Source organism: Dinoponera quadriceps, unplaced genomic scaffold (assembly GCF_001313825.1).
Source record: "Dinoponera quadriceps isolate SergipeBrazil2010 unplaced genomic scaffold, ASM131382v1 scaffold3595, whole genome shotgun sequence".
Classification (NCBI taxonomy): Eukaryota; Metazoa; Arthropoda; class Insecta; order Hymenoptera; family Formicidae; genus Dinoponera; species Dinoponera quadriceps.
The window spans coordinates 1-144,179 of record NW_014558075.1 but is presented as its reverse complement, the minus strand read 5'-3'; the positions used below and the strand labels follow the sequence as shown (position 1 = coordinate 144,179).

Here is a 144,179-nt window from a genome sequence, read left to right as displayed (position 1 = left end):
ACGGAAGTGGAGAGATGATAGTCACGGGCGCGCGTCGCCATAATTGCCTTGAATCATTGTGTTTCCTATTTCGTAATCAGTTAATTGAGATTTTAGTTCGAATGACGAGTTTATTCCTAAGCCGTCTCGGGAAACGTTGATTTTCATCAGAAAATCTGCATCATATTTTCAAATAGGAAAAATGCAGTATGTGGACATATATGATGAAAGTTTAATATTCACGCGGAGGATCCATTTTCTTGTGGATCATAAAATAATATCACACATAGACGTCATGCCACACATCTTCAGTGATGTCGTACTGAAGTTAGGTACGAGTGATAGCGAGTGCTGTTACGTATCATTAATTCTTTGGCGGCTAATTGCACCTCGTTCTAAGGAAACTTTTTTTTCGACGTGCCTCTTTTTATAACGGCGCAATCGCGTCGTTTTATATCACGGGCTTGCCTGTGCGTTTTACAACTCGCGGAAATCGCCTTCGATCGTGATGCACGCCTTGTTTGTTTAAATTGCCACTGTTGCGCCAGTAGGATTGTGTCACGTTTTAGTATCATGCGCGCCAGTCTCGCTCGAATCGGACCGATCATTCGCGTTTCATGGAAAGAAGATAATTAGCATATATGTTGGCAGCGTAAGCCATTAATCGCGAAAGCTGCATTGAGGGGAATGCAGGTACGTATTAAGAACAGTAGCCTACTGATTTTTATTTGCTTACACGAATGATGTTACGACGGTGGTAAAGTAATACGCTGCCGCCATGACATCTTCTAATTCGTCCTATAATCCTTTTATGACATACAAATATAGGTCACAAAAGCTTTATATTATATTATGTTATATTCACTTATCGCTATCATAAATTATTTAATATATAGGGTGTCTGATGTAAATCGTCCCGTCATACTTGTAATTTAGGTCAATGTGAACAAACAAGTCTTCTATCATTTTGCAAATAACCATGAAAAATTTTAAGTTCTTAATTATTGACAATGGATGTATAGAAATATATAGAAATTTTTTTAAATTAATAATTCAAACATTTTTGTGGTTATTTGGCAAAGGACTTTTTTTGTTCAGAATAGCACCTAGCGACAGACATCAGTATATTGAACCTTGAACCTTGAACCTATGGCTATGTGCAATGGTCGTATACTTGTAGTTTAGAATTCTGAATAAAAAAGTCCTTTACTATCTTGCAAATAATACTATCACGCAAAATTTTTAATTATTAATTAAAGAAGCCTTTATACATGGTCATGTTTAATAATTAATGACTCTAAATTTGCGTGTTTGTTCACAAAATGATAGACAATTTTCTTGCTCACATTATTCTAAAGTACAATATGACAGATAGGACAGCTTGCATCAGACATCTTATGTATATTTTAAAATACACTACGCATATCTGCATTAACATAGTTGATATCAATAGAAGAAGCTTCAGGGTGAATAATATCTACGTTGTAAGGTGAAAAAAGGACGGGAGAGAGAAATTCAAGGGATTTCTATTCGGACGATTCATCCATTCAATTCTCGTGAAATTACGTGCAATTCAAATGCAATTCCTTGAAAATTTATCCATCCAAATTTTTTTGTCGATCGATATAATCGACTTCGATCAAGTGTGTGCAAATTCGCTCGTCAGACGGCGCTGCCGTAACAGTCGGCAAGCCACCTTCGTTTATCAGTCCGCCCCTCTCTCGCCTTACCGGTCTGGCAAGTTCGCGACAACGTCTCGCGTGGATTCCTGTTTCGTTCGGGAAAACGTGTAGCTCGCGTGAGCTGCGATAATCGTCGCTTTCGTTCGCTTTCGCCACGACAGGTGCGCATGATCGTGGTGTGTGCGTATATATGTGTGTAAGAATCTTCGCTGGCGGGTAGCGCGTAAAGTGCGATTCAGCGTCGAGGAGTGCCCGCGTAAGTAACGGAAAATATACTTCATTCAATTTAAATCTCGAATGGACATCTCTACGAAGTGAGGAACAGGCAGGGAGCAGGAAATAATACGATCATCGTGAGACAAATCGTTGGTATCGGCGGAAAGGAGAAGGAGAGAATCCCGAGGGGCCTTGCGGAAATCAACGGACTCGAGAAAAGATCGCTTCATCGTTGCGGTGTCCGCCATTGTACAGCGCTGAACGAGCGACTCGTGCCGCTGTCTCGCCGCCAGTCGGTTCGAACGGTCGCCTCGCGGCCGGTGCGCGCGCGATCGGATCGGTTCGGCGGTGGTCGGTGCGAACGCGAAGCAGCCGAGCGGGCATTCGAGACGCTTCGAGACTCTTCGCCACCTCTTGGCGCGCGCCACGATCGCGATCGTGGTAGCAGCATACGTCGCCCGTCGTGTATACGTGCGCGTGTCTCGCTCGCCGTGCTCTCTGCCGTCTGGGCTCGTCGCGCGTGACTTTCAACGTTCCGCGCGTTCCTCGTGAGATTCCGTGTGCTTCTGCGGTCCGGCTAGACGCGAAAACGCGTACAGTATACACTCGTGCACGCTCCACGCGTCTCTTCGTCTTGCTGTTTCGAGATCCCTCCTCACACCTTTTCCTCTCTCTCTTGAGCGCGCGTCGAGGGTAAGAGAGAGAGAGAGAGAGAGAGAGAAAAAGAGAGAGAACGCGACATGTCCTCTCTGAAGGACGATAAGGCGCCGTGTGCCCGGCTCTGCCACATCGTCAAGTGGGACGACTTCCCCGGCTACGGTTTCAACCTGCACGCGCAGAAGGGCAAGAGCGGCCAGTTCATCGGCAAGGTGGACGATGGCTCGCCGAGCCAGGCGGCCGGTCTGCGTCAGGGCGATCGTATAATCGAGGTGAACGAGATCGACATCGCGAACGAGACCCACAATCAGGTGGTCGAGCGCATCAAGGCGTTCGCCAACGAGACGAAGTTGCTGGTGGTCGACCAGGAGGCTGACGACTATTTCAGGGAGAACAACATCGTCATCAAGGGCACCATGGCGAACATCAAGGTAATCAAGACACCCGAGAGGAACCCGAACAGCGTGGAACACGAGGACCGCTCGGACGGCAGTAACTGCTCCGTCGACGAGGTAAGGATGCTGCTCTCTTCCGGTTACTTTCCTCTCTCTCTCTCTCTCTCTCGTTATCTCTTTTGGCTTATTACGTGTTTGTTATAAGACTACTCGAGATATATTTATCTAAATCTTAGTAATATTTTATAATCCTTATATTTATCTGTATTTTAGTAATATCTAATAATTAACTGGAAACGAAATAATACATTAATGTATCACCTGTGTTAACTGATTTAATAATCAATGATTACTGGTTTAGTAATAAATCGAACATCACAGCAAGTGCGTTTTAGCGTCTCAAGGTGAGCTGATTAGTAAAAAAAAAACATGTTATATTGTGGAAAAACGTGCATACGTATTTGAATGTCGGATGAGTGGTTTTTATTTTTTCATAGTGACATGCGTACAATTCGGAAAGAAACTTGGCATTCGTAGATGTAAGAATTGTTTTTCGACGGCATGTCGTTGCGTGTTTCTAAGACGTTTGATTCATTTAACCTTTTATATTAAATATACAATATGTGTCGAAATATGAGAAATTGCAAAATTCGAATAATGGGCGCCGTTAATTAGATTCGAGTCGAAATCACGGACGGTTTAAGTAAATATGATCGTGGACGAGTATTGAAGTTCTCGGAATAACGTGGCGTAGAAATCACGAATGCGGCATTAATGATTGCATTGCAAATGAAAGATATTTGCCGCTCCTGTACATCTTAATCCCACCTTGATACCCGTATGTACATGATCGGTTTTATAATGATACGTAAAAAAAATTATTCAATAGAATATTTCTCATATTAATGAAGTTCTAATCTGGCGCGATTATCAGTGATTTCCTCGTCGAATGATTACGCAAGAAGCCCGATCGTGCAGGCTTCTTTCAGCATTAATTTTCCTCCTGCTTGCGTAACAGCTAAAGCAAAATAAATTCCCATAGAAACATTGGATGTTAGCAACTTTTTATTATATTTTTACATTCCGGAAGATGTCACATTTTGCTGTTTTCGGGCAAATCGCGGCGGGAGGGGGGGGGGGGATTAACGTACATGCGGTTAATTGTGTTTTCCTCAGCGGTTTCGAAAGTCGGGACGGTGCCGACGCGCGCCCGTATCGAAGGAATCCGTGGCATTCCCGTGGAATTTAACGTCACGCTACGAGAGTCCACCTGTTGGATTCGTGTCATCGTTGCGCTTGCTCGCATATTTACGTCCGTCCATGCTAGAAAGTGTCCGGCACGTTCGCAAGATCGAGAGACATGTACGCGCGCGGTCACCTCGACACGCAGCAACCGCGATGTACCAATGCCGAGTATTTTTTACACGCCGATTCGTCATGTCGGAATCTTACCAGCTTTCCTAAACACACTAATACTATAAAATATAATTACTTAGCAGGGCAAGTATATATGATATCAGCGTGCTTCCGGTCAATTTTTGAATCTTTAACGTGTGTGTGCTATGTTTTATACATCATTCATTAATTTCCGAAAAAAAATTTATTTTTTAAACTGTATATATCGAAAATAAGTATAAGTTTGTACGATTCTTCAGGATGCGGCTTTACTCTATTGAAAATAATAATTTGTGAATTTATTCCTGTATTAAAATGTCATATATTTAAAATATTATATGTAAAAATAAATTTTTTCATATATTCATAATATTTACAAATTTATAGAATCAAATGTAAAAATATATAAAAAATATAAAAATTTTATATATATTTTTTTTTATGAAGAGAAAATACGCTATTTATGGCACATGATTGCCTTATTTTTGCATTGCATCGCACATACTCTCCTGCTTTTATGATACGTTCACGCAAATACAAACAGGTGCGCTGTTATTGAATGCACATGCGTCATCCTGTCGTAATTAGTTATTTCTCTCCGCCGAACAGTCCCGCCGTTTCGCTGTGCTCTTTTAGCTATTTCAAATGATCGATGTGCTGGAATAAAAGTAACCGAAGCTAGAAATGCGAGATATCGAGAACGACACAGAGGAGAACATACGTGCCGACACGTGCTTTTCCCCATCGCGAAACGGCATAGTGAAAATTAATTACGTACGGCACAATTGTTCACACATATTCACGTCAGCGTTAATTTTCGAATATTAGCGTCCTTCTCGTACGCTTGGCGCAACCTTACACTTACTCGTCCGTAAAATCGTCCCGTTAAATCCAACACGTGATACGAGAACAATGTTTCTCGTACAATATACTCGGATATTATCTTGCGCAAAATATCACTCATCTTATATGTAGTATTTTTATGAACTTTACACAGTTTCAAGCATTTATTCTCATAATTATGCGCGCGCGCTCGTGCATGCTTGACTCACGTGAGCGTAACGCTCGTATACGTTCGATTGTATTTACGAGGAGGGAGACCGATGGCCGCGTGCGGATCTATAAATACCTTTTTGTAATTGTAATCGAGCCCGCCGTGATTTACGCTGCGCGTGATCGCAGGGAGATTTTACAGCGATAAGAGGTGCGCTTACGCGTGAATTACTAGGCAGATAGCGCTAACAGCGATAGGAAGTAATTTAGGATTCGATCGTCAAAATGATTCTTTTTTATCTCCGCTGTGTGGACGTGTACAGCAACGACGTCCAGGTTGTTTTCTCATTGATCGTATCGTCTCCTCTCTCGGCGATGACGCGTCTCTTTGCGCGCTGATACGTGTCAGCTGACTAATAACGAGAAATCGTGCCTTTTTTTTCCTTCCTCTCGTCGATGACGCGTGATTATGCTGCGCGGTGATTACTCACCGTGCGCTCTTCATTATCATTTGGGGAGAGAATAAAGCCTTGATTAAAAGACAGGGAATTACCGTAATTCCGAGCCCTCGCAAAAATTAAAAGCCACAGCGCACTTCCGAAAACGTTTTTTTCCTTTCGTCTTTATAAATTTAATTTCGAATTAAAGTTGTTTTATCGATAAAATTTAATTTCGGATTCAAGTTTCTTTGCTAGGTAATTACTTTGGCGTTTCTTATAATGCTGCATGGAAATTTACTGCACTTTTTAATTTCTGGACGGCGAGCCGGTAGATTTATCGCGGCTTGTTAATGTTACACACATATATTTCGCCAAGGTTGCACGCGTAATAAAATGCACGATGCATGAGGCACATTTTATTGTCTTGGGGAAATAAGAATCTTTAACGTCACGGTTCCTTTTATTATTTCACAATTCGCTTGCATGGCGCTTCCTGACAATGTGACACGATAATCTTGATAATCTCTAAAATATTTTTTATCGTCATCTATTCTTTTTTTTTCAACCCGATAATTAAAATGACTGATTTGCTTTTCCACGATATAAGGAATTATATCATTATTAGAGTCTCATTGTGGTCGAATCTCTCCGTTTCTCGCGACTCTCGAATTAATTTCACTAAAGCTGATCTAACTAGGGACAAGAGGGTTAATTGGCATAAATTACCGCACTGTAAATAATCGCGCCGGTGATCGCGTTGAGCCGTCGTGTGTCGTCGATGCCTGTCGCCTCATGTTATCGGCGATGGTGTTTTCACATTGTTTAAACACATCCATCGCGCTTACGCGAGCAAACGTTATCTACAAGTCGCGATAATGCCGCCGCATCTTCGGGAACATCTGTATTTGCTCGAATCGGGAACAGGAGACGGAATTGCGAAAGCGGTGCTCGTGTTTCTCGCTTACGACGCGCGCGCGATTCTCCTCCGGCGCGATCTTCTCTCCTCCGAAGATTGCTAAGTAGCGTTACAATGTGCGTGGTGAATGGGAATAATTTATTGTAAAGCTGACTTAGCAGAAGCAGAGAAGGACGAGTCGACGAAGGACGAATGGTACCACCTGTATGTGCATCATATCTTTTCTTCCATTTCTGGGTCACAGAATTACGCTTGTTCTCGTTAAGAGCCGTTGGTGGTGTCAAAGTGGTTAGCGTTGTTATTTCCCACAGCTCTCGTTATTCTCCATCGTGTTAGATAATTACGGCGTATCGATCGAGAAGATTATCGCCAACACTTCGAAACGCGTTAAGCCACGATGCGTTCGCGATATATCTTGTTGGTTTTTTAATTGGCAGGTGATACGATGTCCTTATCGCGTACGCGTCCTCGGTGCGTGCGTGAGCGCGTGTTTATTACGCGAGAAGAATGTGAATAACCCCGATCGCGTTCTGGAATACGAGATAGTAGATCGACCAGAATACACGTTCCGTCCATCGTTTCAGTACATTGCGCTTTGTTGACATAGTTTGTATTGATACTCATTAATTTTAACTTCATATAATTATATTAAAATAAAATAAAATAATTACGATATAATTTATATTAAAATAAAAATTGTATTTACATAGGTTTTCAATAGTAATATCGATTATTTCATTAAAGATATTTTAACGCTTTGTCACACACTTATGTCTTTATTTTATATGCATTCTTTTCTCAATAATAATCGTATCTTCACTTTTGAATTGAGCATGTTATGTGACACGTGTTTAAGACATTATTTCATGCTGGCGTAGCGTCGCTCGTCCAAGTCGTTATAAGAGTATTTGTGTGTATAGGCGCCGCGGGGATGAATGAAATGTGATTGAATCATGCTGAATAAGCGGAAGCTTTACTGATCCGCACGTGCTAACTGACCCTAGACTTGCGCGACGACCGTAGAAATTGTCACTTGATATTCCCCGCCTCTGATCGCATGTGGCGTGTGAACAATGTTTTCTCAAATCTGTTAACTGCTATTTTCAGTGTTTAATGAGAGATTTCCCGTCGCGATTGAAAGATCTCACCTGCAAGTAGCCTTACTTCCTTTTTATAAAGAGGATTTAAATATGATATTGCTTACCTGAAAAAAGAAAATTAATATATTTGATATTTATTCGTTTCAATTTTTTAATATAATTAAAAATAGATGTTACTTATTCCTCCTTGTATATATACTTGGAAGAAGGAATATATTAAATCCAGTATTTGTAGAATGCCATGACGCATTATGAAGAGAAAGATAATCATTTTCTGTAATTCTGTCATTGGTAACGTATTGGTGGAAAAAGATAAACAGAATTAGATCATCGTCACGTTACAGTCCGTAGTTCCGAAAAGATCGAAGTTAGCGTCGGTCAAATATGCTTTTTTAAGTTCGCAACGTCTAACTCGCAGACGCACGCGAAAGTGACGACGTGTGTGTGTTATTGATACCTTGCTTATATGCGCGTCATTGTTCGGACAATAATTCTTTTATATAGAAGCGGTCGCTCGCGAGTTTAACTTAAAATAGCATGCAACATGATTATTTTTGACGTTTGTGAAGTTGGCTCCACTTTTTCAAAATTAAAAAAAAATGAGTACAGTTCTGATTGCTCCTTAAAGAATTCTAGAGTTCTCTATTGATGTTAAAAAGAATTCCGTCGATTAAAGCGGTGACAACACGAAATATAAAGTATGGGAGGCCAATTTCACGATTGTACGTTCACGTTCCGTTGAGAGTTCTAGTAGCCCCCAGAAGAGTTCTATCGATTATTCTTATGAATCTTTGAGCTGCGATCAAAAATAGAAAAGTTACAGCGGTCTCAAGTTCGAAATTTTTCAGTCCTTGAGAGGTGAACATTTTTTTAGGAATTTTGACGTTCCGTTGAGAGTTCTGGTAGCCTCTCAGAGAGTTCTATCGACTATTCTTATGAATTTTTGCGCCACAATTTAAAATAAAAAAGTTACAGCGGTCTAAAATTCGAAACTTTTCAGTCGCTGAGAGGTGAAAATTTTTTTGAGAATTTCAGAGTNCCCCCCCCTAAGAGTTCTATAGATTATCTTTAAGACTTTTTGCGCTAAAATTGAAAATAAAAATGTTAAAACATTTCGAAGTTACACAATCGTGAAGTTGGCCTCCCCATTTCATTTCGTATTTTCACCGCTTTAATTGACGGAACTCTTTTTAATATCGATAGAGAACTCTAGAACCCTTTGGGGGGGGGGGGGGCAACCAGAACACAATTCATTTTTCTTTTATTTTGAAAAAGTGGGACCAACTTCACAGACGTTCGTTTTTGGCACGGTAGCAGTGAATTCCGTAACGAAACGGACGATATGTTGTTCTCTCGGGTGATGTAAGTGTGAGACGGACGATTTGCAAGGAAATCGTCCCCTCTAATTAAGCGACATTACGCCTCTAATTACGAAACGACCTGTAACGATTTACGCGTGAGAACTCGAGCGGCTCGAAACGTATAAAGTTCGGTGTTTCACGAGCTTCCTTTCTCCGCGCCGTGGACGTCTTCTTCGGCCGGTATCTCCCGGTCTCGTTGATATCATTATCGCAGTCTCCACGATTGTTACAATCTACGCCCCGACAATGCGCTTACGCGAGTTTCTCTCGTGTTCCCCGTCTCAACATACCACTCGACTCCGGTTAGTCGCGTAAATTCAACAATTTCACGACGGTACCGTTCGATCGCGAACGCGAAAATTTGTTTGACGATCAATCCGTGCTTAATCTTATCCGTTATCCCGATAACATTTAAACGCACATGTTGCATAATTCGTGTATATCGATCGCGAAATTTTTAAAGTCGGGATGGTAGAACAGTACAATTATTATAATTTAGGTTAGGTTAATTTAGGTTAATAATTATTTTTAGGTGATATATATTGATGTAATGAATATAAATAGCTGTGTAGCAACATAATATCTATCGGATTTTTATATAAGTAAAATTTCATTCTATTCTATATTTTATAATTTAATGAATGATAATTCATATATTTTAAACAAGTACCGGTTGGAACAACTTGAACTCAATTTCAGAGTTAACTTCTATTGGGTATTCATTTACTTACTGGAAATTATAGTTATAAATCGTTAACATAATTAACATTTCTATACATATAGTTATTTAGAGAATACGAAGACTTTTAACTTAGGTTAGTGATTATTTCATTTCTCGCTGTTACGAGCGCGAAAATAATGTATTTCGATACGGGATAATGTTAATAACTCGCGGTATGTTTCACGCAAAAATCCTCGTCTTAATACGCAATACAATAACAGGCAGAACTGCATTCAAGAAGGAAGAGGATCGCTCGAATGGAACGAATTCGCGACAGTTATACGTGTCTTATCGTTCCACGTGGTGGGGAATGAGTCATATTCTAGCTCCCGAGAGCTCACGTACGAAAAGACGTCGTAATGTTCCCGTGACCTTTTTTTTTTGCGGCATAAATTAATCTTTTATGAGGTACGCCAGTACATCATTTCTATATCTACATGTGATATATTATATCGAAAAAGATGAATTGCAATTTGCAAATCATAATAATTTATCGTTTGAAAACTATCTATAAGATAGCATGGTTAAATTTCGATGTAACTTCCAGCTAAAACGCTCCGAGTCTCACAAAATGCGTTTCTCTTTCTTTAGGAATTTTCAGGTCTCGCCAGGCATTTTCCTCGTTACAATCGCTCGAAGTTCTCAGCACGAAAACCCGCGGTTATCTCGCCTCCTAGGAATTACACGCGTGTCTAGAAACATCTGTTATCGGCGGAGAGTGCATCTGATACTCCAACAACGTGTAGCAACAGTAACGCGACTTTCTCGGGATGCGAGTCATTACGCCGTTGATCGCAGGAAGTCGCCTTTTTGGAGGACGGTAGCGCGGTTTTTACGACGCTTAATTAATTTTCGCGTGAACCGCGAGCTGCGAGAATCGCGATGGATAATCGTGCCGTGCGCGCGAGCTCTCTCTCTCTCTCTCTCTCTTCTCCTGACCAGAAAACTGCCTCGTCCCCGCTCGGCGAAGTTCCACTTCCGGCGATTTTCCCCACGACGCGGGATTACGTAAATTTTGCGTTTATGTCGATCCGCCGCTTTACGATTGCATGTGCATCGCGGTTTGTATTACGTACATTTTATTTGCTACGAAAGAGTAATGTCTCGCTCAATAGCGGGAAACATTGTTTCCGAGAAGTTGCGGTTGCAGATTGATAATTTCTCAGCTCGCATATTAATTTACAGTCTGGAGGGATTCGCAATAATTCGAAAAAGGTGATATACAGAACTTTGGTATAAAAATCTTTTTTACAAATATGTTTATTATAGATACATTTTTACTTTTACAAATATATACATACATTTCTTTTAAATCCTTCTCTTTTAAAATTTATTATTTAAAGAGCGTTTTTTCAAAGGGCCGACAGGAGAAAAACTAAGAACGCTTAATATTGTGGCAATTTGTCGAAATAAAGACATGATTGCGGAGTAATTACTCCTTGATAACGTTATGCAGGGTCATAACGAGCGCTTCATTCTTTCACGAAATTAGCATACTAGTTATGATAATTGGGTGCGTGGGCGGTTGTAATAATCATGCGCACGACCGAAATTCTTCGGACTACGTAAATTCTTTCGCAGCCGGCAACTCGTACGCTTAGCCTCCTTAGCTTTAACGCGTAAGCGTTTCTTTCACAACGATTTCTGTGGTTCATTCGCTTATTAATGATTTCCGGACTAATTTGTGACAACTTGAAACGGTTATTTACTGGCCTGAGCAGTTGCGAAAGATATTTTTATCGGCGCGCGACAAAACGGTTTCGTTCTTTTTTCTCCCCTTATTACGTGCTCCGAATATTGTCTCATTAGAGGCGTTTTCGTCGAATCACGTGCGCGCAGATCGATTATACAATCGAGGCCTCGAGGAAGTCCGCGTACAATATCGCAATTTGCGATATTGTACTCCCAATACAATTAATAGTCATCCTCCTGCTCGTCATTTCCCATCCCGTATGAAATCGGACGTTTCCTGCTCGCGCTTTTGCGTAACGCGACCGACCGGGTATATGCAGAGGAGCTCGCGCACGCGTTATATTCTAGGAACAAATAGACGCGGTTTCTCTTAGCATAATTTTGCATAGCCGTTCCGTCTCATCACGCTTTCAGCTTTATTAACGGAACGATAAGCGTTACAAATATATGCAACGCCTGCTTGCCATCTTAATCGCCTTCCCCGGCGACAAACAAGACTGCGTTTCCTGTTGCTGCGCGAGAGGACGAAGCAGGCTGAAACGCGCTCATCGACAAAATGTTCCGCGACAACGACGACGGCTCCGACGGTGGACAATCTCGAATTCCGTTACTCGATCTTATTCGATTTCCGTGTCTTGTTCTAGAATGATTTTAGAGGAAAGCGTGCCAAAAACCCGCATGTCTCGTCTGAATACGTATGCAGATAACGGGGATTCTCCCCCTCGGCGGGGAGAACGAGTCTCGGACATTGCATCATGTCGCCGCGCATACGTATAATTAAATACCTGCGTGACCCGTCGATAAACGCGACCGCGTATTTATTTCTCAAACCTTGATATGCACGCGCGCCCGTCGCCATTCTGAATGGTTTTTCCGTTCCGGTATTATCGACGGTTTTAATTTTTCGATCAATCGCGCGCAACAAATCGCACACCGGCTTATCTTAAAGGCCAGACAGGCAACTTTATTATCGCGAATTCTTCGTTTTTCATTCACCCCTGGAACAAGGATTTTTCTCGTTTTTTGCCTTGCGAAAGAAAGTCGAAGTATCGAAACGCGGAATATTGCATTATGAATACGTCCCGAAGTCCCTTGGACGGAATTGTGAATCGCTCGCAACAACGGACTGCGAGCCGAAACTCGTGGCCCGATAAAATCGCGGATACGTTCTCGTCGCTCGCACGAGTCGAGTTCGCAAAAAAAAAGAATTGCGGTCGTGAGAAGCATTCATGGTCATCGCCGACCCATGGCACAGATTCCTGCAGTTTTATAGGGCCGTTGCATCAGCGAAGAAATAAAAACGTCGTGTGTAACATGCGCGCGAATCTCGCAGTGGTCGAGAAGATACCGGCGATATCGCGATCATAAAGTGTGTCTCTCTATGCAAAAGTACGTGCAAGAACGCACAGAGAGAGAGAGAGAGAATGTCACTAAAAATTATAGTCATTTCCGGAGCCGGCCATGCTTGCTGTAGTTTTAACAAAAAGCAGTAATAATAATATGCACATGAGATTATTATCAACAATATTATTATAGCATTTACTTAAATGAATTTCCCAATTACAATTATTTTATTTTGCGATTATATATAGAGTATATTTGAACTCTATCTACAAACTTACAAGACGGATTCTATGCTGAAAAAAGGTCTTAGTAAACATATATTCGCAAAAGCTTAGTTTTTCAGGTATAGCTTTCATAAGATGACAACGACGGGCGAAAATTTATCTCTATAAAAGGGTTAAAAATACGGACTAATACAGAAGTTTTTATCTGTTTTTGAAGATAATATTTATCAATTTTGATGCTTTTTAATATTAATAAAAGAATAATTTATTGTGACGTTAGTAAATTATTACCGTTTGTCGTGAGTGAAAATAACAAAAAATATATTATTTACATCTGTAGATGTTAATTATGCATTGCTAAGGGAAACAGACATTTTGGAAAATTTTTATAACAGTATTTTTATAACAATATGTGTTTAGTTATTTATTTATAAAACATGATTTAGTGAATAAATTATATCTTTTTAAACTGAGATTTATTTTTTTTGCGGCAGCTATATTTCGGAAACTAAGCGATAAGGACATATATTTACTAAGATTTTTTTTTGTTTATTTTTTTTATATAGAATCTATCCTGTGAGTTTCTGCACTGAGAAACCCATTTAGTTGATTCAACTCAATAGGTTTCTCAGTGTGTCGATGGAATTCAGATACATCCTGTTTACTTTTTCTTCTCAATGCAAGAGTGACGGCCGTTCGTTGGTCGCTTGCTCCTCTTGGTTTTAATTTTGATTTTTCAAATATGTATCTTGAATGAAGTCGTTAACGATCGCAACGAGTCCGTAATGTCTACATCGTGTAGAAGGAAACGCGAGAAATTTATACCGAGAGAAAAAAGTGGTCAGTCTTGTTAAAATTATATAGACACTTTCCTTGTTAGCCATATTTTCTTGTTTTAACTAAAGAGTAGTAGTAGCAATTTGTATATAATAGTGTTAGTGACAGTAAGATTGTCACTAACACTATTACTACAAAAAATAGCTTTCTATTTTGTAATCACTTCACTATCTAATTACAGTCATGCATATTGAATATTTTGTTCTCAGTACTTCGATAATATGCTTCGATATAACAAAATGGGTCTCGAAATGAATTCTCGTTTTCTTGTAAATCTTGTTTCATTGAGTGCTATTTATTAATAACGACTGACGATTACGCAACACATACAGGAAAAAAAAACTATATTAGCGCGCTCGTTATGAAAATCGAAATTTTCCTATCCGCGCGTTGTCATGGTACCTCTCGCTCTGACTTTTATTCCAATTACTTGAATTATATCGCATTAGATTATCGAGACAGCTACTGCTAGAGAGAAAGCAAAAAAGTGCTCGTGTTTACCGCGAGTAGTTTCCCTGCGCGTACGTACGCGGCGAAAATAAACGACTCACGCGGCGATAATTCGGGGTACAGAAAGCGGCCGTCGTTCGTGAAATTCAGCGTATGTAGGACTGCGGCGGCGCGAGTGATAGCCGACTAACATTATTTCGAAGGGATTTAAACGGTTCGCGCGGGGAACCGGTTCTCTCCGTCTCATGCGCATGACGCCGAGTAATGGAATTCCTTTAAGTACCGTTCAGAATTGCATCAGGACCCAAGGTCGCTATAAGTATCTCTCTGGAGACTCCGATCCTTATCTGCGCGAGCGCTGTACTACTACCAGGTGCAATAATAACGTATCACGGTGCGATCGATCGAGAGAGGAGAGCGATCGCGAAATAGCCAACAGACCTTCGTACTTCGTTGAGGGACGAGCAGCGCTCGTTTGTGAACCCGACCGTATTACGCGACGCGCATTTTGTTTCTTGCCGGTCGCGATTCGCCTTTGCATGTAAGGTCGCGCACCAACACGCGCGCGCGCGAGACGTGAAAAAAAAACCGCAGTGTCATTCAGCTCCAAAGGATACCGTCTCGTACCATTCCCGATGTCGTAATTCAAGCGCGGCGTGAGCGAGATCATTGTGGGTAAAGATTGCTGGCTGCTATTCTCCGCCGAATCATGGCTGGAAGTTATTTTATGACTCATGGGAGTTGTAATATTCAAAGATACTAAAAGATAGAGTTCCGGGGAAAGAATGACTATAAAATGGGAGATTGTAATGATCAAGTCGCTTCGATCTTTGCTCTTTCTCTTTTTCTCTGATCATATCGTAAAACATCCACTTGTAATTGACTTGGATAATATTCAAATTTCTATATCATTTCGTATTTATCGGGTGTAATTTACGAACAAGGCACAAATTAAAGTTTTATTTTATATGGCCTGAGTATAATTTTGAAGGTTCGGGAATGAACCGTTTTTTTTTAATTTTTCCCCAGATTTTTTTGGTTTCTTTTTCAAGAATAGAAAAATTCGTTTTGAAAAATTCGTAATACTGCTTAACATATAACGTATTAATTTCATTTAACTTCAATTAAGTGCACGCAATTAACTTCTTTTTACAGAGAGAAGTAAATGTGGCAGATTTTAATCCGTAAATGGACGTGTGGAAATTAAACTGACCCACAAACCTATGAACAAATGAAAGTTTCTCCGTTTTTGTCTGCGACATCGACGCTTTCAGTAACTTGTTTCCATCACTTACTCTATGATTTAGCGAAATAACGTCAATAACACTCGAGAAATTCAGTCATGAACAACAATTATTTTATTTCTCGGAAAGTTACGCATTTACTAGACACACATTTTTCTACGAATTTCTCTACTTTTGGGAAAAAAATGGAAAAAAATCTGCGGAAAGAAACTGGGCTTTTAAACTATACCTGAATGCAATATTGAAAATGGTCTGGTCAAATACAACTGTATTTGTCTGTCGAATACAACTGTACGTGTACTTTTATGTCCCACTATGTACAACTTTGATGATATCGACTTGTTAAAAATGTTCAGTCCACTTTATATTCACGAAGATATAACATACGACCAGGAGAAATTTAAATTGGTAATTTGGACTATGCTTCATACATCAGTTGTACTGGTTTGCGGGATCGCTAGATCACTCTGAGAATAATCCGTATTGTACTTTCTACTTTTACAATTCTGATTTCGAGGAATAAAGTATAAGTAAAATTCCAAAGAAAACGGAACTGCGATAGGAGAAAACAGAATGTAGGAATAAATGATCGTGCGATGATTGATCTTCACCGTCCACTGTTTCAGAGCACAACACAAAAGTCCATCGGCTCCAACGATTCGACGCACAGCGACAGCACCACCGCGGCGCAGACGACGACGGCGATGACGACGAGCAGCAACAACAACAGCGGTAACAACGAGAGCAGCATGCGGGAGAACGGCAACAGTGTGAGGAACAACGATGTAGACCACGTGCACGGTACGGGTAATGGCAGCGTGGGCAGCGAGCCCCGGCAGGGTCTGAACTTGAAGATGAGCGCGAAGGAGCTCAGAGCCCAGCTGGCGGCGCGCAAGAAGTACGATCCGAAGAAGGAGTCGATCGGCTTCAAGGACAAATTCGATATCGTGCAGAAACTGTAGACGACAGTACTACCCCCGTCACGAGCGTCTGTCTGTCTGTAACCCGAACGATTCTTCTCATTCCTTTCTTCCTCGTCGTCCTTGTCGCCGTGTTATCATCGTCATCGTCGACGTCATCGTCATCGAACGCCACGACGATTGCTCCTCCTCTACGTAATGTATCGCACCATTGCAACCGATCAAATTCATTGCGTTGTGAGAAACGTACGAAATACACATACATACACATATATACACCGCTGCGTGGACTGTCGCGCGGACTTACGTCGTCGTCGATGCCGATATCGTAACGCTCACGCATTGGATCTGCAAAGAGATAGAGGAGGCTGCGGATTAGATTATAGACTTACGGACTATTACAGGTCGGGAGACCGAGAGAATGACGATGTCGTTTGCACGGGTGTAAGTACACAAGCTGTTCACTTTCGGCCTTACCGTCCACACGGATCTTACGTGTTGCGTAATTTCAATTTTTCCATCCGTGCCGGAAACTACGGCGAATCACCAGTTATTATCATGTCACAATGTTTGATATAGGAGCTATGTAATAAAGGGATTTTTTCTTTCTTTCTGTTTCAAGAATTGCGCGCCCTTCGGTTTTATTGCAAATCTTTTTTCTGTAACTGCTGTTGCAGCGGCCCAAAACTATTCAACATTTTCTCCCGGGGCAACAATTTAGTTCTGTTTTAGTTTTGATGCGCTTTTCCTGCTGTAAATAATTAGGACATTTCCCATACACGTACATAGGCACACACACACATGCGCGCGCGCGCGCGCGGTTAATGAGACATTAAACCTGGATCTTTCGACTTGATCACCCATAGTGCCGCCACAACTGAGCCCCTAAGCATCGTCTATTAAATTTGGGAGATCCGTTTGCCGTTTCTTCCCACGACTTTCTCCGGCGAGAATTTATCGCTGCGTCCTGATGTAGTAATCATTCCCGAACATTACGTCGATCGAGCGGATTTTTAGGAGCGACAAAAAAAAAAGACAGTCCCGACACAACTCCTCGCGGAATTCCCGGACCAATTGGAGATTCGCCTAGACGTTCGACTTATATAATGCCCAAACCGAGAGACTATACCGCGCAGGTAATGAAGCGCGGGGAGTTAATTCAGCCGTCGTTCGTGTAAATCAAAGAACACACCAAGTATCTTTACACGGAATCTTAACGAATGTTTAAAATCTTAAATAACGCTCCCTCATCGAAAACTATCTTACCGTATTTAAATAATTCCGATAGATTTTTCGTAAATATCCACTCTGAAAATCTCAGTCTCGATCCGCGATGCGAATGCTAACCGGTTAATTAACTCGCCGCGATTTACTGGGTTCTGCTTTCGGGCAAGGCTGTGTGTAATGGGATTAACGTGGTTGCCGGGACGCTTTTGATGTCGACACGCGGGGAATTTAACGCGCGAGTTCTCTCGATAATCTTGCGCGAAGCGTAGAAAATGTTCGCGCGTGACCCGAGCGCGAGCCCCGACTCGCCGTTGCGAAACGCCGCGTCAATTTCGACTGCATTCGGCGAGCTCCTAGTTGTACTCGCGCCTTAAGGACTCGCAAGGACGGACGTTCTTCGCGCGCGCGCGCGTGTGTGTGTGTGTGGGCGCGCGCGTGCGTGCTGCAATGGGTCTAAGAAGTCGACTGCGTGGCCCAAGGACGGGCGCGTCGATGTGGGAGAAGAAAGTACAGTGCCGTCGAGCGAAGTCTCTTAATCTCCTTGTTATCGAATTCGGGACGTTCTTGCCGTTGCGCGTGGCAAAATTATCGCAACACAACCGGATCGGCGCAGAAATCGAACTGATCTTGCTGACTGTAAAAATCGATAATTCGTTATAATTCGTTATAAATAATTGACATAGTTGCGAAAGTTTTACAATTTTTCATACAATAATTAAGACAATTTTGCAGTACTTGATAATTTATCGAAATTAAGATTGAAATAATAACCGCAATCGGTGGATGCAGCAGTTTAAATAACATTGTGGCACACAACTCGATGTACGGCACTGCGAGACCGGCGCGAGTTAGCCGACCGAATTAAGACATTTTTCACCGCGTTCCTCGAGTTTAATCGCGTTTTCAGTGTTTCAATTATACGATAAGATTAAACAGCGATTTCATTCTGAATGCCATTTTTGTTTCGAAGGAAATGTTTAACGTGGTAATAGAAGAGATAACTTGATTCTCATTTGCCGATAAGAGGCATCGGATAATCGATAAATATGTTAGTTTAACATTAGTGAATCATTAATCGGATTGCTAAAACTCGTCTGAAACAATTGTCATTACGGTACACGTTATCGTCCGGTTGCTTCAGATGAAATTAAAATTTCAGAGCTGCCTCATTTGCATTGCATCACTTGCAATTATTAATACACACAATGCAGTGCAATTTTTGTCAATGCATTTCCAGTTTACTAGTTTGTGAGAAACTGTAGTTATTTTTCCAAAATTACGTTTCGATAATGTCGCAATTTTGATGATTTTACACTCACATTCCGAGAATTGTAAAAAAAAACGAGAGAGAAAAACGTGAACTTCGGTATACACAACGCGAGAAAAAGAAGAAGAAGAAGAAGAAGAGAGAGAGAGAGAGAGAGAGAAGACCAATTTTTGAAGGAAAGAAAAAATCGCGTACACAGCTTGTCTTCTCCAGGCACGCGTTTTTTCTCGCGTCCCTTCTTCTTTATATCATTCTTCTCGTCTCCACATTTCTTTTTGTCGTAGCATCCGGTTAACAACTGCCACGGTCGTTGATTGCGGCACGCCTCGTGGGAAAACACGCTGACGTCCTTCGAATTACTTTTATATATATATATATATATCGTTTGACGCATTCCTTATTCATTTATATGCGATGCAACGCGAGAGAACATCACACGGTAAAGACGCGACGCGAGAGAAGTTGGAGAGAGAGAGAGAGAGAGCGAGAGCGAGCGAGCGAAACTGGCAATTAACGTCGGCGTGAGTCGACAATAGAAAATATGACGCGAGCGTAATCTCAATTGCTTAACATCGTTGGGAGAACCAATCGACTTTGAGGCGATACACCACGACACGTCTGTAAAATTTACTTTTAACATCTCACACGAACATACCTATCGGGAAAAATTCCGAACAAGCGACCTATAAATAGCAAAGGCGGACTTCCTTGAACGTTACTCAGCGTGCATAAGATGGTGGTGATCTCTGTTCCGAACGGAACGGGATTAATTAAACCGCGGCTTCTACGAACGAGTAACGAATATTATCAGAGCGACGATAAGCGAATACGGTACAAACAGGTACTCGGCTGAAATTTATAACTCGTGCTGTGCCGCGTTCGATAACCGGCCAAATGTGTTGCGTAATCGACAGGAATGTCGCGCCTACAATGACGAGACAGAGAGAGAGAAAGAGAGAAGCCGCCTTTCAGGATTCCACCTTCGCCTGCTCGGTGTATCGCGTCGAGACTCGCGGAAAAGTTAGGTACATAACGACTCGTTGCTAAATATTACGACGACGCCGTTGCGCAACCTTCAATTATTGCCGCTCATCGTCGTCGCCGTCATCGTGTTGTCGTCGTTATACGTTTACCTGTTCGCGCCGAAGCGCGCAGGCGTCGCATTTTCCCGAGATATTGTACCTTTTTCCATAAATGCGAGCGAGCGAGCGAACGAACGAAGCTACGTTATCTGCCGGATTAGCTCCAGCGATATGGAGGTTGGCGTAACTTGCAATTTTATCAGGGAGAGGAGGAAGGGATATTTTATTATGCGCCTATTGATACTTGAGGTCACTTCTTATTGTTGCATTTCGCAGCACTCCCTGCAACTTCTAATATTTTAGAGTGACTTATGAGAAAGTGCTAAAATAAAGAGGGATAAGGAATTTTTCTTTTTTACAATTATTTTCTCTTATAATTATCTTTACATGTTTATCGTTTATTTATATATTTACATGAAATCAAGCGCATTGTTGTCGCACATATACATAAGCTGTTGGCAGCAGAGTTAGGCGCGAAGAATATTCTTCCTCTCCTTGATAACGCTGGGATCGAGCGGATGGTCCTATGTCACTGGTGAATGAAACCGAAAAGACCGAGTTTTCTTAAAAAGAATGTCAACTCCAAGTTCTTCAAAAAGTATCATTAAGGTCTTATCCGGCGCGGTGAGGCATCGCCTTGCTTGTAAGACGTTGATACACAGTTCCCGCGCGATACGCCGACTTACGGACTTCCACTGTGGCAAAAAGTAGAAATAAGAGAGACAGAGGAGCTAACGGAATATCTGGAAATATTTGTTGCGTCTGGGCTTCATTAATCGGCCGCGATCTGTCGCCAATCGTTGTGCAAACGTTTAATCAGCGCGCTTAGAATTTAAGTGGCGTTACCAACTGTAAGCAAGTTCACAACGTCGTTAATGTCGCGTCATTCAGCCGGGGCTGACAATGCCTCCTCGTCGCGGTGGCAATTTGCTCTCGTGTTACAGAAGCATAAGAGCCCCTCGAGAGAATCGGCTTTTCTCTGAACTAGTGCGATATGGAGAACGCGCGAGTCCGAACAGTCTGAGCGAGCGCTGTAATTAATCACGAAAATAGCGACTCTAAGCAGCGTCGACGTCAAAAGCTGCCCCGCGTATGCGTGTGCGTATTGTGTGCTAATTGCATTTGGTATGTATACCCACCGTTATGTCATTGCGTGGCATGATTCGAAGTGAAAGTATAACGAGGTATCGCGCGAACTTACCATCGTCGCGGAGCGGACACGGCCGATGTACGAAAACGCACCACGTTTACGTGCGATATATTTCTCCGAGACTGACCGTTCCGAATTTCGCGCGATGATGATTATGATGATGATGATGACGACTACGACGCAAAGTGAGCGATGAGTTATTCGCGCCGGAGAAATCGCCTCGAAGGATCGTTGCGATTATGCCTTCGCACTTAATACCTAATTAGACAAACCAAACGAAAAAGAAAGGAGAGAGGAGCGTCGTTGCTATAACCGAACGACTTGGAACAGCAATTTTTTAGGCAGAAACAATTAAGGCCAGATGAAACCTCGCGTCGACGTCGCGGCACGCAGCGCGATGCGTCTCTCACTCGAGAGAAATCAAGAACAATGTAAGAATTGAGCAAAACGATCGAAATAGAAAACGAAGTTTTGCTCATTGCTCGGAGAAACTGCGTTGGGGGAATCGTGAATAAGTCGTTTTGTTATCTGCGAGCTGCATAAATAGGTCCGAAGATCGCTATATTATCGGCAGCAGTCGAGAGAGGGAGAGAGGGGGAGGGGAGGGTAAGAGAACGTCGATATAAATTTTTACATTTTTCTTTTTCCCGATAAATAGCTGGTGACCAATTTTCGGTAGAAAATGGTTCTCCTTTCGCGACGTGTTTTCTTGTGTGCGCCGCATAGTAGATCGAACTGCATGAAAATGTGGACGTCAGCTCAAAAGTTTTTTTTTTTTTTTTCGAATCATGTTTTTAATTATAAATTTGGTTACTTGAAATGTCAAAGAAATAATATATAATCATTATTTTCAAAAATATTATATCCAATCTGTGCGTAAAATGATCATAAACATTACGAGTTAGACAATTGGATTTCCATTAATTTAGTTATCTACTTTCAAAACAGTATATTGCTTTTCAGCTTGTATATTATCACATCAACTTTTTTACGGCAATTCTTTGGCTTGTAAAAAATTTATAACTGAATCAAAGAATAGTTTACAGTTTGACGATTTTCGATTTTACGTCTTGAAGAAAAACTCTGATTACTAAATTATAAATTAACGTTGAGAAAGTTTATAAAATCTTAAACTTTGATTTGTCATATTTGATTAAAGGGATGTTCCACTTCGTTAAATGACAATTAATTCGACGAGAGTCCAAAATTGTCCAACTCGGAATATTTATGGTCATTTTACACACAGATTGTAACATTTTTGAAAATAAGAATTGTATATTATTTCTATGACAAATCAAGTAACCAAATTTGCCACTGAAAACCTGATTCGGAAAAAGAAGTTTTCGAGCTCACGTTTTTCATTTTCACGCGGTTTGATCCACGAATCCGATCCATAAATCGATCCGTGCGCCGTTCTAATTAAGATCAAGGAGCCGTTAGTGGACGGGATATGGGAGGAAACGTGGCACCTGGCCCGATCAATTCGCGGGATCGTTAATTTCCGACAATTAATCTGCCGTGGCGCGAGCATTCCAGGTGCACCGAGGTCCTCCGGTGTATGTTTCCCCGCTGTAGCCGCGGACAGAGGCGCAGAGAGGAAAGCGGTGTAAACGTCTTGAACGACGTCACACGGTAGTGCGCTATCGATGGAAAAATGACGCTCGGTGAAAGGATTTACACGCAGTCCAAACGAGACCGGCGTTTTATTGTACCGATATCTCTCCACCCGTGTGTGCTTGCACGTTCTTAAAAGTTCGGCGTCGCGTAGCGGTCGCCTCGATAACTCGATAATACGAACGTCGATAATGCGATACACATCGCGAAGCGAGCGACGCGTGGCTCCGGTTCTGAGGAAATTGAAATTACGCAGGGAAAGAACAAAGATCGGTTGAACGAACGTGGTGAGAACCGAATGCAGTGCATAAGGACCGGAAATTCCGCTTCCTCCGACCGAAACGCGTCTGATTCGTTCATTGTCACGTTAATTCGACCAGTCTTCCTTCTCTGTGTGTAAAACTCGAGAAGAAAGAAAAATAAGGCAAGATCCAGCTTTTGGAATGAACAGGAAAAGACAAAGGAAAAGAAGCTGTCCGGAATGACTTGATCGTGAATTGAAAATTACGGAATTGATGAGATCGCTTTCGGCGAGATTTCTCAGACTGGAATTACGCCACGCTCGCGAGACGCTCGCGAATCCTGCGATTAAGATCAGCGAAGAAGCGGCGGATAGTCGTTAGTGCGCAGCATTTAGAAGCCTGGGTTTCGAATAATTATAATGCCCACCGCTCCTCGTCGGTTCGCGGACGAACGCGAATGTCCTCTTTTTCTTTCCTCGTGTCTTTTTTCTTCCTTATTTTTTTTTTGCTCCCTTAATGTTCTTGTTTTTGTCGTAGGACCTTGAAGAGCTCTAAATAGTTGTACCGGCTTCTGTAAATATTAGACTTTCGTGCATCGGGGTAGGTGCAACGATCAGACGGCAAGGTGGAATACCTTACGATAATTATCGGTGCGAACGAGCGAGACGAACGCGCGTCTCTCATGGTGGAAAAAAGGGGAAATCTTACGGAGACGTTTTGTTCGGATAATGGTGTATCTTTCAACTTTTAAAAACAAATTTATGTATCGTTATTGTTTTTTTTTTTTTTTAAGTCTCTATGATTGATTAATTTGCTGTTACTTAGAGATATAAAAATTCGACCCTGTATGTTGGAACTCGCTCATTTGTGTGACAGATAATTGCCTTCTGAAAATATTTTTCTTTTGACCTTTGCGATATTTCCTGAACTAAAAAAGACGATACAATCGAGGCCGTTTAACATACCTTCTCGTATATATATGTACCTCTTCACGCGTAGTATATTTTTAATTCTAAGATATAATCGATATACTAGATGAATATATATGCCGTATTAGTGATGTTATTGATTCTGTAACGCTGATATGAATCGAGTGCCTTATCTTATCGTATTAGTCATTTAATGCGTAGCGACGATAACATTTTTTCATCAGCCTAAGGTGCTTTCCGACATGCTTTGCCTGAGCGATTCTAATTGAGATCGTAGATCGAGCGGGATTCCTTGCCGATCTAGTCGTTGCACCGAATTGTTGGAATGTATATAACCACGCGCACGTATACATACGCACAACTTAAATAAGAGCCAAGTACACATGTTACAATCTTCGCACATGTCCAACATTATTATGTAAGCGTAACTATAAGCATTACGTTTGACGGTAAGATTTAGCTATATGTTACTCATGAAATTACACGTATTTACGTGCATGTGTAAAAAGAGGTGCACTCAAGTGTATATTATTGCCCTTGGAAACATACTCTAATCTTCCGTCCTTCGTTTCCTGAAGTTGTCAGCAGTTTATAAGAGTAATTACGAGGAGTTGGACGCGATAACAGTGTGATTTTGCTCAGCTAAAAGAGAGTAAATTTTACCTATATAGATTCGTGAATGTTCGAAGTCTCTAAAAATTCAGCAATTTCAAACATGAAGTTTATATTACAATGACATAAGTTGGCTTGTGCTGTTAATTCATCCAATTCTTCGATCGTTTTATCTTTATCTTTTATTGAATTTAATATTTTACGAAACGTTTCAATGTTCATGTTCATATTTCTTTAATATCGATTTATTATTTTTTATAATCTTTTGTATTGATGATAAGGAAGTTACTAAGGACATTTTTAGACATCAAAATATCTAAAGTGCGGGATTTTCAAAAAATATTTAGATATAGAAATGAAGGCATTTCCTTAGAAATATCAGACGCGCGGACGACGTGTGTCCGATAAGTAGCGCCACGTCCTGGATCACTTGTTCTGTTTTACCAAGCGATTTATCTGTGAAGATCATACTTATCATACGCACCGCCGATCACCGCAGAAAACTGGTTATTTGTTAGTAAAATTAGAGTGAAATTTTGCCAAGAATTTGAAGATGTGTCACTACACTAGATCCACTTTTCTAACTTGTTTAAGTATGTTCATGAATGTCATATTTTAATCGAAAAAAAAACTATTTTCTAGAAAATAATCTGACAAACGAGTGATAAAGATCATTCATCGTTTGTTACAAGTTATATTCTTATAAATATCTATCCATTGTAGTAGAATATTAGAATTTTACGGTGAAAAATTCAAGTAATAATTGTACAAACGTATGCATATACCAGAAAGTTTGCAGTTTCTCGCAATCAAAAAGTTTTCACATAGAAAGTCCATGGATTGTTATGGTCGCAGAGCGCAACGAATGTTGATTGTCAGTTTGAGAGGCACGTTCACCTAAAATTAGACATTTGCAATTTGCACTCGTTCCACGACGACGACATGGTAGATCTCGCGTGTCGCCACGAACGCACGCTATAAAAAAATATAAATCGCCTGGAAAGCGAACCAACGTCGTTCCGCAATTCGAAAGAAAAAAAAAACGCAGTCGGCGAAAAATATTATACAGCGCGGATTTAGAACGCTCATTCTGGGGCCGATACTTTAACTAGCGGCCTGGATATCAGATATCATCAATGTGTGCAGTTTATACGTCGATACACACGGTATCGAATACCGAATCAGTATCGATTGGAGGAAAATATCTTTCTCAAAAATTATGAAAATATTTTTATCAAAAATCTAGAAAACGTGCGAGTGGCAAAATCTGCGGAGAGATACAAAATCTGTCTCTGATAAATTTAAGTGATATGTCCAGCTGTTCCCCCTCCCCCTATTTCGCGCTGATCATCGTCAAGATCCCGATAACAGGCTGTCGATAACTGATGAGAATACCGGTGATAATTCGATATCCATCAGAAGTTTAATTTTCTATCCGGAACGAATGATCGGGCGGATTGCACATCGATAGTATCGATGCATTCGCGTCGATATTGTTGAGTCGCGCGCGAGCCGCCCGCAACGCGGATCCAGCAAGGGGGAGGATTTCGCGCATGGTCGCGCGAGAAAGACGCCGCCACGCCGCGATGGCTGGTGCGAGCGAGAGAGAGAGCGACAGGCGGACATATATGGTCGCGCGGGGTTCGCGAGGCTCTCAGGTTACGCCGCTAGCGATGGCGCTAGCCGTTTTCACGATGATGCTCGACGTCTCTCCTCCCTCTATCTGGGAGCACTTATCTCTTTCTCTCTCTCTCCCTCGTTCTCTCGTTTTCTCTTTCCTTCTGTCTCTCTCGGTCTCCTCGTCTTTTCTCCCCCCTCCGCTCCCCTACCCCCCCTCTCTCTCTCTCTCCTCGTCTCCCTCGCGCCGGCACCAAAAATACCGATGCTTGTTCCGTGAGTGAGGTAGACGAGGAGCGAACGGAAACCCGACAGAAAGAAAGAGAACTAGAGAGAAGCGTTATTTCGAGATTATCGGGGATTGCCGACTTTCTGGAATCGTGCCGATCGTCTCCATTCCCGATATCGAGCGTGTCTTCAATTTCACGAGCGAGAACATCCGTTCGCCCGCGACGATGTCTCGCTGTCGCGATTCTCGCCACCTGGAAGACCACCAGCAATTTCGGAATTTTACGTCCTATCTGCCGGATTTCGTGGGAATCGTAGAAATCGGCGCGACGTTACTGCTACTTACCTCTTGCTCTGGGTTTCTCTCCTGAAGTCTTCAAGGGATCTTCGTGGGAATCAAAAAAAGTCGCTTATTAGAAGAATAATTTTTTTATTGTAATTAAATGTGTATCGTTAACATTTTTCTATATTTCAAATTATTTTATTAACATGCTTGATAATTAATTGAAGGGGACATTACTGTGAACATTGTCTTTACAGAGTTACACTGAAAAATCAGTTTGGTTACATCAATCGAAAAACAAGCAATCAAACGCGATTTGATTCAAGGAAACAAAAATTATGGTCATAAGAACCAAATTTCGTTTTTTAGCGTACGGATATTATGTGAATCTATTTCTTTAGAGAAGACTAATACGCGCAAGGATGTTTGATCTAACAGACCTGAAAATGATAAGTGGGTGAAGAAAGCATATCGTATGCGCAGGAAAGCACCATCTTCGTTTTTCATCCATTTACTCTTTCGAATATGACAATGCATACAATAATTGTACACCCTGTGAGATCTATTTTTTTATTGAGAATCTCTATGAAATATAAGGTCCAAACCGAGAAATTGTCGAACTCATTCATTATTTATCCGTTTTGCGCGATACTTTGAACATTCGGTTCGAAAAACATTTGTAGAATTTTGCTATTAATTCTTCGATCACGACTTAATCCTTTCGGATTTATGAAATTTGAAAATAATTCAGAATCTCTGACAATATCTAGCCTAATTAATTTGTCGCGACCAACGATAGAACTCGTGAGATTTTAACGTCCTTCGGACCATTATGCGCTCTCCTAAATAGTAAAAACGCTTCATGGGCGGACATCCCGAGTGTCGGTTGCGTTCTCGCTCGAAAATCCGCGGCTTCCTGTAAATCTGGATAAACCGAGATCTCCTGAAACAAACCCCGTGTCCGGCTCGTCGTTTTTTCCCTCGGACTTTTCCTCGTGCGCGGCACTTTTTCGAGAATCATTGGGAAGTCTTAAAACAGCCCCGATACGCCGAAAGATCGGTTTATTGTTTATTTCGCGAGAACAAGCGCGCGAAATATCATCACGAGGCATGGATATTTCATTGAAGGCTCTGGCCAGACTTGTTTGAAAAACAATCCACGGTGATCTCACCGATAAGTCACTTCGTGCGAAATACGGTTTCCGTCGGAACCACGTGAACGAAGGAAGATAACGTCGCGTAGCGTTCGATTGATCGATCGATCGAATCGGTGAATCTAGCGAGTCCGCACATTCCAGTATTCTTTTCGAATCGCAATCGGGTGGAGTCGCGACAAATATAATAGGCCAGTGTCTTGTCCTGTCCTCGCACTCATAACATCTATTTCCAGAACGAATCGGCGACTAACTTTAGAACGGTTGTTCCATATACTCGAGCCGTTCGCCCACTCGGATCCGCGCTCGCTTGCTCGCTCGCTCTCGGGGAAATGTGATAAAAGAGCAAACAAGTGCACGCGCACGTAAAGTCGAAATCAGGAACGATTTCCTCGTAAAAAATCTCATAGGGTCGCGAACGGCGGATCTTCAGCAAGCAAATAGTGTGCACATCGAAGCGCAAATTTAATTTCGCTCATATGTCAGCGGTGACTTTCGTCGGGAACAACTTTGTCAACCGCCAATAACGATTAAAATATCAATGAGACATTGCGATCAAGATCCCGGAGCGATGACGAAATTTGCACACGGTCCAGAAATTTTGATAGGCATTGAGTATCTGATTTTATCGATCAGTCTCGCAGAATTTCGGATTAGAAGAGAGGAAGAAAAATAGATAGATAGATAGATAGATAGATAGAGAGAGAGAGAGAGAGAGATATGATGATGATTATTATTATTAACACGTTCATTGCCAAGCTGAATATTGGAATTTCGTATTTTTTAAATTTTTAAATTTAGTTTTTATTAAGTTAAATAAGTTAATATAAGTTTAAATAAGTTAATATATTATTTATATGCTTTTATTATTATGTACATAGGATTTATGTACTCTAAATATCTATTACGCGATAACGCGTGATCGGCCGTTTGGTGAGAACTCACATCACGCGATATCGCGTGATTGGCAATGAACGTGTTAATAGATGATATTTATTAACCAGGAATTACATTACAATAGTATTTACAAAAAACCCAATATTGCATATTGCATGTAATAACATTGGTGCAGTTTCTTATTAATTATTGTACATTTTCATGTTTTTTCTCTTTCTCTCTGATATAAATAAATACTCTACTCTCCTCTTAATATATTGTGCTAGCATGTTCCTAAAACTTTGCAACCTTTGTTGTCTTTTTACTTTATTCGGCAAATTGTTAGACATTTTAAATCCATCATATAATAATATTTCCTGTTCTTTGCTAGTTTTACATTTATATTTATTTCGTGTGTACTGCATCTTTGGATTGCATTAGTTCTATTTTATTGAACACATAATTTGGATGCAATCTATTTATCATTTCATATACCAGTAAACATTCATTATATTCGATTTTCTTAACTGACATGCTTTTTTCAATTGTAACGTTTCAAGCTGCAATTCGTACTTTTCCATTACATCAAAGTATAATTCTCATCTCTTGATTTTGTAGTTTTTGCAAATACAAGTTTGTTTTACTTAATCTCAGAGAGAGAGAGAGAGAGAGAGAGAGAGAACTTGAGGGTCTAGTAGGGGCCATAAAAAATTTCTCGAAACCGAAACGACTGTCTCTCTCTTTCTCTCGAGGTGATTATCTTGAAGTGCTAATGGCACGTTTATTGGAAGTTTAGCATGTCGAATGTAAACAAGCGTGAAAATAGGGCCACGCTCTGCTTGTGCTCGTCACGCTTGTGTTATTTGGTTCAACTGGGAATGCACGTTGTATCAACGTCGTGCGCGATTCACATCGAAAGTTCCCGTCGTGACGCCGGAGTTCGCTTTGATGACACCGGTGCGAATTTTTTTAGACATTTTCCTATTTCTTTTTTTCTGTGCTGCAAGAATTTAGGACGCGCTCGTAGAGGAATGAGAGATGTTACTGATGCGGACGCGCGCGTGCTAATTAGCAAGGTCTTCCCTTCGGCATTTTTCTGCCTCGACTCACGTAGACATTCAGAGTTTCTCGCTTTTGCGAAGGCGCGATTTACGCCGTCTGGTCGATCTGCTTATTTCTCTTTAGCGAGCTCTGTATTTTCGATCGTAAATCAGCTCGCGGTAACATCGCGAAGTCGGTATTAAATACGTCGATGAGACGAAGCACATCCGAGACGGAGTATTCGTTCTCCCGGAGCAGCGATTTTAAACAAATTGCCGAAGGCGGCTTTAGCGTTCCATTTGGCAACAAAGTTACTGCAACTTCGACGAAATTTGTGTGAACGTGCGTTTTCGTGCCCCTTCGGATTATTTTCGTGGTCGAAACGGTCGCTCGTAAATTCTCTCGGAACGTTTCTCTCATTGGCGATATCCTGTTTTATATCGTCTCGGTGGTAGTAGCTTTTGTAGTTTCTGCAGTTTAAACTGGTAATTTCCATTATTTAGTTTAATCTCTGCAATTTAGTTTAAATAGTAATTCTTGCTATTTAATTTAGCTCCTGTAATTTAGTTTAGGTAGTAGTTTCTATTATATTTATTTTAGCTTCTGCAATTAGATGGTAGTTTTTACAATTTAATTTAGCCCTTGCAATTTAGTTTAACCCTTTCTGCCCGGCTGATTCCAATTGTAATCACTAACTTTTAAGTTCCCTCACTGTAACTCTTGCCGTGTCCAAAGACAAAATAAATTGGAAGAAAAATTTTTTTCACTTGCAAAAATAAATTCAGGTCAGAAAGGGTTAATTTAAATAATAGTTTTAGCAATTTAAGGATATTCGAACTCTCAGCCAATCTCTATCTTAATTTTCATTTAAATTATTTTATTTTATAATACTTTGTTTTAAATTATTTTATTTAGATAAATTATTTTATTTAGATAAATTATTTGAATTATTTTTTATTTAAATTACGATAATTTTTGATAGATTATTTCATTCAGAAGAAACATGAAATCACCTCGTTGTGACGTTTCGACCTTGACTAGTCGCTGAAGCGTCAGGAATCAAGTCAGACGTTGGTCCGCTGCAGTGCAGTTTATCGTCGAAGTAACGTCTTCGCAGACATTTGAAGTTCTCCTCGTCTTAATTTTTATTGGAAGCATCTGGTTAATTTTTAGACGAAGTCGTGTGGCGACTCGGCTGTGTGGTAAAGCGAGACGTTCGAGTCGTTAGGTATAGATTCTAATACGTAAAGATAGATTCGCCGGTGAGGGGTGATCGTGTATATTTAGAAAAGTGCTCGGCTTGCCAGAACCAAGAGAGACTCGCATCTTGACGCTTCCCGCGAGATTTCTCCCTTGGCGATTTCTCTCTTCTCATTCTTCTTCCCCTGCTTCTGCTTCTTAGGTGCTCCATCTTACGCGAGCTGCTTAACAAGAATGACGTGTTAACACTTTCCATATGAGCACAAAACGTGTTGTTGCTTAATAATACGCTACTCTTCAACGAATTGTCTCGAAACAGAAAGCTTGAGAAGCGCCGAATGTCAGATCGAGAAACTTTATATATTTTATCTTGTTAGAAGAACACATATAGCATATCATGAGCGCATCAAATCATTAAATCGATCAAGAGACGCTGCAAAAACGTCACGCGTTGGTCATTCTTGTCAATTCGAAGAAACGAAATTTGAAAATGTTTACTTTATTAAAAACCGCATATTCCATTCTACATTTGTGATTCTAAATTTAAGCGGTCTTCTTTTATAATTTCCGGCGTGCGCTTAGGAAGATCTCCGTAAAAAAAGACTTCATAAATAACGATAGTTGGTATGTTTTGACAGACGGAATGATCGCCGCGCCGCTTTCGCGGTCTAAATTATACGGCAAGCTTAAGACAGGCATTTTTTCGTGACGTGGCTTTTTCGAGACCGCGATATATCAAGTTTAATGCAGTCAGCGGGGGTGATACATGGCTCTGTTCCCGTCCTACGATAAGGTTGATGGCGCCGCAAAGAGAAAGACAGGTAACTTAATTACATCGTTGCTCAAGAGGCTCGTTGTAACGCTTTACGGATGGCTTGAGGAAGTACGGGATGCATAGTCATCTCACGGCTACTTAGCGCTGAGTTATTGCCATAACGTCTGCTTGTCTACTCCGTCGGGAGAAATTGTTGTTCCAAATTTGTCGCTAAATATGTTGCTCTATATGTCTCTTTCTCTCTTTCTCTCGTTTTTTAGTTCAAATACTAGTTAGCACTCGGCTCTCAAAGGCCTTTGACTTAGAGGGTTTTAATTGTGGATCTAAGAGCTTTTAGCTTCACTTTTTTCTCTCTCTTTTTCTTTTAATATAAGAAAATTGTCCCTCGAAGAAGACAAGCAGTCGACGCGTGTCTTTCCGTCCGTGTTCATATATAATTCATACGATAATAAAGTGCTCGCACATGCGCGCATTTTTGGCGGACGGTATGAATATCCCGTTTCTCTTAAATCTGCTACAAAACTTGTATATACGTCGATCGTGAATTTTGAATAATCGCGTGTACCCTATTTGCTCGTTCTGTTGTTTCTATTTGACCTCGTGCTCTGAGTGACAATTACATTCAGTTAAACATCTAAAGTAAACTGACGATCATTCGCAATGAACAACAGACGGGTTGTTTTGATCGTGAGACGCCGATTAATCGTTAATCCTCGATATTTTTCCCGACGGAAAATTAAGCCCGGGCATTTGTCACAGAATGTCTCAGTGAAATTAAGAAGTGGGCGATGCTGTGCAAATTTCGAATGCTCAGACGAGACGGGTTGAAGCAGCATATTTCCATATTACGAGTTCGAATTTTCGCTTGCTCCCGAAATAAGTTGCTTATAATTTGCGCCACTAAATATGACGGTGTTGACAGGCTAAAAGCGCTTCGGTTTCGCAATACCGTGAACGAGGTCCCATCATCTATCTGTTACATGTTGATTTTCGCACGTGTCTCTACGAGGGATGACGCGAAGAGGGGTGACTCGACCGACATGTGCGGCCTATTTTTATGTTTTGTCAGATACGAGAGAAGAGGGTGTTTTCGTGTGTAATGCGCCGCGGTATCACCCGGCGTTGTCAAATTTCATCACTTTTGCACGCCAACGTGAGGGATTCCATTCTGGTGACTTCTCGGCAGTCATTTAGTCTACTGTCGATAGCGCGGGTTCATTTTTAGATTCGTGTTGCCGACGGCCGCGTCTATATGACAAATATGCCAGTGACGAAAAATAGAACGTGCAATAACACCGCGAGCCGCGTCAATACAACCGCTAGGTGTAAAGCGCCGCGTGTGCACAAGCGCAATATCGAAAAAGAAATATACAAGATTCGATATATAAATAATCTCGAGCATTTACGAGCGATTTTGATTATATCGTCTTGAGCACAAAATTGATCTTCGATGTAAGAAAAATTGATAGACATGCATAATCTTGAAAAATCAAAATCCCGAAATGTGAAAAATGGCATGACATTTCGAAAAGTCACAAGCCTGAAAACTGAATATTGGGGCAATTTCCCAAAATATAACTTTCCCGAAATATCGGAAATATGCAATTATCCCAAAAAGTCACAATCCTTACAAATGAATATCGGGGCAATCTCTCAAAATATTAGAAGAAGCTATAACTTTGCGAGAAAACTTCATTTTCTTTCAATATTTCGAGAGATTGCCCCGATATTCATTTGTAAGGATTGTGATTTTTTGGGATGTTGTCCTACTTTATGAATTATGAATTATTATAATTAACTTTTTGCGGGAATATATATGTCCACCAAAAAAATTGAAATCTTATTACGTATAACTGTGCACACTATTACGCAGACACAGTTTAACAACATCTTATCCCTTTCATGATAATGCTTGCCCGACGTTCGTCTGCCTCCCAATTATATATATAAGAAAAGAAATTCGTAGTTCCCGAGGAACTCAGGACGTAACGCTGTAATAGCGTTACATTCCTATTATTTTCAAATTTTATCATAAAAGCAAACTTTATTGTGTAATGATGCACTATATAAGAATGCCAACGAGTTTCGATAGTATTCACAGCAAATTACGAAAAAAGTTGTTATAATAAATGTTTTTCCGTAGCCTGTACTGGGTGTGGACATCTGTCAACCGTTAGTTGCAAATCGCCATGCTCTAACCTTGGGTAATGCGCCAATATCACTGTATCAATGCATGGTATTGTAATGAATCGTATCTTGAATTGCGATAGATAAATATAGAGGATTTTAGTTCAGAAGGATGTAAAGTATTTCTCGTGTCTATCTTTATGAAGAACATGTTCCACTATTCATCGAATATATTATAATCGCAATGAACAACAGACGGGTTGTTTTGATCGTGAGACGCCGATTAATCGTTAATCCTCGATATTTTTCCCGACGGAAAATTAAGCCCGGACATTTGTCACAGAATGTCTCAGTGAAATTAAGGAGTGGGCGATCTTGTAAAAGTTCTGATCATTGTTATTTTATTAAGTTAAAACATGAGTCATTTTACAGACACAGAATCAGGAAATTGCCTGAAAGATGGCAGAAGGTACTGGATAACGATGATGATGATATGCTTTGGTTGAATATGACATGTGCTAGATTTCTTGGAATAACGTCTCACTCACGAGTGAAAATTTACTCAAGGTGACAATGAAAACACACACTGCCACTTGGAATTACAAGAGTGGAAGAGTTTGTTTAATGGAAACTTAGAGTGGATTAAATTAGAATGAATTTATTCCTACGACGATGGAATATATATTAAATATATTCATTACAATTTTAAATAAAAATATTCACTTGACGATTTCAAGTGAGGAACTCGTTCCGTATGAGTGAAAAGTCGATCGTCACTCCACCTTTCGAGTGGGAACTTGACTCGAAGAAATTTAGAGATAAAGAGAGAGAGAGAGAGAGAGAGAGAGAGTGTGTATGTGTGTGTATGTGTGTGCTCCGTTTTTCTCGTTCCTGTTAATAATAGAAATATGACTAACAATCCGGCGAACTTTTGCAAGCCTCTAATCTATTTATATATATGTCATGTGATGATCGAGTCAAGTGTTAGCCGAATGGGAAAAGAACTTTGCATCATGACACAGATGTATTTCAAATTTTACACTTATTCGTTAAATTCACTGTTTATTTGTGAAAGTATTATCTAATCACTCGCGAAGAAAAACAGACAGGAGAGAGAGAGAGAGAGAGAGAGAGAAAGAGAATTCCGAGGGAACAGGGGGCGCATTTGGTATATTGTTGACACATCCGTGAAAGAGAAAAGCTTTCGTAACATGACAAATAACCTGGCATTTGTGACTGCCACTGTTCAATCTCTTCAAATCATGCTTGAAGATGAGCCAACCATCGTAATATTGCAGCAGCGTTTCGGCCGCAGTAAAGCAGCTATTCATTAGGAAACGCCACTATTCACGTGGGAAACCCGGTACTAATGATGTGGTGGTAGTGTCTCACCTGGTCGCGTCGTTATCACTTATCGGACGTGGCCTCGCACGACGGGGATGGTCGGCGACGTCGAGGTCGGGGCGGCGCTCGCGTAGGTGCGTGACTCTGCGTCAGTGGAAGTAAGGTGGAAGGAACACAGAAAAGGATAGAGAGAGAGAGTGAGAAAGAGGTAAAGAGGGAGGGAAGGATGGAGAGAGAGAGAATAGTATTTCGGCGATCAGGTCGCGGTGGTGGTGGTGGTGGCGGTCTCGCGGTGGTGGGTAGACTTCAACCTCGATCCAGCGCGGCGATACTTCGCGCGTTTAGTTGGCGCGCGGGGCCCCGGCGATTGGGACGGCCAATAGAGACACTCCGTGCAAGAAAGGAGAAAGAGAGTAGGGGACAAGAGACTCGGATTGACGGGGAAGAAGAGGAAGAAGACAACGACGAAGGAAGAAGAAAGAGAGTGACGAGAGCGACGACCACACAGAGTGACGACGACCTAGACGAAGAAGACGACGACCGAATCTCAGTTTTTCGCAACTTCCCCCGTTTTCATTTCGGCCATCTCGCGCGAGCCCGTAGATTCCGAGTCGGGTCAACTGAGCCGAGTGTGTGCACCTCTCGTAGTCCGCCTCTTGGGCTCCGGTGAGAAGTGATCCCAAGCGGCTGCTGACCGTTGTCGCGCGGAACTGCCGAGAGAACTCTCCGCCAGGTGCCGGGTTTCTCGGCTCGCACGGACGGCGTCGGGGAAAACGCTCATCCTCCGCTCCTGGATAGCCGGAGACGCGACCTATTCTTCAAGTAAGTCTCTCACGATGATGCGCCGGATAACGCGGCTGAGGCGAGGGCAGCGTGCGCGAGGACTACCGGACGCGATGCGTGTCTCAGTGCGGCTTTCTCCATGCCCTTCGAGTGTCCGAACTCCTCTCCTCCTCTCTCCCACTCTTCACCTTAATAATCGCCTAATGATCGCGTGTGGATCAGTGCCGAAGTGTGTAACAAGTGACGGACTATCTCGGTTTCGCGCACGCTCGCCCACGCGAGTGACTCGTCACGGTAGGTGAAGGGACAAGTGGATTAAGGAGGTATGTCATGTTCCCTCGACATCGTCGATGTCTCTCATCCTTGTAGATCGATTATCGTCCCAAAGATGATTGTCACTCCGTTTAATGACTCGCGAGCAACTGATGTTTGGAATGAAAGCTGTAGGTACAAGTACAAGAGCAGAGTAGCTTCTTCTCCGGGTTCTTTCAATTTTTCACGAACGTCGGTTGTCTCTTCAAACAAGATACTAGCCAGTATTCACACGTAATAAAATTGACTTAACCGATTCGACCAGACACCGTTTTAATCTCAGAGCAACATAAAAGTCACATACCATCTGTATCCACCTATATCCTTTCTCTTGACTCTTCGAAGGTAACTTTGGAGAGATTTCCCACGATATTTTGCGACACCTCAAAACGATTCGATGAGAATTTTCCCCCTGATTATATAATCAAATAGGTGTGTCCGCGGGAACAGATGCGTCGGGTGACGAATGAATGTAAAGACTGCGTGGTCGGAAAGAGAGATCGCGACTATAAAAACAAGTGATGGTAATCAATGATTATCGCGCCGTGTGCATTTTTATATGTAGACCCTTCGTATTTTATAGAAATATGAGGATGTCTCGAGATTCATCTATCCCGCAAACTCCTACTTTCAATATGAACCTTCGTTACAAATTTTCTACACTTTACAAGTTTTAGTCACATTATAAATTTTTAAGCAACGTTAGGTATGTAAATCGCGAGAACAAGACAACCCAGAACGAATATCTGAAAGATATCTTAAAGACATCTAAAAATCGTTCTATTTTTTCAGATGTCTTTCAGAGACGTTTTTAAGAGGTCTTTTAGAAATTGTTCTACCTACGAATCTATCGTGATCGCGCGATAGCCTGACTTGTGTCATTTCGGGATGAACGGTGATTTTTCCAAGTGAATTGCGACTCCAAGTTAGTCCGAGTATTAAAGACAGTGTGATTACTTCGTAGTCATTTCATAATCTGTGATGGGGATAATGATGCCATTTCGCGAGGTGAGATGAAAGTTATGGGAACGGGCGTAGAACGTCGCCTCTTCTTCAGGTTCTACCAGTCTCCCGACCGAGCGCCCGTAGTCTTCTTCTAGCGCTTCATCGTTGTCTTCGGCGAACTTTACTTTCGTAAACTCTACCGCGTCCTCGATCATTTTCCTGCAAGTCATTCGCGTTCTCGTTTAATTTTAGCCATTGAAAGTCGCGCGATTCGCGACGGAACTCCATATCTCGATCGCCGAGATTCACTCCTTCGATAAGTTCTCGATCCAGACGAGCACAGCTCTCGCTCGACGTATTTCACGTGACTAATCGCCACGAGTTTCGTCGCGACGACTATTCGTAGACTACTATCTAGGTATCTAGGCTCGGAGTCCATTTATTTTTAGGAGGGCGTAACGTGAGGAGCAGCGGTTCGTCGTTCCGACCATCTTTTCGCTCATCTCGCCATCGCGTCGCGTCGCCCGTTGTTCCATCCGTCGTCGCGTCACGCTGCCGTCCAACACTTTGTCTAACGCGTCATTTGCTAGCGCGCACTCGCCTTGGCTCCTCTTCCTCGATCTCTCGCACGCCCGTGCGAATTACAACTGCGTGTGTCGCATCAATTCTGGGAGGTGCATTAATAGGCCGGATTTATCCCATTTCCTGCGACCTGTTCGCTCAAAGTGACAGCATGCGCTTTCTCTTGCGATATTAGTACGCGGCATCTTATTAATACACGACAAGTGTTTGGATTTATTGTTATTACATTACACGTGTCGACACAGTTCTTGAAATTTATTAGCTCGTCTTCTCTTTGGCATTTTTTTCTTGTTATATATTCGTTGCAATAAATATTTGATATTTATTGGCTGGCAGTTGCATCTGGAAACATCATCGTCATGATATTGTCATGATTAAATCTATATTCGGGTTACGACACTCGTGCAAACTGGAGCACAATAAATTATGTAGGAATAACGCATTTTTTCGCAAATACTAAAACGTTCAGGACAAGGCAGGATTATCGCGATATTAAAGTAATTAAGACATCCCGTAACACTCTTTTCTAATACGGCGATATTACAAACGATTATAAAATCGCATTGCCATTGGAAATGATCGGGAAACGTCTATTATTAATTTTGTCGTTGAGAAATATTGCAGTCGCGCGTTTATCCCAATTGTCACGAAATGATCTCGATAGAATCCACGGTTCCGCCTGTGTCGCGAATCTGGCGACGAAATCGAGTCGTCATCGCCGACGACGATTGCGCGAATAATTCTTGCCGCCGTGGTCGAGCTGTACAGTTCTCCCCACCGATTGCGACCGGTGAAAACCCCAGAATGCTCTCGACCGATTTAAAAATATCCCGCATACTGCGAGTTCCATGAGATTCGACGAATCCGGGGAAGATGGTTGGATGAGAGAGAGAGAGAGAGAGAGAGAGAGGGCGAAAAATATATAAATTGAAACACGCGTGCTACGGAGAAATCCAGAAAATTCCGATCACACTATCCGATCGATATTGAGTCGAGTTCCGTCGGCGGAGCCGACGTATTTTTGAGGTATATTTTTGAAGTGTTTCTGCGCGTGAGGCAGGCATGTGTAATTAAATGGCTCCATGAGATTATTAACTCGCGATCACGTTGAATGCTAATTTTTTTTGTTAGGTGAATCAAAAATTTAGTTTAAATGTGAGATACGAAGATGAGTTATTAATTTTCTCAATTTTCGATTATTTTTTATACCAAATATTTTAGGTTTATATATAGAGAAAAGGGTTTCTTTGGATTTAGTATACGTATTTGTTTTACTTGGTTTTGTTTAATATAAATAACTATATAATAATAATGATAATAATAATTTAATATCAAATATCATTTTGCTTGAATGAAGATATTGTTTTACTGGAAAAAATCATGTTATTTGATAAAAAAACAATATTATTTAGAAGAAATAATATTTTATTATTAATAACAAAAATTTATTTAACATATTAAATATTGTTCCACTGAAACGAAAGAAAGTTTTTTCATATTTTTCTGATATAGTGTTACTTCTTTAAAATAATTTATTATTTGTGATAACCATTGTAACGCTTGAATGTAAATATTTAAAAAATATGTTATTTGACATAAAGATATTGTTAGCAAAACTAAACAATCCTGTTTGTTTAATCAAACAATTTATTTGTTTGCTCTATTCCANACATTCGTTTGTTTGCTCTATTCCAAAAGATAAATTTGTTTCAATTAAAATTTTATTAAATCCAAAGAAATCTTTTCTTCTGTTTATCGATAGTCATTATTTGAAACTAGTCCTATGTCAGATATTTAGATTTGAATATAGAGTTAAATTTGAGTTTTTTATTTGAATTATATAATATATATGACATTATATTTGTAATCGCAATTTAGCTGAAAAACATTTAACTCTAAATTTAATTCTGAATATCTCACCCGAGGCATTTCAAATAATGACTATTAATACAATTCTTAGAGAAATAAGACATTTGACAGAGAATTAATTGAATTTTATTAAGATTTAATGAAGCCATTATACGATGGAACACGATGTTGCTCCATAATTTTATGATAGGGTCCATAAATAGATTTAATTAATTTTTGGGTTCTTCGAGGTTCACAACTTCCTGATTATTCTAAACATCTTGCAAATTTTCTAAAATTTTCTAGTAAAACAGCTGATTTTGTTCTAGTTGCGAAACGCTTATCTGAGTACATATACGTTGATGAGTTCGATGTCAAATTTAAACCAATTAATCACTATTCTTTTAATATTCACTTAATATATATTACCGTGATCGATATATGCTTTCTTGCATATATATTGGTGTATTTTTAGACGCATTGTCGGCCAAATGTCGACCCAGCGTTTCACCTGTTGATCATGAGACTCAATCGCGTTCAGTATGAAGTGACTAATATATTATTCTTGGCATTGTTTGTCATTGTCGACAGTGATTTGAGCCGATAGATTTGTCACACTTCTCCTTGCGCGCAATTAATCCGTGTCAATGATGCTTCTGATAAATACTCGAGAGATCGCTCACCGTTATTATTGAATCTTGAATCTTAATCGCGCTACAATGACCGTGAAGAGTACGGATTTTTTTCGCCACAGTCGTGTGACGTGTCATCGTATCGACGAACCGCTCAATTATCGAAGCTCGATGTGCCAATCGCCCGCTATATTGGAATCCCCCTCTCTCTCTCTTTCAGATCGGTAACCCCATTTCATCCACTCGACTGTGTCGTTCAAGGCTAATCTGGCTAACTAATAACAAAAGCCCGGCCTAGAAAACATCTCGTGTTCTTGACCCTCGCTTTGTTACAACATCGTGGAACAAGGTTATCTATAGTCGAATTTGTTTCAGGCTTAAACAATACCTGCCGGTGAGTTCTATTAGGAGGTCCCGAGTATTATTATGTTGTACTCATAAACACAAATTATTCGCCCGAGTATAGCCATAGCGGCATGTGGTGCAGCGCGTCATCGACGAAAGTTTCGCGAGCAGTTGCCTCACATCGCTACCGCGTTCGATACCCGTGTTTTGGAATTTGCCTCGATTTTTCGTCCTCGACCAGATATTCCGTTACTTATCCTAATCTTTTGTTATTTATTTATTTATTTGTACACGTTGTCGTGGGACGGACAGTCGGATTTTATATTCACAATGCATGGGTAATATATCACGTTGTTATTACGGGGACTCGCTAAGCTTGCGAGGGTTTTCAGCGCCGCGATATTTTACATAACTTTCTTGGTTTCCGTGACCGGACGTTCTGCAACGCCCTGCCAAAAAGTCGAATGTGCTTGTTTACAACGACGCGCGCGCTCGTGAGCGCTTTCTCGCGGTTTTATCGCGTATAGATCGGGGCGTCGATCGGTGATTTTAGTGCCGCCGACTTGTTTGAGTCAGTCGGCGAAAATAGACGGTGCGACGCAAGTAACGCGGCCAGTGGTATAGACAGCGAAGAGCGCGGCCGCGATCGTGCGTCGCTCGACTAATAATTATAAACCCCCCAAGAGGAGAGGGAGAGAGAGAATGAATGAGGCAGACTTTTGCGGTTCCAAACTCGGCGAGAGATGAATCATTGTCATGTGACAGGACTTCTTTGAGTGATGTTACGATCGCGAGGAGGCTGCTTTTGAATCTGCACTTCTCGATTAGAAAATCTATAGCTTGAATGAAAATATATTACAATTCAACTTTTTCTTAATTAATGGCATGCCACTTGAGCAATAACAAAAGATATGATCGATGATGATGATTGAAAATATGAGTTAGACCGTCAGATGTATGTTATTCAAGTTAGATCATAGCTGGAATAGTTTTAACGGAAATACATAGTGTGACAAAACAACAATATTGTAATAACGATAGTAATATTGTAAATATTTTTATTCGGCTTTTTTTTTTTTTAGCAACTGTCATTTGTGTATTCATACATTGAAAGGAAAAATGTAAAAAAAATTCAAGTAAATACTTGCTGAGGAATATTGGGATAATTATTTTATTTGAATTAAAGAAATGTTACTTGAATGTGGCATTTTTCTTCTTTCAACTATTCAAGTAATATTTACTTAATCCAAGCAAAATAATTACTCCAATGCTTGTTAGCGAATATTTGCTTGAATGTAGCATTTCGTTTTCTGTCATCGTATGTAATTAAAGTACCCCTTCCTCCCATGGTTAGGACTTCTTGAGGGATTGCACATCATTTGAGACGTGAATCACTCCCTCGTGATGAGGTATGCTGTGCGAATTGTTATATATCTTTGAAATTACTCATTCCACGTAATCGCTAGGGGTGAGTAGGTGTGCCGCGTCGGTCGTGATTAAATTGGTTAAAATAAGTGATGATCGTGACGGTCGAAATGCAGTTGTAAAACGGTGAATTTTATCGAAAGACAGCCGTCGTTCATTCGGGATCCTATAAACGTGCGCAAACACTTCGCCGCGAATATAAAAATCGAAATGCGTCGTATCGTTTCGCAATGTCTCGACTCGATTGTCCCGCACGCGCGTGTGCACGCCATACTTCAGGACGACGGTCGTACGGGCGAGCGTTGGCTCGTAAATTCACGACGGTGGAGAAAGGAAACTGTTTCGCGTGGTCCCGAGCTCTGCCAGAGGTAATTACGCCTTTCTGATAATACCGGTTCATTGTCAGATACAGCGGATGTTTATCTATCCCTATCGTGACACTTTAAAGGGAGACAGAACTGTGCACCGAATTATTTGTGATAACCACTGTAACGCTTGAATGTAAATATTTAAAAAAATATGTTATTTGACATAAAGATATTTATCGTTAGCAAAACTAAACAATCCTGTTTGTTTAATCAAATATTTCCTTGTTTGCTCTATTTCAAAAGATAAATTTGTTTCAATGAAAATTTTCTTAAATCCAAAGAAATCTTTTTTATTATCCTATTCTTGGTTTACGTCCCCATCTGTTGCTCCTCTGTTTCAGCTTCTGTCGTTTATTTGCTCTTCGAACCGTTAATAACAACAGCAGACATAATTATCACCGTATTTTACCTTTTGCAGACCTCGACATTTTGGCCGTCGTCACGCGCAAATGTTACGTGAAGGCGAATCACGTTCTCCCGTAACATACCGCTCACATTATGCGCGCTATTTTGTAAAATATAAAATGTTTGTTATATTGAATAAAGTGCACGCGCGCATTAATGTACATTTATCTGATGCGCAAAATTATTCGCCCGTTACTTGCGAATGCGTTTTAATCGACGTTAATGCCTGATAGCAATGCGCTACTTATTATTAGGTCACAGTGTCATCAAATATGCATTGTATCACAAATAGCTGGCAGAATTATGCCAAAGTGAAGCAATGCTTTCTATATAGCCAGCAAAAATATCAGGTCAGTTGGATGCCGACAATGTCTCTCATATACAATCCGCGCCCGTTCAAGGATTTAAATAGTACATTTTTTGACATTTCGCTCTTCCCTCTTCTTTTCTCTCTCTCTCTTTCTCTCTCCCTCTCTTTTTCTCTTTCTTTGCAAAGTGTCTTCGTAAGTTGGTGTCATTCAGAAATTAGTATTGTATCGTTTAACGCGACGATGCAATCTTTAAAGGATCCTCTTTTGATCTTCTGCCATTTTCTTGTTCGCTTGGCACAAGCGGCGCCTTGCTGTCAAGAGAGTATCTTTGACAATGAGCAAGGACCTCGCAATCCGTAAAGTCACAAACCCCGAGAGAGTCTACGATTTTTAATTTCGCCTCGATATATTTTGCAGCCACCGCTTAAGCTTAACGCATCTCTTCAATTATTTATCTTGTTTAGATTTAAGAAAGATCCAACGAGACAGAAGCCAACTAAAATTTTCGCAAACCCGCGTAGCGTTAAAGCAACTGAAAGTAAATTTGCCAATAATGAAGAGACGTTGACAATTTTCCAAATTCACCTCACCGCGAATTTGAAGTGATATATAATACGAGGGAATAAGGGAGATGATTAATTGTTATTTACTCGATAATTGACGGTTAGTGCGTTTTATCTCACGAAACGGAACGTGCAATGTCGCGGATACTTCGTCACATTAGATCGGAATTTTTTATATTTACCCGTTTCCCTTCGCCGATGATTGGTCGTCGGATAACAACTGTGGCGCGAAAATTCAACGAGAGCGAGAATGGCGGAATGCGAACGGCTATTACGAAGTGCAGTAATCTCGGGAATGCACGCGGCGCCGCTTGCCAAGTCTTACCATGACGTTGTAATACTCGGTTCGTCCGTTTTGTGCACTGTTTCGTCGATCCGTCGGTGTCCACGCGCGCATCTGTTCCGTCTCGTCTGAAAAGGGTCAACCATTGCCCGGAATTATGTCGACGGCTAATATCGCACCCTCGAATTGACGTTTCGAATCGTGATATCCTAAAATTTACATTTGCAATTAATTATTAATTTCCCTTCTTTACTGCCACAATTGAAAATCAAAGCAGACCGCCTCCGAAGCTTCTTTTGTGAGAGAAATGGCTCGGGACGAATCAATGAAGGGTAAAGTATTGAGTTTTTAAACGTAAAATGTAAATTTTCTCGAATTATTGGCGTGTTAATTCCCAAAAAACGAAGATGCATCATTATATTAAGGATACAATATTATCGGAATGATATATATGAATGCGCGATTCATTCTGGAAATCTGGAAAAATGGTTCTTATAAATTTTAATGGAGTCTATCTTGAGCTGACTCTTAAAATTAAGATCGTCGTTAACTTACATTCGAAAATTTCTCTTGAATTTGTATCTTTTTAAACGTTGCGGCCTGTTTACCTGGCATTTTTCGGGATGGCATGAGTTACCAGCCAGGCGTATCGTATTTCCATCGCCTGGCTGGAGCTGACACAATCGGACAATTTGTTTCACAATTGCGGCTTGAACGATGGCAAGCGACCAATTACGCGGCTCTTACATCGCCACAGTGATATCGTGTCATTCTGACGTTTATCCTTGCACTTGGCAAGTAGTTTTTCAGCGTACGTTACGCGAGACCGATTCACACTTCCTTAGACAATTGTTCGGGCATCCATGCTGTCTTTTGATCGGGTCTAGTGCGCGTTATCTTTACTTCATTTGCGAGATAATTAAAAATTACAAGGGAAATTTAGACCGTTAGCGAAATTTAGCTCACACATAATGATCGTGTGAGCTCGCGTAAAATTAAAATATTATCTTTTCTTTCACGAAGTTATTCATAAGATTGCCGTGGAATTATTTTTGTCTCTCTCAACTGTATATTGGAAAATAAGTCATGAAGTTCGATTATTATAGTAGGATTATTTTTACGTGCGTTTAAATAGTTCGAAATTAGATAGATTTCGCTGAATTAAAACGGGTAATATTGTTAGTGCGAGACTAACGATTAATGCAAGGATTGCTAATATTAATATCATTCATCGGTAAATTTCAGACGTGACGAATCCAAGTCGAAATTTTACCTCTATATTAAATGTTCAAAGGTCTTCTATTGTGCTTCTTTGATGCAAATGACAAGTTATTTTCGTTTTTTCCTTTGCATTACTTAATGTAGAATTTTTAATTTCTTTTCAGGAGGTCTAAATTTCCCTTGTAATATTAAAGGAGCACTAACAGATTTCACATAAGGATATATAATAAGAAATTATTTATCTCCACTTGAAGACTAAATATAAGATTAAGTAGACTTAACGTAGGATCCAAATTTGGACTCGGGAATTCATATCGATCGAAACACCGAAGCGTTTGCTGCACATTATCGAGAAAAATCACACGACATCACACGAGGGAACAACGACCCTTGTCACCGTCACTTGCGTCAGTTCACGTGACGTCAGGATATATCGTGACGTGAAAGTCACCCGGTCGTCGCGTAGCTGGCGATCGTCTAAGCGAATCGACACTTCTGGCACTCGCGGGCGTCGGCGACGCCTCCGGTCTGAAAGGCACGATTGTCCGGACGCTCGAACATATTACATCCGACAGCTTGTATCGCGACCCAAATGTACACGCTTCCACGGTTAGATGCCAAACATAATAACCGATTACCAAGATAACTGGCCCATCTATTTCCGAGCCAAGAGCCGCATTAATAATAGTGGCCTTACGTCACCCCCGTCGCGGCGCGGCCTTGGGCTCGCGCGGAAAATATGCTCGTGGTTTCCGTGGAAACCCACCGGCTAATATGGCCGCTAATGATTTGTCATTCGGCTGCGAGGGTGGCGTGCGGTCCCGCCCGCCGAAAATAGGCCCCCCTGCGGGGGCCCCTCGTAAATTACGAGGTCCTTTCGACGGCAGCGCTTGAGGAAAAGCAGGCACATCGCTCATTCGCACGAGCGAGCGAGCGAGCATGCCGAGCATCTCGTTACGCGGAATTATTATTAGACCAGGGCGCGAAAATAATTCTCGCGATTCACATCTTGGATCGCGCGCGCGGAGCGTCTCATCGATTTTCGCGCGCGAGCTTTTCCCCGCTGACGCCGTGGCGGCGTGTCGCACGTGCGGTTGTTATTATTAATATTTATGCGTAATGCCGCAGTGACGAATAACTGTAGCCGCGGTTGTTTCGCGCTCGCCTAGCGACAACGGTGGATAAATTTCGCTGGCGATCGCGTAACTTCTTTATAAGAGCGGAAAAGTGAAAAGTTTCACGTAGATACATTGGCGACTACGGAACTTTCTGAACACTGGGAAAATGTGGGAACTCTTCATTCTTCATGCTCCTAGGGAAAAGTGATTGCAGCCAAAGTATAAATTTTTTATGAAGTTTCTCTCTCTCTCATTTCACGAAAGAATAATTTCGAGAAACACGATCGCAACGGTATGGTTGCTCCGTCAAATAACGTGGTTCTCGGAAAGCTTACCTTTGCCGCCCCCGGAAACGCTCTGAAAATATATACAGACGCTCGACAAAATACCACCGGGCGCGCGTGTGTACGCGATAAACCGGCGGAACGGTACGGCACGTACGAACGTTATTTACCGGACGGTATTATTATTTCGGAGGAATCCGCGCGCGCCTTCGCGGCTCACCGGACGCCAAGAAGACGCGAGGTTCGGCTCAGCCTGCCGCGGAAACACATGACGCATGACGGTCGCACTTCCTCGGATTATGTAAGCGCTCATATTTTGATATTTATCGCGGCGCGATAAATCATTTCCGGAGATTTTTTCGCTGTCGCGACTCGGCTACCGCCTCGTTTCCTCCTGTTTCGTGGCGAGACTGATTATTTCAGCATCCAGGTCGGCGTTGATTCCAAGCCGAATATCTCGCTGCGACGCTGAAAGAAGCGCATGATCAATTTGGAGACAAATAAAGCTATTAATTGTTCTCTCCTCGACGTCCTTGCGACTTTACTCGTGTCTTATGCTCGTGCGATCTGAGATGTGAATCTCGAGCGAGGCTGAGCAGCTCGAAGTGCGTCTGGCTGATCTCCTCTCATCGCGTTCTGTAATCTTATTATTATAAGTAGAAGATCGAGGACTCAGAGTTGCACACGCTTCGCTCCTCCAGGATGAACGCTAGCTAGCGCGTGTAGGAGCCTCGTCCCGCGGTGCCACGGTCGTGCAAGGCAACGCTAAAGAAGGCTAAGTATAGGCAGTCGCGTAAAAATAGTCATGGTTGAGGCAACTACAGATGACAACGTCTCAGGCTGCCAAGGTTTACTGAACCATAGTCTCTGACGAGACTGGCAATACAATCGGGACGCCGGTGTCCAGAAAAAATTAAAGTCCCGAAATTGGGAAAATCTGGAAATTTGAGAAATTTTGAAAATAACGCGCGAAATATTTATGTAAAGAGAAAGAAAGGTATTTTTGCAAAGAAAGATGTTTTTATTATAAAACTTACAAAAGTCTGTGCACAAGTGTTACAATGCAATGAAGAAAGATTATGAGATAGATGGAACAATTTAATTTTTTTATGCTAGTGCTAATTTATAATATCTTAAATTTACCTTTAAATTTGGTAAATTTTGGGATATTATAAATTAGGTATTAAATTGTTCCATCTATTTCATAATCTTTCTTCATTGCACTATATTTGCATTGCACTAATTCTTGTGCACAGACTTTTATAAGTCCTATAATAAAAAAACTTCTCTTGATTATAAATCATTAAAACTGCCTAATATTTAAATTTTTCCTTTCTGAAAAAAGATGCTTTTTCATATTTATTTTTGGTATCGTGAAGAAAAAAGATATTTATTTAACGTGACTTAAAATTGATATGTTAACCCTCTTACTGCTAGGTCCATCTACGCGGTATACGAGAAGACTGCCAGGGCAGGATTTAATATGTAAACATACGGAGCCGATGCATCGGCCCGTGGCAGTTCTCGCATACGTGCCGCGTATACGAAAAATCAGCCTGCTGGCAGCCAAAGGGTTAATTAAAAATTCTCGTACGTTATTTTTCTGGACAATACGTGATCATTGTCTCGGCGAATTTTGAACTCTAAACATTACACAGAAAAAATAATTTGCTGGCACAGCAAATTTTATGCTATCACAACACAATTCAGTTACTATATAGATAGCAAAACAGCTTATTAAGAATATTAATTACCATTCGCTGGATTATTTTGCTGAATCTATAAATTAATTTTTTATATAAACAAATTAGTAAAATGTAGAAAAATAATATTTCGTTCCAACAGCAAATTAACATGTCCTAAGGACAAATTCATTCAGCAGAATATTTTCTAGTCTGGCAATATTCTGGGAAAACTGTTTCTGTTCTAACTACGAATATTTTATTAATTTGGTTATGTCAATTAAATTTTATTGCTGTCGCAACGAAAATGCAGTAGCAACGACGTCGTTTCGCTACAACGGTAAAATGATTTTTCTCCGTGTAAAAACGAGACAACAAATGACACAGTTTTCTTTTATTTTTGACATTCGTCATATTATAATTCGTCGTATTTTTTTTCTTTTTCATTTTTAGTATTCCCAGAAGAATTCTACGGGGATAATCATTGGCGACGGTGGACGTCGGGCTGAGGAAGGAGCCGCGGTGAAAACAGGTTGGATGGTGCCGCGGGTCGGCGCTGTTTGAACCGACGAGCAGGTGAAGGTCGGGGGGACAGATTTCTCTCTTCCCTGCGATTGCACGAACGGCAGTTTCGTCGTCGGCGTAGAGACAGGTGCGAAGGCGTGCCTCCACAATGGGGGTCGCCGACGACTTCGCGCCCAGCTTTACCCAAAAGCCGCAGCTGCGGCAGGAAGACGACGGCAACCGGCTGATATTCGAATGTCAGCTAGTGAGCTCGCCGAAGCCCGAGATCGCCTGGTTCCGCGGCGAGACCGAGCTCAGCCAGGATGATAGAACCAACTTCAAGATGCAGAGCGTCGGGACCAACAAGTTCCTGGTGGTGCTTGAGCTCGACGACGTCATTGAGACCGACGCCGGCCTCTATAAGGTCAAGGCGAAGAATAAGATGGGCGAGGTCGCCGCTTCCATTAATCTCAACTTCAGTCGTGAGTACTCATTCATTGATTGTCGCTTCTGTAGTTGTGTTCGATTTTACAAATCGAAGACATCAGTTTGCTCTTGAGATTATCTTAAGATAATACCTAGCTAATGAAACGACTTTCTTAGAACAATCATCTGTAAAACCCATTTATAAAACCGAACGCAGTTTGTCTAATTAGATATTTCTCGATTAATGTAGGGATTTGGATCGACATTTGTACGTCAAAAGAGAAGCGAGTGAGAAAAGCCAATTTCAAATTTACGAATTTTAATGCGTAAACTGCAATTCAGGGCCAAATTGAATGAAAACCGAAATGGATCGACAATTTGAAGTAGGAATTTGAACTACAAGATTTAGTTAACAGTGAAAGGCTAACGAAATTGAAACATCGTTATATGTATGATATATATGTTTTTTCAACTGTCATAAAGTTGATTTAATTGCACAATTTGAGTAATTCTACACTTGGAAAATCAAATAAATCAAGCGATAAACGCGACTAATAATATGTTGGGCCAGCTTTATAATCGTGAATTGAACCGTGAATTGAATCGTGAAAGTTTGAATTTGTTTCGCACAAGGAAGAAATTAAATTAACACTAAAAATTTTCCAAAAGAATCAGGATAATTAATTCATCTTATACAATCTTTAAATTGAATTTGTTTAAACAGATACAAGTGATTCAACTGACCTTTCGTTTTAGTGTAGGAGAATCGCGTTATATCATTATTTAATTAGCCAATTCGGTCTTTGTTCGGCCACTGTCTGGTTTATTCTACTTGCGGCCGATTCATGTTTGTCTGTATCTACTTCTAACTTTAGAAGCGCGGAAAGAGAATACTAATCAAATCATTGAGTTGCTTGAATGGACCTACGCGGTCGATTTAGTATTAAATATAATAAATACAGTACTAAAGATAATAAACGCAATATTAAAATGAACGAAACTGACTATTTTACTTTCGTGTGAATAGATAGCGGATAGTAATTTTTCGTTGAATTTGACTTTGAATTAAATTAGAATTTCGTTGGATGAAAAATTTCGACTTGAGATTTGAGCGTCGAGAATTTACTGAAAATTTCTCTACTTTGTTTTCTTTTCTCAATTAACATTTCGCCGTTATATTTTTCTAGCAATGGATGAGCCTAGAGAGAAGTAAGTCCGTGCAGTTTGTACAGAGCAGAAAAGTTTCGTTTGTCGCTTCTCTAGGCTCTACTCGATTAACTCGTTTGACGCTTCACGCTTACGCTACACTAACGCGTTTTTCTTACCTCGTTCATCGAACATTTCGTTTTCCATATTTTTTGCGCTTACTTCCGTTGTCTTTTTTTTTTATTTATGATTTTAGCCGCCGAGAAACCCGCGAGGAAGGGGTGAGTACATCGCTATGATGTGTTTTACGAATGAAATGATAATTAACTTAAATGCAAGAACGTCTGAGTGAGGCTTCCACGATCTGTTCTCACATGTGGCGATCGTGCGAACTTCGATCATTAATAAATGTATTTGACGTTATCGATAAGAATGAATGTACACTTGTATCTTTATATGTGTTTAACAATAATAACAACAACTAATGCGTGTGTAAATATATTTAATCAATAAATTGTGAACGTAATAATAAGCCGCATAATTATTCATTGAGGATGGAAATATCGAAGGAAATAAATATCAGAATACGTTCCGTTGCGTATTTCCATTCTTCAATCTAACTCATCATTCTCCGCAAGTTCTCGCAAATTGAGACAGAAAGACCTCTCTTCGTTGAAAGAAAAATAATTCCTCCGTCGAAGCGTTTCTCTTGATACTCGAATCTTCGCGGGAGGAAGAGTCGGCTGCTGCGAGCTGGTCGCTGAGTAAACTTCGGAAGCCCGAAAAGCACGAAGATGAAGTAGCGCGCGTTTGTGAACACGCGAGAGTTATGTAATATTCGAGATCCATTCAGCGCGCTATTTACTGTTATCCCGCTATCTTTCCCGATAACGTTGGAGTGTACGTTAAATGCGCCCGACCGAGAATAAACGGTCGCGGTATGCCCGCTATTTTCGGTCGCGTTCGCGCCGCGTCCGATAGAAATTGCGACCACCGCCGTGTACCTCTTAGTTCTCTCTCTCTCTCTCTCTTCTTCTCTCTTTCCGTCTCTCTCTTTCTCTATACGATCGACTTCTCACCGATCTATCCACCCACGCATAGAACCACGAACGCGAAACGTGGATGGAAATAGAATTAAGGTCTTCTAGTTTTGGACCGCGCTCGTGCCTCGCGCGATCCGACCACAAAGTGGTGGATTATTTCGGACGCTGTCTCTCGCGAGAGAGCCGCCACTAAATCTCACCCGAACCACGATCTGTATCGTGGTTCTAGCTCGACAGAAAGNGGTAAAGGGGGGGGGGGGAGAATCGGTTGAAACCTAGTTGATTAGCATATATGTAGGAGATTACAGTTAAGTGACGTTAATGAGGCCGACTGACGGAAGAATGAACTCGCGGATGAGCATTTAGGAAAATAAGGAAGATTATATATAAAAGTAAAATATTGCTGGAAGTGATAATTTGAGAAATGTTTATCTTGACACAACGTACATTATATTGCAGAGGAATATAGGATATATTCGTACAGAAGGGAAAATTCATTAAATTCATCAAAAGGTTTATCAAAAGAAAGATTCATTAAATTTTTGTTGAAAGAAAATTCACGAATTAGTGAAGGAAAGATGTGAGCAGTGATACAAATTTCCACGATTTTTGTGTTTGCATAATTTTATGCAGCTCTCTGTAATTTTATTTTACCAGGTTCTATAGCACGGTCCATTTTAATTCTTGACGAATTGAAATGCTTTATTATGACAAATTTTTGATAAATTTGTGATAAGTTCTTTATGGAATTTACGATAAATTTTCGTCATGTCGCTAATTTGTAATGGAAAAACATCGAGCGAAGAGGAGGGGTCACTCTGGTAATTGCAAAGTTTTATTAAATAGTTCACAAAAAATTCCATCTGTCCGCGGTTTAATGACAATAATAATAATTGGACTATCGAACGCTAAATCAATCGCGAAATTGGTGCGCGCGATCTCGCCGCTACTTACACGAGCGGAAAACATTTATCAGCCCTCGAATTTCACGCGACTTTAATGATTTTCGAAGATAATTTGAAACTGGGTCGAAAGCACTCGGCGAGCTCTTTCGACGCAGTCGGCAGCGACGACGATACGATGAGATGCTGTATTTTCGGATCGCATCGACAGACGTGATTCCCGTGAATTTCTAAAAGTAACACGAGCCTTTCCGCTTCCACGCGTCTCCCGAAACGTCGCTGTTTGCGCTCCATTTGCAAAGAGAAAAAAAGGAAAATTCGTCGGTTGTCCGACAGGTACGAGAAACGATTTTCTCGGGAGCGCGTCGCGTATCGAATTACTCTGCGCGCCACCCACGAAGTTCTGTATGTATGCGTGAATTCGAGAATCCCGGTTCGAATTTCCCGACGACGAGAGAGGAATTCCGCGGAATTCGACGACTGTCGATCGCGAAGGAAACGAATCGGCCGACAACGACGACAGTTGACGAGAAAGCGAAAGTCGAGGGAAAACAGCTGCAGCCTACTTCCTCGCTAAACTTAGCCACATCATACACCGGTACGCAGGCTAATGCACTTATGGCCCATGCGGGACGCATGAGTGTTAAGCACATGTCTCTCGTCCTGCTTCTCAATTTGCGAGGATAAACAGCGATGATCGTGTTTATCCTCCGACTGGAATCTTGCGACGCCGCTGTGTAGGCGGATTTCGAGGAAACACTCGTCCGAATAGTCGCGAGAGCTTCCTGCCTATCCCACAAACTGTATTCTTACAAAAAAATATTTGTATTTATAAAAAAATTCCCAAAGATTGAAGATCGAATTCAGATAGTCGGCTGAAAATTATTAATACGAACGCTTGATTAATTTTCATCATACCAAGCCGTCTTTGTCTTTTTTAAAGAGATGAGAAGACAAGTACACGTATAAAAGTCGCAGAGAAACAGAGAGAAGGAGAACTTGCATTGAAATAACTTTAGACTTCCAAATAATACTTAAGGGTCGACGGAAGTATCGCTAAGCGCCGACGGAGAATAGTATCGGTTACGGTAGTAAAGTATTTACTCGTGTTTTGAAGTAGCTGTTAACTGTCGGGTTACCATCAGAACGAGCTGTAGAACATGCCTTCTCTCGTCAGGAAACGTCGGCTAAACAAAACAAGAGTTATTTCGAGCGAGCAATCCGCGAAAGTCACGATAAATCCCGTAACACCGCTCTCAGCCGCTGCGCAAAGCGGCACTTATATTCGCCTTGCCAAACATCATTGATCGTCTCTTTCCTTCACTTTCGCTTATCTGATACTTCAGGAAGATCGATGGAAATCCATTGTCCGAATAATTGGGATAAGCGAAAGTAGAGTGTACTAATTATTTAATCCCGCACTTACCTGATACAATTCGCTCTCCTTATGTTTTTTTGTCAACATGTTATCTCCTAATTCACACTAACTACTTTGTGTGTGTGTGTGTGCGCGCGCGAGCATGCGATTTGTCATCGAAATGAGTGATTATTGTTGTGGTGTTTTCGTGTGGAAGAAAAGTCAGTGAGGAAAAGGTGCGACACTTTTACTTCAATAAATTTTGCAGCGCGTTCGCATCCTACAAGAAAGAATTTGTGATTTTTCGGTTTTTACTCTCAGAGAATAAATTTTTGTAAGTCTCAGAGAATAAATTTTCTTGTTAGATATCAGATGCGTTCTGAAGTTCATCGAGGTAAAAGAGTCGTAATCTTTTTTTCATTGCGTATATATTAATTGGCGGAATAACCTTAAGACGCAATGTAACTAAATATAATTAAGATTTTCTAACCGTACGCATTATTGATTTACTGTTTATTAATCATTCAAAGAAGAGCGGGAACGATGTATTAAAATTGTCACTGGAATAGCTTTGCGTTAATAATCGGAAAAGAATATATATGATTATAAAATACTAGTAAACTTAATTACATTGACAAGAGGATAACTAACTTTTAATATCCTAAATTTTGCTGAACTTTTGATATACTATAGTACACTTTTCCCATTAATACACTATAAAATAATTTGCTAGTGCGCAATAATTTATGAGAAATTTAATGTTTAAAGTTTTTTATGTAATATATATATATTGAGTTTGTAGAAGCTGATATCAAATAGCGAGAGTGATCGAGTGAATAAGGCAGCCAATTAAAACTTGCTTCTCCTGATTTTTTTTGCAATTTTTTTTGAAATATGCGATCAAGTGAATTATTAGTAAATGTATTAGAATTAAAAAAATACCATTTTATGATTATTTGCATACTTTTATACCAACAACTGCAGGAAAAGTATTGATTTGCTATTCAATAAAAAAATAAAAATTATTTGGAAATTTTGCGCTACAAAATTTATTTTTGTATTACATAAAATAAAAATGGCATAACAATTTACGTTAATTGTCGTTACCCGAATTTTATTCAAAATACAATTTTTTACATTTATACATTCGAATAATAATTTCAAGAAAATATTATCGAGGAATATTATCAAATATTGTCAAGAAAATTATTTAAAACAAAGCGCTGATTTATACTAAGTGTATTTAATTCATTTTAAATAAAATTCGAGCAACGACGACTAATGTAATTGTTAACTGTTGTTTTATGTAATACAAAAATAAATAAATTTTGTAGTGCAACTAGTTCCTTTGTAAGTGTTAAGATTATTTGCCGCGGTAAGTGTGTAATATCGCGGTGCGATCGAGATCAGTTTGATTTCGAAAATCTATTCTCGGTGCACTTGCCAAAGCACCGAGCGCCTCTTGTGCGGCGAAAACTCGAGGCTAATTTTAGAATTTTCGAAATTCTTTCGAAATTCACGCGCAAACCTGTCTTTCGGTTCGTTAACACATTAAGGGTCGCACCGGAAGCGGATGTACACGGAAGGATACGACACTGCGCGATCTCGGATTCACATTATCCAGTTACTGTTCTCTCGACGATGCGCAACGACGTTGACGCAACCTCTTAATTTTCACGTCGCTCGCGATCCGCGCGGCGATTAACGCGTTAGCGAGCGATAAATTCGCGCGCACCTGGTTCCGACGTTTATTTCGCACTTGCAGACAAATTGACGGCATCGCGCCGACTTTCGCGAAGAAGCCTGCGATTAGGCAAGAGGACGACGGCAAACGGCTGCTCTTCGAATGTCGCATCACAGCCGATCCCACGCCAAAGGTCACATGGTTTCACGATGGGAATATGGTCAAAGATTCGTCAAGGCACAAGGTTCGTCGGTCCCGATCATAAGCGAAGCCACTTCGCTAATTTCGGGATGCAAAAGTCGATGAGAGAAATCATACTATTGAATTATCATTTAATCTAATATCTTACAATATATTTCCATATTTGTACAGTGCCTGGTCGTATTATTAGATGCACTTTAATTTTTTAATAGAATACAGGTTAGGAGAAAAAGAAAAGCTACTACTAATGTTTACTCGATTAGAATAATTTTTGATGTCAATCAGCGCTTTTACCTCTGCAACTTCCTGAGGTATCAAATCATTTGCTTCACCCATCATTTTTGTAAACAATATTAATATTTTTCACGCAAAAATTTATTCTTCTGTTAGTGAACAGGGAATTTGAAGTTTCAAGTCACAAATAAATGAAAATTAAATTAAATATCAATTGATACACTCAAAACTCATGTTTTCGTTATTATCAACAATGTAACTAGTGCGGGTTCATACTTGTTCAAAGTCATTGTAACAGCCAAGTTAAATGATGATATAAAAAATACCTTTTATAGAATAATGATTCCTTAACATAATTCGACCGATAGATGAGCCGAATTATAAAGCTGGCCCTCGGAAATCAATGAATTGTAAAAAATTAAAATGCGTCTAATAATATGGCCAGGGACTGTATATCATGTTCGTTATTAATGTCACATTTGTGTGACGCAATGACCCCTCGCGAGGGTCTAGTGTCACGTACGTATGACGGGAATTTCTTTTCTATGTCCGTATTATCAAACTCATTGTCTATTTTACACAATATATTACGTAAAAGAAAATATAATGTTATTTGTAAAAAGTTCTTTAGATAAATCTGCATAGAGAACGTGATACGTATGGAGAAAACACTACAGATATCATTTAACTAGATATGGTTGCCACAACGAAATATTAATATTATTTTTGGTCTAGACATAGACAAATATTGTAAAAAGCATAATGTTAAGGAAAAGACTTGTTGAATTGTCATAATTTCAATGAGAATATCTCTGCTATATGGATATTACAACCACACAAAATTGGTAATACATCTGCAGGAATTCGGAAATGCATTTTGCATCGGACATTGATGAGACATGTTTCAAATCATGTTAGAATCGTGTTAGAAAGGAAGTTGAATTTTTCAACAGCTCATTTTTTGTCAACACAATGAACTGTTTGAAATAAGCACGTGAAGTTGAAAAACTCATTTTCTCCCTACTAAAGACTGATTTAGGAGAAAAAGTACCACGAGTATATAATCTGGAATGCAGTATGAAGATGTATTCTCATCTATCATTTTTCAACTTACTTTCAACTTTGAGGCAACTTTATGTGAGAATATATTAATAGAACATTACATATCATAAGGATATAGTTGTGACAATTGTATAGATGGACATATGTTAAGCAAATTTTACTACAATATCTATTTAGTTTTATTTTACATCCATTTCTTTTATTAAAAATATTGTAGCAACCATAGCAATTTTCTTCGTGATAGAATATTCTTTTTATATTTATGTAGAATCAGAAGCTGTTCTGATGTTAAATTAGATTCCCAATTCTTTAATTTCTAACTAAGAGGAAAAGTTAAGGGCGATTCGGTTTCGGAGGCTCGTTCGGAAACGTTCGTTGAACCGTTTCAGCTGACCGTCGACAAAGATGGCCACTCATACTTCGCTACCCTGGAAATAAAAAATGTGACCGTCGAGGATGCTGGCAAATATAAGGTCACAGCGAAAAACGAGCTTGGCGAGTCTAATGCTACGATTTCCCTGAATTTCGACAGTAAGTGTTTAGAATTTATGACAATTATAAGTATTTCTTATACTTTAACCAATGATCCGCTTTACACGAATTCAGCATCCTCGTCTGCTTAATTTTTTTTTCATAAATGTACGCTCAGTACGAAATGTACGACTATTAATTTATTTAACGTTGATGTAACATATGTTAACGTGATGTTAACGGTAGCATTAATTTAATTTATATCTTTCAGAGTACAAACCAGTATACTTTACTTCAGTAAAGGTTCGACAATTCTGAGTCTTTGTATTTTCAAGCTTTCTCTTATGGTTTTTGTTGACAATTTTCATAGATTAACAAGTAATTTTTCAACAAACTTTTTTAATTTAGAAACATTTGGAGAAAAAAATAACGAAGACGTTCTCTTATTCAATCTCGAAATGAAAAACAAAGCGGATCATCGGTGCCGTTCCTCAGACTTTCTCTCACATTCTCACTCGGGATGTATATCGATGATCTCTTTCATATTTCCAACTCTCTTCATCTCTGTCTCTCTCAGTCTATCTATGGTCTCTGTCCCATTTATTTGCTTCCTTCATGTCGACTCTATTGCACCAATGTATATCAATCCGCAGTTTATTATTTAATTTTTTCCGTTCTCCATCAGCTGTCCATTCTCTTCAGTCTTCTACTTTCTTCTACTGTTCACTTAGTATATACGGTATCTTTATTTTTTAATGGTTTGTCTCGGTCGAGCGATGAGCACGTATCGATGTCGGCTCGACGCGAGCCACGATATACAGCCCGGTTGATCTTAATCGACTAAACGACATTGCGAGGCGCACTATCGTTTGTCTCTCATGAATTCTGCACCGTAAAATGCATAGAGAGCGGATCAGAATAATATCAACTTATAACAACCGTGTACTGCTGCTTCAATCATGTATTAATTCGAATCACATCTCGCGCGCGCCCGTTCTATACGCTCGAGTCAGCGTCTGGCCAATTCCCTTTCTTAATATATTTCACAATAACAAAAATAATAACTCAATCGGTTTTTTAATAATGTAATATTTTATTAATAATATAAAGTTACACGTCATGATAGAATTGCATAACAATCAGATGGCACCGACAATTTGAAGTGAAAGAGACTTTTAATGACTTATTGTTAATTTATTTAAATTTGATTAAAGGCTGATTATCCAGAAGGATGACATAAATCATGTGTCACGCATGAAACATACATAGCCAGACTCTGGTTCTAATTGTATAACGGTATGCGCGAGATGCGATCGCAGATTAGCCTTACATATTGACGCTTCGTTAGGTTGCTTCGATGACATCTTTTCTCTATTCATACGATCGTGTTTGACGTGTGCAACGTTGACGTGGGGAAGTCCCCTTCATATGGCCGATTTTCGAATGCGCCTATCGAGGGTCGCTTACACATGCACACGCAAATACAATTACACGTGGATTGGAGATGACGGAATTTCTGTGGTGGTGATGGTGGTGGTTAGACCTGCTAACGACGAATATTTCCTTATTTGTGCTGTATTGATATTGCAATTTTTATTCCACACATATATTTTTCCCGAATCTTTCGAGTTTCTTGAAATTCAATTTTGATATTATTATTTACAAATAAAATGCATGATTAAGAAACTAAGTTTATAGTTCTATTAATTACTTGCGTGTAGATATATATTTTCCTAAGGATATTCTAATTTATGTAAAAATAATAATACATTAATGAACGCATTTAAGCACAGTGATCATGTTGAAACTATCCGCATATATTCTCGAAATTATACAGAAGGAAGACTAGCAAATATGGAAATATTCTTTACAGTACATAGTAAATTATCCATGTAGTTAACGACCACGGTTCTAATATTGTATATATATTTACATTTGTCTTTTTGTCACGTGCTTCGCGCTGGTCATTCTCATCGGCTAATTCGTAAGGATTCTTAATGAGTAAAACAGTTTGGGATCGTGTGTTTGATCATACTGTACATATTCATAATAATCGATTAATGTCATGTATTAACGTACATTGTCACAACATCGAAATATATACACACGCGCCCTTTTCGTCTTCCAACAGAGAGGATTTCCCTCTCTCTCAATGATGCATCGCAGTAAATGTCGATTGCCGCGCGGAACGATGAAATTAATATCTTCCGATCGATATGGAATTTTTTCGCGCGTGTCACATGGTCGAGTACACTTTTATACTTTACACCACAAACTCACCCGCAGACTATGTTTGACGAAGGCTTGCCCATAACTGTGTTTCTATTCTCATCTAACCGCCATGCGCGCCGAGCGCGAGCGTGTAACGTTACAAAGAGACGTACGAAGAGAGAAACGGAGCAGGCGACACTTCGAGAACACAATTATACTATACTCCACCAAGCGGTACATTACGAATAGACGGAAGGAGAGTAAAGAAAGCAACCTAATTCACAGGATGGTCGATCGGCAAGGATCGTGATCCTCGAGCGTGTGTTTCTAAGCGTTGGCTACAGCGCGCTTGTTACATGCGGAGACGGTACGAAACGAGACGACCGATGAACGGAGAGATTGAGTTGTAAAGGCTGAGAGTCGAGTTAAATTTCACGTAAATCGGTCGACGGCACTTGCGTGAACAGTAGAGAAAGAGCGTTTGGTCGGTCTGGAAAGTTTCGCAGAAATTATTTCCAAGCCAAATCGATACGTGACTCCCGATCTCGCATCGAACTGTAAAATGCTTCGCGTATTTAAGCCTTTCACTGCTCGATTATTTTGAACGTTTCCGAGATGCAAGGAAATTTTAGGCAGAATCACAAAAAGTATCATCTCGGGGCGATAACGTGAAAAAAAAAAATGGCTAATCCATAATTTAAGTTTCGTTTCTTCTTTGTTTCACTCCGCAACTCGTAAATAATTTAGAGAAAGGCAAGGAAGAAGCGAGGTCTTCATTTTAGTTCAATTTTCATTATTTTGACACTCTCAATTTCTTGTTAGAATTCAATTTATTGCTAAAATTATCCTGATCGAGGATATTTCTCTGTCAGAAATCGCGGATGACGCGCATCTGGGGTCTTATATTAGACATTAGGCAGCGAAAGGATTGAATAGGCAAGCATGGATGTGTATGAACAATTCTCGATCATGTCGATCGTTTGTGCTAACGTAGGCGACGAGGCACCCGTACCGGAAGACGGTATTAAACCGACCTTCACCGAACGACCGGTGATAAGACAATCCGACGACGGTAACACCATCACCTTCGAATGCCGACTTGTCGGCGATCCGAAACCGAGTGTAAAGTGGTAAGATTTGAAAGCGCGACGCGAGCGCGCGTGCGCGCTAGGAAGTACGTCGGAGAGTGTGCCGTTCGTGAGGAAAGGAACTCGACATTAATCAGAAACTACAATTAAATTCAGAAGAGGCAGTTTGTGCAATTGTATTCTGTCAAGTACGAAACATTAGTGTTTTAACTAATATTGCGAATATAATTCGATAAGTAAATTTAAACGAGTAAATTGTTCAATAGAAAATAGAAATTCACACGGGGAAGACAAATTTTGCTAGAACAGCAAAAAGAAACTTATTTAGACAGCAAAAAATGTATTTGGACAGCAGAAGACTTGTTAAAAGTATTAATTGCTCATATATCCAGCAAATAGCAATTAATATTCTTAACAAATCTTTCTGCTGTCCAAACAAACTTTTTACTGTCTAAATATATTTTCTTTTGCTGTCACTATTCACAAACATTTGCTGTTCTAGCATAATTTGTTTTTTCCGTATACAGTAAATCGCTCGATAGAGAAGAGAAATTCGTGGTAAATTATTGGATGAGAAATAGAAACTCGTTATTTGATGGTCGCTTCGATGTCGACGAATTGACGTTTTCTCCGACGGTCCACGTGGCCAATGCAAATCGGTGCATCAGAGACCGCGCACTTTCGAGCGCGCGCTCGCGGCGCGCAATACGTACCAGTCTTCGGGCGGATATTTCGACGTTGGCGGGATCGCAGGTATCACGGTACCGAGGAAGTGAAAGAGGGCGGACGGTTCAACACGTCTCTGGAACTCGATCAGAAGCTGTATCACCTCGCGAGGCTGAGGATCGACAGCGTGGCGAAGGGGGACGCGGGCGAGTACAGGGCCGTGGCGAAGAACAAGCACGGCCAAGGGGTGGCGACGATTAATCTGAACTTCGAGGGTGGCGACAGGCTCAAGTAGGCATCCGAGAGAGGCGACTTTTTCCGCCACGCCGAGCTCTTCCGGTCCGATGGACGCAGCGCGATGGGAACTTACCCGTTTAGAGCCGCGAAATTGGCGCGATCACAGCTCGCAATCTACGAAGTCGAGTGTATCGGATCGATTTCTTTGAAGATTCGCTTCTTTCAACTGAAATTTATTACAGAGAAATGAAGTTGGAGTTAAAATACCGGAAATGAATTCAAATTTATTCGTGATCCTCTTTACTGTAGATTCTTATCGCCAGTACTATCAGAATTCTTTTTGAAATCTGTTACGCTTGATTGTACGTTACAATGAAAAAAATTGTATTCTCTGTTGTATATAGAAACGCTGAAGTCGATGAATATGAAGGATTTTAACGAAATAGAGAATCAACTGGTCAAAACTGGCACGGAAAATAAATTAATCTGAAATCAATGATAGATATTCTCATATATAAGCAAGAATATTATAATCTTCTTAGAAGATTTTTCGTCTCGATTTGATTGAGTTTGTATTGATGCAAGTATTACTTGCACTTAATTCAAAAATAAAAATCTTCCAAGAATATTATAATATTCTTGCTTAAACATGGGAGTATCTATCGTTGACTTAACTGTTTCTTTTCCATGTGATGTAATGTAGACGTTCGTGTACGTGTACTTAGTCAAACATTAGTTCGGCAGACTTGCAACAAAGACATTTTTATAAATGATCGCAATTGTTTCTGGAGACTTGCGTCCTTTATGGGTCTGCAAATGCCTGCGTGTCAGAATGCATCGAAAGTCGCACGCTCTCTCTGAACATGTAACATGTTGAAATAAGTATAAATTTAGCGCAAAAACTATAAGTAGAGATTTTAGCGAATGAAACTCCAAAATAGTCACAAACAAACAAGAGAGCCCGCGATTTCCGGAATTTCGCGAATATCTCTCCTCGTGACATCGCGCCGCGTCTTCAAGAGCACACTCGCGTGGCGTGGCGGGCAGAACGACAGACGAGAAACGGCGTTGCTCCTGCAAGAGTTCGTTCGTCCGCCGGAAAAGAAACGGCATTTCTCGTATCTGACGTGTCGATTTACGCAGAATACCGGACGGTAAGCCGCCGCGCTTCCCGAAGAAGCCAACGATCCGCCAGGAAGGCGACATACTTATCATGGAGTGCATCCTGGAGGCACACCCGGTACCGGACATTACGTGGTACCAGGGTCAGAAAACGATTGCCGACAGCAAACGCGTCAAGATGTCGCGCAAGGCCACCGGCAAGGACACGTACCTGCTCACCCTCGAGATCTCAAACCCGACCAAGGCCGACGGCGGGAATTACCGTTGCAACGCCTTTAACAACTTTGGCGAGAGTAACGCCAACATCTCCCTGAATTTCCAAGGCAAGTCCCCCTCGAAGCATACGGGAGGGCCCTCATTGACGTTCCGATGTTAATCGAACTTGCTAATTGCGCATTGTATATTATCGAATTATCCGAAAATAGAAATTATCGTCTGAAATGAAACATTTTAGAAGTAATCGATTTAAAAGTGCTGTAATTGATTCATTAAAAATAATAATGTTTTTTAACTCAGAAATCTTTTTATAGTACGCAATTATAGCCTCAAGAAAGGAAACTTCAAGTGAGCATTTTTTCAGATAAAAAAAATATTACGTATCTTCGCTTTGTCCAAGATAATAGAAAGAATTTCACTTCTTGTACGTTCGTTCCAAATTAAAATCAATTTAAAAGCTACATTAGCTAGAAAAACATCTACAAGGTATAAATCGCGCTTAAACAATGAGATCCCTCCTGTCGACTTCGTTCGAGACGAATCCCACCGATTCTCCTCGAGTATCCTTCGTACGAAGTGCATTCTATATGACCGCGCGGTAAAGACTGAAAGCTTGATTGTTCTCCGATGAACGATCGCGACGATGACGATGACGGTCCATAAGGTAAGCCACAGTCACAGTCGCGCTACTGCTAACCAATCGTGAAGTCTCTGTTATCTTCGCTTCGTAACTCATTGAGCTGCCAACACGACTAACAGGGCCTATCGGGAGGAGTCGCGGTCGCAGGCTCGATCTTGCGACCGCGACTTCCTTGGCCGACACAGACTACGTCTCCGGTATCATTGACGCACCGGAAATTAGCGTCCTTACGCTCATACGACCATGTCTAACCGCGGATCTTTCCAAGATGCAGAAGAGGGTGCGGGCTTCGCGCCGTCCTTCATCGAGAAACCCCGCATTATCCCGAACGAGAGCGGCACGCTGATCACTATGAAGTGCAAGTGCAAGGCGAACCCGAAACCGGAGGTTACGTGGTTCCGTGGCACCAATGTGGTCAAGGAGTCGTCGAAGATCACGATCAAAACGATGACGGTCGAGGAAGATATCTACGAGCTTGTCATGCAGATCAAGGTGATCCTTCGAGCACTTTTTTTTCAACAAGTTCAATGATGTGATAGTCACCAGTGATCGGTACTATACTATTATCACGTCTCATTAAGTTGTGTAAAAAACATCAAGTTAAAGTCATAGATATATTAGATGTATAAATTAATTCTCGGCCTTTTTGGCATAATTTTGATATTTATTTGTAAAAAAAAATAAGTAATTATCTTCTCTTTAAAGTAACCTCCCTCACTTTCTACACATTTTCGCCATCTCTCAGGCAATCCTGCGAATACCGTCTCGGAAGAAAGATGCTGGCTTTGATCGAATAAAGTCATCGATGCTTTTTTTGAATTCCTTGAGAGATCGAAAGTGCGAATCGGCTAGGTGATACTGTAGCGACCGAAACAGGTGATAGTCTGAGGGGGCCAGATCTGGAGAATATGTTGCATGATGGAAAATTTCCCAACCTAAGTTAACTTTCATGGTCGCTTTTATTGTATTTGGCCGCGCGTTGTCGTGCAGCAAAGTCACCTGTCTATTTCCATTACCGGTAAAAGGTTTCTTTCTCTTCAATCGTGTCACTGAATTTTATCATTTGCTACAAAAGTAACGTTTAGAAGTAATAGTTTCACCGGATTTGAGCATCTCGTAATAAATAACACTTTTGAAATCTCACCGAATACACAACAATTTTTCGAGTGAATGATCGGTTTCGCAGTACTTGTTAATGATTGACCCGGATAAACCCATGATTTTCGTCTCTTAAGATTGTCATATAATATCTATTTTTCCATTTTTCATCCCCAGTCACAATTTTATGCAAAAAGTCCTTTTGTTTAAATCGTGACAGGAGGAACATTGTCGTGTCTTAGCATCGAATTTTGTTTTCACGAGTAAGGTTGTGAGGAACCCAACGACTTCCTTCTGTATTCTTCCGAGCTTCTTTAAACATATAAAAATAGCTGGCTGAGTGACTCCCAGTTCTTCAGCAAGCTCCTTTTGCGTTTGACAAGAATTTTCGTTATGTAGTTCCTCCAATTCTTCATCTTCAATTTTTTTTGGTTGGCGTTCTTCATCCTGGAGATTAAAATTTCCATCCCGGAACTTCTAGAACCACTTTTTACACGTGCTATAGGACAAAGCATTCTCGCCGAAGACCAAACAAATAATTTCTTGTGCTTTTGCAGCATTTTTTTCGCGTAAAGTTTGAATGCGAGAAGGAGGCGGTGCCTCAGGTGCTGCTTTTCGAACGACATTTGCTTTTACTACTGTTTTTTGACGTTATGTCAATAGTATCATCAACTGTTATAATTCGCATTAAAACTTAGCGATGGCGCTTTAAAACGGCTATTCAGTGGCAAAAAATTTCAATTTGAATAGGTGCTGTAGTCGATTTAATGTAGGGGCCGAGAATTAATTTATACATCTAATAAGTGGAGAAGCGCAGTGAAGAAAGTCAGTTTTGATTGGCTGTCTGAATCATATGATCTAGGCTCCTTTTCTTTGTCTACAATGACTAAATTGCAAGTCAATGTGACAGTTGACATGTTATTCGAAGATTAATTTAATTATTTTCAGCTTCGTAGAAGAAAAAATCCAATAAACGGAGAGAAATTAAATTTTTAAAAGTTTAATTTCACAAAATTGATATATCTTTTATATCATTTCTTGAAAACGAGCGTGCCGACAGCACACTGGTCTACTATGCTAGTGATCCTGGGTTTGATTCAAGTAGAAGCCAAAATATTTACGCTTGTGTCTCCTCTCGGAAGGCAATGGCAAACTACCGAGAGTATCCTTGCTAAGAAAAACCTCTCTAAAATAATTTGCCGTTCGGAACCGGTGTTAAATTGTAGGTCCCATATGCGTATGTTATAATCAATGAACGCACCACAGGTATATGAGAGAGATTACTACACTTTTGCAGGAAGCAATAGGATTCATGAAGAAAATATAATTTTTTAGTTCTTCTCGCAGAAATTCGATTTCTCGTGATTTGCATTCCATATATATATATATATATATATATATATATATACATATATATATATATACTTATGTTTTATTTGTAAATTATTTTTCAATTTAGTCATCTTAAATTACATCTTCGCTGATGTATTTTGTTTCATTCACAGGATCCATCAGCACCTGATGGCGGTACCTACAGATGTCACGTGAAGAACGAATACGGCGAGAGCAACGCCAACTTGAACCTGAATATTGAGGCCGAGCCAGAACCGGAAGGAGACGGACCAACTTTCCTAGAGAAGCCACGGATACAGTCGCAGAACAAAGGCAAGCTCGTCATCATGGACTGTAAGGTCAAGGCTAAGCCGAAGCCGCAGATCGTGTGGACTCACGCAGGCCAGGTGGTGAAGGAGTCCTCCAAGATCTCCATCAGTATCGTAAAGGAGAAGGAGGACATCTACTATATTAAACTCACCTTAAATGATCCTGGACCAGACGATTCCGGCCTCTACAAGTGCAATATCAAGAACGAGCTCGGCGAACTCAACGCCAACCTCACGTTGAACGTTGAGAGTGAGTGTGTTGTTTGTTTAATTACCATTGCTCCGGTGCAATGATGTGATTTGATAATTTCATCGAAGTCAAGAATTTCATTATAACTAATTTGTGCGTGTCTCGAGAATTTAGAGCAAATTATTTAAACTTTATGATAATTTAGTTTATTACAATTTAGTTTTTGCAAAGTGCAAGAAATAGTTATGTCTTTAATAACGAATTCCTTAGACGTGGTTCTTGATTAATTACTTCGATAATTGTGATTTCAGTTATACCCGTGATTAAGGAGAAACCAAAGGTAGTGAAGATCGTCAAGAAGAGGACTGTGATAGTCGAGTGTCATGTCCTTTCCAAATTCTCGCCCGACTGCACATGGTTTAAGGAGAATCTGGCCGTTAAAGAAGATAACAGGCATAAGCTGCACGTCGAACAAGTCAGAGAAGTGAGTCTCGTGTTATCGTAAGATATATTTGTATCGTTAATAAAATAAATAATTGATGAAAAGAAATTTTCTTTTAATTTAATTCAGGAAGAGAATTATTTTCTTTTTTTTATAGCTATTATAATGCATCTTGTCGTTATAATGTATGTAATTAGATATTATAAAAATTGTAATTGGAATTAACTCAGTGCAAATTTTGATAGTATTATTTTTGAAAAGTTCTGCTCACAGTTTGAATTTTAATAAGTTGATTTCTTCGAATCTTTCGTAGGGTGAGTTTTCTGTAAAACTCGAAATCGAACAAATGTCGGCAACAGACAAAGGCGTATACAAGTTGGTAGCACGCAACGAAAAGGGCGAAGCTACCTCGCAAGTAGTAGAAGTGACGGAAATCCCAGACCAAGGCGAGAAACCAAAGATCGTTACTGGTCTGAAATCACTTGTAAGTATTTTTGTTTAAAACACGATGTTATTTTTTTTTAATACTTAGCTTAAGAAGAGAAAGACATTATTATGAAAACGTAGCCTATTAAATTAATGATATATTGTTCTTTTCAGACTGTTGAAGAAGGCAAGACGATCGAGCTCATCGCCATCCTCGCAACGCAAGATCGAAAAGTCACTATTACGTGGTACAGGTATGTATGTGTATTAATAAAAAAAATTTACATTTTTTTCTATTAATACGACATTTCTGTAATACGAGATTATAAGAGAGAAGTTTTATATAGATATAAACAAATATTATTTTTTAGTAAATTTACATAATCTAAATTAATATGTTATTTCATAACCGACAATTGTATCTTATTTTTTACCGTGTCATAGATTTTTTTGTAAATTTTCGTGATTATTAACAGTACTTTTTACGGTATGCCAATGCAGAGACTCAACAGTTGTCAAAGCGTCAAAGGATATAATGATCTCTTTCAATGGCTTGGACATGAAATTGACCATCACTTCGGCCTCGACGGAGTTTTCAGGAACGTACAAAGTCGTCGTAAGCAACGAATACGGCCAAGACGAATCGTCGGCCCGACTCATCGTCAAGGTAAGGAATTAAAAAAAACTCCTGAACATTTTAAACATAGATTACGCTGACATAAGTTTTCCTTATTAGTCGTTTCCAATTTTTACATAAATCGTAACATAACAATTTGCAAACAAACTTTAAGTGAAAAATTCCCTAAAATGTTACGTAAAAAGTTGGTATGTTCAATGTAAGTTAATAATCATCCGTTTTCTCGTTATACAAAACCCAAAATATGTATGCCGAACAAGTAAAAAAATAATCTAAATATTCTCCCATGAAAAATTAGGATATATGTTAAATATGAAATGTCACATAATATCCTTTTCAAACATTATTCAATTATTAATAATATTCAATGACTATTCTTCCAACGGTGATTGTTCCCATGGTCATTCCTGAATGAGACACGTTTCCCATTGTCGCATGCAAACCCCTAAATTACAGAAGAAAGAGGAAAAGAAGAAAGACGAGGAGGAGGAAGAAAAGAAGAAGAAGAAGGTGGAAAAGAAGGAGGAAAAGAAAGAGGAGGAGAAAAAGGAGGAGAAGAAGGTGGAAAAGAAAGAAGAGAAGAAGGTCGAGAAGAAGGAAGAGAAGAAGATCGAGAAGAAAGCGGAGAAGAAGGTTGAAGAAAAGAAGGAAGAGAAGGTAGCGGCCGAAACGAGCGGATCGATTGAGATTTTACTTAATTTTCGATTTTTCCTTTTTTTATTGCCCCCATCGCATATTTCTTTGTGATTAACAGTATATTCGTGCATTGATCAATACACTGATACAACTTGATACAGATATAGGAAGATCGATCGTTTCCTAAATTTTATTATGGCATGCCTTTGTTCTTAAATTTGACCTCAATATATTTACTGAAAAATTAAGATATATTTCAAAAAGAAAATATCTTGTATAAAAAGGGAAATTCTTCCCGAAGAGAAAGAAGCTTACTTTGTATTAAACGTGAAAACGATCAATCTTTCGATTCCTCGACGCGACAATTGGCACATTGTTGAAAATTTCTCACGTGTTGCGACACGAAAGGTGTCGGTATGGAGCGACGAAGAGGATGATCAATCAGGGGATTACGAAGAGATGGAAGAGGAGGAGGTAGAAGAGGAGGAAGTGGTGAGTGTAATTGAGTCCAGCATTATCAGCACAGAAGCCATTCTCGAAGAATCGGATTCAGAAATAATCTCTCGCGTCGAGGTACACACATACATAACATATACCGACACTATTACATAAATATCATTTATTTATACTAATTATAATGAAAATTAATAAACGTTAAATTTTTATCAATAATAAAATAATTTTTAACATAAATTGTTGATTTTTGTCGTAAATAGTTATTTTAACATAAATAATTGATTTTTTTATCGTAAGTTATTGATCATAATGTATATTTATATGTGACACTTCTGCTATATGTTTTGTTTATTTTACATAAATTTTTCAAATCTTTCCTTTTTCTTCTCTCTCTCTCTCTCTCTCTCTCTTTCTCTTTATACTTTTTTTCATAGGATAAACAATCTTTTCTTGTTATTTTTTTAAGGATAAGTCCGACATGAAACCGAATGGTATCGACAAACCAGGTGTTGGGAAGGTACGACTTGGTTATTTCTTTTTAATTTTTTACGAAGAACGAAACGAGACATCTTTTTATAAGAACAGTACACCATACTCAGAACACGTTACAACGTGATAATAATTATTCGTTATTTCCGTCATCCTGTTTGCCCCGTTGTGCTCTCGCTTGTATTTATCTTCTATATCACCTTATCCCTTGTAGTTTATGTGTACTATGTGTCCCATAATGCGTAAAGTAAAGCTTATTCTATTAAAAGTAGAATACGTGAATACGCTATTACAATCGTTGCAATAATTTATAATCGAGTTTATATAATCGAGTTATGTACGAGCAATATTGATTAAATCCGTGAAAAAAATCATTTTAGATTTAATAAACCGTGAAGTGAACTGAAAGATCGCGGTATATTCTGTTTCAGAAAATGGAGATCCTGCAGGTGAGTGCGAAATCTCGGATCGATCGGGTTTCGGTAATGTATGCGCTCGAAAAAGTAGCCTTTGGATACGTTGGAACGAACAATTTGCTGCGTTTTATAGCTTTGGCAGAGTATTCCGCCGACATGCGAGATAACGTGTGTTTATGAGCCACCGCAAATGACCTCTTCTAGCTTCTTTTCAGCTCCTTGCGACTGTGAGATTTTGGCTTGTGGTTGCAAAATCACCTTTGCGCGCGATAAATATTCGCCTATCTCATGCTATATACCTTCTGCTCATGCTATTTTCTTTTCCACAGTATCCGCTTAATCTCGGCTTATCCGCTATGTTTCTTCGAATGAGTCTCGTGTGCGCACACTTCTTAAGCAACCGCTGCAATATTTATTTACTCTTGCCTGGGTAAAGAAGATTTTCGAGACTCGTATTTTCTCTTGAATCACAGAAGCTGGTCCTTTACAAAAAAAGAAGAAAATTGCCCAACGTTGAGGTTGAAATTTGCATCCTTCATCTCATCGCACCTATCCGAATTTCTGCACGTTTTGGCTCTTTCTCCTCTTTCGCACTGCGATTTCTGTGGCTCTGCATGAAAGTTCCTTATGAGCGCATTGAATCACTTAAGAGACAGTAAGCGATGACATAAATTGGAGATACGGGTTGTCGACTAAATGTAGACATAATTTTAAGTCACGACCATACCTCCGATTAATGCGCATTTCAAAGTGTTATATGGATTGTTGTTCATGCTTAGGAATCTCGAGAAATCACACCTAAACTCGAGAAAGCCGCGACTCGCAAAGAGTCCATAAGCAGAGTGAGTATCGATTGTCTCCTATATTTTTCTAAGAGAATTGAGCAGTTGGATCGTCGCGAAAGCAAATTTCAATACACGAATTTTCGTATTGCAGGTGCAGGAAATTAAGCAGGAGAGTCGTCGCAGCTCGCTCATTACGGCCGAGGGAAAGGTACGAGATACTATCCTATCCTATTTGGCGCTACAGCTCGAGTTCGAGCCTGGGCCGACTTTTCTGTTTTACATATGCATGTGGTGCGCACCCAGATTGTACACGCTCGCGTACGGTACGAGATACTGCAATATCAAATTTTGTATACGTTTCGAAAGCTACGACCTCATTCTAGCGCTTTGGAATATTCTATGATATACGAAAAATTTTTATGTTATTTTTTTATTATCGCATAGATATTCGATGATGGCACCGCGGCATTACGACGTGTTTCTATTCAGAAGGTATACATGCACACACACACCATACATATTATACAGAACATTGACAGTTTCACAACGCTATTATTTCGATAAATATTCTAGTTAGTTAATTATATCACATGAAATAGTAAATAAATAAATGTGTTCTTATCGTCGTGAAAATCGTCTACTGAAAGAATCGAATCTGTTTTGATTAGCCTTATTTCGGGTTAAAAATGGTTAAAAATATCAGTTTTCGCGTAAATTAAAACATTTGTATGCCATATATGATTTAAATATTATTTTTCAATTAATTTAGATGGAAGAGGAAATCAAGGTAGAAAGCAGGCGATCCTCTATTATAGAAAAGAAGAAAACGACCGTTGAAAAGGTAGGAAAGAGTGTGTCGCTGACTTTCCATTGGTCACACAATGTGCTAACAAACTGTTTCATCGTTAGCTAGTTTGTAAATGTGTTGTTGTAATTTTTACAAAAACAAAGTAAGTATAATGTGAGTGAACCGTCACCTCCTTAAAATCGACGTAAAGAAGGAATTTTTATTTTCTGTGTTAAAAGTTCGATGTTTAATTTTATTGTTTATCAGAGTAACAGCATGTGTTAACACAAGATAGCAGCTTTCTCAAAAAAAAAAAAATAGTTCTATTAGCAGCTTTGATTGTTGTAAAGCTTAAAGTGAGTGGGCAATTTTGTAGAAAAGTCATGAAAATGATGCAATTTTATTTTTAGACGAATTTATCTATATACAATTATATAAGTGATTATCGTATCAATTGCGACTTTACAAGATATAAAGAGTTAATTATATTACTTTAGGACACACCGAAAGATAAGACATACTTGCACGACATACTTACTAAGACACTCGCGTGTAAATCCGACGAAGTACCGAAAGATAAAATATTTCCACGCGAAACACTGACGTATAAAATACGTCCCCAGAAATCTGACGAAGAAATTGAGGTACATAACATTGTAGCTCGTAATTCGCGCAGGGTATACGTTTTACGCTCTCAAAACGTTATTGTTTCTAGGATATTTGGTCGGCTAAGCCAAAAGAATTCGACATTGAATCCAAGAGACACGATAAAGTACGCGAATATGATTATACTAACTATCGCAGATAATTTAAAATTTTAAATAACTGATCGGATAATATAACAAATGTTAAATGTTATTTTAGGATGTACCGAAAGATAAAACATCTTCACACGGCACACGCGACACATCCACACCTAAAACCTATTCACACAAAATCGACGAAGAACCAAAAGATAAAGCACATGTACACAACATACTCACAGATAAAAAATCTCCACGTAAATCTGAAGAAGTGTTAAAGGATAAAATACATCCGCGTGACACGCGCATGGATGAAACGCGTCCGCAAGAATCTGACGAGGAAATCGAGGTACACTCGCATTTCGTCTCTCAGTTAGACACATATTTTATATGTTGATTATTTTTAAAAATATGAATATTTTATAGGACGTTTGGTCAACTAAGCCAAAAGAACGCGACATTGGCTCCGAAAAATACGATAAAGTACGCGAACATTTTATTTTAACAACTACACATATACTTGATAAATATTTTACAAATATACAAAATAAAAATTCGCGAAAAATTATATTCTCTTAAACATAATACCAATTTTTTAATGTAATGTTATTTTAGGACATAATAAAAGACAAAATACACGCACATGGCACACGTACGGCCAAAATACAGCCACAAAAATCTGACGAGGAACCGAAAGACGAAACACGTCTGTCGGATACACCCACAGCTAAAATACAGCCGCGAAAGTACGATGAAGTACCGAAAGACAAAACACGTCCACAAGACACACCCGCAACTAAAACACAGTCACCAAAATCTGATGAAGTGTTGAGAGATCAAACACGTCCACACGATACACCTGCATTTAAGACACGAAAATCGGGCGAAGTATTGAAAGATGAAATGCGTCCGCAAGATACACTTGCAGTCAAAACACAATCACGAAGGTCTATTGATGCACAAAAGGATGAAACATGTCCACGAGATACAACCACAGTTAAAATACAGCCAGGAAAATCTGACAAAGTAGATAAAACACCTTCGCAAGATACACGCACAGCTAAGACACAGCCACGAAAATCTGACGAATTATTGAAAGATAAAACACGTCTACACGACACGCCTATCGAAAAAATACGTCCACGAGAATCCGACGAGGAAATTGAGGTATATAATACCTTGATTGTACAATTTGAATACATTCGTTACATATTTTTAAAAAGTACCAATACATTGATATTAATATCTAAATATTAATATTATTAGGATATTTGGTCGGCTAAGCCGAAAAAGCACGATATTCCTACCAACAAATTGATCAAAGTATGCACGTCTTAATTTATTAAGTCAAATAAATATCATATTCGAACAACGCGCAAATTTTTGTAGAAATAAATAACACTTTAAACACGTCGGTATTTTAGGATTCGTCGAAAGCTACGGATAAACCGTCCCGTCGTCAATCTGACGAAAAGGTCGAGGTACACGTTACACGTTGCACATTACATTACGCTGTATACATTTGTTTATATATTTTTTAACACCAATATACTTTTAGGATATTTGGTCTAGTCGAAAGGAACGTGAGGATAGGTCACACAAACATTACGAGGTATATATTATTATGACGTTATACACATCGCGGAAAGAATCGTTAATACAAAATTGCTTAGAATACAAGAGAACCAAGCTTAGAATACACTTTCAATTTTAATATTATTGTAGGATTCGCCTAAAATTAAAGATAAATTCCCCCGTCGTCAATCTGATGAAAAGGTCGAGGTACACGTTACATGTTAAACATTACATTACACTGTATATATTTTTTTACAAATTTTTTTAACACCAACACTTTTAGGATATTTGGTCCAGTCGGAAGGAGCGTGAGGATAGGTTACACAAAAATTACGAGGTACATGTTATGATGTACACATATTACGGAAAGACTTGTTAATACAAAACTAAGCCGCATTTAAAACACAAGAAAACATTTTAAATGTGATATTATTTTAGGATTCGCCTAAAATTAAAGAGAAATTCCCCCGTCGTCAATCTGATGAAAAGGTCGAGGTACACGTTACATGTTAAACATTACATTACACTGTATATATTTTTTTACAAATTCTTTTAACACCAACACTTTTAGGATATTTGGTCCAGCCGTAAAGAACATGAAGATAAGCCCCACAAAAATTATGAGGTATATATTATACACATTAAAAAGAATTATTATTGCAAAATTAAATCAAACTTAGAACACAGGAAGACGTAATATTTTAAATACGCATTATTGTAGGATTCGCCTAAAATTCAAGACAAATCACCCCGTCGTGAATCTGACGACAAAATCGAGGTACACATTACATGTTCCACATTTCATTGTTCCGTATACATTTGTTTATATATCTTTTAATACTGGGACACTTTTAGGATATTTGGCCTAGTCGCAAGGAACGTAAAGATAAATTACACAAATATTATGAGGTATATTTTGTACACATTGAATTATCTTTACATAATTAAGTTTAGAACACAAAAAGATGCAACATTTTAAATACGATATTATTGTAGGATTCACTCAGAATTAGAAACGTATCACCCCATCGTGAATCTAACGAAAAGATCGAGGTACATATTACACGTTACACATTTTACTGCTCCGTGAACATTTGTTTATGTATTTTTTAACGCTGGAGTTTTTAGGATATTTGGTCCAGTCGTAAGGAGCGTGAAGATAAACCACACAAAAATTATGAGGTATATTTCATACACACACATTGAGAAGAATTATTTTTATATAATTAAACCAAGCTTCGAACAGGCAACATTTTAAGCACGACATTATTATAGGATTCACCCAAAATTAATGACAAATCTCGTCGTCAATCCGACGAAGATATCAAGGTATACACGACACACTGCACACGGTATCGCACCGTATATATATTTTTATATATTTTTTAACGCTTACTTTTAGAACATATGGTCTAATCGGAAGGAACATGAGAGCAGGCCACATAAAATCGACGAGGTACATCACGTAACATTTTACCACGCTTGAGCACATTTTCGAAAATCCTAGAATATTGTAAAAAACATTGTTATTATAGGATACACCGCAAACCAAGAGCATACGACGTGTGTCGAAACCCGACGATCAAAGCGAGGTAGATAACGTGCCTTCGAGTAAACCAAAAGCACGCGAAATCAAAGCTACGCAAAATAACGAGGTAGATAATTATGATGACGAGGTAGATAATATATCCACAGAGTTATTGGTCAAATAATAATACACCGTCGGTTTCTGAGCCGTATATGGGTATCAAAACACTGTTGAAATTTTAGGACAAGTTGTTGGCGCCGAAGTCGAAAGGACACGACGACAAGCGCGTTTTACGCAACGACGAGGTACACGAGCACAAATGATCTAACTTCCACATATTTTATAATTTTCTTCGTAATTTACACTCACATACCTTCGTGAGATACCTTGATACAAAATAGATTGTTATTTCAGGACACATCACGTTCCATAGACACACAACAACCACACAAAACACCATTCGATCAAGATGTCAAAACTTATTATACACATTACAATTACGTTAGTCAGAAAATACCCACGATACTATATAGTGCTAATTTATTTATTTATCTATTTATTTTTAATTGGCTTATTATTTTAGGACATTTGGGCGCCGAAATCCACTGAGAACGAACAGAATTCCGTCACAGTCGATAAGGTACACGTACATGTGTACAGATACATACATACAGCTACATACGTCTAATTACACAAAACGCATAAGTGAGAATTTATTTTTTCACATTTTTAGGATATTCTTTTATCCGTCACGAAACCACAAACACACGAATCCGACGACAATATCGAGGTACATGATTCGCATACGTACATGCGTCGTATTCTTCTTTCTTATTATTTAATTTTTGTGCCGATTGTAACGAAATAATGAGCGTTCGTAGGATATCTGGGCTTCGAGAACTGAGGACGTGCCTAAGCCTATTAGAAGGACGGAGGTACAGAACTCGCGCGAATTGCGAACGTTACGTTTATTTTTATTTTCCACGGTCCTAGGTCGTAATTTATTATCGGTATTTTAGGACTTGCGGATTTCTAAAGTCGCGCCGTATAAGATCGAGGATGGAGTCGAGGTACATATATATTTTACACAAACATGCTCAGAATGTCGTAAGTTTGAGGGCATTTAGTTCCATTCGGTGATTACTAAAATTTGCATACGATATCGACAGGAACCCGCGTTCACAACCGTACCTAAACCTGCAACCAAACCTAGGGGCAGTATTAGCAAACTCAAAGAAAGCACGGTACACACTTTTTACACTTATTCGCATACTTATAATCAGCTGATTATAATTATTTAATACCTAAATATTTATATAACATGCAAAATACGTATAAAGATATATTAATTATGTTATAATATAAATCATGATATGAATGTTAAACTTAACACATTTAAATGTTTATTAAATTTCATACTTAAAAAATATTTTAATGTATAAATACATGATAAATTTTTTTAGGAGGATGATATACCCGAGTATGAAATAAACGAGAACAAGCCAAAGGTACACTCACATATACAGTCGTACACATTTCAATGCGCGTATCATACAAGGTTAATATAAACGCGATATAAGAAAAATTTTTCTTTTTTAATTTTAGATCAGAAACACTGACTCTACACTTGATAAAGAAGAAATGCCCAAGGTATAAGACGAAAACTTTTGTACATTGTCACGCGTGACGCATTTTCCGAAATCAACAGTTTCGTTTCATTATGCCTTTGTGCAATTTTAGAAAAAGCTGTCCACTAGACGCAGGTCGTCTACCAAGTCAGTCGAAGGCTCAGAGGTACAAAACGATCTTCGCTTTCTGTCGATGCTTGTCATTGACTCTTTTTCACTATTTGGTCACATAGTCCTTGATACTCTTCACTTTGTGATAATCTGTAATCTCTAATTCTCAAAACTCTTTCTTTCTTCGCAAATGTTGACATTTTCTCTTAAGTCAACTATGCTTATGATGTACTTTTTTCTATCTCTTTTTCGTAACCAGGTTATTTTCTTCTTGCTCTTTTGCTTTTCTTCTTCTTCATTTTCTTCTTCTTCTTCTTCCTTTTCTTCTTCTCCTTCTTCTTCTTTTTCTTCTAAACTTTGATAGTTTTATTTATTATAAATATTGCCCAGGACCAAGAACCGGTATTGAAACTGAAGAAGAAAAAACCTAAACCTGTGGATGATTCTAAGGTATACGAATCGTCTCACTATTACACATCACAATATAAAGACACAATACAAAATGGTCAGACCTTTTATATTTTCTGCAAACAACAAAATATTTAATTATTTACATTAATTGCAAATATTTGTCATCGCAGACTTGCTGTATGCTTCTAATATATTGTTATTCTGCGTTAATATCGCATTAACATGAAAATTATTTTGCAAGTTATATACTACGATATAAAAGTTGGCATAGAGAGGCATTTATATACATGTCTGTCGAAAATAATATATGTTTCTACGTATCTTTGCTATTCATATTATACCATTTAAATAACGATATACACCTACACAATGTGCCTTATGATGCGTATATTTTTCTAGAAAGAAGAACCGACCACAAAACCGAAAACTCTCGGAAAACCGGAAATGCACAAGGTACAAAACAGGCACACTTTCCTAATGCGAGAATCGATACACATATACTTGAAGCTTTTTATATGATTTCGCAATTTTTTTCAAATATTTGTTCCCTATATTGTTACATCTAACTTTCTCAGAAAAAAAGCATATAATATATTATAATTTAAAGAAATCATTCTACTGCGTTTTAGGAGGAAGTTAAGCCTAAAGCGGAGGAGGCGAAGGTATATACAGAAAAATTATATTGTCATCCGCATACATAACACATTTACCATTTACACTTGAATTTAACACTGACATTAACACCTCGTATACGAGGTTAATTACTGTTAATTAATTACTTAATTACATTTAAACCGACTCGAAGATATAAAAGATTAACACAATATATAAAACAATATATAAAACGTAATACTTTTTTTTCTAAAATCATGTCATAATACAAACATTGGCAGCAGTCATGTTAACAACGTGTCATAGATGTGCGACTTGCATATCCGTTCAAATATGCTTTCGACGTTTTTAGGTGGAACCGAAAGCCAAGACCAAGGTAGAGGAAGTGAAGGTATATTTCGCACATATACTATGTACAATACAATACAATATACTTATATATACATGTAACGGAATGCGATAAATATGACTGAGAATATAGCTGGTAGGACACGATATTAAATATTACTCGTGTACATTTTTAGGAAATGCCGAAGGCTAAGCCTAAACCAGACGAGCCGAAGGTACACGAAACACTTTTATATTACGTTCTCTAATATTGATTTTACTTAGCGATCGGCTCGAACATACTTTAGCACAATTGATACAATAACAGAGATAAACACCTTTATTAAAACTTTGTACATACACTTTTAGGAGGAACCGAAAGCCAAATCCAAAACTGAGGAAGCAAAGGTACACTTATACTCACACTGTCTTGCAACGATGTACACTTACACGAGTAGAATTTGCAATTGGCGAGAGAGAATTCGGGATAAAACGAGATATCAGTAGAAACGTGGCGAATAGGGAACAGTTAAAAAAAACTACTCGTACACTTTTAGGAAACACCAAAGGCCAAGGCCAAGCCAGAGGAGTCGAAGGTACATAAAAGACTTATCATAACATGCATTCCTGTAGTAAATTTTTGGCAGTTAGGTCGCCAACTACTAATAGAAGTAGATGAAAATAGACCGAATTATGCGCTGCAGCGATTGACACATGAAACAAACTTTATTATACGTGTACACTTTTAGGAGGAACTGAAAACTAAATCTAAAACAGAGGAAGTAAAGGTACACTATATTCGCTATACTTGCGTTATTTCACACTACTACACAGATTATTATTACAAAAGTCACTAATTTGATACTCAAACATGACGCATATACTTTCAGCAAACACTGACACTCAAGTCCAAACCGGAAGAAGACAAGGTACACGACATACTCACGATTGTCTTTTTCTTTCACGAATTATATTTTTATATTGACATATTACACTTTACACTTACATATGGACGTACGCGTGAATTTATCACAATTATATGAAAACCGCTATACACTTTTAGATCGAAGGAAAGCCTAAGGTTAAACCAGAAGAAGCCAAGGTAAAAGAAACATTTGTACAAGTAATTGGCGGAAACATACAAAATGCGAAATACAAAACGCGACAGATAGGAATCACAATATACAAGCAAATACGAAACAATTACTAAAGGCTACTCGTACGTTTTTAGGAGGCACCAAAGGCCAAACCTAAACCGGACGAACCAAAGGTACACAAAACATCCGATACATATTGCGTTTGTTAATATCGAAGTCTTTAGATCGCATATCGACAATAACGCATGGAAAAAACGAATTGCTAGAATAGCAAATGTTTATTAATATAATGACAGCAAAAAAAATTAGTTTAGTCAGAAAAAAATTTGTTTGGACAGAAAGATTGGTTAAGAGTATTAATTATCCATATATTCAGAAAATAGCAATTAATAGCTCTTAACAAATTTTTCTGCTGTTCAAATAAATTTTTTGCTGTCTAAACAAATTTTTTTGCTATCACAATATTGACAAAGATATGCTCTTCTAGTAAAATTTGTTTTCTCCGTGCGATCTTTATTATATTTTACACGTACATTTTTTAGGAGGAATCAAAAGCTAAATCTAAAGCAGAGGAAGCGAAGGTACACTTACGTTTTCAAACATTATACACATTTTGAACATGTAGTATACACTTAGTTTGAACATGTAGAGAAATTATTAAGAAAGATTTATGGTCTGTAACACCGATACACGAGAAAAATCGAGATACAACAGGTTTTTCTACTTTTAGAAAGAGGAACCCGTGAAGAAACCTGCAGCTAAGCTAGAAGAACCAAAGGTACACTCTACATATCACGTACATAACATACATAACATACAGAAAATACAGTCTAACACATTTACATGAAGATGTATATTAAAAACGGATATGCGATTTTCATCACGCGTGGGAATAATTTTATGGGATAAAATTCTATAGTAATTGTAATTTTATTTGCAGAAAGAAGAAGAGACCAGAAAGAGCTTGAAATCTGTCAAGGTAATTATGACAGTTTCATGTTTGAGCAGTATTATAATTTATTAAAGAGAAATAATAATTAAAATAATTTATTAAAGAGAATAATAATAATAATTGTTATAATAATAATAATTTAAAAATATTAAAATAATTATAAAAAATTATAATGATAAAATAATTTGTTAAAGAGAAATTAAATTTCTGTATTTTTCTAAAATGTGCTTTTTACGAATGTACTTACTAATGTTACTTTTGTTTGTTTTAGCAACTCGAAGAGGAGAAGAAAACTCTGGAGAAGATCGAGCTTAAGGTATGTTTATTCTTTTCATCACATTTATTTACAATCATTCATAATAATGTTCAATGTATCGTCCTTGGTAGAAATAGAAACAATAACAAAATCAGCCCTGATAGTAATAGAAAATTTTAGTTAGCATCCAATGTAATATTTAATTTATACACTACATTTTTTAATTATACACTATCGTTACAATTTAATTTAATATATTAGAGATTAGAATCTTGCGAGTTCTTTTCGTTTGTTCAAAAGCGTTTCTGAGTTACCACCGGATAAGACATGTCGACTCCCGTCCATCAAAATTTCTTTTCGCAAAAATTATGTTTTTTTTTTGGTAAACAAATTATGTATTAATGCAGCCGAAGGATGCCACCAATGCGAAATCGAAACTCCGAAAATTACCGCCGAAAGAGGAAGTTAAAACGGGAACCTTTCAGGGGATTCAACTTAAGCCAGTCACAAAGGAGCCGAAAGAGGCTCAGCAGGCTGAAAAGAATGGGGTCGCGCTTAAGGTAGCCCTGCTGAAGGGGATCAACGTCGCTCTCTTTCTCTATGCCTCTAAACTTCTTCTCTAAACTTCAATCTGCAGCGCGTAACTTCGCAATGTTAAACACAGCGCACGCGAAATATATCTCTATGCATTCTTGTTTTCGCACTTTATTTCAAGACGTTCCTCACTTCATAATTTTTTAATACAAGTGAAATTAATTCAAGAGCTGAACGTTCTTTCTGAACTCATATATTCTGTAAATAATATCTACACTCTTCGTAAATAATACGTATATTTATATCTCTCGGCACATTTCCAAGTTGTACATTATTGCACTTGTTTTTCTCTCGATATTTTATCGCTAACTTTTCTTTGTACTCGCATCTAATTTTTTTTTTACAACATAACAAGACGCACAAGAGACTGCTGCGTTAAGGACCTTGTCCATCGCAAGGTGTCTCTCTTTCACCTCTGTCATCTCTGTCTCTTCACGTCTCAAGTAGTAGGGTGATGTTCAATGACGTATTAATAACGTCTCAATGATGTTTCTAACGTCAATGATACGTTATTGAAACGTCTTTAGACGTCATCCCGCTACTTGGGATTTTTTTCACTCTGCATGGGGTGAAGAAGATTGCTCTGCATCACTTCAACTATCTGCTCTTTTCGCTGTTTTGATATCTCACAATTTTCATTATGGATTTGTTGAGTCAGAACGATGTTTCTAATAATTAAAGCACACACGTTAATACTGTAATTATTACGTGACATACTATTAAGCACTTGTGTAATAAAATTATCGTGTCTCACCTTAAATTAAATTATCATGCGTTGGTATATTTATTGACGCAGGTAAGATGGCTGTGTATCTATTTGTATGTGTTCTATCTTCTGTGTCGACTTAACTTCACAAGGTTTAAAAGAGAATTTTTCTGCAAAGGGAAGATGAAGTTTTTCCGAAGGGATATCTTTTTGTTGATATTTCCTGTTAGAACAGTCAGAAAAATTCTTGCATATATAGTAACAATCTTTTTAAATACTTTCGGTTCTAATGCGATTGCGTAAATAATCCCTGTGACCTGCACACACATATTACGAAAGTCTGATTCAAATGAAAACTTTAAATATTTTTTTTATAATTTCTTGAACAAAAATAATACAACTGTGTCATTTTTCTAACGTAATCTCCATTGTATTCAAGACAAATTCTCCAGCTCTTACAAAGTGCATGGATTTCTCTAGAAGAAAATTCTTGTGTTGTGTGCGCGGTCATCATCTGTTGCACCTCTTCATCGTATGTGAAAGTCCTTTCATAGCCTCTTTGAGGGGTCTAAAGATGTGGAAATCACTGGAGGCAATGTTTGGTGAATACGGAAGATGTGAAAGACACTCGCAGGTCTTGCAACCATTGCACAGGCAGTATTGTCATGCCATGAGCTTTCTCATTGCTAATAAATTGTCAATTTGCAGAATAGTTCCAGGGTGTTTCGAATTTATATCGCAATTTTAAGGTTTTCATTTGACTCATCCTTGTATATTATCTCTAATACAGAATATGTCCGTGCCTGATCCGTGACAGGATCTATCTACTAACCCTCTTTGTACGATTCTATCTTGCTCACTGATGCATTATTCACACGTAGAAAACCGAGAAAGGCGAAAAACTAGAGGTGAAAAAAATGAAAGCGTCGAAGGCGGCGAAGGAAGCGAATTATGAGCTTCCAGAGATCCCGGATTATGAAAGGGCCGTCCTTGAGAAGCCTCAGGAGTTCGATTTTGGCGATTTTGTGCCTCGTGACAAAACGAAACTTGACAGACCGGCTACGCAGGTGAGGAGGCAATTTAATATCTCGACATATTAACGAATATTCTTGAACAATATGAATCTTGAAAAAATAATTTCTTAAAGAATATAATGAAAATATATTGAATATATATAAAATTTGAATATGAAAAAAACTTAAACTTGCTAAAAGATGTCGTATGTTGTACGAACATTATGATATTGATTATCATTACAGTTATGGTATTGATTATCATTACAGTATTGATTGATTGATTAATCATTTGTTGCATAATGCTTGCATATAATTAAGGAACAATTAATTTGAAAAGAAAACTTAAATAGATATCCATCGTGTGAATCTTCCCGACTAATTATATGTTTTCTGTTTTCATGGCGCTGAGCAGAAATTCGAATCTAAGGTGAGTAATCGTCGTTTATTAATAACGAAGGGAGAATATGATTTTGCCAAATCGCCAAGTCCGCTCGTACAAGAAATCCTGCGAATTTCGCAATCGCCAAGTCGAGGACGTTTTGATCGAGGGCTCTTGATATACACGGTTCTGGATAATTAATTTTTATGCTCGATTTGCGCGCGGTCTAATTATAGACAAGGTGCAAAACGACACTCGCTCGTTTTACGAACTCGAGAGGACGGGAAATTTTTAAAGCGACCGTTTATCTAAAAATACGATCGTTAAACGAAACGTTTCGCCGTAGGCGCGCAATTTAATGAAAAATTTCATGAAATTATTTTCTATTCCACACGACAATATTCATCACACTTTTGGCATTAAATATCTTAATCATTGAGTTAGGGTCAACATTTGGTCGAATTTAACGTGAGATTTTTCAAAAAGTAAAATTATAAAGTTTATTCAAATCTCTGAGAAGTCTAAGTTGCCGCACAGAAAAAAATTCTATTGCTAAAAAAAGCTATTACTCAATTTACTTTCCTTTTTTTAAATAATAATTATCTTCATCAAAAAATATTTCCTTAATAGTAGTCTTAAAATATACTCATCTAACAAATTTTAAAAAAGCTCATTATTACGTACACCAAAAAAGAATTAATTTCTTTTTCAAGAATATTATACATTTAATTGAAGAAAAGTTCAATTGAGTTAATTTCAGGATAAGTAAACCAAAGTTTGTTTCAATTTAATATTCTTGGTTGAAATATACAAAACTCATACTAGGATTCAAAATATATTTTGAATAAATTTGATGCTTTTATGATGATTTTTCCAAGAAAATATTTCTTATATACAGTCATATATAGAATATGTCCATACATAAAAATATATAATTATATACGATTATATATAATTATATATAATTATATATATTTATATATAATCATATATAACTGTATTACCATACACTTCATATATAAATATATATAATTATATCTAATTACATATGTAAAATTTTATTTCGGCTTATAATATATTTGCGGATATATAAACTTACGAAATACTTGAAACAAATAACATTTACCTGAATGCATATTTGTATTTGCTTGTATGAATTTTTCTGTGTGCGATGAAACTTTTCTTCACAGCAACCTCATTTTTCTCTAACAACCGAGAGAGGCTGTTCCTTTTCTTATTTATCTTGATTTATCTGGATTTTTTATTGTTCATCTGCTTCCCTTGCTCGCGGATTCTGTCGATCGTTGTCATAAGGGTAAACAGTCCATGCAATCGACGCAACGCAATAAATACAACAATCGAGTTTACTTGCGTGGCGAACGCGTCTCTTCTAGAAGCCGGTTTCTGGCACGACGAGATCTGGCAGACCCCCACGGCGTGCAGAATGCCTTCATATTTCCCGTTCTCGCCGAAAAGAGAGAACTCAGGTGTCCCCGCGACCATAAATACTCTCGTTCCACCTGCATAATCGCAATTAACGCGTTTCGCGACCGCGTACGCAGGCGGCACTCACGCGACGGATGAGGGTGAAAGGGGGAGGGCGGAGGGACAGGAGTAATAATCAGGCGACCCGAATCTCGCTTTGGCAAGCGATGAATGCCTCCTGTAATGTGCGATGCCGCGCCCGCGACAGAACTATTTTGGCGGATAAGCGCTCGTATATCACCCTTCTGAAATCTTGCGCGCGCGGCTGGTCGTCTCTCGTCCTCGTCGCCGTCGTCGTCGCCGCCGTGGACGAGGATGGAGAAAACGTCGATCGCTATTTTCGGACTTATTGCGATCGAGCCCCCCGTCGTCCTCGGGCCTGCACTCGGCGGAGTGCGCGATTCGAATCGCAGGGTCAGTCGTAATCGCCTTACGAGCGCGAACGTGTTGTATTATCAGCGCGTTAACACCGCGAGTCTCGGTACACCGACACCCCCTCGGTAAATCCGCAGCCTCGGCTAAGGCGGATGTGCGATCCTCGCGCCCGACGAATTGTTGTAGTCGGGAATTGAGCTGTCGGTTTCTAGGTCGATTTAGGGTCGAGAGCGCGGCGGTTAACGTTGCTCGTGGGTCTCCGGAGACTTCGTCTCGCAAAGGACGAATAGCCTGAAGAGACGTAACTTTACTGTTTATTGAATAAATACGCAGGGATTCGCATTTTGAGCGAATAATCCGGGATAAATGTACATTCTTTCGCGATTGGTGAAACGTACGAAGCTTCTGCAATTCTTCTCTTTTTCTATTATTTGTTCTCTTTTTTTATGATATTTCTGGGATCTCTTTACGGAGAAAAATTGTTTCTAAAATATAATAGCTAAAGACAGCCGATATCGTTTGAATCGACGCCTGAGTCGACCGCGATGACTTTAAGAATCCGCTTCAGCTTGTCGCTCGGGCCGATTAGATTTGACGAGGGAGTGCGTTTGGTTAATCAGTCGACTTTCAACGATCGCAGCCAAAGTTACCGGAGATCAAGGCTCCCGAGGCACCGAAGATCGAAGTTATCAAGGACGTGACACCAGTCGGCAGCAGGAAAGGTTCTTTAGCGCCTGGAAGTGGTGCCAGCAGTCGACGCGGTTCGCTCATACCACCTGAAGAATTGGGTCGCAGACCCAGTCTGATCATCAGTGACGAGGTATGTTACGGAATGTATTGTGTGATCATAAAGGTATATAGACTACCTTGTAGAGGACCAGGCTGAAGAGCGCAACAGAGACTTTCGCGGTGTTACGAATATTATATGTGTTCGAGTATTTTGAGGAGGTTGATGATTTAGTTTCAATTCACTGAATTACCGGGATTATTTTTTACTATTTTTTAGTAGATTTTCAGATAATTAACTAAATTATCCCGATTAAATCTTTCGTTTTAACTAGATACTTGAACACTTTCAGCCCCAATCATCATAACCGTGAAGGTGGGTTTCTGAGATCCACATAAGAAAGATATTTTTTCATGATTTTCCATAAGATTTTAAGGTAGTTTCAAAGGGAAAATAGCAATTATATACAAAAAGTCTTTGAATAAAAATTTTTTTACATTTTAAACGGTTAAGAACCTAATTGTCATTGATCGTCGAATTTTGTACAAAAGTGGAAGTCAAAAAGTCGAATTATTTGCATAGTACGAAACTTTGGAAGTTTTGCAACTCTCTGTCGCGCTCTTACGCATTTACGGGATCACATTGTTCGCTTTACGGAGGTTTCATCAATATCCGAGCAGACGAAGGAGTTACTAAACTTGTTAATTTATCGGAAGGATCTTGACAAATTGCCAGACATTGTTCCAATTAGCTGAATATGCTCGATGTCTAAAAATAAACGGTTTTACGACGCGGTGGGTCTATTTCGGTAGAATATTGAATCACGATTCAATATTAAAGCCTTCTTAAAGAATAGCAACGTATAGAAAAGCAATGCATCGGTAAAGCGAACGTAAAGCGATGATATTCGTAAAACAACAGACTTTGCACTTTGGAATTTAAATCGATCTAATTGCAAATCTTGATAAACCATTATAAGAACAATCGACGAAATTATATGTAATCTTGCGATTAATTTTACCATATTCATTAAATTTTGACAATTTACACACATTATCTTTGTCAAAAGCTTTTGTATCTCAATAACACGAAATCAGAAAATTTCGTATTTTTGAAACAGACACATTTTTAAATCCTTTTTTGAAGAACACTCCCACTTAATATATTTAATAATATGTTTAATATATTTAATCAATTTATAGACTGTTCTTATTTGTATAATATAACATTCTGCGTTGTACGAAATACATTCCAAAGCACAAAGCGTTCGTACGAGTCCTACTAAGTGAACCAATAACGAGTCGCATAAGATACTCGAGGAAACAAGTAGGTAGATGACTGGCTACTGTTGGTTGGCCCTAGGACTTTTTGTAGCTTTTTTTTGGGTTTCGTAGTGACGTCAGTGATAGATAGTGATCGTATTCGTGATGGTATTGGCGATAGATGCACGCCGACGTGAATCCCCGACGAACTCGGCTACGTCGCTGTGAAGCGTCGAGTGTGCACGTCGCGTTTTAGTGTCAGCAAGGCGTGAAATTTAGTTTAGCACTTCCCCGTTCTCCCAAGTGAAACATCCGAAGTTGGCCAGCTTCTGAAACAAACCCTTCCTTGTCTCTCCGATCAAAAAAAAAAAAAAGAAAAAAGAAGAAGAAACGAGTTATCCCCCGCTGTTTTTATCCCGTTATATATCCCCTATTGAACGCGAACGCCGGTGAACGTATTCCTTCAGGAAGGGAAACAAAACAAAAAAGAGAAAAAACGAAAGACGAAATGGAAATCTCTGGTGCATAATGTCGAGGCCATTCGGGACCGGTGCGTATCTGACGCGGAGAACAACAACCTGAAGACGACACCGAGAAGAACCGTCAAAGAAACACGGATAATTGCCGACGTGATGATCTCACTTTGTCTAAGTGCGTTCTAAACGATCGAAAGCGTTCTTAACGCGTGAAATCATAAAATTTTGATGCCTTGTTAATCCGCGACGCGAAATTGAACATTCGTCGAAGAAGTGACGGATCCTCGTGACTCTTTTCTTCTCACTCACTTTCACTCTGAGTTATAATTACTTGTCTCTCTCTCTCTCGTAAAGCCTCAAACGGGTATTTTTAGTTTTGTAAATTCTATAACTAGAACTCCATTTCAGACGGGAAAACACGCGGAACATTATTAATTAGAGAGAGAGGGAGAGGGAAAAAGAGCCACTAAAATTAAGCTGGCCCCTTTAATATAATTCATTTTCGCCGATTTCTCGAGACTTGGTTCGGGTTCAAGATAAAGATAAAACGCGCGGCGGAACGCATTTCGATACGTCTAGTCGGTGTAGGAATGAGAGTCCCGAGCAGAATCGAAACGATCGTGTCAAGTAAATGTAGACGTGTTACAGCATCGTACAGGCGCACACGCACACATACACACATACACACACACCAACCACGCCCACCGTTCACCTTCTCCACAGTAGTGGTTAATAGAGATTTGGTCCATAGGAGCATAGGAAGCTTCGTCCTGGCGAGGTGGTGGACGAGCGCAAGGTGAGATAAATCGCTGAGAACGTGAGAGCGAATGCCTCGTCTGCAACCTTATTACTCGACTGGCACAGTGCACTTTTATATTCTACTCTCACTTATTTTTCTCACTCACACACTCTCTATTTCTCATTCACACACACTCACCGGAGTATCGTGCACCGGAGAATCGAGTTCCAGGATGTTTTGTCGGGCGGAACGTTTCACCGTTCGACACGACATGAAATTTTGCTCTTTCACTTATCGGTCTCTCCTCGATTCTCCTTGCCCGATCATGCCTGCTCATTACTACTATTTTTACTCACTATAGTCGTACCTGATAGCACACAATGCACGAAGCGCACACGCGTCGTCGCGAATTTAATCGCGCGTCTCGAGATCATTATTTCTCCGACGGAGACTTGTCGATTCGGCGTGCATGGACGATTCAATTCCCGACGACGATGCGAACTTGTGTGCGCGAGAGTTCCACTTGCGTGCTTGTTGCACGCAATGCGTTTGCACGTATATGCGTTTAATAAAGCATTTTTATCTTCATTAATCGAGACACTTCTCTCAGAGTGGGACTCTCGCGCGCACAACTTTTCCTCTCTCTCTCTCTCTCTCGATGTTTCGACACACATAATCCAGAACTTGAGCAGCGAATAAACAGCGAATGCACCTCTGCATCTGGCACGGATCTGTTGCAACCGAGTCTATGCACACTCTTTTCTCACGATAATAATAATAATAATATTAATATTAATAACGGGATGAAGGGATCGTTAGTGAGCGGCAGCTGGGGCGTATCGGCGAGTTGCCTCGTCAGTCATTCGCAATACAAGGTTTCGTGTTCTTCCTGGCTTACATTTCGACTCGTAGATCACTTGTCTTGGCAAGCATTGTCCGCCGTAGACAGACATCGACGTTAATAAATGTTCTGAGCGGCGACACGACGTGTGAATCATGTCTCACAACCGTCTTTTGTCACCTCGCTCTGCCAGCAAACGTGCATCACTATCAAGCTCAGCGGAAGGGCCGATCTGAATTATTGCACCCGCATACCGATCCGTGAATCAGGCAGGTTCGAACGTTTCTGCGTTCGAGAAAATAGAGAAGCCGCGAAGATCGGTCGGATGAATGCGCAAAATCGGGACGAGCGTCGGCTGGGAGCTCGAATGAGAAACTTATCGATTGGCTTGAAGTATCTTTCGGGCAGAATTTATCAGAGCTACGCGTGTTATGTCATAACAACGAGAAACGATGACTTCTTGTTAATTTCATGAAATAATAATTCCGAGATTGCGACTTCATGACGATGAAGTCGCTGATACGCTCTTGCTTCTCTTTAGTTGGTTATCTCGAACCTCGACGTGTATTATCTCGATGGTCATCTTTTAAAAGATAATAACGTGAAATATTCTCTATAAAGATATGTAATATAATTTAGACGTACAGATACAGGTTCGAGGGAGCCGAAATGCACACCTCAGATTATTCCTGCGAACGGCGACTCGCCATCCAAGAGAGACTCGTGTCTCTCATGCGATCTGTCATATATGCGAATTCTACGAATTTAATTGTACTCAAGCTCACTGACCATCAGCTCTGATATCGTGCACTGCCCAATCGCACTTTCGTGTAGCAATGCACCGCCGAAACGCAAATGCACAGCTGTCGGAACGTCGGTAAGGCGAGCCTCGATTAAGCCCCATGAAATGCAGTCACATTATGTTTGTCTTCCGCGAGGTTCCCTGTCCTTCTTTCAACCACATTTCTGTCCTTCCCCTTTCTAGCCCCCAAGCAAATAATGACTTAACTCGACGAAGAAGCAAGAAAAGATTCAATACTCTCCGTAACTTCTACTGCGGCTTTAACAGACAGCAAAGCAAACGCGCAGAAGCATTTTTGTCTTTTTTTTGAAAAATATTTTTTCCCCAAGGTAATTGCTTTTTGCCAATCTCGCTCTCTGCAAAAGAAAAACACACACACACATGTACGAAACGAGAAAAGAGAAAAGAACAATTTTGACGAACGTTCTGTATGAACTCGTCGGGAAGGATTAACGATCCGCGTGACAGGCGGTAAAGGGGAAAACCCCACGATGGCAAGTAGTCACTTCAGTCACCCTCATGTGTTCGTCTCTGTGATTTTTGCAGTTGGGAAGGTTACGGCCCGGTGAGGTGTTGGACGCAAAGGTGAGATTTGTGTTCGCAATAACACAAAGCTTACCTGCTAAGTGCCATCACCAGCGATCTTCTGTACCATATGTTGCTCTGTTTTATTGTCTTTTTTGTTTTTTCTTCTACGGTGTCCATGCCCTTTTTTGAACTTTTGGATTTTTTGTGCTCNNTTTTTGAATTTTTTGATTTTTTGTGCCCCCCAGCCCCCCCCCCCCCCGCCCCACTACAATTTTGTAATGTATTTTGCCCGTCTATCACCCCCAATGCCCTGATTACCGCCTAAAGAGACAAAGCAATATATAACCAAACGAAAACTAAAACGTGCCCGGCAATGAAGTTCCCAAAGAGGCAAAAGCAACGCCACACGTTACCACGGGACGGCAAATAATAATAATATTAATATTAATAATAATAACCACAATAATAATGATAACGACAACGATAATGATAACGGATGATGATGATGATAATAATGATGATGATGATGATATGATGACGATGATAATAATATAATAATAATATTAATAAAATAATAAAAAAAGATAATTCTGCGACATTTTTTAGTTGGATTTTTTGGGGTTGCTGCTATTTGCTGCTGTCGCTATTGTCACACGCTAGCCGCTATTTTTTTCAATCACTGCGGTTTAATATCGCGTTTTTTAATATTATGTGAGAGAGCACATTGACAAATAATTCACTGATCAATAATTTGAATTCTTTTTTCTCACATTGGAAGGAGACGACCCCCCACCCTCTATTGGGCAGCGCCCGACAAGCCCGCCCCACTTGTAAACCCCCAAAAAATTTTGAGTTGTAATCTCTCTTGTTTTCACCCCCCACCACATGTCTGTCTCTACCTCTGTCTCTATTTCATCTTTTGTTTTTTCACGCACCACATACAGACTAAGTCCGGCCGACCAGGCGCGCTGCTGGAGAAAGAGGTTAGCGTAATATCTTTGTTATGCGTTTACGCATATAAATATATACGAATTTATGTATATCTATTTATTTTGTGTATGATTTTTATACACACGAACACACGTTATCTCAATATTTTTTCTTTATTTACTACGTGCTTTTCAGAAGAAATTATTTATACAGGATATTTCGGATAATATTCAAAATCTTTACTTGCGATATTACAAGCTAACTATGCAAAGAATTTTAATTATTTTTTTGCAAAAATGCATATAGATTTATTAGAAACTATTTTAATACCTAAATTCCAAATAAAAATTTCGTTGACGGTTATTCGATCGTCGATTAAAGGTATTTTCTTGTACAATACACTAAGATAAAATTTTCTTCTTTAATTTTTTTAAATTTTATTGAAAGAAGAGCTCGTTGCTGGAAAAGATAGATAGGTAAAGTTTTTGCATTATTCGAAACTTGTATGAATCTAAATAATTTGCAAAAGACACTTCCTCTCGCGATAGTCTTGCGGCAATCGACAATACGCTTTCAGATAGTGCTTTTGTATTGCGTCAATTTGTAGTATATACGCGAAAACTCGCGTACTTCTCGCAATTTCAAAGTTCCTTCATTGAAGATTTGAATTGAGAACGTATAGTTCGATTCAATACTTGTCGTCTGAGAAAACTCGTCGCGAAGCGCAGCATAAATTCTGCTTAGTTCGAGCGGATACACCTGTACATTTTATGCGGCTGTAGATGCAATTTAGATGCAATTGTAATGGTGGTAAGAGATTGGTATTAATTTACGATGAATATGATAACTGAGAGAAAATGAAATCGTTGTTGCGTACTGTCAGTTTTTTTGTAAAAACTTGTTCGTGTTACACCTACCACCATTCAAGTATTCAAGTAGCTGCAGTACGACTCGGCTCAGATCTGTCGTAGCAACGCAACTTTATTTCAGCAGCCGAAGTAATCAGACAAATAAAGTAAAATATTAACTGTTTTTCTCTTTTAATTTTTCTATTTTTAGTGTGATTATTTTTTCACACAGATGATATAATTGTCGCATTAATAAAATAATTTGCACATTTTTTAAGTGCATAAGTCGACAAACACGTTTTAAAGTTAATACGAAAAATCAATGTTCGAGAATTTTTACCGGACATTCCTGCGATTTGAATCGTTGCTGCGATAGATTTCAGACTGAGCGGCTTGCTCTTTTATATGTACGGTTTTATATGTACGGATACATATATATGTGTGAAATAACTTATTCGTGTAGAATTCTATGTATAGGTGTAAACATTGATTGTGCTCACACAATATGTGTCAAGTAGACCCGGCCGAAATACTCTCTCATTCTCATCGGTAGCGCACACATCGTGGCATCGTACTTGTGCGTCGTGTGTAATGTGCCTCTTTGTAAATAATCCTAATCATAAAATTTCCTCTTAGACGAGTATTAGAATGGCAAAGTAGTTGAGCTGAGGATCAGATCGGTTCACACGGAGTGAACAATCACAATTTCCGTATTATAGCATCGTAGCTTCATCGAAGCGGTAAAAAATAGTCATTCACGAATCATTCACGTGTCATCTCACTGTTGAACCCAAATTTCTGTTTTTTTTCTCTCTTTCTATCTTCCTGATATTTCTACGTATCTTATTCTCGTCTTCCTTTATGCGCTTTAACTGATACCTTAATACCTAACATCGACAGCACTCACAAGAAGAAGTCGACAACATCGCTAACGAAGTCCACTCTACTATCGAAGATTACTGTAAAATGTGGATTACACTGACAGCGGTAACTGTATATAAATTGAACAATATAATTTGATATGTCATAATAATGACACATAGAATATATAAAGTTCTTTGTACAATTTATGTAATGTATTGAGAAAATGATGAACCTAAATTCCAATCTTGAATTAAATTTGAATCTTGATTCGAAACTCTCCTCTTTACTTATTTTGATAAGCAAAAAGTTACCACTTTTGGCGTAACGTAATCGCGTCCTGTCATTAAAAGTTCTCCGACTGACAACGATTCTATGTAAATAATTATTAACCACCATTAATTTTCCGGTTTTATATTTACACACACGCGTGACTTGTACCTTCGCTTCGCGATTCACGCACTGACACCATGATAAGAGCGTTTGTCATGTTTGTCTCTCCTTCACGCGCGTCAAGCGTGCGTCTTTATCACCATGCGAAACTTGTCGAATGCTCATGAATAACCGCGGGAACATATATTATCATCGAGTAAACGGATCCTCATTCATCTTCAAGGTTGAGAACAGACAGCATGAGAATCTTCGAAAGTTGCTTTTGGATCATTCATGTTTTTCCGTTCCATTCATGTTTTCTTCGGTTCTCTAGCAACTTTGAAGAACTTTGAGTTATTTTGCTGGTTTTCCTCAACCTTTTTATTCAACCAATTAATATACTCCCCGTATGTTTCTCCTCACTGACTATGCGACTATTCAAGGGATTTTTCGCGCATATATGATTCATCGCGTTACATCATAATAATCTATTTATTAATCTTTCGAAATGTCTTCCTTACACGCAAACAAAAAGGAGCGTACACCGATGGAAAATACATAAGTTAATATTGCATCGAAATTTCAGAGATAATTTTGTTTTGATATATTTTTTAAATTTCTTGGAGTAAAATTTCACTCGAAAGGTACAGTGACAGCCGAGTCATTTATATTCGAATGATTTTTATGAATTCTTCACTCTGAATCGTCGAATGAATACTTTTATTCGAGATCGAAAAGTTAATCTGATGCATCCCACCATCGTAGAAATAAATTCACTCTAATCGATTGAAACATTCACTTATATGGAGTCAGAACTACTCTAAAGCTCGAATGAAACAATCACTTTTGCGATTTCGAGTGGCAGTATTGTCACTGTCGCTTCCAGTGAAAATATTTTTACTTCTCATTTGTTTTGAGCGAAATTCCGCTCCAAGAAATTTGAAGAATATACGAGGGTAATCTGAAAAGTTTGGAGCCTTAACATGAAGATGGCGTTACTCGTCAAAACCATTCTGGTACTACAATTGCATATGCTTTGAAAGATATCTGTGAAAATTTCAACCATTTTGGACATTCAGTTGTTGTTTGACAGTCGTTCGTGTCAGTCGACGTCAATGTTTTTGTAAAAATGGAAAAAATCGAATATCGTGCCGTAATTAAATTTTTGCATTTGAAAGTCAATACGGCTGCGCAAGTTAAAGTCGAGCTGTTTACGGGGACTCTGCCCCATCATTTGCCAGCGTGAAAAGATAGGCAGCTGAATTTAATCCGATTTTTTCCATTTTTACAAAAACACTGACATCTACTGATACAAACGACAGTCAAACAATAATTGAGCTCCTAAAATGGCTGAAATTTTTACAAGTATCTTTCAAAGCATGTACGATTTTAGTACCAGAATGGTTTTGACGAGTAATGCCATTTTCAGGTTGAGGCTTAAAACTTTTCAGACTATCCTCGTACATATAAAGTACAAAATAACTCTTATAAATAATTAACGGTAATTTGTGGAGGTCTCCTAAAGTTGTCGTTAGAATTAAGCAAGCAGAACCCTTGAAATCGCAGTGGCCACGTAGGCCATATGGTTGGAGAAGTCACCACGAAATCATCATGCGAAATTACCCATGTATCGATCCCATTTTCTTGCTAATCGATGCATCTTGATAAAGGAACGAGTTGTAGTATCGTCACTAATCCCTCTGAGACTCACCCAATTCTGTGGCTAATACACGGTGAATTAACGAATGAAACGTAACGCCGACTAACGATGTGAATTAACGATTAACTGTAAATAACGATAAGTCAATTTTATACAATAAATGTAAATAAACATAAGTAATGATTAATGGAAATACGCGAAGCCGCATGAGCCTCAGATTTATTGAACGACGATCGCAACTTCCGTTTTTATACTTTTTTAGATTCCAGTTACTTTCGTTCTCGTAGAAAAAATAAAGAATAATTTGAAGAGAAATAAAGTCAAACGAAGATTATTCGTCTATAAATCAAAATCGGGATGCCAGGAAACGCTTCTAGAAGCGGCAATTGAATGTTTGTCTAACTTATTATCTCTGACGTAGTGTTGCACGTATTAACTGTAACCATTCGTAATTTGCGTCACCTTGATCCCGATTTTACGAGCTTGCCAGAGACAAAATCTCAACATTTGAATTCCTGCGGAAGTTGACGCGCGTCGCGCTTCATATTATTTCGCTTTCACTGGAAAGCTTTCCAATGCCTTTTACGTTGATCGCGAGCTGCGTGAGGTGCGTGTATGGATTGCTCACGTCGTTGTTTAAATGGTGCAGCGTCGTCGTCCGAGCACAGCGGACATCAGAAGACCCAGCGTGGCGGACCTCGAGAATAAAATCAATCAGCCTAGTACACCTCTGCGAGATGTCGGACCAGGTGGACCACCCCAGATCGTTGATGTCCAGGAGTCATACTCCGCCGTCGAAGGTACAATTTTGTTGTTATGAGAGATATTAGGTGTACAAATGAATAATTCAAATGTTTTTAAGCAGTTAAAAAATTAATTTTTAAATCAACTGATTTTCCCGCTCTTTTGCGGTTATATAGTGTTGACATATAGCTATTAAAAATGACGTTTAGTATGGCGAAAGGCTCAACATAACTTTCAAAAGTATTCAGTTCAGTAAAGTCAAATATCGCAACAGATAAATTGCACATCCGACATTGTATTCTTCATGAATTCCAACAAGGAAAAAAATTCTTTATGAATTCCAACAAGGAAAAATACTGCAAGAGCATGCGAATCGATTTATTCTTTTCTCGGCAAAGGTGTTGTATCGTATGATGTGTGCGCATTTTGGTTTAAGCGGTTTAAAAGCGGTAATTTTAGTTTGATCGATAAACAACGTCCTCGAAGCCTTCGAAAATGCGACAACGACGATTTGGAACAACTGCTTGTTGAGAATTCGGCACAAACGCAAAAGGAGCTTGCAGAGTAGTTGGGAGTAACGCAGAAAATTGTTTCCAAACGCCTACATGAGATGGGTAAGATCCAAAAAGAAGGAAAATGGATTCGCATAAATTCACTGAAGCCAACAAAAATCAACGAGTGGTAGCGTGTCTTTCTCTTCTTAATAAGCAGCGTCGAAAGTCTTTCTTGTGGAAAATTGTTATGGGCGATAAGAAATGTATACTCTATGATAGTCCGAAACGCAGAAAGTTATGGGTAAATCCCGGCGAACTATTAACATCGGTCGCAAAGCCCAATCGCTTTGAAAAGAAAGTTCTGCTCTATATTTGATGGGATATCAAGGGCGTGCTCTATTATGAGCTGTTGGAACCGGGTAAAACAGTTACTGTGGACTGCTATCAATGCTTAACCCGCTCGAGTCAAGAATTGGAACAGAAACACCCGTATACTGGTAAAGGAGAACGTCCTGTGAAATTGTTGCACGACAACGCCAGGCCACACATTGCTTCAAGACAAGAGACACCATAATGAATCTTGGCTGGGACGTCTTGCAGCACCCGACGTATTCATCAGACATTGCTCCATTTGATTATTACTTCTTCCGGTCGGTGCAACGTCTTGTTCGATATTCACTTCCAATCAGTGGATGAGATCCGAAAATGGCTTGATGACTCTATCGTGTACAAAGGCATAGCGTTCTTCCGAGATGGAATTCATCAGCTGCCTGAAAGATGGCTTATAATTAAAAAAAGCAACGGCGAATACTTGATTGAAAAATTTGTCTTACTATCTTTTAAAATAAATGTCGAATTTAGCTGAAAAATTTTGATTATTCATTTGTATACCTAATATTATATTATTTTTATATAATATATATATATATAATATAAAATTTTATGTGTATTTTATATAATAATTGTATACAACGTATATATAATTATTATATATAAAATATATGATTTTGTAAAAAGATTATGTATTTTATAATAATTATCTAATATAATAAAATTACATATGTTATATAATTATTATAAAATACTTTGTAGTTTTCTTTACTTAAATAATTTGTGTGACTATAAAGAATAACTGATTTGACTTTTCTTTCCGCAGACTCGACGGCGTATCTCACCGTCGCGGTGGAGGGCACGCCCGCGCCAACTTTCAAGTTCTACAAGGGCATTACCGAGATCATCGAGGGTGGCCGCTTCAAATTTCTCACGGATACGGAAACCAACACGATCACCCTCTGCATGAGGAAGACGAAGCCCAACGACGAGGGCACTTACAAGATCGTCGTGAGCAACATCCACGGCGAGGATTCCGCCGAGATGCAGCTCTACGTTTCCGGTAAGACTCGCGTCCAATTCTGTCGACACACGTATAGTCTGACAGTCTGGTAAAAATTATTTGAAGAGTTTTTCTCTTAATTAATAGTTGTTTGAAATGCTAGGTTAATGCTTAATTTAATGTTCAGTGCATTTTGATACTAGATCAGTAAAGATAAAATAAAACGCGAACGTTCTGATCGGTACTCTAATTTCTAACTAACGATACACATTTTATGACAGACGCCAGTGGCATGGACTTCCGTGCTATGTTGAAGAAGAGGAAGTACCAGAAATGGGCGCGAGAAGAGGCCGAACAAGAGAAGGTGGACTTGAAGGAAGTCGAGAAGCCCATGCCAGCGTTGAAGAAAGTGGAAAGGGTATGTGTCTCGTGTGGCTCTATCTATTTGCATACGAACTATGACATGTAAACGGATCTTTGCAGGAATTTTATAACGGATTTTCCGTTACTTTTTGAGCTATTAGGATCATTTTATCCGTATATCACCGAGTTTAAGATAGGTTTAATTGCGGAATGGAATCGTTGTTGCGTAACATTATGATGAACGCAAATTGACTATGCATCGTGTTTACAGTCATCATCGGTGTAATATTCATAACGTGGATGTGAATGCAATTTCAGCACGCCATTAACAGCGTGATGTCATCGTGATGAATGAAAAGAATACAGGTGACGCACATTATCGATATCACGTACGTGATACAAATCGAATCCATTGTCCGCCTATCGAATTGCCCGTCTTTTAATTCTCATTATTCATTTTTAATCGACAACCACATGTGCGAACGAGAAAATTAACACATTGACCGCGGATATATCACACGTGTGATACGTCGGAAGTTTAGTATTACTGGAAATTTCGTGATGCGGGCGTATTATATGTGTGATACGTATTTAGTATTTTTGAAAGAAAATTCCTGTATCATTATAATGTTATAAATAATTATTTGCACAAAAAGTCATTTCCACACGAGGGATGCATTTCCGTGAAAGGGAAGGTCGCGGTCAAAATGCTATAACGAAAGACTTTTGCGACGGTATTAATTTTTTATTTTTTACCAATTTTTAGAGGATGGAATCACAAAACTCTCTCGATGTTTTTGACGAGCGATTAAGCTCGAAGAAGGAAGACACGGTCTTGTTTATTCAGCTCGCATAGTTAGCAGCGGACTTACCGATCTCGCGGCGTGACGTAATTTTCGCTATGATCGGTCAGGATCTCATTCGTACCAGTGCATTTTTGCCTGTTCCTCTCTCTTTATCTCTCTCTCTCTCTCTCTTTTTCTTCTTCTCTTTTTTGTCTACCTTTATCTCCTTAGTCGCTACCAAACGGGATGCATGGACCGAGCTGGTACCAAGACGGCGAGGAAATAGTGATCTTGACGGAGGATGTGGAGATCCTTCGAATTTCCCTAGTCAGGAAGGGTGAAACCAATTGGAGCTGGCTCAAGGTTTCTGAGCGACCCTGCGTAGTGAACCCTGCAATGACGGCGACACTTCGACGATAACGACTTTCGAATACCGACGAAACTCATCGATCGTCTTCTGCCAGTCCTTTTAAAAATTAACGTCGAATAAATCTCTAAAATTAATTACAAAGAACTGCGGAGTGGTGGATTTTGATTTTAACGTGTCACACTGTCGACTGTTAATCGCTATCGGAAAATCTGACTCTTGACTCTCGCGAGACCAACTAAATCTCGACTGTGCCACATATGTTCTCCATTTTTCCCCCCGGCCCGACTTTATTGCGCGAGCAACATAACTTTCTCTTCTTGTCCTTAACGTATGCACCTATACATACATGTATAGTTTAGAGTTAATGCTGCACTTTATACTACATCTACCCCTCGATTCGATCGAAACTTCAATCTTCTTTTGAACTATTAAACAAAGTTGAGATTAAATATTTTCACTCGCATGGCTGAAAATTGAAATTAATTATTATATTTCAAGGTTAGTGTTTTTGTTTTTTATAAAATATTTTTTTAAGAAATGCAAATGAAAGCGTCGGCTTATATTTGCAATATTATTTAAAACTGCGTCGTATATTATCTTACCGTGCATATTGAGGGATAGCTGTATCTTTTTCCATGTTTATTACACACTTGTTTATTACTTATTACACACTTGTCTATTAACAAACAAGCACGATTAATGTAATTCGAGAGCCTACCGCTGGTAGAAAAAAAGAAATAGTCACTTGCTAAGAACATGAACATTATTGGTAAAATGAGTGACGAAATTGGCATCACTTCAAGTCCATTGCATGTGACACTTCTCATATTAGAGAGAAAGCATTATCTCTAGACGCGTAGAAGTATCATAGGAAAGAAGAACTCTGATATGCTTAAATTTACAATTTCAAGTATGGAAAAAAATATTTAACACAGTAAAATATACACAGAGCGTTTTCAGAAATTTATGCATTACGTAAGAATTTAAGAAAAGAAATTAATCTGACGTTAAGAGTAGAAATTATATTTTCATCGAACATATTTCCAAATCAAAGTTCTTCAAAAATTGGTATTGGCTAATTGTATAAGAGTGGCATTAACCATGATGTGTGTGTGCTGGGCATGCAGGACATCTTCGACATTCAGCGCAGGCCAAGTTTGCAGGAGCTAATCGTCGACTGGCCAAAACTAGCGACACGCGCCAAGGAGAAGGTTCGCGAAAAAAAAATCTTAAAACAATACACCTTGCATTAGATTCCAAAACGCTACGAAACAGAGACCAGAACCGCCCCGCAAGGCTTCCATTCACTTCCTCAGCGGTATTCTGGTTAATTAAGAACTTCCCGAATCCAAACGCGTTTGCCCCGCCACGATTATTGTCCTGCCACGTTAAAATCCTTCCATTTCTCTCAAATTATAATTGTAAATCTATGAAATACATCATTGAAACCTCTTTATGGAATTAGCACCTCAAATTTTTGGAGGTACATTGCGATGCCGCTAAAAACGATTATTGATTATTTTTATTTTACGTCCCGATTCTTCACGACGATAATTTGCCAGAATACCCATGTTTTTTTGGATTTTTCTAAACTATGATCCTTTGAGCAAGATAAGAGAGAAAAATGGTGTTGCTGTAACACGGCAAAGAGATCGGCTCTTGCGCGACGCGGGCATTGAAAGTGATCGATACGAAGGAAATAAAAACACAATTGATCTCTTTGCTTCATCAAGACAGGTGTTACATCAATTCGATTGAGGATGTAAACCGAATGCCGATCAGCCAAGAGAAAGAAAAAACAAAAACGTAAGAGAAGCCAGTCAGTTACTCGCAAGAATTTTTCGACGCGGCATCGATCGTACTTTGCGATTAGCCGATGAGCGAGTCGAAAGTCCTTGAGGTTCTTCGCAGACAAATCGCTTGAAAATTCTTGCGACTATTATACGATTGAGAGATCGCTTTGGCCTGCGCTTTCCTAAGAAACAGTCTCTAGAAATTTCGCGAAATGGAGTGAACGCGAATTATGCGAACGAGTGAAATGAATCGTAATTAATTTTACTCTCGCAAACTCGCCGCGGACTCACATTCAATCGGAAACGGAGACTAACGAATCGCGGTTGGATCATCCACGCTTCTCACGCTTAGACGAAGCTTCACCACCCACATACACCGCTTGTCGTCACGCATGCACATGCTTGCGTGAATGTTTTTCGTACTAAAACACGTAACATCACCGTAGATTGTTAAGTCAATCATCACTCCTCGTCATTGCACTTCTCGCCCCGTTGAGTTATGTGACTAGCTCGTCTGTGAAATCACGAAACCATCGACACAGTTAAAAGTGAAACAATAATAACAAAGATAACATTAACTTGGAAGTACCGGTATATCAATGATAACAACTTATCGCCCATCGTATAACAAGCAATTGTAATACACATTGTAATATATTTTGTAATACACTTTGTAGTACGCTTAACAACTTCCGTAACCATCGTTGGATGACGCATAACTCATAATGACGAGTAGCGACGATCCTTCCGGAAATTCTCAAGTAACGAGGAAAAGTACGGTATAAGCTAGATAGAATTAGTAACGACAAGACCGAGTTTCGAGAAAAGAAAAAAGAAAAGAAAGGATTAAGAAATCCTCGTGCTGATCTTTGTTTCCCGCTGAGATCGAGATCAGATGAGCAAGATTGGCGACCCAAGATCGGCAAGACGCTGTGATCGCGGATGCCTTTTGTTGTTTCTAGAGTAGTGGATCGCGTAGGCAATCCCTGGCCGAATTAATTCCCGACTGGCCGACCCTACATCACTTCACCAGGACGGAGGTTGGAGCGATTCTCACGTGAATCAATCTCTCTCTCAGCAGTCTCACGTGATATCGATTGTCTGTTTGCCTATTGTCGCTATATATTGCTCGGCAATCCTCTCGAAATTCTTTCTTTGATTCGCTCCGGAACTCTCTCTCTCTCTCTCTCTCTCTCTCTATTTTTCTGGACGACTCTTCCCACAACGCATTAATCGATTTTTTGCTGCGGACTCTACTACCGTTTCTTCTACCTTCATATATTAATGAGCTCTATTATAATTGAATTAATTTTTTAAGACTCAGATTACATCGCTGTCTCTGGAATTGTTGCAACTTTCAACTCGATCTCTATAGCTTCACTTTTCCTAATTCTTCTATTCTTGTTTCTTCGACGGGAACTCTGTACATAACTATTTAACTCTGGAAGCGCTTAAAGAGGGATTTTAATTTGTGACGTCCCCGACGATGAGAAAGGAAAAAAATTATAACAGCATTACATAATTAAAAAGAGGCAGAAATTTACTTTTTAATTTAATAGTATATAAACATAGTATATCTCTTTCTATATAATATTAAATTTAATATTATATAGAATATGTCTTTTTATTTAACTATTTATTTAAGAGTCACTTCCAATATTTTGGTATTATTGATTTATTTACGAATTTTTATATTTCTCGCAAATTTTGGCGTACACTAATGCATATAAAAGCAATATCCATAATTGGAATCCCTGACAATTAGGTTAACGTCTTCACTCGTCGATGTCGTGTTAAATGTGTCGTCAACAGAGCGCTTTCTCCAGCAACTTTCTTCTCGCGCATCTTGCTCGAGTGGAATGACAATGAATATATCTTTTTTTCTCTCTCTATCTCTTTTTCTCCGAGGAAGCCCACCTATTCTTATTCTTCTTAAGGCTGCATAACGCAACTCTTAACAATCTTAGCAAGCATGACAAGTCATAGGCTTGAAAGTCCGATCAGCTCTATCAACGAACGGTCGATCGAGCTTTTTGTCGATTTTTCCACGTTTTTCTCTAGAATCTTTTTTCTAGAGTCCTTCCCGAGGTATTCACGGAGACTCCGTCTTCGTCCCATTTTCTTTTTACTTTTTCTTTTCCTTTTTTTTTCATTCTCGCCCTCCTGCTCGCACGGAGAGGCAGCGGCGTCTTTTACGATTTTTCTACCGATTTTCTTTTTTCTACTACCTTTTATATCGCCTAGCATAGCGACCGCTGTCGATGTTGAACGATATTATTGGATTTCTACCGGTCGCATTCGCGGACGTGATCCACGGCTGATCGGTGATTCTCTTTCGCAGAAACCGGAAAGCTTTCTGAAGCCACTGGTGGATCAATACGCTAAGGAGGGCAAGGACAAGAAAGTCACATTTGAAGCGAACTTTACGAAACCGAACTGCAAGCCAAAATGGTTCTTCCGAAAGGACGTGAGTGATTCACGAAAATTGTTACTTATTTGATTAGATAGATTTAACTTTTAAGAAAACTAATTAAACATTTTCACGTAATTTTCAAAATAATATTCAATGCAACGTATTTATAATTATAATAGAAAAATGAAACGACACGAAAATGTGAATGGTGATATATAAACAATTAACTTTGCGCGCAGGAATTGTTCCCGTCGGCCAAGTACAAGTTTAAAAATGAGGAGGACTGCTACCAACTTATCATCCTCGGGCCGAAAGTTGAAGATACCGGAAAATACACGATAGAAATTAGCGGTGTATCCAGCACAGGCTTCCTCAATGTGGACGGTATGTATATTTTTATCAACTTTCTTTTTCCCTTAATCAAATTTTTTATTAAATTAATCAAACTTTTTCTTTCCCAGAACCGGATCCAACGTATAGCTTCACGAAACCGTTGTCGAAAAAGTCCAGTGGCTTCACCAAGCACGAAGCTTACATGGAGTGCACGGTCAGCTCCAATATGGCGCAAATTACCTGGTACAAGGACAAAACGAAACTCGAGGTAATTCGTCACATCGAAAGTTCGAGTAAACCTACATTTGTTCATTCTTTTCTCGTGCTAATCGAATTGTTGTTCCTCAGGATGGAGACGTGTACAGTATCTCCAAAGACATGTCCGGCGTCTGCCGACTGACCATAAAGAGTGCAACTCTTGAAGACAGTGGCGAATATTCTTGCAAGATAAACAAACAGTCAGATAAGACCGAGACGACTCTCACCGTAATCGGTACGTATTGCTTTCCGTTGATTGTGACAATTTCCTAAGTCGAACTTTTAGTTCTACGAGGGTGGATCAAATATAAACGAGCCTTTTGCAAAATAACCATATATTTTTCAAAATCAATTCTAATTTACATTTTTCTTATTTTTCTACATAGTCCCCCATCTTATCTATACACTTCCTCCAACGGTCTGGTAATTTTTTAATTCCGGTATTTTAAAAGGGGGAGTAAACGGCGCCGAATTTCAGCAGCATTTACATTTTCGTTGACGAGAAACTTAGTAATAACACGTTGTGCAACAGCGGGGTGTACCTCTTTCTCACTCATCGTGATTGCTGCTGAGAGTAAGAAACACGTGGCGCGCCAACGTTATTACTGCCTTCCAAATTGATCCCCTTCGACTGTTCAAAACGTTGCAGGCCCCTCACGCCGCCGAGGGGCGCGCAATTAAAAAAGGCTTGTTTATATTTGACCCACCCTCGTATGTTAAGTCTCCATATGGAGAATATGACAGTAACTCTCATTTGTAACATTAAAATAGCACTATTATGCTTCTTTGAAGATTTAATGTAAAACTAACTAGACGTAATGTAAAAGTTCTACTCGGATTGTTTCAAACATATATAATATAGTATTTCGTAAAGATCGAGTTCACATGATATTTCAAATAATGTTTTTTGCAACATCGAAATTCGTTAATTAACACAATAAAGAAGGGATTTACATTAATATTGAAAAAAGGATCTAAAAATTGCAACAAAAATGGCATGTATAAATCATTTAATAATACGATAATATAATAAAAAATTAAGAGGGGAAATTATTTAAATGATGTCTCTTTTCTTCTTTAGAATATCCTTACAAATTCGTCAAGGTGCTGAAACATCAGCAATTGATTGAAAAAGAGACGTTGACTTTGCTTTGCGAATTGGATGATGCCGCGGGTGAAGTCCAATGGTTTAAAGGCGACCAGGCGATCACGCCTGATAAGAGGTGCGTGTTCTGATATAATAATATTTTAAACGTCAAATTATTAAATTATTATGTATGTATAATTCATTTATTACATAACTATCTCGTATCTAAAAATCTCGTTGTTTATCTATCTAATTAACTATCGTTCTACTAATCCTAACTATCGTTGCGCTAGGGTACAAATCAAAGAAGAAGGCAGGAAACGAAAACTCACTATTAAAGACTGCAAAGTCACCGATGCCGGACTCTATTCTTGCGTGAGCAACGCCGACAAGACGGAAGCCGAAATCGTGATAAATTGTGCGTAATGAAAATTTATCTTCAAATTAGTTCGACGTCTCAGGGTTAAGACAATCACATAATAACGCTCTTCTGTGAAAATCACAGACGCCAATCGCTTCAACAAGAAGCTGAAGGACACAGTCGCGGTGGAGAGAGAGAAGTTGGTGCTGGATGTCGAGCTGCAGGATCAAACCGCACCGGCCATATTCTACTTCAACGGCCAGAAGATTGAGCCGAACGAGAGGGTGGAGATCAAGAACCTGGGCGGTGGCAAGCACCAGCTGGTCTTCAACCGAGTGGAGATGACGGACGATGGCGAGATCATGTGCGAGAGCGGTCAGTTGACCAGCAGTTGCAAGCTTACTGTGAAGAAGGGCGAGAGCAAACCCATAGTTGACTTCCCCGACAAAGTTGAAGGACCTTGCAGCGCACCATTGGTCTTTGTTGTGCCTTTCAAAGGTAATGTTTACCTTCTCAGAAAATAAACGAACGATTCCATTAACATTTTAAAGTATTGATTTTACACATATCTTTTGACAAAAGCTTAATGAATATATATATATATATATATATATATTCATTTACAATATTCAAAATTCTGCCGAAAATAATATAATCTATCCGAATTTATAAAAATATTTTAGAAATATTAAAATGTCAAAATTATTTGTAATGATGTCGATACAACGTTAATGATTACATATTTAAAAACAGCACACACTATTGAATATTATCGTGATAACATTCTATCAATGATTTTCTCATCGGACTGTCGTTCAACTTTACGAAAAGTTTATACCTAATTATTATAACGGAAATGCGAAATTGCAAGTTGTGAAACTTCATATTTGCGATTGGTACAGTCGCTGGCACCAAACAGAGTCAAGTGGAAGCGAAGCTGATGAAAGATGGCAAAGTACTGCCTCTCAAGGACGTCGAGATTGTCGTGGGCGAGGATAAGATCACGTACAAGATCAAGAAACCTCAACGCGAGTCGTCTGGAATTTACCAGATTAAGATAGGTAACGCTCAAGGCGAAGAAGTGAAAGACGTCAACATCGTTATGCAAGGTTCGCATTGCTTATGTTCACATAAGAAGCGCTAAGAATTTTGCGTATCTTCGCAACTTCTTTTTACTTATGATTCGTTTTTCTCAGACGTTCCGTCTCCGCCGACCGATGTCGACGTCAACGAGATCTTCCATGACTCATGCGTCGTGTCCTTTAAGCCGTCGAAGGACGACGGCGGCACACCAATTACAAAATACATCATCGAGCGCCTCGATCTCAGCCTAAAGGCGCAATGGGACAATGTGGGCGAAATCATGCAGGGCGAGAAGTGCGTCTACAAGGTGACCGAACTCGTGGCGAAGAAGGAATATAAATTCCGCATACGGGCGGTGAACAAACTCGGCTCCAGCGAGCCGGCGATGTTCGCCAAGCCCGTCTTAGCTAAAGATCCATGGGGTAAGTTTCCTGAACCAGAATTAATTGGAGAAAGATTGTAAATGAGCGAACAAATTTGATATTATTTTAATGTTTTTTTTATGTAAATATTACAAGTAATTTATTTATTAAAGCGACTTCTTTTTAATTTACAAAATTACAAAATTTTCTTTAAACCCTTTCGGTACATTTGACGAGTGAGACTCGTCATCTGCTTACTTGGGCATAAAATGTATTACTTTTACATATTAATCCATATAGCGACAAATTAAATCCGTCCCATGGGCATAAAAATCTTAAAATAATTCAGTACTCAAAGGGTTAATTAATTTTCTTTTTAATTAATTTTCTTTTTAGATCTCTCAAAATTAATAAAGCAATTTGCTATAAATAAAATGGTCAAATCTAATTTTATCTCGCCATTTCTATTAATTTTCTATAATATTCTGGTTTCATTGTTTAATTTTACTTCACCATTGAGTTATTGAGAGATAATGTAGGAAAAGAATGAAGTCGAAAGGAAAATGTTCTTGATTCCAGATGAACCAGGTAAACCTACTAATGTCGATGTCACCGATTGGGACAAGGATCACGCTGACCTGACGTGGACGAAGCCCGACGATGATGGCGGTGCACCTATCACCGGATACGTCATCGAATTCAAGGAGAAGTTCGGCAAAGAGTGGGTCAAAGGCAAAGAGGTCGTAGGTGATGTCACTCAGGCGACCATTGACGGTCTGAAGGAAGGCACGCAATACGAGTTTCGAATACGTGCGGTGAACAAGGCCGGTCCTGGTGAACCGTCCGACGCCACTAAGCCGATCATAGCGAAATGCCGATTTGTCAAGCCGTACATCATCGGCGATGGACTCACCAATTTGGTCGTTAAGAAGGGACAGGTTATCAAGTATGACATCAAGTATGCTGGCGAGCCGGAGCCGGAAGTGCACTGGTTCCTGGGTCAAAAGGAGATTTTCCAAGACGCGGCAGAAAGGATCACGATCGACAAGTACGAGAGGAACACCGTGTTGACGGTCAGGAAGACCACAAGGCCCGATTCCGGAAAATACAAGCTAGTGTTGACGAACAGTTCCGGTACCTGCGAGAGTATCGCCGACGTCGTCGTTCTTGGTAAGTTCCTTGATCAAATTTTGTTAATATAGAATTCGGCAAATTCATTTTTTATCAGATTTTATCAATACATAGATCCCTTTTATAGAAGTTATATGCATCTTTCAGACTGTATCTTCTCTCATAAAGTTGAAGGAATATTTTACAAAAATCTTTCGCATGACATATATTGTTGGACAGATTTTTAATTTTTGTTCTAATTCGGTGATCTCGTTTCTTTGCAGACAAACCATCGATTCCATTAGGACCTCTCAAAGTGGAGGAGGTCCGCAGCGATCATGTCAAAGTTAAATGGGACAAACCCGAGGACAACGGTGGTACCGAAATCACCGGCTACGTGTTAGAAAAAATGGACCTGGAAACTGGACGATGGATCCCAGCTGGAGAAGTCGGTCCTCACGATAAGACCTTCACGTTCTCCGGCCTGACACCCAAAAAGAAGTACAAGTTCCGTGTCAAAGCCGTCAATAAAGAAGGCGAGTCCGAACCGTTGGAGGTTGAGGAAGCCATTGTCGCCAAGAATCCTTATGGTAAGGACACAAGAGATGGAAGCATTTTATATCGATTTAAAAAAATAATTAATGTACGATGATGAGAGAGAAAACTAACTTAAAGATATTAAAGATATCAAACTAAAACAGAATATTTTTTATATTATACGAAATTTAATATACAAAATTTAAACAATTATTAAAATAAAATTTTCTGACTTATGCAAAATTTACATAAAATACCTTTTTATAGACGAACCGGGTAAACCTGGCAAGCCTGAAATCTTCGACTACGATAACGTTAGTGTGTCCCTGAAATGGGAAAAACCGAAGAACGATGGTGGGCGACCGATCACGCACTATACTGTCGAGATGAAGGACAAATTCTCTCCCGACTGGATCGAAGTGATGAAGACCACCGACTCAACGCCTGAGGCTAAAGTAGAAGGTCTCAAGGAGAAGATGGTCTACCAATTCCGCGTTCGTGCTCACAATAAGGCTGGTCCTGGCGAGCCTAGTGATGCTACAGACAACCATCTCTGCAAGCACAGAAATCGTAAGTTAAAATATAAATTGTTTTCTGAAAGATACTCTGCAGATGCGAATCAATTAAATAACGAAGCCTGTTAGAACTAGCTCACAGTTGTAAGTACGTAAAATTATTTTATTAATGTAACTAAAACTGAAAAAAAATATCTTCAGTGAGACCGAGAATCGACCGAACGAACTTCAAATCGGTCATCATCAAGGCTGGCCGCACACACAAGTGGTCGGTGGATGTTAGCGGTGAACCTCCGCCAGAGATTAGATGGGTCTGGAGGGATAACATCCCGCTGACCACTACCGAGCGCATCAAGATCGACAATGTCGAATATCATACTGATTTCACAATCGTCAATGCAATGCGCAAGGATACCGGAAAGTACACCCTGATTGCCGAAAATGCTAACGGCAAGGACGAAGAAACCGTTGAACTCACAGTATTAGGTAAAGGAAACTGTATATATATATTAGGTTGGTGCAAATGAAATAGCCGTTTATAAATATAAAGTTGAAATTTGTATTTTTCAAATTTAAAACTTACATAACTAATCAAAATAGCTTCCACCTACTTCAATACACTTCTGCCAACGTGATCCAAATGCATCAATGCACTTTCTAAAAAAATCTAGAGAGCGTGAATCGATAAACTCCTTAATTTCATTTTTCACACTTCTTTCTTCTTTGAAACACAACTTCTTTCTTCATTGAAATTTTTGCCCGCCAAAAACGCATCCAGATGCTTGAAAAGATGATAATCTGTTGGTGAGATGTTTAGAGAATATGGAGGGTGAAGGAGAACTTCAATGTTCACTCGGCGAGTTTTTGAACGGTTTGTTTTGCAATGTGTGGTTTAGTGTTATCGTGCAACAGCAATATGCCGTGTCTGTTGACCAATGCTGGCTATTGAGCGCACAGTTTTTGGTGCATGGTGGCAATTTCCTGACAGTACTTATTAGAATTGATAACCTCACCTTATTTAGTAAATGAATAATGAACGATATCTTTGCTAGACCACCATACGGACACCATCATTTTCTTGGGATGAAGATTCGATTTTGGAATGTATTTTGGAGCCTCATTCGCATCTAACCACTGCGCAGAACGTCGGTGGTTGTCGTACAAAATCCATTTTTCATCACAAGTCACAATCCTGTGCAAAATTCCATCTGTATTCTGTCGCAACCGTAAAGAAATGTAGATCTCCAAACGTCTCAATTTGTCTCTCTCAATGATTTCATGGGGGACCCATTTATCCAACTTTTTCACTTTTCCCAACTTGTTTAAATATCGGACGGCAGTTGAATGATCAATTTCGAATCTTTTGACAATCTTTCAGACTGTTAACTTTGGATCTGTTTCAACCATCTCTTTCAAAACAACGTCATCAATGACGGAAGGTGCGTGTCCGCGAGATAAATTGTCGAGGTTTGTGTCCCCAGAACGAAATTTTTCAAATCAACGTCTCGTCGTTCTTTCACTTACAGTACTTTCATCAAATGCAGTATGAATGTTACGCGTTGCCTCGGCTGCAGTATGACCAAGTTTGAACTCGTATAAGTAAATTATACGAATTTCTCTATTTTCCATCACAGCGTTAATGCAAACTTCTATGACTAACAGTACAATATAGAAATAAAGTTACGTGCGCTAAATCACATGTGGATCATGTATTTTTCACACAGTATATATACACCGTTCTCTGTATGAAAGAGAAGTAATATTTAGGGATGGGAAATTCAAAACACTGAAAACGGCCATTTCATTTGCACCAACATGATAAAATAATCATATTAATTCGTATAAATTTTAAAATAATAACAATTTCAACATTTTTCGTATCATTCTATGTAAATGAAACGTATTTAATTCATTTGATATTGATTTGGTATTGATTTGGATCACGAAATATTGTAAATTCAAACAAATTTCAGGAAAAGAGAAGAATATGTATTATGTTTGGAACCGAGGTCTAGATAGAACATTTCTTTCCGCAGGAAAACCGAGCGCTCCTAAAGGACCTCTGGAAGTTAGTGACGTCACGAATACCACGGCTAAAGTGAAATGGGAAAAGCCTGAGGACGACGGTGGTGTGCCGATTAAAGAGTACGAGATCGAGAAGATGGACACGAAGACCGGGAAGTGGGTCAGAGTGGGCAAGGTACCTGGTAACTCGCCCAATACGGAATTCGAAGTCACCGGCCTGAACCCCGGAAGCGAGTATAAGTTTCGCGTGACAGCTGTCAATGACGAAGGCGATTCAGAGCCGTTGGAAAGTGAGCGTGGCGTCGTTGCCAAGAATCCATATGGTACGTCGATATTTTGTAGACATTTTCTCTGATTATTTCAGGATCTAATTTACCAAGATAAAATATAATGTTTGAATCTCACGCACGAGATATCTAGAAACCACCAACTCTATTAATAATTTGTTTTAAATTGATAAAATGCTGAAAATAAACAATTCAATAAAGAATTCAAAGAAATTCAAAATTTTTATGATCAAAATTTAACTATGTTAAGATATTAAATATTATAAGTTTCAAAAGCGGCAACTCTCTTTTTCTTATAAAAAGAAGAAACACACAATAAAACGTTCAGTTTAAATATATTAATATTTTTAATATCATTAATAATATTATATAATTCTCTTTTTCAGATGAACCGTTGAAGCCCGGAACGCCGGAAGTCACCGATTACGATAACGAATCCATAAGTTTGAAATGGACCCCGCCCGAGTTCGACGGAGGAGCGCCGATCGAGAAATATATTATTGAGAAGAAGGATCGGTACAAGCCTGATTGGGAGAAGGCCATAGAGGTGCCAGGAAATCAACTCGATGCTAAGGTTCCGGATTTGAAAGAAAGAGGGGAGTATCAGTTCCGTGTCATCGCCGTGAACAAAGCCGGACCTTCGCCTCCATCAGATGCATCGAAGATGCAAATCTGCAAGCACAAAGCTCGTAAGCATCATCCACTTCTTTATATTTTTATGATATTCATTATATATATATCATATTACATTATATATTACATTTTTATTATTATTATATTATGTTATTATTATATTATATTATTATTATTATATTACATTCATTATCACTGTATATATTACATTTTATTATTATTATTCTGACATTGAAATTTCATTGGCTTCAGTGAAACCGAGAATCGATAGAACAAACTTGAAACCAATCATTGTGCGAGCGGGCAAAACCGTCAAGTACGATGTGGACGTGCGCGGTGAACCACCACCCGAGATTAAGTGGTACCACGTCAACAACGAGGTGAAATCCGGCGAGAACATCGAGATCGTCAATGTTGATTACAACACGAAACTTACCATTATTGACAGCTTGCGCAAGAACACTGGCGTGTGGAAAATCAAGGCTGTCAATCCTCACGGCGAGGACGAGGCAGAAGTCGAAGTGACCATATTATGTAAGTTACAAGCGTCAAATTTGTTTTTTTTAATTGACTATATAAATTATAGATTTTTGAGAAAGATTTTTTAGCTTCTTGATTATTTTTTATCTTATAATTATGTTTATCGTATGGTTATATTTGTCATTTACTATTATATATATTATAAATTATTCTTACTGTTATGATATTATTCATTTATTATTTTTTGTTATTGTTGTATACTTTTATTATTTTGTTATTTTAACAAAATTATTCTTTATCTTTATTATTACGTTTATCATACGATCTCTTTTTCTATATAGCGGCTCCTGGAAAGCCAAAAGGACCGCTCAAGGTGGCGGACGTTACGAAGAACGGCTGTAAGGTGAAATGGGGCAAGCCAGAAGACGACGGTGGCAAGCCGATTACTGGCTATCAAGTGGAAAAATTAGACAAAGCAACTGGCAGATGGATACCTGTTGGTCGCACTGCGGATACCGAAATGGACATAAAGGGTCTTCAGGAGGGTCATGAGTACGAGTTCAGGGTGAAAGCTTTGAATGAAGAAGGAGAGTCTGAACCACTCGTGTCGGATGGCTCCACGCTTGCGAAGAACCCTTACGGTAAGTTCAGCGTTATATTAAACTAATACAGAATTGTTGGATGATTAATAGATAAATTATTCAGTTTAACATCATTACATTACAAAAATAAAACATATATAAAATATTAAAATACGTAAATCAGTAAATGAAAAAATAATAAATGAGAAAATAAATTAGTAAATAAAATACGTAAATTAGTAAGTGTTATCTTTCTGCCTATCAATGTCTGTGAAATTATATTTGACATAATATTCTCTCTCGAAAGACATAACCAGCAAGCCTGGAGTACCAGAATTTGAGGATTGGGACGTCGATCGTGTGGATCTCAAATGGGAACCTCCCAAGGACAATGGTGGTGCTCCAATTACTGGGTATATCATTGAGAAGAAGGAGAAACCGTCCTCGCAATGGGAGGAAGCTCTCGTCACCGACTCGCCTCAGCCGAAAGGTCGCGTTACCGGCTTGAAGAAAGGCTCCACTTATCAATTCCGCGTTCGCGCAGTTAACAAGGCTGGACCGTCGGAGCCTAGCGATCCGACCAAACCGCACATTGCTAAGGCGAGATTCCGTAAGTATATTTTATCTTGTATTGACAAATAATAATTATTATATGTATTAACATCGACAATTCACACATACAGCAACACATTTAATGATTGTCAATTAAAAAATTAATCGCATTAAAATTTGATTTAGTATAAATAAATGAATAAATGATGGATTTGTGATAATTACACTTGTACATGTGTGTAAAAATTTTAAATAATGGAAAATATTGCTAATGTTTGTAGTAAAACCACATATCAATCGTGACAAGCTGCAAACCATCAAAGTCAGGGCAGGTCAATTGGTTAAGCTTGAAGTTGACATCGAAGGTGAGCCTCCTCCAACTGTCACATGGAGCTTTGCCAATACACCGCTCCAGACCGGAGCCAACGTGAAGATCGATAACGAAGACTACCTCACTAAAATCCAGTTGACAAACACCAGCCGCAAGTTAACTGGCAGATATACTATCAAGGCTGTGAACGATTCCGGACAAGATGAAGCTGACGTGGAAATTAATATTCTCGGTAAGTGAGCGTGAATAAACCGTAAGACTTTTAGTGAATCTCCATTATTCTATAATATTTGATGATCTCTGCAAATATCAGCTTCCATATAATCTTAAAATTTCTGGATGTATTTCAGTAGATTAACAAATTTTACAGTTAAAGAACTAAGAAGCTACATTATGTATCCACATGTATCCACGTGCGAAACTTTGGGCAATTTTACAGATAAGCCTGGAAAACCGGAGGGGCCATTGGAAGTGACGGACGTGCATAAGGAGGGCTGCAAGTTGAAATGGAATAAGCCGAAGGACGATGGTGGTCTCCCTCTCTCCAGCTATATAGTGGAGAAGATGGACGTGACAACGGGTCGTTGGGTACCAGCTGGTATTGTGGACCCTGACAAAACAGAACACACGCTCACCGGCTTGGAGCCCGGCAAGAAGTACGAGTTTCGTGTCAAGGCTGTGAACGAGGAGGGAGAATCGGAGCCTTTACAGACTGATACCGCCATCATAGCCAAGAATCCATACGGTATGATATTGCAAACTCGATTATAACTTTCACATTTCACAAATTCGCACGTAATTATTAATATATATATTTAGAGAGATATTAAATCATTATATAATTATTATAGAAAAATCTCGTGTAATTTATAGAGTTCTATTTTATATTGGTGACAAAATTAATAAGCAAAGAGAAATAATAGTGTTTTTTATAATAAATTTCTATACGCTGACGGTGTGTTCTCCAAAATTCAGACGCTCCGGCGGCACCGGGACTTCCAGAGATCATCGATTGGTCGGAGAATATGGTGAAACTCAAATGGGAGCCGCCGATAAGAGACGGTGGTGCACCGATTAGTGGATACATCATCGAGATGAAAGACAAGTTCGGCACCAGCTTTGTCAAAGCGGCTGAAACGGAGGGGCCTATGTGTACTGGGACAGTTCCCAGGTTGGAAGAAGGCAATCAGTATCAATTCAGGATACGTGCCGTCAACAAAGCCGGCCCTGGTGAACCCAGCGAGGCCACCAATCCGCACACTGCTAAAGCCCGTTGGCGTAAGTGTCGTTTCGTTTTAATAAATTATGATAATCTATTATAGGAATATAAATTTATTGTAGGAAGCGTGTGTAACATACACACAAATATGCCACGATAAAGAGAAGAGAGAGTTTATTATATATAATAAATATCATTTAGAAATCCGTGTGTTAAAATTGATTTAAGAGTTTCGTGGAATTGTATCGTTTCTTTATAATTTCGTCGTCATTTGATTTAATATTAATTTTGCAGTGAAACCGTACATCGATCGCACGAACTTGCAAGCCCTGACAGTGAAGGTTGGCCTTACCGTGAGCTTGGACATTAACATAATTGGCGAGCCGCCGCCAAAGGTTACTTGGACCTTTAAAGACAAGGAAGTCGTATCGGATGATACGATACGCATCGACAATATTGACTATAACACCAAGTTCTTCATTCTGAAAACTAAGCGCGCGCATACCGGCAAGTATGTGATCAAGGCGAAGAACGAGGTCGGCGAGGATACCGCTGAAGTGGAAATCACCGTGCTCGGCAAGCCGAGCAAGCCGAAGGTAATTAATAATATAGTATTCAATTTAGAATAATCATACCGACACACATTAATATGTGATATAATATTAAAAAATTGAATGACATTAAAAAGTAAGTGAATTTAGTTAAACCTTGTATTAGTAAAACTCGTTTTATTTTTATTAGATTTTTTTCATTAGATGAAAAATGAATAACATTTTTTTACTAAATTCAGTTCAGTAAATAATACGATTTTAAATAGAGTACAATATTAACTGTGCTTCTTCTTGAATTAATTCAGGGTCCGTTAGAAATAACAGACGTGAACAAACATGGATGCAAACTCAAATGGGACAAACCCGAAGACGACGGTGGCGCCCCGGTCGACTACTATGAGATCGAAAAGTTGGATCCTCTCACGGGACAATGGATACCCTGCGGTCGCAGCACCGAGCCGGAAGCTACCATCACCGGGCTGCAAGAGGGCAAGCCTTATAAATTCCGCGTAAAGGCGGTCAACAGGGAAGGAGAGTCCGACGATTTGGAAGCAGACAAATCCATCATAGCCAAGAATCCATTCGGTACGTGTTCAGAATAACACATAATTGAAAATTCCAATTTTTTAAATTATTTTTCGTATCACTTTCGTTCAGCACTGGATATCGAAATTTGAAAAGATACATCTTTCTTTCAATCTCATATTTTACGTCCCATCTCGGTTTTAGACGAACCTGGCAAGCCTGGTCGACCAGAACTCAAGAATTGGGACAAGGACTTCGTGGACCTAGAATGGACTCCGCCTAAGGACGATGGCGGTGCACCGATCGAAAAATATATTGTGCAGATGCGAGACAAAGAGGGTAGACAATGGGTGGATGTCGCCAAAGTGCCGGGAGATCGCACCGCTGCCAAGGTAACCGACGGTATCCAGGAAGGACACGAGTATGAATTCAGGATCGTAGCGGTGAACAAAGCTGGACCCGGTGAACCCAGCGACAACTCAAAGAGTGTTATTGCCAAGCCCCGATTCCGTAAGTTCGGCAATCTTCATTTTATGTAAGTTAATTTATTAAGTTCAGTTGTTCGGTCCAGTATTCGCATTTCAATTTATTGCTATTCTACTTAATAAATGTTCAAATTTTAATTTATTAAATTCGATTATCAATTTTATCTCATATTAAATTCCCCACAGTCGCTCCGCATATCGATCGCAAGAATCTCCAGAAGAAAGTTATGCGAGTCGGTCAGATGCTGCGGATTGAGGCCGACATTAAAGGTGAGCCACCTCCAGTCGTCACGTGGAAGCTTAAAGATACGGTGCTGAAGAGTATGGATCGTCTCAAGATCGAGAATGAAGATTACCACACTATGTTCATCATCAACAAGCTCAAGCGCTTGGACACCGGCACATATACCGTCATTGCCAAGAACGACAGCGGCACCGATCAAGTCGATGTCGAGATTCAGGTCCGTGCAGTAATTAGTTCGCAGCAATTTAACTATGTGCAACTATTCGATGAAAGATGCAAAGTCACAATTATTGGCACTCGCCTGATCGATTATGATTGATTTATTTGACAACCACCAGGTACTGAGCAAACCCGGCAAGCCGAAAGGTCCGCTCGAAGTGTCCGACGTGACGGCGGAAGGCTGCAAGTTGAAATGGGATAAACCCAGCGACGATGGTGGCGAACCGGTCGATCATTACGTCATCGAGAGGATGGACACGGATACCGGGCGTTGGGTACCATGCGGCACCAGCAAGACTCCCGAGGCAGACGTGTCTGGCCTGAACGAGGGCAAGGATTATCAGTTCCGTGTCAAAGCTGTTAACTCCGAGGGCGAGTCCGAGCCTTTGGAGACCACTATACCAACCACTGCCAAGAATCCTTACTGTGAATATTTTATTCATTTATATCTTTTATTATAATCACTATTAAACGTACAACTGATCGCTCCAGACAACTTTCTCCATTCTTGTCGTACAAAATACAATTCAATTTGAAGCTGAAGTTATTAAATATAATTTAACAAAATTAAGTTATATACGTCGCATTGTATTGCACTTTTTGGTACTGTAATTTTCCATATTGTAACTTATCTTCCCGTTTAAAATTATATATATTGCATTCTTTTATCATATTGCCAGATGTTGTAATTTTTCATGATATTATAACACTTGGCCTCTTGTCAACGATAATTAACATTTTTTCACAGCCGAGCCCGACGCACCTGGCAAACCTGAACTGAAGGACTGGTCGAAGAATCATGTGGACTTGAAATGGAAGGCCCCGAAGAATGATGGCGGTGCTCCTATCGAAAAGTATATCATCGAGAAGAAAGACCAATACGGCAAGTGGCAGAAGGCCGCCGAGGTGCCGGGCAACAAGACAGAAGGCAAAGTGCCGGATCTCATAGAAGGTCAGAAGTACCAATTTCGGGTGAAGGCCGTCAATAAGGGCGGCCAGAGTAAGCCTAGCGAGGCCAGCGAAATTTTGACCGCCAAGGATCGTTACGCCGCGCCCAAAATCGATCGCACCAATCTGAAGGACATTACGATCAAGGCTGGTAACGTCATTCGGCTGGACGTTAAAGTGACGGGCGAGCCTCCACCAAGCAAGACTTGGTTCCTGAACAAGGCCAAACAAGAGTCCAGCAATGGCTTGACCATCGAGGTGGAGGAATACAAGACGAAGTTCGTGGTCTCGTCGGCGACCAGAGCTCACTGCGGCACTCTGACCTTGAAGGCGGAGAACAGCTCCGGCAAGGATGAGGCATCGATCGAGATCTTGGTGTTGGACAAACCCAGCAAGCCGGAAGGACCGCTCAAGGTCTCGGACGTGCACAAAGAGGGTTGCACTCTCAAATGGAATCCGCCCGTGGACGACGGCGGTGCTCCCCTGGACCACTACGTGGTCGAGAAGATGGATACAGAGACTGGCAGGTGGATACCGGTCGGACGCACTAAAGAACCTAATATGGTGGTGGAGAACCTGGTGCCAGGACAGGAGTACAAGTTCCGTGTCGCGGCTGTGAACGCGGAGGGCGAGTCTGAACCGTTGGAGACCGAACATGGAATCGTCGCGAAGAATCCGTTCGGTAAAATCTGGCTCTTCCTGATTTTCTCCCTTTACATGCAAATTTACTATCTCTTTTCAAACTCTTTAAATAAATATACTTTGTATTGCAAGAAACATTAACGGTTCTATTAGAGCCAGCTTGATCGTTGCGAATAAATTACTTTTGAGATTGTCTTATTGAAGAAACTTTAATATATTATTTTTTTAATATCAAAAGAATAATTTTTAATATGCCAAAAGTTATTGTATGATTCGAATTTTTTTGAATTCTGTGATATTAATATATTAATATTAATCTTCCTTCCTCCTTAATTTTTTAGTGAATTATGGTTTTGCGAAAAAATATTACCCCAGTCAGGGGATATTTGTCGCAGAAAGTTTCTATCTAAGTTCCTAAGATGTATATAAGACGACGTCGATTTCGTTTTTGCAGATGAACCTGGCGCACCAGGACGTCCGGAAGCGACCGACTGGGACAAGGATCATGTGGACTTACGATGGACCCCACCGTTAAAGGACGGCGGATCTCCAATCACCGGATACGTGATCGAGAAGCGAGAGAAGGGTGCGCCTAAGTGGATCAAGGCGTGTGAGATTGGGCCGGATTGCAAGGGCCGCGTAGACAATCTCGACGAGGGTGTCGAGTACGAGTTCAGGGTCAAAGCCGTCAATGCTGCGGGACCTGGTGAACCGTCCGACGCCAGCAAACCGATCACCGCCAAGAGCCGAAGACGTAAGTCCTCCAATTTACGAAAATGTGTGAAGCTCAAAAATTATAATTCCTAAAATTTAATTATTAATTAAGATTTAATTTTTAATTATAAATATTTTTATTTTATTTTTTTCACTCGATAATTTTTACGAACGAAAAACGCTTCAAAATTTAGTCTTTTTATTAGTTTTTTTAAGTTTATTTCGCATTCAACAAAATGAAGTTTTTAAGAACAAAATTTCCTTTTTCCAAAGGAGAGAAGGATTTCCAATAATATTATGTGAAAATATTATGTATGTGATAGAGAAGGAATATATTTATTAATTTTAACTATTCTTTGATTATCCAGTTGCACCGAAGATTGACAGACGAAACCTGCGCGACATAACTGTGCGCGAGAACGAGGCATTCCACTTTGACGTGAAGATTATCGGAGAACCGCCGCCAGATGTGACATGGGTGATCAACAATAAGAGTATTCAGCAGACCACTCACCGTAGGATACAGAATGTACCTTATAACAGCAAATTTTTCAACGATAAGCCCGAGCGCAAGGATAGCGGTACTTATAAGATCACGGCAGTCAATCAGCACGGATCGGACACTGCTGAAGTCGAAGTTACCGTTATTTGTGAGTAATTTTTACGCACTATAATACATATACGTGAAAAAATATAATAAAACTTTATATAATTCGAGAAAAGTATTATCGACATATATAAGATGACTTAAATAAAACTGACTAAAATAAAATTCCCATTGTCTATCAGCCAAACCTGGCAAACCGGAAGGGCCATTAGAGGTGTCCGACGTGCACAAGGAAGGATGCACGCTCAAATGGAAGAAGCCCAAGGACGACGGTGGAGAGCCGATCGAGGGTTACCTCGTGGAGAAATTCGATCCAGAGACCGGAGTCTGGCTGCCAGTCGGTAAAACTACCGGGCCTGAAATGAAAGTTGACGGACTAACGCCTGGACATGAATACAAGTTCCGTGTAAAAGCGCTCAACAAAGAGGGAGAATCTGAGCCATTGGAAACCTTTAGCTCCATCATAGCCAAAGATCCGTTTAGTAAGTGAAACATTATTTTTCAGAATCTTCTGCAATCAGTAATGATTTTTTTCGATTAATTTTAAAAGTTAATTCGCTTACTTTTACTTTCAATTTTTGGTTATATTTCTCGTAGAAAAAAAATTAATTAAATTAATTAATTAATTTTTGTTAAATAAAAGTAATTATAAGTTTTGTGTTTAGTTATGTTAAGCTAGTCCCGTTATTACAATTTTTATTATTTATTTGAAACAACGCTAATTACATTAATTTTATTTTTGTCTTCATTGTTTTACAGCTGTACCAGCAGCTCCTGGAGCACCGGAGCCGGTTGATTGGACGGCCAACCAGGTAGAACTTGCCTGGAAAGAGCCTGTTAGCGACGGTGGTTCACCCATTACGGGCTACATTATTGAGAAGAAAGATAAATACAGTACCATGTGGGAGAAGGCCTTGGAGACTGATACACCGGTTACTAAAGCTTTAGTACACGGGCTGGTAGAAGGCAACGATTATCAGTTCCGCGTGATTGCTGTGAACAAGGCCGGTCAATCGGACCCAGGTGAAGCCAGTAAAACGTTCACGGCTAAGCCACGCTTCCGTAAGTATTTGTCATATTGCCAATTCAATATTTGCAATCCTAATTTTAACGCTAAAGCTTTCCCTTATAAGAGTCAACAACCATACGAAGAGATCGTGGAAATTAAATAAAAAGTGTAAAAATAATAAAGTGAAAAATTAATTAAAGCTATCAGCAACATGTACATTGAAAAGCTGTCAAAATTATATTTTTCTGTAATATAATAGAGTTCTACTCTTTTATATTAAAGAAATCATTTTCTTTTTTGGACCGTTATGGGAATTTAATTATATTTGGTTTGATCTTAAATTGGATAATTCTATGATATATGTTTAGTATCATCATAATATTAACGCATTCAATGAAACTTGAACCGAACGCTTATTTGTTCCTCCCGAAGGAATGCACTGCACTCTCCCTGTCTCCTTACTGGCGCCCATATCTGAGATATTAATTGCTTGCATAATTTTTCTATAGACATCGTCCTTGCATCGTTGTCATCGTGCACGTGCACGTTCCAATAATAATCATAGTGTATCGCGTGCTTGTCTAAATTAATATTGGCACCTAATCGCCGTCGATCATTCGTCACAGTGGCTCCGAAGATCGACAGGCGTAATTTAAGGGACATTACCCTGTCCGCTGGCTCGATGCTGAAGTTCGACGCTAACGTGATCGGTGAGCCGCCGCCGCATATCGAGTGGCGTTACGGCGCGATACCGCTGCATTCCGACAGGAAGGTACAGATCGACAACACCGACTACAGCACCAAATTCAGCATACGGCCGGTGTCGCGGGACGACAGCGGCGATTACACCGTTACGGCGAGCAACTCGTCGGGTAAGGACTCGGTAACAGTGCAGGTGATAGTGACGGACAAACCGACGCCGCCTGAGGGTCCGCTCCAGGTGACAGATGTGCACAAGGAGGGATGTAAGCTGAAGTGGAAGAGGCCTAAGGACGACGGAGGCACACCCATTGAATACTACCAAGTGGACAAGATGGACCCAGAGACCGGATGCTGGGTACCTTGTGGACGTTCCACCGAACCGAGTAAGTAATCACAGGATTAATTGTGGTGTAATTAATGTGTTTCTTCAAGATTTATAATTTATTTTAATATTTTTTTAATATAATAATTTTTTATATTAATTTATTATATAAAAGTGTTATATCATTATGCCATTTAATGTGTTTAATATTTTTCTTCAATTTTAAGTTTAATCGTTCAAAGTTTGTAATATTGACGTAATATTTACAATTATTTGATGAGATAGAAAAATGTCGTCATCATGCCATCCTCTTGTTTTAAAACCTTTCTCATTAAGTTTTTTTCGTTTAAGTTCTTTGACTATAAATTCAATTGCTCGAAGCTTGCAAATTTATTCACGATTCAATTATTTAATAAGATATTATTTTTTAACAGAAAGAGAGAGAGAGAGAGAGAGAGTATATTAATTTTATTACTAATTAATTATTATTAATTTTATTACAGATCTCGAGGTAACAGGTCTAACACCTGGCAAGGAGTACCTCTTCCGTGTGGCCGCAGTCAATGCTGAAGGAGAATCAAAGCCTTTGGAAGCGGAGCAAACGATATTAGCGAAGAATCCGTTCGACGAGCCCGGCAAACCAGGCGATCTCCGTGCCACCGACTGGGACAAGGACCACGTGGATCTCAAATGGACACCGCCCGAGAACGACGGCGGTTCACCGATCACCGGCTACGTGATCGAGAAGAAGGACAAATACGGTGAATGGGAGAAGGCGCTGGAAGTGCCCGCGGATGAAACTTTCGCCACCGTGCCTGACCTGATCGAGGGTCAGCCGTACGAGTTCCGCGTGCGAGCGGTGAACAAGGCTGGTCCGGGTGAACCCTCGGATGCCACACCGACCATCATTGCCAAGCCGCGCAATCAAGCGCCGAAGATCGATCGCACGAACCTGATCGAGGTGAGGATCAAAGCCGGCCAGAACTTCAGCTTCGACTGTAAGGTGACGGGCGAGCCACCGCCGACCACCAAGTGGATGCTCAATGGCAAAGAGGTCCGGCCAATTGAACGTGTCAAAGTGAAACACGTGGACTACAATACCAGCATAAGTGTCAGAAATGCCACGAGGGCGGAGTCCGGCAAATACTGCGTCACCGCCGAGAATATTAACGGCAAGGATGAGGCCTTCGTCAAGGTGACCGTCTTGGACAAGCCGAGTCCGCCGCAGGGCCCGCTCAGAACGTCCGACGTGCACGCCGAAGGATGCAAGCTCACGTGGAAGCCACCCGAAGACGACGGTGGACAGCCGGTGGAGAAATATGTCGTGGAGAAGATGGACGAGGCTACTGGTCGCTGGGTACCGGCCGGAGAGACGGACGGGCCGGAAACGAACCTGCAGGTGGAAGGTCTGACGCCGGGACACAAATACAAGTTCCGGGTGAGGGCTGTCAACAAGCAGGGCAAGTCCGAGCCGCTTACCGCAATGCAAGGCATCGAGGCAAAGAATCCGTTTGGTAAGAAAATTCTTGGCAAGAATTTTGAAAAATCTAAAAGTTAAAAGAGGTTTTTAGAATTTTAATTAATAAAAAATATTTAATTTTTGGATCTATTAAAAATATTTAGATTCTATTATATATAATATTATATATAAATTTGTGATATTTTCTCATTAGAATTTGAAAAATTCCAAAAATTGGAAAAAATTAAAAAGTTTTAGATTTTAAAATATATCTAAAATTCATGGTATTTTTAATGTGGTTATTTATATTACATATATAATATTTTTGCAGACGAGCCAGGAAAACCTGGTACGCCATCGGTGGTTGACTACGACACAGACTTTGTCGAACTCCAATGGAACCGTCCCGAGGAAGATGGTGGATCACCTGTTACTGGTTACATCATAGAAAAACGCGACAAGTATAGCCCAACGTGGGAGAAATGCGCGGAAGTCGACGGTGACGTAAACCGCGGCAAGGTTAAGGACTTAGTCGAGGGGACTCAGTACGAATTCCGTGTAAGGGCTGTCAATAAGGCCGGACCTGGTGAACCATCTGATGCTTCGAAGTCCCATATTGCACGACCTAAGAACCGTAAGCGTTTGCAAATATTTGTCCAAGATTGTTTTATCGCGTTTAAAAAAGAAAATATTGCCCTCTTAATTGTCACATTTTGCGTATATCATTTTCATGATGTCTAGAAATTTTCCTATATAAAAAAGGCAAAAGTTGTTCTTATTATACTTATACAGTCAATTGCAAGAAATAGTTGTTTGAAAAATTCTAATACTGAAATTGTGAACATTTTGTAAAGCTGCTCGATCTCTTTATCTATAAATTAATTATTAATAAAGCATATTTTTGACGAATATATTGTGTATTTTAAATATTTACATTTTACTTTGGAAACAAAACAAATTATATGTTAAACGTGTGTTATGCATTTTGTTTTCAGTTCCACCAAAGATCGACAGAAAGTACATGCTGGACGTGAAAGTCCGAGCCGGCGGCTTCTTCGACTTCGACGTGCCGGTGATCGGCGAGCCACCACCGAGTAAAGAGTGGTCGCTGAAGGGTGTCACAGTGATGGCAAGTGATCGCATCAAGATCACCAACGAAGACTACAACACCAAAGTGCGCATTATAGAGGCGAAACGCTCTGATTCCGGTGTCTATACGCTCGAGGCCAGGAACGTGAACGGCAAGGACAGCGCCACGTTGAACGTGAACGTACTGGACATACCCTCGCCACCGGAGGGCCCACTGAAGGTGGATAACGTCACCAAGAGCGGATGCACGCTAAGGTGGCGGCCACCGAAGGACGACGGCGGCTCTGAGATCCAATATTACCAGGTCGAGAAGATGGACACGGAGAACATGCGCTGGGTGCCCGTGGCCGAGGCTAACACTACTTCTGCTCAAGTAAATCATCTCATCGAAGGTCACGACTATCAATTCCGTGTGCGCGCGGTCAATAAGCAGGGCGAGTCCCAGCCGTTGACAGGCATGGACACCATCACCGCCAAAGATCCCTTCGCCAAGCCGGACAAGCCGGGAGCGCCGGTAGCCACTGACTGGGACAAGGACCACGTGGACCTTGAATGGGCGCCACCCAAGAAAGACGGTGGCTCGCCTATAACCGGATACATCATCGAGAAGAAACCTCGTTTTGGACAATGGGAGAAGGCCGCCGAAGTATCTGGAGACAAGACCAATGTTAGGGTGCCGGATTTGACAGAGAATCAGGAATACGAGTTCAGGGTGATAGCTGTGAACAAGGGTGGACCTGGCGAGCCGTCCGACGCGTCGGCGCCGATTGTGGCCAAGCCACGCTTCAGTAAGTTTCAATAGAACTTGTACTTGAGAAGCAATGCGTTACTTAACACGTTCGCTGCCACGTTCCTCGGGCATAGCTTGTTCTACTAAGCCACCACGTGTGTTCTCCACTTTATTCATAAACCAAGAATCCAAATTAACGTACTTATATTACGAATTAACTCGTGCTTGGCATAGAAGGTCGATAATCAATGTTCGAGTATACTTGAAGTTGGCAGCGAACATATTAACACATGTCAGTTATATTTAACTCACATTAATGTGTTAATCTGGCTTCTGGGTTGGTGCCGCGTCCTTCGTGGATTTGTTTCTGACGTTTTGTGAAAATTTCAGTTCATTTCTTCAGGAAAAGGAAATCTAACGCATTATTTTTTGCAACTTACAACATTGTTTTCGTTACAAATTACTTTTTCAGTAACTAGTGACATTATTATTTTTTTTTTTGTATTAAATAATTATATTCCGGGGAAAAAATGATTATATATGATTATATATAATTATATAAAATCACATATGAAGTTTGTCTATATATGTGGTTACATATATGATCATATGTGTCCATACGAAAAAAATTATGTTATGTCATTTAACCCTTAGCTGACACACGGGGTTAAAAGCACCCCAGAGTGTTTTTGAACGCAAATTTTTCATAGCTGCGCGCCAAATTTGGGATTCTGTGGCGCCTAGTATCAGTCGAGGCTTGACCCAATATTGATAAATAAAACAATTATACACATTTTTTCTCGCTGGGATCCAAAATACCCCCTATAGCACGTACGTTATTATTTTGACGTGTGACAGCTAAGGGTTAATTAAATGTCGATATTGTGTACTATCAGAAACATAAGTAGCCAGAAGCATTTACTTCGATTATATTTGCATATAACTTGTAAACAAGTATTTCTTCGTTGTGGACCATATATGGGCAAATTTCATGTATGATCTTTCTTTTCCGGGTTTTTTGAGTAAAGGTAACGAATATTATTCATGTTATCGTTATCTTTTATTACAACCCTGCTTATATTTATCGGAGGACTTGTAATACGGTATTTCCTATTGAAAGATATTTAAATTTTGATCGTTTTAACTTATTACAGTTGCTCCTTCGTTCGACACGCATTTGCTGAATGACTTGGTAGTACGCGCTGGTCAGAAGATCAGCTACATTATCCCCATCGTTGCGTCGCCTAAACCGAAAGCAACTTGGACTCGCGACGGAGTTCAAATCGTGGCTGACGCTCGTCACGAGATGTACACTACCAACACCGAGACATCCTTTGAGATTCCGTTTTCTGTTCGCGGTGATACTGGACGTTACACTTTAACGTTGGAGAACGAGCATGGTAGCTTTAGGTAAAGAACAAGTTTCAAAGCGATAAGTCAGTAAAAAATAGTGTAAGGTATAATATGAGAGAATAATAAATGATAAGAAATTCGTAATGAGAGGAGGGAAACTTTTTTTGAGAAATTTGTAACATAACATTATTTAATTGTGCAATATAATTTTCCATGGTTGTAGTAAACCTCCTCCTCCATATTTTTAATAACTATGAACTAAGCTACGATGATACAAATTTCCAGCGCCAGTGCGAGAGTCACCGTCCTTGACAGACCGGCGCCACCGGAAAAACCGTTGGAGGTCAGCAACGTCAACAAAGAAGGTTGCCACTTGACTTGGGGTCATCCTCTCGACGACGGCGGCAGTCCCATTCTGCACTACGTTATTGAGAAGATGGACCTGTCTCGAGGAACTTGGTCCGATGCTGGAATGAGCATGGTGCTGAGTCACGAAGTCAGTCGCTTGACTCATCGCAAGGAGTACCTGTTCCGCGTCAAGGCTGTCAACAACATCGGAGAGTCCGATCCGCTTGAGACCACGAAGAGCATAATCGCGAAGAACGAATTCGGTGAGTAATTGTACAAAATTTCGAGTCTAAGCGGAAGTTTCCAATATGAAGAAATCAGAATTAAATTATTTTCGTATACAATATAAATTTTTATCTAGAGGTCTCCCAAATACAAAATATAAGATGCTACATCTGTTGTTATTTTCATCAAGTTATATATATATCATACTTTTTCTCGTACTCAAAACTGCTAACAAGATATAGCAATATGAAAATAAAATTATACGACTGAAAAGTATATGCGTACTGCTTAAAAAGTATTCTTACAATATCAATTCTCATTGTTATCTGCGGTTTATAGATGAACCAGATGCGCCCGGCAGGCCAGTGATCACAGACTGGGATAAGGATCACGTGGATTTGCAATGGCCGGCGCCGAAGAACGACGGTGGATCGCCGATTAAGGGATACATCGTTCAGAAGAAGGAAAAGGGCAGCCCTTACTGGGTCAACGCAGTACATGTACCTGCGGATCAAACCAACACGACCGTTCCGGACTTGACGGAAGGTCAGGAATACGAGTTCCGTGTGATCGCTGTCAATGCTGCCGGTCAGTCCGAGCCGTCTGAGCCCAGCGACCTCGTCACTGCCAAGCCTCGATATCGTAAGTTATTTTATCTTCATGTATATATAGAATTCAAATTGTATTTTTCTTTTTATAATATATTGTTTTATTATCATTTTAAGTATAAATATGTCACGTCGTATTATATAAATTTATTGTAAATTTATTATATTAATTAAATTTTTTCAGTGGCTCCGAAGATCAAAACACCCTTACAAGATATTCGTATCAAGGCTGGACTCATCTTCCACGTGGACATCGACTTTATCGGCGAGCCGACGCCGGAGGTGATCTGGAGTATCGGAAGCAACGAGATACAGACCAACGATAGGACAACGGTCACGTCGATCGGCTACCACACGATCGTGCATATCGTCAATGCCAAGAGAACCGATTCGGGACTGTATCATCTGTTGCTGAAGAACAGCAGCGGCATAGATGAAGGAAGCTTCCAAGTGACCGTTTTAGACAAACCTGGACCACCGGAGGGTCCTTTGCAATATGAAGAGATTACCAACCAATCTGTCACGCTTTCCTGGAAGCCACCCAAGGACAACGGTGGCAGCGAGCTCACGTGAGTAAATTCTTGATATATTTTTTCATAAATCTGTTCACTTCACATTAAAAATACAATTAATAGAGATTACAGTTTTTATTTTATAAATTATAATTCTACATTACAGTTACAATTATTACATTCAAATTATAAATATTACTGTGTCATATATACTAATATTTAAAATAGTGCAATTGTTAAAAAATAATTTATTTTTCTTGTTTTATCTTTACAGTGGATACGTTATTGAGAAGCGCGATCTTACTCACGGTGGCGGCTGGGTACCAGCAGTTACGCACGTTAATCCAAAATATAATCACGCCACAGTACCAAGGTTGCTCGAGGGAACTACGTACGAATTCCGTGTATGCGCAGAAAATCTTCAAGGACGCTCCGAGCCATTGACCACCGACCGATCTGTAGTTGCCAAGAACCAATTCGGTGAGTACTTCTTCGACGAGATATCAGTTGCATATATATACACATTCCATAATAAATACTTTTTAACTAACTACGGCAAAAACTATTTGAACACCTTTTATAAAAGCATTTAAAATCCATTTCCGTCACTTCAACATTTAATAATCTAAATTATTTTGTGCAGGCAAAGTACATCAAATAATAATTGATTAACATAGCTATGTATATCTGCGTTAAAGTTGACATCAATTCACATTAAAACTAATAAACAATTTTTTTCAGTTTGTTATGCAAAGTATCGTATTTTACTTTATTAACGGATCTAAATCAGTGCAATTTAAACGAAAAGAGAAATAATAATATTGGATTCTTGTATATTTGAGAATTAGTCTGTTAGTAAATTTTAATGTTAATTTATTTTATAGAATTATACATAAATATAATAATATACAAAAATTAAACAATTTACATATATAGGATGGCGTTGGATTTTTCTGTTCAATTTGTTGTGCTCTATTTGCACATGGTGGGTGTTGCATTTAAATTCAGATATTCTGTATAATATTAAATTACGCTAGTACATAATAATGTTAATTATAAATTTGCAGACGTATTTACGTATGCTATTTATATATTTTATTTACATATGCTCAATTGTTAATTTTTCTTCATGACACTCTCTCATCATTTATTACATGCTATCACGTTTAATATCAACTATTTAGTGGCTCCTGGACAACCTGGCAAGCCGGAATGCGTGGACGCCGACAAGGATCACATCAAGATCAAGTGGACTCCTCCAATCAGCAATGGCGGCTCTAAGATTATCGGCTACGACGTGGAACGTCGCGATCGCGCCACTGGTCGCTGGATAAAGCAAAACAAGGAGCCTGTCAGATATCCCGAGTATTACGACGACCATGTAACCGAGGGTCACCAGTACGAGTACCGAGTATCAGCTATAAACGCTGCCGGTGCTGGAAAACCGAGTGAGACTTCATCCGTGTTCACGGCTAAGCCCATGAAGGAGAAGCCGAAGCTCCACCTAGATGCTTTGATAGGTCGCAAGATCAAGGTCCGTGCTGGAGAACCAATCAACGTCAACATACCGTTGTCCGGCGCGCCTACGCCGAAAATTGAATGGAGCAAGTCTGGAAAATCGCTCACAGAAACCCTCCGTCTGTCGGTAAATTCAGTTTTTTTAAATAAATATAAGAAATATAATAAGGAAGAGAGCCTACGTTTTTATTCTTCTTTTTTGTTTATCGGGAAGGCTACTCTGATAGAAATATTGAGTTAAAAATTTTGTTAAAATTCTTTTTTAATTTCTTTTTCAATTGATTTCATTTCATTATTATTCCGTCAATATACACAGTTTTAAAAAAATGGCCGCGGCATAAGCTCATCCTCTGTAATCACTAATGAACTCTGATGTCCCCTGAGAGGGGACATCCGAGTAGTTCACTAGATTTGCGATTTCCCATCAGAGGGGACATCCGAGTGTAAAGGGTTAAATACCATGTTTGCCTTTATTTCTCATGTTCTTATCGATCATCTTTTCATATTAATTTTTATATGGTTTTCTACTCGTATCTCAATTGTATTTGATCATTTTATTTTTTTTTATTTCAGTCTTCATGTCTTCCTTCATATTTCAACATTTAATTATTTTTATTTGTTATGTTTATATTTTCTTTCTCATGTTATACCTCTTCGTGTTTCTTTTATTTTTTTCTACACATAAATCACGTTTTTAGAGGATTGATTCTGGAATGTTAATAAATGTTTTTATTCGTTTATCTATTTATTTATTTCTTCTCAGACCGAGACGAAGAGCGACCGAACGCAGTTGTTGATTGACAAGTCCGTGCGAGATGACAGCGGCATTTACACCGTGACCGCGACGAACGAGCACGGAAAGGACTCGGCCGACATCGAGGTGATAGTCGTGGACAAGCCTGGACCACCTCAGGGTCCTCTGCAATACACCGGTACGACGCAGGAGTCCGTCGCGCTCTCTTGGAACCCGCCAGTAGACGACGGTGGATCCGACATCACCAACTATATCGTCGAAGTGTCCGATTACGGCTCTGACAATTGGCGGCAGGCACCTGGTTACTGTCCCAGAACGAGCTTCACGGCGAAGGGACTAACTGAAGGCAAGAAATATGTCTTCAGGGTCCGCGCTGAGAACATGTACGGTGTCTCGGAGCCCTTGGAGGGTAAACCTGTAATTGCCAAGAGTCCTTACGATCCGCCAGATGCGCCGAGCCAGCCTGAGATCCTCGGTTACACTCCCAACAGCTGTAGCCTCACCTGGAACCCGCCTATCAATACTGGCGGCAAGCCTATCACTGGTGAGTTAACGTAAAGTAATTTCGCAATCATATTCGATATAAGTTATTTTGATTGAACTTGATTTGTTCTATTCTTTTAATATTAATTTCATTTAATATTAATTTCATAATTCATTAGATAATAATATTAATTTATTTATTAATATTGCGCATAGAAATTCTCTTATAATTAAATTTTGTATAATATTTATAATTATATGTTTTTTTAATTCCACAAAAGTTTTTCTTTGTGATTAAATTTTCTATAATATTTTTTCATATAATTCTCTTAACTGTCCACAAAAATTGGTACGTTTACTTTATATATTTCATGAAAGATTTAAATACAAGATTTTCGGAAATTTGAGAATGTTTCTTACTGTTTCATCGGAACACTGCTGGACATTTCACGTACGATTAATTTTAATTATTTTCTTCGTCCTTAGGTTATTACGTGGAGAGGCGCGAACGTGGCGGCGAGTGGTTGAAGGTGAACAATTACCCGACGCCGAACACAACATTTACTGTACAGGATCTTCACGAAGGCTCGCGATATGAGTTCAGGGTGATCGCTGTCAATGAAGCTGGTCCTGGTAAACCCAGCAAGCCCACCGAACCCATCACAGCCGGACACCAACGTTGTAAGTATACTTCAATAGACCAGCCGTCGCATCACGTCTAAATGTAAAAACGTTCTTTTATTGAAAATTATAAATTAAGAGCAAGATCTTTGAATAAAATTTACTGTAACTCCTGTGTGATTCCAATTATAATTTCAATGTAACTTGGACTGCTGATTTTGTTCTTAATATTTCCAGATTTAATTTGAAAATTACATTTTATATATTTCCTACATATTTTACATCTTATTATATTATTTCTAATTTCACAGGTCGCCCTGACGCACCTGAGCCGCCTAAAGCGGACAGGATAACCAAGGACTCAGTGACGCTGAGCTGGCGACCACCGCGAAGCGACGGCGGTGCGAAAATCAGAGGTTACATCATTCAGAAGAAAGCCAAGGGTGAAGATGAATGGTCAGACGTGAACGGTGCGCCCGTACCGAGTAACGTGTTCACCGTGCCGAAGCTGAAGGAGGGCGAGGAGTACCTCTTCAGGGTGTTCGCGGTGAACGACGTCGGCAGCAGTGACCCAAGCCGACCCAGCAATCCCATCGTCATCGAAGAACAACCCAACAAACCGATCATGGACCTCGGCGGAGTTCGCGACATCGTCGTTCGCGCTGGCGAGGACTTTTCCATTCATGTGCCCTACGTTGGCTTCCCCAAGCCGACCGCTACGTGGTTCGCTAACGACGTCGTCAAAGATGAAACTGATTCGCGTGTGCATCAGCAGCTGGCCGATGATTTCGCCAGGTATGTTTTCTTGGAATTGAAAAAACTTTATGAAAGCGAACATCGAGCTGAGATACTTTAAAATTCGAGTTATACTGAAATCCGGTATTTTAAATCTTATAGATTAATTCAGATTTAGTTTATTTAATTTATATGTTTATTTTTAATTTGTATTTGAAATTAATTTAACTTATATATTTTTTAACTTATATATTTATACATTTAATTTAATATATTTTTAAATTTAAAATATGTATGAACCCAAACTGCTGTAACCGTGAGTTTCAATATGATTGCATGAATAGATCGAGAAAAAATCATTTTTACATTTCGCAAAATATTTAAGCTGGAATCAAATTTCTTCTTTTCATTATAATAGTCAATTGTGAAATGATAATTGATTTTTCGTCGCAGTCTTGTGGTAAAGAACTCGAAACGTTCGGATGGAGGGCAGTACAGACTCCAACTGCGCAACTCGTCCGGCTTCGACACGGCGACCGTTAATGTGAAGGTCCTCGATCGTCCGATGCCACCCGAAAATCTTCGAGCTGACGAGTTCGGCGGCGATGCCCTCACGCTCTTCTGGACTCCGCCTAAAGACAACGGCGGTGCTGATATCACTAACTATGTGATAGAGAAGAGAGAACCGAAGGCCGCTACGTGGTCTAAGGTGAGAGATACAGAAAGATTTAAATAAAAAAGGAAGTGAAATAGAGAGTAATTATAGAGAATTGTAAAAATATATAAATATTGTTAGATATATCAAGATATATCAAGTAATATCAAGTATTTAGACGTGAATGTTAGACTAATATCCAAAGAATAAAATTTATAGGTGAGCAGCTACGTCACGACACCGTTTGTGCGAGTCAGGAATCTAACAGTCGGTCAAGTCTACGAATTCCGAGTGATGGCTGAGAATCAGTACGGTACTTCGGACCCGGTGATGACGATCGATCCGATCAAGGCTAGACATCCCTTCGATCCTCCAGGCGCTCCCGGTACACCTCGCGGTGTGGAAACGACGGAAGACAGCATCACCATCACATGGACCAAGCCTCGTCACGACGGCGGTTCTCCGATCATTGGATACGTTGTCGAGAAACGTCTCCTAAGCGAGGATAAGTGGGTCAAGGCCACACCGGCTCTGGTGCACGACACTACTTACAGGTAAGTATTGTCGATTTATGCTATTAAGCTAATTTCGAGAAGACATCTGACTTTAGATAGATATGTTATTAATTCTCTTTGTGGATTTCACAGGGTCACCGGGCTGATCGAGAATCACGACTACGAGTTCCGCGTGGCCGCGGAAAATGCTGCGGGCCGCGGACCTTGGAGCTCCAATTCCGATGTTATTCGGGCTAGTGCTGCACCATGTAAGTGTATTCTCTCACCTGTACACATATCAGATACGTAAAGATTAAACACAATTAAGTTTAGAAGATTATAGAATATATATATTCTTTCTGAAATTTTTTTAATTTAATTTCATCTCAAATTTAAAATTTTTAATTTAAATTTAATTTAACTTTTTAGTTTTTAATTTATAACAAACAAATATTAGATTAATATTAAATATTAATTTAGTATTAAATAGGTTTTAATTTATGAAATACATATTACATATATGTATTAAAAAGTAAGAATATACAATTCAAAATGTCTATTATCTTTTTTTTACAGTCCCGCCAAAGATCACGAGCGACCTCAGTATCCGTGACATGACTGTGATCGCTGGAGAACCATTCACTATCACGGTACCGTACACGGCTAACCCCAAGCCAAGACCGAACTGGTCTATCAATGGTGAGGAAGTACTCACCGGCGAGAGAATCAAGTTTGAGACGTCCGACGTGGCCTCGCAATTTATTAACAAGAAGGCGAAGAGATCGGACAGTGGAACGTACACGATATACCTCACGAACACCGTCGGCACAGACTCCGCCTCATGCAAGGTCCTCGTGGTCGGTAAGTTTTTTGCAGGAAATCAATTTCGGGGAATTTATTTTGGAATAATTGACAGTGTATTTCCTACGAGAAAAAAAAATTGTTTACATGTTGCGATATAATTATACTATCATTATTAGTCAAATTAATGTAATTTTTCTGCATACACACAAAAATATTTTAGTTTTACAATTATATTTAATTTATGTCAAAATTATATATAATATTTTTAGTTTTAGTTATAGTAAAAATAATTAAATTATGAGAAGTTATGATAAATTATGATAAAAAAGTATGACTACAATTTACAATATAAAATTATTTATTTCGTAGATAAGCCATCACCGCCATTGGCACCTTTGGACATCTCCGATATCACTCCAGAAACCTGCACGTTGACGTGGAAGCCACCGTTCGATGATGGTGGTTCACCAATTACAAATTACATTGTTGAGAAGCTGGATCCGGCTGGTGTAAGTTACCTAAAGATAATCATCTAAGGGATGAGATATGATATCAGACAAACATCAAGATGCATCAAAATAACTCAGTATCCCCATTAATTTGTTGAAATTTTTTCAGTTCTGGGTGAAACTTAGCAGTTTTGCGAGAAACACGCATTACGACGTGATCGGTCTGGAGCCAAATCGCACGTACAACTTCCGCGTAAGAGCGGAGAATCAGTACGGCATATCCGACCCGTTGCAGGCCGATGAACCGATAACGGCTAAGTTTCCATTTACGGTACCAGATCCGCCTGGTCAGCCGCGTGTCATCGATTGGGACACCTCGAATGCCACCGTGGTCTGGACGAAGCCATTGTCCGACGGTGGATCCCGCATTCAGGTGCGTATAATGGATTAATAACAAAAAGGCTCAAAATTCATAATTGCAAAATAATAAATCGTGAATGCAAGGTTCGAAACGTTATTTGTTTTTTCACAAAAAGTCGATCTTACGCGAATCTTTGAAATTCTGAAATTTTTATGATGAAATTACATTTCTCGTTTATATTGTTTATTTTATACTTATTTAAATTTTGGGTTATTTTTCGTATTACATTTTATTTTCAATTGTTCAAATTGTCAAAATTCTGCATCGATTTCATGCCTTGTAGGATCCAAATTTAAACTGAAAATATCTCCGATTATACAGGGCTACAAGATCGAGTTCCGCGATCCCGCTGAAGACGTGCAATGGCGCGTGGCGAACGACTACCTCTTCAAGGACACCACGTACGTGTGCTACAACTTGTTGAGCGGCCACGAGTATGAGTTCAGGATCCGCGCGAAGAACGCGGCCGGCTTCAGTAAACCGAGCCCGCCGAGCGCGCCCTTCAGGCTCAAGAGCAAGTTCAACGTGCCGTCGCCACCCGGCACGCCGCAGGTCACCAAGGTCGGCAAGAACTACGTCGACCTCAGGTGGGAGCCGCCCGTATCTGATGGCGGCAGCAGAATCACTGGCTACGTGATCGAGAAGCGCGAGGTGGGCAGCGCGATGTGGGCCAAATGCAACGAATACAACGTCATGGACACCGAATACACTGTCATGCACCTGATCGAGCGGGGCGATTATGAGTTCCGCATATTCGCGGTCAACGCGGCCGGCAGGTCTGAGCCGAGTTCGTGCACCACTCCGGTGAAGATCTGCGAGGTCGAGGGCGGTGAGAAGCCCGAATTCATCAGAAACCTACCCATTAGTCAGATCATACCGCTCGGCAAGACCCTTGTCCTCGAGTGCGAGGCCACGGGTAAACCCTTGCCGACCGCCAGGTTTGTCGAAATGACACTTTACATACTTTCCAGAAATGTTCAGAGACTCTAATGTTATAAACAATTTTATTTATTATTTATAATATTATAATATTATTTTCACGATATTATTCTGATTATTAAGGCTCCTTAGATTTTCAATAAAATATAAGAAATTTTAATAGGTTAAACATAGCCGACGCGGGTTTATTATTGCGAGTGGTTGATTTATGCTTCAGCAAAGAATATGAGTTTTAACATTTTTTAAATATACCAAACATTATTGATTGCGACTTTTGGATCCTCTAATGATATTGGTATTGGAATGTTAAAGACCATTTTTGTGAGTTTTCAAACGAACTAAAGATGAAACGTTTTAATTCATGTTCAAATTTCATTCAGTCTCAAAGAAAATTTCAAAAAAAAATTAACGACCTATAATATATTAATATCACTCCCTTTTCATTTATTGTATTACTCTAACTACTTTAATTTCAGTATTATAAAATCATTCGTTTCTTCTGAGTCGAATAATTACCATCACCCTCCTCTGTGTTCAGGTGGTTGAAGAATGGCCGGGAGATCACTCTGGGCGGTCGTTTCCGCGCGGAGGCGCTGAATGGCATTTACAGGCTAGTGATCTCGGAAGTGTGGGACGCGGATGACGGCGACTACAGCTGCCAGATTTCGAATCCGCTCGGCATCGACACGACCACGTGCAGGCTGAAGATCGGCACGCCGCCACGCATCGAGCGCATGCCGGGCGACCTCTACTTGCCGGAAGGCGACAATACGAAGATCAAGATCTACTACAGCGGCGACCAACCGATGGAGGTGATCCTGAAGAAGGACGGCCGGCAGATCGTGGAGACCACGCACATCAAGTACACGGTCTTCGACGAGTACCTCATTATCTTCATCAAGGACATCCAGAAGGACGACGGCGGCACTTACGACTTGTCCATTTCAAACGACAGCGGCAGCGTCAGCGCGTCCTTTACCGTTTACATCACCGGACTGCCCGGGCCTCCGATTGGACCTCTCGATGTCTCCGATATCGACAAGCACACCTGCACTCTATCCTGGCACCCGCCCAAGTACGACGGCGGCCTCAAGGTCACCCACTACGTAGTGGAGCGCCGCGACGTCAGTCACACGCACTGGATCATCGTGTCGTCCTTTTGCAAGGACACCACTTTCGTCGTGCAGGGTCTCACCGAAGGTCAAGAATATCTCTTCAGAGTGATGGCGGCCAACGACAACGGCATGGGCCCGCCATTGGAAGGAACCAATCCGATCAAGGCAAAGGCACCCTTCGATCCACCGGGACCGCCCGGCACTCCCAAGGTCATCGAGATCGGCGGCGACTTCGTCAATCTGTCATGGGAGAAACCGGAGACGGACGGAGGCGCCAAGATCCAGGGCTATTGGATAGACAAGAAAGAGATCGGCAGTCAGGCTTGGCAGCGGGTGAATGTCAGTATTTGTTTGCCGACGCAGATCAACATCAGCAACCTCATCGAAGGCAGGCAGTACGAATTCCGAGTTTTCGCGCAGAATGTGGCCGGCCTCAGTCCAGAGTCGCAAGCCTCGACTTCCGTGAAGATCGTCGACCCGCAGGCGGCTAAGCCTCCGGAGATCATTCAGCCTCTTCACAAGGTTTGTATCTCTTCAATTCGCGTCTTAAGACAGTTCAAGATTGAGGAATTTACTTTCCAGAAGCAACTCGTTTCCATTCTCCTATTTACATTCAGTAAATGAGAATGGAGTGAATGATAATTTTAATCTAATATTTGTGATAATTATATTTTAATAATATTATCAAGAAAACATATTCTTCGTTCAAGTTAATCATTATTTAAAGTAAGAAAAATAAATCGAGCAATTGTTTTTTTCTTTGCTATATAATAATGTTTTTGCCTGTATACAAAGTAACCATAAAAATGACGACGATTCTATTCATTTTACCGTTATCCGAAAAATGCAACTGTATTATCGTCATTTTTGCTGACTAAAGAAGAAAAAATAACATTATTATTATGTCGTTATTGATAAGAATTTGTACCGAAAATGATGTTATCTCTTGTACTCTCGATTACATTCTTTTGATCACGCTCGAAGCAACAACAAGATTAAATTGCCGCTCTTCGTCATCAGGTGAACTGCGTGCAGAACCATAACGCCCACTTCCAATGTAAGATCATCGGCACGCCAAAGCCGACCATCACCTGGTTCAAGGGAGCCCGCGAGATCGTAAGCGGCAGCCGCTACAACATCTACTCGGAGGGCGAGGTGCACAACCTCATAATCCACGACGTGTTCGGCGAGGACGCGGATGAGTACTTCTGCCGCGCGGCGAACAAGTGCGGTGTCAAGTCCACGAAGGGCGAGCTCTTCATCAAGACGCCGCCCAAGCTGAACGTGCCGCCACGGTTCCGTGATACCGCCTTCTTCGACAAGGGCGTGAACGTCGTCATCAAGATCCCGTTCACCGGCTACCCCAAGCCGAAGATCACGTGGGTGCGCGAAGGCGAGGTGATAGAGTCCGGTGGGCATTACGCCGTCGAGGTGAAGGAGCGGCACGCCGTGTTGACCATCCGCGACGGCAGCCGCATCGACTCCGGCCCGTACCGCATCACCGCGGAGAACGACCTCGGCCAGGACTCCGCCATCATCAAGATCCAGATTAGCGACCGTCCAGACCCGCCCAGGTTCCCGCAGGTCGACAACGTCGGCCATGACTCATTGGCGGTCAGCTGGAAGCCGCCGGTCTGGGATGGCGGCAGCAACATCACCAACTACGTTGTGGAGAAGCGCGAGCACCCGATGAGCACTTGGATCCGAGCCGGCAACACCCGATTCTGCACGTTGGCGGTGACCGGACTCAGCCCCGGGCACCAGTACGACTTCAGGGTGTGCGCTGAGAACGTATACGGGCGCTCGGACCCGAGCGAGGTAACGCCGCTGATCACCACGAAGGGCGTGATCAAGCGGGAGTTTAAGAAGAAAGAATACGAAGTGGACGCGAGCGGCAAGAAGATCCGCGGGCGCAGCGACGAGAAGCCGCACGATTATGACCAGTTCGTGTTCGACGTCTACAGCAAGTACGTGCCGCAGCCGGTGGAGATCAAACACACCTCGGTATACGATAAGTACGACATCCTCGAGGAGATCGGCACAGGCGCCTTCGGTGTGGTGCACCGTTGCCGTGAGCGCGCCACCGGCAACATCTTCGCTGCCAAGTTCATCCCGGTGTCGCATGTGATGGAAAAGGAGCTGATTCGCAAGGAGATCGACATCATGAATCAACTGCACCATCCCAAGCTGATCAACCTGCATGACGCCTTCGAGGACGACGACGAGATGGTGCTGATCTTCGAGTTGTAGGTATCCACTTCTGGCCGCGACGCGTCCATTCGCGTGTCGTCCTGCTAGACGAGACCGCATCGCGTTATCCTTAATCTCTTGATCATTTGTCTCATCAGCTTATCTGGCGGCGAGCTGTTCGAGAGGATCACGGCCGAAGGATACACCATGTCCGAAGCGGAGGTCATCAATTATATGAGGCAGATCTGCGAAGGCGTCAAGCACATGCACGAGAAGAACATCATCCATCTCGGTGAGACATCGATATTCTTCGTTTCTTTTTATTTCAAGCCTTCTAGTATAATGACGCTTATAAAATATATTGAGAATCTTTTTTTTTTTTTTTATTAAGAAGACTATCGTCTTATTTAAGCAATAATAAGATAAAAACAGATTCAGCGAACATAATATGTTCTTGTAATTAGTTTATTCTTAATCAGAATTCACCGTTCTATTAATCTATCGTTGTTCAATTTGTTATTAATTATTATCGTTATTCAATTTATTATTAATTATGCATGTTCATTGTTATGTTAATATTTATTAAAAATTTAATATTTATTTGATATTTATTAAATATTTATTAAAAATTTAACATTTAAGGTCTTAAAATCAGAAAATCAGCAAACAGAAACTTTTTATTTCTTTTTTTATTGTGAGCAGTCGATTCGTGAAAATTTTCATCGAATATAATATGATCATTTCCAGACATTAAGCCCGAGAACATTATGTGCCAAACTCGCAATAGCACGAACGTGAAGCTGATCGACTTCGGTCTCGCCACTAAACTCGATCCGAACGAAGTAGTAAAGATCAGCACAGGCACGGCCGAGTTCGCTGCTCCGGAGATCGTCGAGCGCGAGCCAGTCGGCTTCTACACCGACATGTGGGCTTGCGGTGTACTGGCTTATGTCCTGTAAGTTTGTGCATCCAGTCTCTTTACAGAGTTATAATAATTGCACATGTTACATTTACACTCTTCAGTCCTCACATCGCAGACCGACCATTTTATAATTACAAATTACATTTCAAAGTCGTGTGAGAGAGGGATTCTTTCACTTACCTTCATGAGAATTTCGTGATGCATTTCTCATTGCACGTAAACGCTGCAAATTATTTGACATGAATACTTATCAACTTTGCATATCGTTCTCATGCAAGGCAAGAAGAATTTGAAAGGGAGAAGAAAACAATCGCTATGCATTGTTTGCGCAGATTGAGCGGCCTCTCGCCGTTCGCCGGCGACAACGACATCGAGACCCTAAAGAACGTGAAGGCGTGCGACTGGGACTTCGACGAGGAGGCGTTCCGCGACGTTTCCGAGGAGGGCAAAGATTTCATCAGACGGCTACTTGTTAAGAATAAAGAGTGCGTATTACCGCGACAAGAATCTCTATCTATTGCCGCTTTCGTCATTTTAATCTCGTGTGTTCCCGTTCATTCTAGGAAGCGCATGACCGCACACGAGTGCCTTCTTCACCCGTGGCTGACCGGGGACCATAGCAAATGGACCAACCCGATCGCCAGTAGCCGCTACCTCAGCATCAGAGACAGACTACGCGCCAAATACGAGAATTGGGATAAGTACGTTCTTCCCATTGGCCGTCTAGCCGAGTATTCGTCGCTCAGGAAGCTCTTGATCGACAAATATAGAATCTACGACTCCTGCTTCGGTGAGTAATTAATGTACGATCACGAATAAGTAAATGGAATGTTTCACCGATAATCAATGAGTGTTCATTGACTTTCAATAGAAACACTTCGACTTCATTCCTCAATTTGATCCCTAATGGAAATATTATGCTAAAAATTTTACTGAAATTATCTCTCAATTGATCCCACTTCATTATTATTCCGTCAATATACGCAGTTTCAGTTAAATTCAGTAAATTTCAACAGTATACTTTAACTTTCCTTATATTTGAGTACTGATATATTGATATATAAGAATTTGATGAACAGTGAGATGAAAGTATTGAAAAATTATTGAAATATATAATAAATATTTCAAAATAAATCAGAATTTTTATCATAAAATTCAACGTAATGCTGTGAAATATAATGAAAATTAAAATATAATTCTGAAAAATAATAAAAGCATTTTTGAAATGTTAGATATCGTGAAATTTACCGAATTAAACTGAAAACTGCGTGTATCAATGAAATAGGGTCAATTGAGAGAGTATTTCAGCAAAATATTTCCATCAGGGATATCTTACTGATTTTGACCAGTAGAAATAAGAAATCACCGCGAAATCTGTAGTATACGAATTCGTTATATGTGTATTGACTTTCCAACCTTCCGAGCTTTGCGGCGATGGAATTAATAGTTTTTATGCATCTTGCGTGCAATGATATTGTTTATATTTGCAAACTGTGTCAATAATGAGAACAGTCGCTATCTCGCTATTAACTGATCCTTTCAGTGAGATTTTACGGGATCACCAATTATAAATATAGCATTTCAGAACACGCTGATTGTATTTTGGAGAGCACCGAAACTAAAAGAATGTAGACTAATTAGAACAGTAGGCTAGGAGAAATAGTATAGCTAGGAGAATAAGTATTTGATAAGCTAACATAAGTAAAGTCTCACTGACATGTTCAATATGTAACAATAATGGATATTTTTTTTCCAGATCGTCGACAAGCGGCGCCCAGATTCGTCATTAAGCCGCAAAGTGCGTTTGCCTACGAAGGGCAGAGCGTGAAGTTCACTTGTCGTGTGATCGCGATCGCGGCACCTACACTGACTTGGTCGCATAATAACCAGGAACTGCGACAATCTGTCAAATTTATGAAACGGTACAACGGTGACGATTACACCTTTATTATCAACAGGGTTAAATTGGAAGACAGAGGGGAGTACGTTATACGTGCGGAGAACCATTACGGCTATCGCGAGGAGGTCGTCTTCCTTAACGTGCAACGTGAGTATTCTCTTCTCTCATTACATAGTTTCGCAAAAATGTATCGTATATATTTTTTAAACTTTATCATACAATATTATATAATTCTTTAGATAACATTCTTTCGATAATTATGTAACGATTACGAAAATATCACGCAATTTCATTCGTACATCGGGAAACTTATCACGATTTATTATTATTCAATTATGTCTAAAACATCAGTATTGCCCAATATCAATAAAATATTCCATTTCTATCCACGATACGTTTTTAATTTAGAGGAGAGATTTTTGTATCCCGTACAGCACGTTTAATCGGAGGGACGTCCTGTGGACATCTTTAGGACGTAAGATTGTCTTCCGGGCGTCTTTAGGACGTCCCTTGGAACTGTTCGATACTACATAGATGTCATTGAAGAAAACTTTGCTATACATTTCATATTTTGACGTGATCACACATACATACACATTTATTTAAACAGATATTTATTTTGACATATCCTAATATAAGAATTAATTATTTCGTAAAAATCCACTTTTATACTTCATTTTATACATCTAATTTATATATATGTTATATTTTTATATTTGAATATATTTATTGGTATATTTTTTTATTTTTTGCAGTTATATTTATTTTTTTATATTTATTTGCGTGGAATTTTCAGCATTGCCCAGAGAAATTCCGGCATACAGGCCAGAGGTGCAACCAGTACGCAGACGAGAGCCGCTCGGCTATAACGTGTGGCTGGAGATGATCGAGTCGNTTTTCTGCTGCGATCTCGTGTCATTCAGATCAGGCAGACCTGCAAGCTGCTCTGCTGCCTGAGCGGTAACCCACCACCCACTGTGAAATGGTACAAGGACAGGGAAGAATTGTCCAAGCATAATTATCCTATGAGCAACGCCGACGGCGTCGTCACGATGGAGATCATCGACTGCAAACCGGAGGATAGCGGCAAATATCGCTGCGTCGCTAGCAATAAACACGGCAAGGACGAGACCAGTTGCGTGGTCATTGTAGAAGGTACGTCTCGACCGATGAATCGATCCGTCAAAATCGAACATAAATAGACGAAATATTTCTTACATTGGAAGATAAAATATTATGGGAATATTACAAACGATTGTTACACATTACGATCGAAGGTTTTCCAGTGAGCAAAAAATCATGGGCAGATCGTTATTGCAGTAT

The 144,179-nt window shown here is 39.7% G+C and overlaps 2 protein-coding genes across 2 annotated transcripts; both read left to right on the top strand.

The window, feature by feature from the left end:
- The first annotated feature begins 1,753 nt into the window (after positions 1-1,753).
- Positions 1,754-20,488, top strand: LOC106749621 (Na(+)/H(+) exchange regulatory cofactor NHE-RF1). Its single transcript, XM_014629274.1, has 2 exons — positions 1,754-3,046; positions 16,273-20,488. Exons 1-2 carry the CDS (start codon positions 2,618-2,620, stop codon positions 16,606-16,608), a joined length of 765 nt encoding a protein of 254 aa, XP_014484760.1. The 5' UTR covers positions 1,754-2,617; the 3' UTR covers positions 16,609-20,488.
- A 15,173-nt stretch (positions 20,489-35,661) lies between these two features.
- LOC106749619 (twitchin-like) lies at positions 35,662-144,150 on the top strand. The gene is given in 107 exon segments (XM_014629266.1): positions 35,662-36,156; positions 48,895-49,427; positions 50,559-50,580; positions 55,585-55,747; positions 57,390-57,531; positions 60,677-60,812; positions 61,524-61,727; positions 62,817-63,118; positions 63,926-64,143; positions 66,255-66,660; positions 66,912-67,084; positions 67,356-67,526; positions 67,643-67,722; positions 67,970-68,135; positions 68,562-68,762; positions 69,664-69,714; positions 70,118-70,135; positions 70,882-70,944; positions 71,039-71,095; positions 71,657-71,728; positions 76,984-77,028; positions 77,126-77,170; positions 77,261-77,314; positions 77,650-77,709; positions 78,070-78,123; positions 78,300-78,332; positions 78,635-78,673; positions 78,807-78,845; positions 78,979-79,017; positions 79,167-79,205; positions 79,359-79,397; positions 79,500-79,538; positions 79,673-79,711; positions 79,841-79,879; positions 80,249-80,287; positions 80,437-80,484; positions 80,647-80,685; positions 80,930-80,974; positions 81,322-81,474; positions 83,096-83,281; positions 83,643-83,657; positions 86,110-86,289; positions 88,686-88,730; positions 90,863-90,901; positions 96,165-96,315; positions 97,910-98,146; positions 98,368-98,504; positions 103,739-103,864; positions 104,050-104,194; positions 104,272-104,411; positions 104,492-104,636; positions 105,483-105,624; positions 105,782-105,906; positions 105,994-106,347; positions 106,752-106,958; positions 107,046-107,354; positions 107,874-108,464; positions 108,689-108,994; positions 109,209-109,511; positions 109,658-109,942; positions 111,493-111,804; positions 112,155-112,457; positions 112,654-112,935; positions 113,223-113,522; positions 113,770-114,072; positions 114,296-114,577; positions 114,785-115,090; positions 115,321-115,623; positions 115,859-116,160; positions 116,421-116,700; positions 116,845-117,150; positions 117,312-117,586; positions 117,708-118,014; positions 118,337-119,218; positions 119,633-119,932; positions 120,261-120,542; positions 120,682-120,981; positions 121,259-121,561; positions 122,135-122,593; positions 123,036-124,046; positions 124,323-124,625; positions 124,987-125,868; positions 126,965-127,220; positions 127,449-127,774; positions 128,076-128,378; positions 128,529-128,913; positions 129,131-129,336; positions 130,041-130,501; positions 131,138-131,672; positions 132,098-132,292; positions 132,544-133,027; positions 133,421-133,676; positions 133,842-134,176; positions 134,270-134,385; positions 134,693-134,977; positions 135,290-135,429; positions 135,539-135,802; positions 136,112-136,728; positions 137,268-138,366; positions 138,865-140,090; positions 140,193-140,326; positions 140,782-140,989; positions 141,289-141,441; positions 141,520-141,746; positions 142,713-143,003; positions 143,653-143,748; positions 143,751-144,150. Coding segments are annotated over 106 exon segments (25,542 nt in total). The 5' UTR covers positions 35,662-36,156; positions 48,895-49,114; the 3' UTR covers positions 144,059-144,150.
- The last annotated feature ends 29 nt before the right edge of the window (positions 144,151-144,179 follow it).

Bases quoted from the DNA above. Each gene is read 5' to 3' on its own strand.
- LOC106749621 (XM_014629274.1), top strand. From the start codon at position 2,618: ATGTCCTCTCTGAAGGACGATAAGGCGCCGTGTGCCCGGCTCTGCCAC. The intron at 3,047-16,272 runs GTAAGGATGCTG...CCACTGTTTCAG, and splicing joins GTAACTGCTCCGTCGACGAG to AGCACAACACAAAAGTCCAT.